Source organism: Lampetra planeri, chromosome 8 (assembly GCF_965212315.1).
Source record: "Lampetra planeri chromosome 8, kcLamPlan1.2.h2, whole genome shotgun sequence".
In the NCBI taxonomy this organism is placed as follows: Eukaryota; Metazoa; Chordata; class Hyperoartia; order Petromyzontiformes; family Petromyzontidae; genus Lampetra; species Lampetra planeri.
Window position 1 is genome coordinate 14,166,313 of NC_136114.1, and position 119,295 is coordinate 14,285,607.

The following is a 119,295-nucleotide window of genomic DNA, read 5'->3' on the forward strand; positions in this document are numbered from 1 at the left end:
TGAGTAGCAGCAGTAGCAGCATGAGTAGCAGCAGCAGCATGAGTAGCAGCAGTAGCAGCATGAGTAGCAGCAGCAGCATGAGTAGCAGCAGTATGAGTAGCAGCAGCAGCAGCATGAGTAACAGCAGCAGCATGAGCAGCAGCAGTAGCAGCAGCATGAGTAGCAGCAGCAGCAGCATGAGTAACAGCAGCAGCAGCAGCATGAGTAGCAGCAGCAGTAGCATGAGTAGCAGCAGCAGCATGAGCAGCAGCATGAGTAGCAGCAGTAGCAGCATGAGTAGCAGCAGCAGCATGAGTAGCAGCAGCAGCAGTAGCATGAGTAACAGCAGCAGCAGCATGAGTAGCAGCAGCAGCAGCATGAGTAGCAGCAGCAGCATGAGTAGCAGCAGCAGCAGTAGTAGCAGCAGTAGCAGCATGAGTAGCAGCAGCAGCATGAGTAGCAGCAGTAGCAGCATGAGTAGCAGCAGCAGCATGAGTAGCAGCAGCAGCAGTAGTAGCAGCAGCAGCAGCATGAGTAGTAGCAGCAGCATGAGTAGCAGCAGCAGCAGCATGAGTAGCAGCAGCAGCATGAGCAGCAGCAGCAGCAGCATGAGTAGTAGCAGCAGCAGCAGCATGAGCAGCAGCAGCAGCAGCATGAGTAGCAGCAGCAGCAGCAGCATGAGTAGTAGCAGCAGCAGCAGCATGAGTAGTAGCAGCAGTAGCAGCAGCAGTAGTAGCAGCAGCAGCAGCATGAGTAGTAGCAGCAGCAGTAGTAGCAGCAGCAGCAGCATGAGTAGTAGCAGCAGCATGAGCAGCAGCAGCAGCAGCATGAGTAGTAGCAGCAGCAGCAGCATGAGCAGCAGCAGCAGCAGCATGAGCAGCAGCAGCAGCATGAGCAGCAGCAGCAGCAGCATGAGTAGCAGCAGTAGCAGCAGCATGAGTAGCAGCAGCAGCAGCAGCATGAGTAGCAGTAGCAGCAGCATGAGTAGCAGCAGTAGCAGCATGAGTAGTAGCAGCAGCAGCAGCATGAGTAGCAGCAGTAGCAGCATGAGTAGTAGCAGCAGCAGCAGCATGAGTAGCAGCAGTAGCAGCATGAGCAGCAGCAGCAGCATGAGTAGCAGCAGCAGCAGCATGAGTAGCAGCAGTAGCAGCAGCATGAGTAGCAGCAGCAGCAGCAGCATGAGTAGCAGTAGCAGCAGCATGAGTAGCAGCAGTAGCAGCATGAGTAGCAGCAGCAGCATGAGCAGCAGCAGCAGCAGCAGCATGAGCAGCAGCAGCAGCAGCATGAGTAGCAGCAGCAGCAGCATGAGTAGCAGCAGCAGCAGCATGAGTAGTAGCAGCAGCAGCATGAGCAGCAGCAGCAGCAGCATGAGTAGTAGCAGCAGCAGCAGCATGAGCAGCAGCAGCAGCAGCATGAGCAGCAGCAGCAGCATGAGTAGCAGCAGTAGCAGCATGAGCAGCAGCAGCATGAGTAGTAGCAGCAGCAGCAGCATGAGTAGCAGCAGCAGCAGTAGTAGCAGCAGCAGCAGCATGAGTAGCAGCAGCAGCAGCATGAGTAGCAGCAGCAGCATGAGTAGCAGCAGCAGCAGCATGAGTAGTAGCAGCAGCAGCATGAGTAGCAGCAGCAGCAGTAGTAGCAGCAGCAGCAGCATGAGTAGCAGCAGCAGCAGCATGAGTAGCAGCAGCAGCATGAGTAGCAGCAGCAGCAGCATGAGTAGTAGCAGCAGCAGCATGAGTAGCAGCAGCAGCATGAGTAGCAGTAGCAGCATGAGCAGCAGCAGCATGAGTAGTAGCAGCAGCAGCAGCATGAGTAGCAGCAGCAGCAGTAGTAGCAGCAGCAGCAGCATGAGTAGCAGCAGCAGCAGCATGAGTAGCAGCAGCAGCATGAGTAGCAGCAGCAGCAGCATGAGTAGCAGCAGCAGCAGCATGAGTAGCAGCAGCAGCAGCATGAGTAGCAGCAGCAGCAGCATGAGTAGCAGCAGTAGCAGCATGAGTAGCAGCAGCAGCAGCAGCAGCATGAGTAGCAGCAGTAGCAGCATGAGTAGCAGCAGCAGCAGCATGAGTAGCAGCAGCAGCAGCATGAGTAGCAGCAGCAGCAGCATGAGCAGCAGCAGCAGCATCATAATCATTAACAGTAGCAGCTGGAGCGGAAATATCACCAGCGTCATCAAATACACCCATCATCTCCTGCTACCCACACACAGAACACCGTCTCTTCCACAGTTTCCGTGTTGAGATAAGTGGAAACAGCAGCATCATCGGCTGCAGCATCAGAATTAGTAGCAGCAATACCATGATCAACAGCAGCAGCAGCAGCAGCAATATCAGCAGCAGCATTAGCAGCAGAAAGATCAGCATCAGCAAAACAAATATCGCTAGTGGCAACAGTAAAAGCGTCACAATTATCATCAACAGCAGCAGCAGCAGCAGCTGCAGGCAACAGTAACATCGTCGCTGTGGAGGTTCGCCACATGTCCCACTGTAGACCAAACCCTGGAACATATTCCTCAGTCTGCACGAGCTCTCTGTGTGCAGTGTCCTGCGATACAGTTACAACAACAGCAATACCGCTACCAGACGTCGGGTAGAAATCGATTCCTGCCGCCTGAAAACAGAAGCCAATTCCCCACTCCCGGATCCTGGGCAAACCAGGGCAGGTAGCAACACTTTCCATATAAGCAGCAGCAGCAGCAGCAGCAACAGCAGCATGAGTAGTAGCAGTAGTAGCAGTAGCAGGAGCAGTAGCAGTAGCAGCAGCATGAGTAGCAGCAGCATGAGCAGCAGTAGCAGCAGTAGTAGCAGCAGCAGCAGCAGCAGCATGAGCAGCATGAGTAGCAGTAGCAGCAGCATGAGTAGCAGCAGCAGCATAAGTAGCAGCAGCAGCAGTAGTAGCAGCAGCAGCAGCAGCAGCATGAGCAGCATGAGTAGCAGTAGCAGCAGCATGAGTAGCAGCAGCAGCAGTAGTAGCAGCAGCAGCAGTAGCAGCAGCAGTAGCAGCAGCAGCAGCATGAGCAGCATGAGTAGCAGTAGCAGCAGCATAAGTAGCAGCAGCAGCAGTAGTAGCAGCAGCAGCAGTAGCAGCAGCAGTAGCAGCAGCAGCAGCATGAGCAGCAGTATGAGCAGCAGTAGCAGCAGCAGCAGCATGAGCAGCAGCATGAGCAGCAGCATGAGCAGCAGCATGAGCAGCAGCAGCAGCACCATAATCATTATCAGTAGCAGCTGTAGCGGCAATATTATGAGCGTCATCAAATACACCCATCATCCCCTCCTACCCACACACAGAACACCGTCTCTTCCACAGTTTCCGTGTTGAGATGCAACTGCATTTAGACGCTTCACACATTCGAAATGGCATTCTGTCAGCATGATCAGCGTCGACACCACAAACCACCACCAACCCCGACACCAATGATCGCTGTCATCGTCACCGACACTACTACCACCTACACCCCACCGCACCCATCAAGCGTCACAAATCATCTACATTACAGCCACCATCGACACTACCAACACAGTCAACAGCATCTACACTATGATCTCCACCCCTTTACAATTACCTACGCAACCATCATCATCATCACTACCGCCACCATCATCACCACCACAATCATCAATCGACCCCATCTACATTACAACCATCATCTACACTACCATCACAGTCATCAGGATCTAACACTATCATCATTATCATCATCACCACGTCCACCCGCATTTACAGCATCATCATCATCTACACTACCGCCACCACCACCACTTTCATCATCTACGCCACCGGCCACCACCAGGAACACCACGTGCTCGCCAATCGCCGCATGTAACCACGTGCGCACTGCTGCTGCCGTGGCTGCTGCCCCAAGTTCCGTACCCACGCAGTCCCCCCCCCCTACCTCGCCCATGGATTAATTATCGCGGTGGCCAGACCTGGAGAGCAGGCGGGGCAGTGCTCAGCACGGACGGCGCTCCGCCACGTGAGCGCCTCAACCCGCTGACCCCCCCTCCCTCCCCACGCACCCCCCCCCCCACGCCCCCCCCCCCACGCACCCCCCCCACGCACCCCCCCCACGCACCCCCCCACGCACCCCCCCCCACGCACCCCCCCCCACGCACCCCCCCACGCACCCCCCCACGCACCCCCACCCATGCACCCCCCCCCCACGCACCCCCTACACACACCCCCCCCACGCACCCCCCCACGCACCCCCCCACGCACCCCCACCCATGCACCCCCCCCCACGCACCCCCTACACACACCCCCCCCACGCACCCCCCCCACGCACCCCCCCCCACGCACCCCCCCCACACGCACCCCCCCCACACGCACCCCCCCCCCACGCACCCCCCCCCACGCACCCCCCCCACACGCACCCCCCCCCACGCACCCCCCCCACGCACCCCCCCCACGCACCCCCCCCACGCACCCCCACCCCACGCACCCCCTACACACACACACCGTCTACGTTATCAGCAGGGCGAGAGAGAGATGCAAAAAAAAGACCCCGCGAGCAATTAAAGCGGCGCTCTTAATACGTGTAAGTAATCCAGTTTTCAATCAGTGCTCTGCAAACGCAACACGTGCGCACGCGGGCTGCCACTGAACCTGTGTTCAATCATGCGGGGTGATGTGTGCGTGTGTGTGTGTAAGCATGTGTGTGGAGTTACTGGAGCTGTTATACAGAGCACGCCAACCTGTGAATCGAGGGTAATCATCATCATCAGCAGCAGCAGTGGTTGCGATGGCGTGCAGCAAAGGCATCACCATCATCCCGATCATTAGCACCATCACCACACAATGCAAACCTACCACATCTACATCATCATCACTACCTCCACGATAAGGATCATCTCCAGCAGCAACATCCACTCAACCACAGCAGTAGCAGCAGCATCAGCAGCATTCAATAGCTTCACAACCACCAACATCATCACAATCGCCACGATCATCATCAACCTTGGCAGCAGAACTATCACATGCATCATCATCAACATCTCAGCAGCAGCAGCATCAACATCCTCATCTCAATAGCTGCACCATCACAATTTAACGTCATCGTCACAACCATCATGGTCACGCCGCGCGTGTGTTACCTGGGTCATCGCACGCTTCATCACACTGCGTGACACACTGCGCCTCGCGACCTCAGTGACCCCGTGCTGCTGCTGCTGATGCTGCTGATGTTGCTGCTGATGCTGCTGCTGATGCTGCTGCTGCTGCTGCAGGAGACGCCACCAGAACGTGACATCAGCATCAACCCTCCCTTCCCCCCGGCAGCGCTTTAGGGCCAATGCTCGCGAAACAATTGTAAATAAGGATAATTAGTTGCGCATGTATATAATAACAAACGCCAACAAACAAAAAATAGAGCCGTACAAAAAAATAAACTACCGAGCGAGCTGGCGGGAAAGCAAGCTGTTGTCGGGCTTGCGGTCAAATTAACTCGCAAATGCGCAGGGGGGGTGGATGGGGGTTCAAAAGTTTCAGCGGCTGCTCATTGAAGGAGAAAGAAGGAAAAGACTCGAGCGAAACATATATCCACGCAGGCCGGCCACGGCGTGTACCCCACGAGACCAGCCGCACGCCAATTAGAACTGCGAGCTGGGGAAGAAGAGAGAGGTCAGAGCGAGCGAGCGAGCGGACAGGCTGGGTGGGGAGTGAAGGGAGGGAGGGAGGGACTAAAAAGAGGGGAGGGAGGGAGCCGGAGTTAGTTGAGGGCTGGCCCGTGATAGGGAGAGGAGTGAGTGGTGGGATGGGGAGGGAGGGACTGAGGTAGGGTCAGGGTGAGCTGCATTGATAGGAGAGACGAGGAGAGAAGTTTAGTGGCGGTTTCAGTGGCAGTGCTGGCTGCTGCTGCTGCTGGTAGTGGTGGTGGTGGTTGTAGGTGTTGGTGGTGCTGCTGCTAGCGGTGGTGGTGGTGTTGTGTGAAGTGGGAATCGGTAGCGGTAGCGCACTGCGCTACGGGGTACGATTCACGCTGACGGCCAACACCAATTATCTGAACCGGTCCTGGCCTCCCCCAGTGCGACTTAGCCTCAAATGAGTACCCGGTGCGGTGTCTAAATATCACGACCAGGGAGACAAAGGCGGCCGCGCGTGGTGCCGGCCACCCACCTTCTCGCGTGCCGTGCCGGCCTTCATAGGTGCTCGCTAACAGCACTTGCCCCAACAGTCTGTTGCAGGCTATACGGGGTGGATGGGGGGGGGGTTGTCTCTGGTAGGTGATTGTGGTTGTACTCGGAGTGCCGGTGGTGCGCTGTGGTCACCAATTGGCACAGTGCGTAAAGAGCGAGAACGCCGTGGCCGTGCAGAGCGCGACACGGCGATGGTAAAAAGCCTCCGTCTGGCTCAGTCGCTGGGACACTTCGCCACACACGGCGCGGATTCTACACGGCAGTGCCAAACAGACAAAGACCCCCCGTGTAGCCTGTAACAGACTGTTGGGGCAAGTGCTGTTAGCGAGCACTTATGAAGGCCGGCACGGCACACGAGCGGGTGGGTGGCCAGCACCACGCCCGGCCGCCTTTGTCTCCCGAGTGGCGATGTTTTACACACGGCACCAGGCACTCATTTGAGGCTGAATCGACCTAGGGGAGACCCAGGACCAGTTCAGATAATCGTCGTCGGCTATCGAATTCGGATCGCGCCAACTGATGTGCCACCACTCACCCGCAGTGCCTCGCAGCACACACACAACAACAACAACAATCGCCATTCGCCACTAAGTGGCGGTGACGTCACCACGACGCTTGTGCCAGGCCATGTGCACCTTGAGGCCACGTGAAGTGTCGAACGCCCGCTGGCAGGAGGTTACGGGGCAAAAGCACACACACACACACGCGCACACACACGCGCGTCTCGTAATTCGCGGCTGACTGACCTTCACCCGCACGAAACACAAATCCCCACAAACAAGCCGGTCTCTCCCTCTTCACTCAGCCGCCCTCTTCTGCCTGCCGCGTGGTGGCCCCGTGAGCAGCGAGCGAAGCCCCCAGCGAGTCAGCTCGCCGCGCCATTCTCGACGGGGCAACTGCGGCGGTGGGCTCGGCGTTTGCCTGCCAAGTCGTGCTCGTATCGCATCGCATCGCTGGCCCCTTCACCCGTTAAATATTTTTAGCTCGACACGAGAATTTTTCAAATGAAAAAAAAAACCCGCCCGCAGCCCTCGCAGTTTAAATATGAACAAGCTCCACGCTTCTTTAAAAATAAAGTTTTGTGGGGGTACCACGACCCCACCACCACCACCACCACCCCACCACCACCCCCCACCACCCCACAACCACCCCCCTACCACCCCACTACCACCCCCCACCACCCCCCCACCACCCCACCACCACCACCCCACCACCACCACCACCACCACCCCCACCACCACCCCCACCACCACCACCCCACCACCACCACCACCCACCCACCACCACCACCACCCCCACCACCACCACCCCACCACCACCAACACCACCACCCCCCACCACCACCACTCCCCACCACCACCACCCCCCACCACCACCACCACTACCCCCACCACCACCCCCCACCACCACCACCACCACCTCCACCACCACCACTCCCCGTTCTTTGCCCGTCTCGTGTGTGTTGATTCACAGGGGGGGGGGGTTCACCTCGTTTGGAATCGGGTCGCTGGACAAGTGGCTGAACGAGTCGCTGGTGCGTGGGGGAGCAGTTAGTTGCGTTACCAAGTGACGCCTTGTGCGGTGTGCGAACATCAGCATTGTAGAGACAAAGGCGGTCACCCCCCCCCCCTCCTCTTCTCTCGTCCGTCGATCGCGTTGTCCTTCATAGGCGCTCGCTAACAGCACTTTTCTCAACAGTCTGTTAAGCTTAGAGCGAGAGAGAAGCGGGGGAGAGGGCGTCTTTATCGTCGCTAGGCGATTCAATGCATGCCCTGTGAGCATTAATACTCCACAATCGCCGACTAACGCATCGCTGTTATTACCAAGGTATTGACAACGTCGTATAGTCCCAGACGAAGTTGTTAATTGATTACAATTCACCCAGCTGGTCTGGTAGGCCAGTGGGAAGTGCGCCAATTTGTGGGAACTTAACAGACGAGTTTAACACGTAGGCAATCGCGACCAACATTATCCATGGACTAGAATCGCCCTCCCCTCGCCATAAGAATGTGGAATTTCCACCTTTGACTCACGACTGTACCCAGGGAGTTCAGCGATGATGAATGATGCATGCCCCCTTCCAAAAAATCTCTCCCTCCCACCCTCCCTCCTCCTTCTCTACCCCACCCCGACCCACGTCCCTCCATCCTTCGCTCGTCCGTCACTCGGAACGATTGCGAACGTTGTGCGGAGGAATCGCTGGCGTCCGATAAGCGCCGTCAATTAGCGAGTGGCGACCGCTCGTCCAAACCCACGGAGGGTGGAGGGGCTGGGACACTGGGAGCGAGGGGGGAACTGGAATGATGGGAGGCATGCAGACAGGAACGCGAACACTGCGGCCTCGATACCACCACCCACCACACCCCCCCCCCCCCAGCAATAGAACGCGATTACTCTCACACTCATCCACGCGTTCCCGCACACACCTCCTCAACCCCCAGCAGCTTCATACTCTTTGCTTTTCCGGTAAAGTCACTTCTCTCGCACGCGGCTACTCGAACCCGCCCTGTCACCCAACTGCTCGCCCATCCAGCGACCCACTTACTCACTCACTCACCCAGCCACTCAGTCACCTGCCAACGCCACTTATTGTCCGGCATCGTCATCATCATCAACTGCATGAGTCTTTGGCTTTCTGTGGGAGGCAACCAGATAAGCCACCGCACACAGTACCGCCATCTGATGCCCACACCTCTCAGCCGCACGCCTACAACACCTGGCAAGCCCTGGAGGTTCCTTTTTTTTCCACGAGTGAATTAACCAGGTTCAGACCTGGTTAGCTGTCTGCGATCTGACGAGATTCGGCGTAATTAAGGTGATCTGGCCATAGCGACATAACGTTGCGATGTTCATAACGATGTCGCTTTAAACTGCTGCTGCTGCTACTGCTGTTCTGCTGATGATGATCGTGATGCTTATTCTGCTGCAGCCGATACTTGCTGCTGCTAAGCGTGGTGGTGAGATGCTGATGCTACCGCCACTACCTCTACTGCTGCTAATGCTGCTGATGATGGTGATTCCTCCTCCGTTGCTGCTTCAAATGCGGATGATGCTGCTGCTGTGGATGACGACGATGTGACGACGCTTCTCCTGCTGATGTTCATGATCGTCGTCATCATCGTAATCGTTACGATGATGATGATGTTGCAGCAATATTTTCCTTCTGGTCGCAGCGAACGATACTTTGTGATGACCGCCGAGTCACGCTGCGTCGTAATTTCTCGGGCCCACGACCTCTCACGCCAGCAGCGATGATTCACTTCCTCGCGGCACGCGAACGCAGAGGTTAGTCAACTGATGGTCGCAACATCACGTTGCCTTACCCCGCATTACCAGGGCGGGGGTGGGGAGGGGGGCAAACCCTCGAAGCCTCCAAACTCAACCACAAGTTGATGCAAATATAAGAAGATGATTGTGGCGTTGTTTTCTGTTGTAACATCGGTGGTGAGACGATGCCAGAGAGAAGGTTTTTCTGTCTCTAGTGCAGTCCAATCAGTTGCAAAGACCATGCGTACATTACCAGAGCACGTGTGTTGGCATGTTTTGCCACATGTACGTGTGGTTAATGCAGATTTGATGCCTTATTTAGTGCTTTGAACACCTTAGCATCTGCGTTGTTGCCAGGAAGGGTGAAAGTCTATTCTTACATATATAGGTACAGTGAGGGAAAAAAGTATTTGATCCCCTGCTGATTTTGTACGTGTGCCCACTTCTAAGGGAGTGCTCCTAATCTCAGCTCGTTACCTGTATAAAAGACACCTGGGAGCCAGACATCTTTCTGATTGAGAGGGGGTCAAATACTTATTTCCCTCATTAAAATGCAAATCAATTTATAACATATTTGACATGCGTTTTTCTGGATTTTTTTGTTGTCTCTCACTGTTCAAATAAACCTACCATTAACATTATAGACTGATCATTTCTTTGTCAGTGGGCCAACGTACAAAATCAGCAGGGGGATCAAATACTTTTTTTCCCTCACTGTATATTCATACACAGCACTGGCAAAGAGGTTCCCGTAGATCAGGGGTGGGGAACGTCCGGCCCGCGGGCCGTATGAGGCCTGCGAAATCATTTGGTGTGGCCCTGCCAAGGCAACCGCAGGCGGGACTCGAAATTCAATAAATCTCGGAGCAAACCTGGAAAAGCAGTTGCGAGTAGCAACATCATCAATACCAGCTAACATCACACGCCTCGCCAAAGAGAAGCAGTTCCAGCCATCACATTAGGGGGTGAGTTAATTAAATGTTTGACCAAATATAACAGGCTAATTTTTAAGTTGATAATTTTGTATGGCCCGCGAATGATGTTTTAAATATCTCAATGGCCCTTGGCAGGAAAAAAATGTCCCCCACACGCCTGCCGTAGATAAACCGCAAAGATTGCATCTAAACACCGTGACGTCGAGCCGCGGCCCCCCCCCCCCCCCCCAAAGCGCGGGGCCCGGGGCGGTCTCCCCGACTGTCCGTGCACAGCCTCGGGAGGAAGCGACTCTGACTATTACCCTGCCCGACAACAGATATTGGGCTCTTAGAGCACTTCCCCTCACGATTATTGCGTCCAGGGGTGGGTGGGGGGCGGTGGTGGTGGGGGTTGTTTTGGCTTTTCCATCCGAGACGAAAAGGAAAAATCCTCCGTCTGGCAAAACACGGATTAGGAGGTAACATTTAAGGCCCGGGCCAGGAATTGCGAGCGCCGGTCTTCCCGTGACGTTCGTTTCGCGAGATAAAGAGGCGAAACGCCGTTCACATGAAAACATCAAATGGGCGCTCGCAAACAGGAAAGCAAATAGCGTGACCTTTGGACGAAATCAATTGCGAAGAATGCGCGGCTACTCATTTTGCCCCAGAGACGAAGATACACGGTGTGTGTGGGGGTTGCACAAAGGAACACGCGCACAAAAGTAGGTTGTCAATGCACTTAAATGCAGCGTGCGTACGTGACGCATGTGCACGCCGCGTTCCGGCGAATGTCACGCAACTTGTCGCACGCGTGGAACGCAACGGCCCTTTCGTGAAACCGCTGCCGGATGAAGGCGTCATGCGGGGTTTGTTTGACCATACTTCACCGCCCTGGTCAATGCCCCTGCTGCGTGTTTGACCATACTTCACCACGCTGGTTAATACCGCTGATGTTAGCCGTTGCAGGGAATTGAACTCTGGTGCATGCATGGCATATATGTGCGCATATATACAACTAATTCTACGTACACATGGAAAATACATATGTTTATGTACATATGTGTTCTGTTAAAATATATACTTTGAAAACTAATTTCTTTATAACTGCTTTTTGTGTTTCCTGTTGTTGCCCTTCCCTCCGCGCACCTCCGATTAGCGCGGTTGGCTACGTACGGTGCGAAAGAAGTTCAACATACACGGACTTCACTACTTACGAACGAGTTAGGTTCCAGATGTCTGTTCGTAAGTCGATTTGTTCGTAAGTCCAACTTTACTCCTGTCGATTCCAAACGTGTTGTATGCACACTAAACACGGGGAATGGCTTTAAAAGTTGTATAATCTGCTGTAGATGTAGATTCCACTGGTTCTTCACGTTCTGCAGATCTAGATTCCACTGGTTCTTCATGCTCTGCAGATGTAGATTCCACTGGTTCTTCACGTTCTGCAGATGTAGATGCCACTGGTTCTTCACGTTCTGCAGATGTAGATTCCACTGGTTCTTCATGCTCTGCAGATGTAAACATCACTGGTTCTTCACGTTCTGCAGATGTAGATGCCACTGGTTCTTCACGTTCTGCAGATGTAGATGCCACCGGTTCTTCATGCTCTGCAGATGTAAACATGACTGGTTCTTCACGTTCTGCAGATGTAGATGCCACCGGTTCTTCATGCTCTGCAGATGTAAACATCACTGGTTCTTCACATTCTGTAGATGTAGATGCCACTGGTTCTTCATGCTCTGCAGATGTAGATGCCACCGGTTCTTCACGCTCTGCAGATGTAGATGCCACTGGTTCTTCATGTTCGGCAGATGTAGATGCCACCGGTTTTTCATGCTCTGCAGATGTAGATGCCACCGGTTCTTCACGTTCTGCAGATGTAGATTTCACTGGTTCTTCACGTTCGGCGGATGTAGATGCCACCGGTTTTTCATGCTCTGCAGATGTAGATGCCACTGGTTCTTCACGTTCTGCAGATGTAGATGCCACCGGTTCTTCACGTTCTGCAGATGTAGATTTCACTGGTTCTTCACGTTCGGCGGATGTAGATGCCACCGGTTTTTCATGCTCTGCAGATGTAGATGCCACTGGTTCTTCACGTTCTGCAGATGTAGATGCCACCGGTTCTTCACGTTCTGCAGATGTAGATGCCACTGGTTCTTCACGTTCTGCAGATGTAGATGCCACTGGTTCTTCATGCTCTGCAGATGTAGATGCCACTGGTTCTTCACGTTCTGCAGATGTAGATGCCACTGGTTCTTCACGCTCTGCAGATGTAGATGCCACTGGTTCTTCATGCTCTGCAGATGTAGATGCCACTGGTTCTTCACGTTCTGCAGATGTAGATGCCACTGGTTCTTCATGCTCTGCAGATGTAGATGCCAATGGATCTTCACGTTCTGCAGATGTAGATGCCACTGGTTCTTCACGCTCTGCAGATGTAGATGCCACTGGTTCTTCACGCTCTGCAGATGTAGATGCCACTGGTTCTTCACGTTCTGCAGATGTAGATGCCACTGGTTCTTCATGCTCTGCAGATGTAGATGCCACTGGTTCTTCACGTTCTGCAGATGTAGATGCCACTGGTTCTTCATGCTCTGCAGATGTAGATGCCACTGGTTCTTCATGCTCTGCAGATGTAGATGCCACTGGTTCTTCACGTTCTGCAGATGTAGATGCCACTGGTTCTTCACGCTCTGCAGATGTAGATGCCACTGGTTCTTCACGCTCTGCAGATGTAGATGCCACTGGTTCTTCACGTTCTGCAGATGTAGATGCCACTGGTTCTTCATGCTCTGCAGATGTAGATGCCACTGGTTCTTCACGCTCTGCAGATGTAGATGCCACTGGTTCTTCACGCTCTGCAGATGTAGATGCCACTGGTTCTTCATACTCTGCAGATGTAGATGCCACTGGTTCTTCACGTTCTGCAGATGTAGATGCCACTGGTTCTTCACGTTCTGCAGATGTAGATGCCACTGGTTCTTCATGCTCTGCAGATGTAGATGCCACTGGTTCTTCACGTTCTGCAGATGTAGATGCCACTGGTTCTTCACGTTCTGCAGATGTAGATTTCACTGGTTCTTCACGTTCTGCAGATGTAGATGCCACCGGTTCTTCACGCTCTGCAGATGTAGATTTCACTGGTTCTTCACGTTCGGCGGATGTAGATGCCACCGGTTTTTCATGCTCTGCAGATGTAGATGCCACTGGTTCTTCACGTTCTGCAGATGTAGATGCCACTGGTTCTTCATGCTCTGCAGATGTAGATGCCAATGGTTCTTCACGTCCTGTAGATGTAGATGCCACCACCGCCATCTGTTGCACTGCGGTTGAACTTACGACTCTCGGTCCGAACAGGAAACTGCATATAGACAGGTTTGTTCGTAACTCTGAAAGTTCGAAAGTCGAATATCCGATTAGCACGGTTGGCTATGTATGGTGCGAACGAAGTTCAACATACATACATGTCCCACAAGCATGCGTGATGCCTGAATGGAGCCTTGGCCCACGCTCACCAACTCACACTGACCAGCGTGGTGAAGTATGGTCAAACAACCTCCACCACTGCCACCACCACCACCGGGTGCTGCGTTGAAAGCTCTTCATTGAGCAGCTGACTGAGAAATGAGCTGTAAATGACCACTCTTATACAATCAATGTTACTTGCGTAAGAGATATCACGTGTTAATTTGGGAAAGTGTCACAGAGACCCAAATAAAGGTCCTTTGGCAATGAAGATTCTGGGGGGGGGGTGGGGGTGGGGGGTGGTTGCCTCACAGAGGGTCTAGTTACGGCTGGCTGGAGTCCTGACGGCCTAAACGCCGAATGCGGTCAGGATTAGAGCGAGCGGTTTAGGGGACATCACGTTAGATCATTAAAGGGACGTAATTCGGGTTTAGAGGTTAAATGCAATTTGTAACGCGCGCACGATCTTTAACACGCAAATGACCGTAATTCTGCAGCTTAGTTTTAGGCTGAGTTTAAGGTTATGGATGGAAAACTGGCTTGGGTGAAGGTTCAAGTTAGAATTCGGGGTCATATTCAAGGTTAGAGTAGCAGTGTGAGCTTACGCTTAGGGCTCGGCTTTGATTGAATCAGAATCTGTATTGATATTGGAGGAGGAATCCGACGAGATTTAAAGCTCTTTTTCACAGATGTCCAGTTTAGGGCCGGGTAAGAAAGTTACAACAACAAACAGTACATAAACATGACAGAAGTTCAAAGTACAATGAAGGTAAATAAATCACCAAAACACATACAAATACTACTAAACCATCCTCATCTTATCATGCAAAGCCTACTGAGGCATTAACTTATTTTTCAGAAGCGACCCGGCTACCACAAATGATAGCTCAACAAAGGGGCCATGAAAAGCAGCAAAATAATCTAAACAAATCCCAACGCTTGTTTTCTAAGTGAATGTTCAGAGTTTCAGCATAAATATGGCCAGAGTTTCGAGTGAGGATTGGAGTTATGTCCTTTCCAGCATGAGCACGGTTAGACTCGGTGTTATGCCCCCCCCCCACCACCATCCTGGGGTTAGCAAAGTCGAGTCAGGCCGAGACAGCGGGGCTAGGGCAAGCAAGCATCACGCTGCTGATGATGACATTAAACGTCGAAACCATTCCAGCATCTGCATGGCACTGAATCAATGCTGCAGCAAATACACGCTCCCAGAAGGCTGCTGTGGAGCTGATGGACTGTGTAACAACAACAACAATCTCTACTTTAGTGGATTTTTTAAATATGTATGTATGTGGAGAAACAGTTATTTGAAGGAGACACTGCCCGCGTATCTAGCTAAGGCTCGGGTCATATCAGCACTCAGAATCCCCGTGGCGTCCACAGAGATCGCTCGCGGTCTCTCTCTGGCAGAGTAACACTTAAATTTCGATTTAAAGCTTTCGTGACTGCAGGGATTCATCTTCTTGGTTCTTTCGGTAAAGTCACGTAGAAGGGAAAAAATAAAACATAATAAAATAATATAATAATATAATAAATTTATTTTATTATGTTTTATTTTTATTATTTTATTATTTCCCTTCTACGTGACTTTACCGAAAGAACCAAAAAGAAGAGTAACACTTTTCACCCACTTCTCTCGCATAGTTGGCCACCCCCCACCACCACCGCCCCCCCCTCCTCCTCCCCCCGTTGCGGTCTATCGCCGCTATCAGCTCCGCTGCCTTCCGTGACGGGGGGAGGCGGGCGGCGAGACACTGAGCAGAGACGAATTCTGCAGCGCGACCCTCGGAGCGCGCGGCGCGAGCGGCTTCGACAGAAAGTCGCCGACGAGGCTTGGAGACCGAAACGTCGACTTGGTGACGAGGGCGAGACGCGCTGCTGGGCTCGCACTGAACTATGAAAGCCGGCGGCGATCTGAGAGATTGGTTTTGCTGGCACGTGGCGAGTGATGCCTCGCCCGGTCGCGGTTACTCCTCTCACTTTGGCAACCCGCATCGACCATAGTGGTGAAGTATGGCCAAGTTTCCCCCTCGGCCGACACTGCTGCGACGGGGGTTACAATTCCTCGAGATAATCGATGAATTGCATCGATCCTGGGTGGTGGTGAGATTGCAACGTTAATTATACGTGTGTCTTGTTCTGGCTGTCTCGTGCCGCCTTTGTCCCACCTGCTTTGTAAAGTTCTTGCTCGCTCCTTCAGCCCACGTGCAACAACAGCCGAGAGGCTGGCCACGCTAGGTCCGCAAGAAACTGGATTACTGAATCCATCTGTGCGGGTTCCTGCCACACAGAGTCAAAACTCTCCAATTCGACGACGAATGCTGTGCTCATTCACGTCCATGCAGTGGCGTCGTTGTCTCTAACGTTTAGATTATAATTGCGTTTGTGTTAACGAAGCATCCAAGTTTTGCCCGGACACGCAGGGGACGCTGATCAGCCAAGGCGCTTATCGATGAGATCATTTTTGTTTTGCTTTTCATCTTCGGCAAAAAAGGATCTACAGCGCCGTCTGCAGCCGAGGCAATTGAACTGCGCGACGGGACCCCACACTCGGGCAGAGCCGCGGTGGCGAGCGAGCAAGGACAGTCTTGTGGCCAATCCACCGCTGGATGAAAGCCCTCCACGCGCCTCGTGCGGGTCGTGGGGGGTCACTTGGCCACACTTTCACCGCGCGCCTCGGTGGATCCACGGCTGGACAATCTCAACAACAGCCAAACAAAAAACGCCACCACCACCACCACACACGCTCTCGATTGAAGAGAGACGACGCGGTCCACCGAATGTTTCGGCCAAACGTAAAAAAGCTCGGCGGCGATCGACGAATTCTAATTTCGCTGCGGCCCAGAATATCGCACCGGTCGAGCGTTCTTCCGACGACTCCACGGCCGCGATTGTTCCAGGGCGCTTGGACTGCGTGACAACACACGGCAGCCGAACGTCGCTAAAGTTTCGACTCAACCACACAACGCGGACGGTTGCCACGCGAATGAATGCGCGTTGTGTTTGTGAGCGATAACAGACGGGCACCCCCCCCCCCCCCGTGCGGAGGGGGGTGGGGATGATTGGGGGTGAAGGTGGGGGAGGGGCGGGGTAGTGGAGGGAGGAAAAAGCCCCCCCCACCTCCCCACGTCGTGGCCTCGCCAGGGTTCACTTCTATAATTAGTCGTTCAATTAAGAGATGCGTGGTGGCGTGCGACTCAATAAAAAAACCCGCGGCTATAATTCACGCGCGGCGTTCCACTCTGTCAGACGCGTGTCATCGGCCAAAGCTGTCCAGAGACGAGATACGCTGGCAATGTTGCTGCTGCTGCTGATTATCCTGAGTGATGAATGGTCGAGACCCAATGGGTAAAGAGGCTCGGCCACCTGCGGCGCTGGAGCTGCATGCGGCTCTTGAAGTGCTGCAGCGCGGCTCTTTACGTTAGAAACAAAAAATAAATGGCCGACCCATTGACCATAGGAGTCGGGTTCACCATGGAAGTCCAGTTCACCACGGAAGTCCAGTTTACCATGGAAGTCCAGTTCACCACGGAAGTCCAGTTCACCGTGGAAGTCCAGTTCACCACGGAAGTCCAGTTCACCGTGGAAGTCCAGTTCACCACGGAAGTCCAGTTTACCATGGAAGTCCAGTTCACCACGGAAGTCCAGTTTACCACGGAAGTCCAGTTCACCACGGAAGTCCAGTTTACCACGGAAGTCCAGTTCACCACGGAAGTCCAGTTTACCACGGAAGTCCAGTTTACCACGGAAGTCCAGTTCACCGAGGAAGTCCAGTTCACCACGGAAGTCCAGTTCACCATGGGAGTCCAGTTCACCGTGGAAGTTCAGTTTACCATGGAAGCCCAGTTCACCATGGGAAGGGGTCGGCATCCTGCGGCTTCGTAGTCGCACGCGGCTCATCAAGGACTGTACGGTGACGTCCTTCATTAAGGACCACCACCGTCTCGTATTCACGTTGCATTGCAGCTTTTGAAATATTGAGGTTAATTTTTTTTTACAGAATTCGAAATAAACCCAAACAAAAGTCTCTCCTCGTTGCTTTGATTGCCCAGCCCACCCGGTCAAGACCCTTCCTGCCTCCCTGGTAGCGCTCTCTTCGCCACGCACATCGCGGCCAAACTTCTCCAAACTCCTTCGCCGTGACCGTGCGCGTCTCGGGCTTGTCTGCGTCCACGGACAGCAGTGGTTCAACCACCGCTGGATACGCCAGATCCCGTCGGTTTCCGGAAGCTAAGCAGGCGTTGAGCCTGGCCAGTTTTCGGATGGATCTGCAGCCTGCGGGGGGGGGGGGGGAGCTTGCCAGGTGCTATAGGCGTGGGACTGCGAGGTGTGGCCACGAGATGGCTGGGTTAAGTGTGAGATCTTTGCGGATGCGTGATGGGTTTTCTCCGGTTTGTTCAGGTTTATTCCCACTTCAAGCCAAGCCCTCTCATCAATGGTATGGACCAAATATAGAAGAATGCCAAATACCAAATAAAGACTGCAAACTCTCCGTGAATAATACATTTAAAACGAAAGTTTCGGTTGTTGAATTGAACCGTAACAAATGAGTCACTGCCGGAGGCGAATCGTTGCAAGCGCTCCGTGTCGGGGTTGTGCATGGGCCCTGACCAGAGATTCATCTTCTTGGTTCTTTCGGTAAAGTCACGTAGAAGGGAAGTAATAAAATAATAAAAATAAAACATAATTTTATTATATTATTTTATTACTTCCCTTCTACGTGACTTTACCGAAAGAACCAAGAAGATGAATCCCTGCAGTCACGAAAGCTTTAAATCAAAATTTAAAAATCTGACCAGAGATGTTTCACTTCGTCGCGACCGTGAACTGAGGTGGCGTCACTTGAGACGCTTCCAATGTAATTATTGTGGCAAATAACAGCACAATTCGCTGCACAACGACTTGAAATCAGTGGGCTGGCCAAACGAATCCCTCTTATTCGCCCCGTATAAATACATCGATACGACTAAAAGGTTTGCTACCTTAGGTGGGACCAATTTCTTCTCTGGGCAGATGTACTATTGGGAGAAATTCAGGCTGCGAATTGACTCATAATTTCACCGATTCTTACACACACACGCGCGCGCGGATCTATGAATTGAATGAAAGAGGTGATAACCCACTTTTATCGATTAATCAAAGCAATGTGACATCACTAGTGGTTCGTCGGGGCGACATGTATTCACGTAATACACTGACAGCAGACGTTACATAACTTGTGTTATAAATGCAATAACATATATATTGTGCAATGTAGTCCCGTGCTTCGCGGCACTGTTTTAAAAGCACACTCTAAACAGTCTAACACGTCGGCTTTCGCGAACAATATTATCTACAATAAAAGTGTAAATGTGTCGTTAACCCGCCACCACCCGACACAGCCAACTTCCTAAGCTTTGTCACGTAAACAAAAGCGTGCCAAATAGGTAGGAGTTCAGCACACCGCTGCGTTAGAAGAGCAAAAACACCACAACATTTACAATTGCCGCTCCACTCTAAACACGTGAAGTGTCACTCGGGACAGCTCGCATATCAATCAGAAACCCCTGCCATTGATGGGACGAGGGAAGTCAGACCACGAGGCAACAGGAGAAGTGACAGATCCACACATCGCAGCCCTAAACCAGGTAATAAACACATCATCTTCTTTTTCGATTGAAAGCTTTCGTGACTGCAGGGATTCATCTTCTTGGTTATTTCGGTAAAGTCACGTAGAATGGAAATAATAAAAATACAACATAAAAATATTTAATAATAAAATATTTTATAATAAAATATAATAAAATATTTGATCATAAAATATTTTCTTTTTTCTTTTTATTATTTTATTATTTCCATTCTACGTGACTTTACCGAAAGAACCAAGAAGACATCATCTTCTCACAACGAACGCAATTTATCTCTCCCTCTCTCTTACCCGTCTGGACGCGCGAGAAACGTGGCGCGTGGCTCATGCAGTCGTGGGAGCCGCAAGCTCGTCCCAACTCCTCGACTCACGCTGCATCCCTTGATGCATGCCCCCCCCCCCCCCCACAGCATATGCGTCGGTGAATGCGACTCGTCAGAATGAAGTGAGTGAGCGAGAGCCCGCAGAAGCTGAATGAACCGAAACTACGAGCGGAGGATGAGCGGTGGCGGTGATGGGGAATTGGTGATGTTTTAAGTTTTAACCACGGCCGACTATCCCACCCCCCTGCTGCACCCTCACCTCCCCGCACGCACACACCACACACCCCTACCACCCCTACCACCACCAACCCAACCCCCACCCAAGCTAACCGACAGACGGAGCGACCGTCCTTATCCATCGCACACGTCCTCGCCAGATAACGCGCTATCTCCTCGCCGGCGTGCGTACGTGCGAGGTAGCGTGCGCTCATGGTGGCGCTGGAGGTCGGCGCTGGTTATGGCCCTGGCGCTGCAGGTTGTTGCTATCGGTGCTCCGACTGGTGGTGGTGGTGGGGCCGGTGGTGGTGGTGGGGCTGGTGGTGGTGGTGGGGCCGGTGGTGGTGGTGGGGCTGGTGGTGGGGCTGGTGGTGGTGGTGGGGCCGGTGGTGGTGGTGGGGCTGGTGGTGGGGCCGGTGGTGGTGGTGGTGGTGCTGGGGAGCGGTAGTGTAGCGGTTAGCGGCGCTGCGCGACGAACCCGGCGACTCGAGTTGGCGCAACACCGGTAACGGTTATCCGATTCGGTCCTTGCCCTCCCGCCCTAGGACGGCTCAGCCTCAAATGTGTGACATCGTCACTGGTGAGACAAAGGCGGCCGGGCGTGGTGCTGGCCACCCACCGGTTCGTGCGCCGTGCCGGCCTTCATCGGTGCTCGCTCACAGCACTTGCCCCAGCAGTCTGTTAAGGCTATACGGGGGGTCTTTGTCTTTGGTGCTGGCGCTGGTACCAGCGTGTTAATCAGTGGAGTTGGTATATTTGGCCACGGTTCAAGTTATTAAATGCGGCACACAACCACACTGCCCCTGGCCAACAACTGTGTACGGCCTGGTATCACCCGCAACATTCATCACTTCCAGATGTTTCTCTCCAGACAAGTTCGGCGTGTATCACGACCCCCGCTCTCGGCTAAAGACTCCTCGATCACGTCTCTCACCTATTAAATCCATCAATTTAAATGATTCGTACTTTCTCGCGATCTCTCCAAGAGCGACTCGCGCTCTTCCCGACAGGGAGCAGAACACGGAACTTCGGCTCGACCGCCCGGTGCGCCAAGGCGAAACATTGCAAACCTGGGGGACAACATTCCCCCCCCCCCCCGTTTTAAACTAAAAGCGTCGTGACAACGGGGAACATCCATCTCTGACACAGGACCTATCCCGTGTTAATCCAGCACCGTTTGCTAGTACGGTAACACGGCCTCCACAATCACAGCCGTCCCGAGGGCACGGCGAATCGGGGTGACTGCCCCGGACCCCGCGATTCGGGGGCGGGCAGAGGGGGGGGGGTGCGCTTTTACGTCACGGTGTCAGATGTGATACTTGGAGGGGGGTGTTATACCAGAAGCGACCTGGCCGCAAATGAGAGCTCAACGAATCATGTGGACATTTATAGCAGCCAGATACTCGAAACGCGTGTCGTTTCGAAATGTGGAGGGAGAAATATCCACGCGACCACGGGGAGAGAGAGAGAGACACACACACGCACGCAAACTCCAAATATACAGCAGCAGTCGTCACGGTCTGGATTGAACCCATGCCCTCCTGTACACCAGCTTGAGGAAGTTACATCGCCAGCACATGCCGAGGCAGCCCACACATGGACATGAGTCTTGATCGTGGGCGAGGCTTTCCCGGCGAAGCGGACACGAGGAAAAGTGAGCCTTGCGTTTCCGAGGCGACACGCCAACCCCGCTCGTCACGATCGGAACCCGCTGCCACCCTTTATAAAGTTCAAATCTTCGTCCTCCACTAGAGGGCGACATTGACTCAGCAGCAACCGGACTCTCTTTGCCGGGCGAGGTATGCACTGCTGCTGTACGCTGGACTTCTTTCGCACCGTACGTAGCCAACCGTGCGAAATCTGAGATGCAAGGGATTGACAAGAAACTACACACAAAACGCAGTTCTAAAGAAACGAGTTTTCAAACTAAATCTAAAAGCGCTTCGCTCCGGTGGATTCCTCATTTCGGAAGAGCGTTCCAGACGGCCGCAGAAGCGCATCCGAAAGCGCGCAGGATGCGGTGACCGCCTTCGATATTGATGGCGAGCCACAATCCGCTGTTGCTACTGCGAGGATGAGCGCAGTTCGCGTGATGGTTCATGCTCCGTGACGAGATCAGCAGAGTATTGTGGGACATTCGCAAAGTATTGTGGGACATTCGCAACGTATTGTGGGACATTCGCAAAGTATTGTGGGACATTCGCAAAGTATTGTGGGACATTCGCAAAGTATTGTGGGACATTCGCAACGTATTGTGGGACATTCGCAAAGTATTGTGGGACATTCGCAAAGTATTGTGGGACATTCGTGGCAGGCACTTTGCGTGTGACGAGTGCGAGGTGAGACTTGTCCATTATGTATGTTGAATGCTGAACTTCTTTCGCGCCGTACGTAACCCAACCGTGCTAATCGCAAGTGCGGGGGGGGGGACAACAAACTAAACGCAAAAATAAGTTCTAAAGAAGTGAGTTTAATCATCACTGACAAGAGCCGCCTACTGGCCGAGACGGATTCGACGAGTGCCCTGGAGGAGGGAGAGGGGTTAGGGGCCGTCCATAAATGACGTCACGCACCTGGGGGGGGGTCAGACATTTGTGACGATATGTGACGAGGGGGGGGGGGGGGGTTGAGAAATGTGACGTCACATCAAAATGCGCAACTTAAAATGATTATAGAATTGTTATAACAACGCTCCTCCAACATCAGAGTGTAGCGCCACATTAAATACGCACTACAATGACAATAGTTTAAAGCGATTTGAAGCATGTTTAATGGTTTTGGGGGGGGAGCAGAGCTTTGTGACGTCATATTTGAGGGGGGTCTGACTTTTTGTGACGCCGTGACGAGGGGGGTGATTTGTTAACCTTTCCTATACTTTGCATTCATATTGCATTTTTTTTATCAGTTTGTTGTTGTAACGTTCTAGACATCTGTGAAAGAGCTTTATAGCAGCTCATCGGATTCCTCCTCCAGGATAAATATTCAAGATTTTGAGCCAGGTTCGCAGGTCGCTGAAACGGCCAAAATAAAAACTCGTTGACAGTTTTTGTTTTTGGTCCATCGTTGGCGACGAAGGCATTGATTGGAAGGTTTCATCAAAAGATCAGGCAGCAAAAGTGAACTTTCCTCCTCGACCCTGGTGGGTTTAGTGCTTCGCGTAACTCCGTACTGTCGGTTTGTTGGTGTAGGTAAGCTGCGTAGGCGGCAGAGGTCGCAACCCGGTACCCGATACCCGTACCCTACCCGATACCCGGCTACCCGTACCCTTTTGCGACCCTGGTGCGGCCGGGTACGGGTAGGCCGTGAGTCACCGGTGAGTAACCGTTTGTCACTCATTTCGGGTAGGGTACGGGTAGCGTACGGGTACCCGTACCCAGCCGGGTACGGGTACCCGTTTGCGACCCTGGTGCGGCCGGGTACGGGTAAGGAATCAAACCCCGTTTGCGACCTCTGGTAGGCGGTACAACTGTGCCGGGGGTCCACAGGATGGAGAAGGCTCCTCCACTCACGAACATTCGACTTGCGAACTTTCAGAGATACGAACAAACATGTCCGTGTGTCCAGTTGCCTGTTCGGACCGAGAGTCGAAAGTTCAACAGCCGTGCGACAGATGGCGGCAGTCTCCACCTGCAGAACGTGAACAACCAGTGGCATCTACATCTACGGGACTTTTTACAACTTGTCAAGCCATTGCCCGTGTTTTAGTGTACATGCCGTACAGCACGTTTGGAATTGACGGGAGTAAAGTGGGACTTACGAAGAAATCGACTTACGAACACAGACCTCTGGAACCGACCTCGTTCTTAAGTAGAGGAGTCAATGTTTCACAAAGATGGGTGAGGGGGGGGGGGCAAAGGGCAATTTCCTATACAAACACACTTCGGATATAAGCACAGCTGGACTTGTTTAGGCAATCAGCAGGAATTGTATTTGTCTGTCAAATGCAAGCTCTATATAGGCACACTATAAAATTCACCTCCCAAGAGGTGTGCTAATATCCTGCCAGTTTCCACTACATCATAATTTAGATATCATAAATTTAAATAAAGAGAACTCGACGATTCCTCGTAAATTCACAATTTGGGTAGGAGTGATTTATAAGCGGACGTCCCCGCGTGAGTTAGCGTGATATTTCTGCGTTAGCTGCTGCCAGTCATACTTGAACGGTTAATTTCTTCAAATGCTTCAAAATGGGACCTTTTTGCCAGTATCAAAGGTTTTACCATTCCTGGCAATAAATCAGATGCCTCAATAGACAATTCCAAATATTATCAGAGCATGTTTTTAAATTTTGATTTCAAGCTTTCGTGACTGCATGGATTCATATTCTTGGTTCTTTTGGTAAAGTCAAGTAGAAGGGAAACAATAAAATAAAAAAAAACAATAAAATTCTCACGACACGGCAAGCTAATTTTCTTGCTGTGTTTTTCACACCTGATGACGATTGCTTGTGTTGCCGTTCAAACGTCGTGAGAATTGTATTGTTTTATATTTGTATTATTTTATTGTTTCCCTTCTACGTGACTTTACCGAAAGAACCAAGAATAAAAAGAGCATGTTGTGTTTGCATGTTCACCACAAGTACTGTACTGTTGTGTGGGGTTAATGCAGTGACTTGATTACATGCAAAAGGTTCCTATTTGGTGTTTGAACATCTTAACACAACACCTGTTTTAATGCCACAAAGGGTAAAACATATTCTTATGTTTAAATTCTTCAAATGCGTTTCCTTCCTCGGTGTCTGCAATGTTGACGATTTGCTGTAACTTATTTTATTTTCCCCAACAAGGTCCACCCCCCCCCCAACAGGCCATGCTTGCAAATCAGCTTCGAGGCTCAATTGTTTCTCACCCACGTAAAACAAATCGACTCATTTCAATCCAGGTTCTTTTAATTCCCCCTCGACTCTGCACCGGCTGCACAAAACAAACCGACGAAGCCTTCCTTTTACCGCCGCCAATCACCGCATCCGGCACACACACACACAAACTAAACGCGACTTTATAGTTTCCTCCAGCGACACCTGCTGTCACACGCGCCGCACGACTCGGAACCATTCCCCGAGCTTGTCCAAGTGCACAACCCTGCGGAAGCCGCAACCCCAAAGTTTAAACGCTCGACAACACGCAAAAGTTCGCCTCCCCTGACACAAGACACTTGCGCCGCTTTAATTAAACCAGATTTTTAGTTTTACGTTTCAGTCTCACGAACGGCTAGCCCACTATTGTAAGCCATCCAAGCAGCGGTTATCCCACGTTGCCCTTAACCAAAGCTGCGATTAAACTATGGTGGTAACGCAACGCTAGAATTCTCACTACAGAAGCAATTTCACAGTGAGGTGAATTAACCAGTTGATTAATAGTGCAATGCAGCTCAAATGTTTAGCTTTAAAACCAACACCACAATTAGCATAAACCAAAGCCCCAAAACAGAAGACAAACTCCTATTCACCCAAGGTAGCCTTGCAGATTATAAGGGGCAAGTGCTATGACTGACTACCTGTTCTAATACAACACACGTAAACGCAAGCGCACACACATAGCGGCGCAAATCAAGCATGCGACAGAAGCACCTAACTCATTCACACGTGCCCAGCGCTGTCGCTCCTAGGAATGTAACTATTCACCGAACTACATTCATGCCAAGAAACGTCAAGATTGGAGGGGTCACGATTCCATCAAATAATCAATTGTTTTTGTCTTGCTTGTACCATCTCATCCTTACTGCATAGTTTATTGTTTACTGTCGGTGTATGCCCGTCTTTGTCTACTCCGCATTCCGTCGTTGGATTACCCTCGAAAGAAAAAACGTTTGAAGGAGAAACTAAACGATAATCAACTCCTTCACGCACAAGTCGACGCTCGCACTTTTGAACACAAGTCGCTATGAAGCGGCAGGAAGAGGGGTGACGTGCGTGCGTGTGCAGGACGAGTTGGGCTGCTAGCCCGTGGTGATGATCACTTCTTCCCCTTTTTCTTGAGGTAGCGAACGCGTATGCCCTTGTTCAGTTTGAGTATCATCTTCATAGCCAGACACGTGGGCACCATGGTAGACAGCCAAGCCTGGGAAGAGACACCGCGGCCAGAAATCGTCAGCTTGTTCACCACACTCATCACCTCCTCACAAATCAAACCAAACTATTTTTTACGAAACAATATTTTTTATTTTACCTGGTAAGGTCCACTGAGGTGGATAGCTCTTTTACAGAAGCGACCTGGTCGCAGATGATAGCTCAACGAATTGGCTTATCGTGTGGAAATGTATAGCAGCCAAATACTTAAAACGTAATCATAATTCTAAAATGTGGAAAGAAAAACTGGAGGACCCGGAGACAAATCCACACGACCACGGGGAGAGAGACGTGGAAAACTACAAATATACAGCAGGCGTCACAGGGTTGGGATCGAAACCACGACCTCCTGCATACCAGGCGAGGTAGTTAACATCTCGCCACCTCATCACAATCATCACGATAATCGGTCAATGACCACATTACGATCACCAACATCAGTCGCCTGCGTCATGACAAACGTCGATGCCAAACACACGTCGACGTTGCTGCGGTCAACGGACATCGTCACAATCGTAGACGTCAGTCACCGTCCACATCGCGTCTGCCAACCTCATCGGAATCGTCGTCGTTGGTGACACCCATGTGACTTGCGTCAAATGTAAAAAATTACATGCGCATTGTTCAAGAACAGCAAAGATGTGAAAGTAGGAATTCATGATATCCGTGAATTAAGGCTGAACATTAGTACTACTGTACAACTTAACACGTTAAATCAGTTGCGATTCGTAATTAAATTTTGGGTTAGGCCACGTAATTATCTCTGAAAATGTTGTGTCCTAAAGACTTTCCACCACCCGACACAGCCAAACAAATGAAATTCACACGCGAGCGTGCGTTTAACGACGCTCCAATTATTATCGTTGCAGCTCACTCATCGTTAAGTCCAAGAATATTCTCAAGACCAAATTTAGCGATCGAGATACGACGTTTCAGATACGACGTTTCGTTACAAACATCATCAGGGCGAAATCCAGGAAGTCGGAATAAAAGTGTAGAAAGTTTTCCGTGTTCTATTGCTCTGTGTAACAGCGAATGGCTTGACGACGACTAAAGAGATGGGTGCCAGACAGAAGTGCACTGCTTGAGCGTATTGGCACAAGACAGGAATGTGCAAACAAATGACGAAATCTTCTTGGTTCTTTCGGTAAAGTCACGTAAAAGGGAAATAATACAAATAAAACATAATAAAATAAAATTCCCACGACGTTTCGGCCACAACGCCGAAACGTCGGACGCTGTCTTTCCGACAGCCCTGTTCTTCACCTGAGGACGGCTGCTTGCTTTGTGGCCGAAACGTCGTGAGAATTTTATTGTTATTATTTTATTATTTCCCTTCTACGTGACTTTGCCGAAAGAACCAAGAAGATGAATCCCTGCCACCACGAAAGCTTTAAATCGAAAAATGACGAAATGTGAAGTGGACACCTACAGGCTATCTGCTCATGGATCGTGACGACGATGATGATGACGATTGCCGTCATCTATTTGCGCGTAACCTAATTAAATAATCGGCAATTAACTACTTCCATGGACAAGCGAGTGATGGAAAGCATCACAAAACCCACGCCTAAATGCACACGATTGTTTGTCCCGATTTGTACGCCGCCGCCGCGCTCACTTGCAGCGCGTGAGGCAGATATCCGTAGGTGCGGCTCTGCCGTCCCACGGTGGCCAGCGCGGAACACGCAAACGTCTCCGCCTCCGGTACGGTCAGCGTCGCCCGCTGGATCCTGGACATGTTACTCTTGACGTAGAACGGGAGCACGCTCTGTGTTCCGCACGGCCACAACAACAACAACGTTAACAACTGGACAACAACAACGACACGCCTGCAACAAGACACTGCCGGGCAGAGGTGACCGGATTAGCTCAGATCAGAACGACGAGCTGGCGGCGATGAGGTCCTGGGTTCAAATCCAGGTAGCCGCCATTGACTAAATCCAATTCTCAAGCGGAGCGAGTTGATGGTTTGAACCCAGTCAGCGATGACTGCATCCAACTAAACATCGTGTTAAATTTGGTTCTGCTCTTAAATTGGCTAAATTCCAGCCCTGGGAATTAAACATTGTTTTGACTGAACATTTGTTGTCGGTCGCCAATGTACGTACGTATGTTGAACTTCTTTCGCACCAGACGTAGCCAACCACGCTCATCGGAAGTGCTCGACCGCCCAAACACCATCACACACTGTTATTGACTTTGTTATTAACCCGCTACACACGGACACGTGCAGTCCTCTCTGTCAACCTACTGCTGGCTTGAGGACCTCCCCACGTTGCATGCGTCGTCGGGGTTACACGACCCATACTTCGGCACGCTGGCGAATGCGGGTTGGCGAAGGCGTGGGAGCGTACAGGTACAGCGCAGCAACGGATGTTGCTTCGCTGCCGTCTGCTGCCCAAAAGTGAAGCCCCACAGAGCCCGACGAAAAAACTATCGTACATCGAAGTTCCCATTCAAGCACCATTCACGCTCAATCATTCTTAGCTTCCGAGATCTGACAAGAACGTTCCGAGTGATACGGTCATCGACTCTGCAAGGAAGTTATCCGATGACAGACGAATGCCGTTTGTACGAAAAAAGCTGGCATGACACTACTGGTGCCAAGCTGCAGGGCCAGATGTGGGAAGACGCGCACACACCTGGACGATGATGCCCTTGGACTGGTACTCGGTGTTGAGGCACCGAGAGAAAAAATCCACGAACACCTAGAAGGGAGAAGAGGTTGTAGACGGAGACGTCACCACACCAATGCGGCAACTCTCATCATCATCATCACCACCAATAAAGACTGTTGGGGCAAGTGCTGTTAGGGAGTAGTACCTATGAAGGCCGGCATGGCACACGAAGGGGTGGGTAGCCGGCACCACGCCCGGCCGCCTTTGTCTCCCTAGTGGCGATGTTTATACACCGCACCAGGTACTCATTTAAGGCTAAGTCGCCCGCACCTCCGATTAGCTCGGTTGGCTACGTATGGTGCAAAAGAAATTCAACACACATACATACGACCTAGGGGATGCCCAGAACCAGTTCAGATAATCATCACTGGTGTTGGCCATGAGCGGGAATCAAACTCGGGCCGCCAGTTTTCGTAGCATAGTGCTATCCGCTACGCCACCGCTTCCCACATCATCATCACCACCACCGCCGCCACCACATTCACACAACCAATCACAGTACAAAAAGTCCATGTGACCTCAAGCCGAGCGCACGTTTTCTAAAACGTTCAGTTCTTTCAAAGAAAAACATCCAGAATAAAAAATGTAAACAGCTTCCACAACAAAATGTGGCACGAAAGCCAGAAACCTTCCAGCCTCCAGAAAGGGGAATGCATTTACAGACAAGAGCAAAGCCCACTTGGATAGTGACTAAATGTGTGAATCCTATTCCCAACTATCGATGCAAACAGGACATACAAAACACAAACTAATAAGGAGAGCCCACTGAGAGAAACCTAGGGTGCCAACAAATATTGTACGGTTTAAATATCTCGATGAAGATTGTAAAGTTATAAAAAAAATCAACAAAGATTGTTTAAAAGGGTCTCATTACCGACAAGAATTAATCAAACAAATGTACATCCAATGCTCGCTGAAGACCTCACCATTCCACGTCGGTCCTGAGGGTTGTTTGACCACACTTCACCACGATAATCATAGCGGGTTGGTGCCAAGCAAAGGCTTGTCGTCATGGGTGTAAATATAGGACGACAAACTAAACCCAAAAACCTAAAGTGTAAGTGCGTGCTAAAATTTACACTTTTCTTATTGCGTTTAGTTTCTTGTCCTTCCCCCCCCGCACCTCCGACGAGCGCGGCTGGCGACACAACGTACGTACACACACACACATACACACAGCGCATGAAGACACGCGCCACATGGAAAAGCGCAGCAAAAGTCGCCTCTCACCTTGGTGGCGGAGTAGAGAGAGAGGAGAGGCACGGGGTACAGGGCAGACCCCGACGAGATGTTGATGATTACGCCGCCCTTCCTGCAAAGGGCAGGCACAGAGGGAGGTCACCGGGTGAGGGCTTCTCCCCCAAGGTAGGGGAGACGTTTTGGGTGTCGCGTGACCACGTTTCACCACGCTTGCCAGTGGTGGTTGAAGGCGGCACGTGTCTGGCACTGGTTTCAGTTCCTCGGCACCCCCCCCCCCCCCTTCACTCGGCACTGGCATTAGCTGTGGTTCGGAATCAAACTGATGACTGCTGCCACACTGGTTATCTTGGTTTGTGTTGCTTGCCACCATGCAAGTTCCGTTTTCCAAAAGCGTGCCAACTTGCGTTGCGCAGTTGTGTACCACGAACAAATGTCCAGTTGCCGAGTGGACTCGTTGTAGATGACCTTTGTTTTGCTCATTTATCTTGAGCTCCCACTTTGCAGCCTTCTCCGTTAAGTTTTTCCATCATTTCCTGAAGGTCATTTTAACCGATTTTATGACAAAGTCATCAAAGGATCTCAGAGACAGTGAACATTAGCACTCTGTGCCACGATTTCCCATGTTTTCATTTATCAATGCAGCGACGTCCCTCGGGCGCTCTAGGGTGGAAGAGTTGACCGTAACGTCAAAGTAATATACAGTAAAACCTTGGATTGCGAGCATAATTCGTTCCGGAATCGTGTTTGTAATCCAAAGCACACGTGTATCAAAGCACTCGTATATCAGTTGTGATCACGTGACGCTCGGCAGACAAAGCGTAATACGTACGACTCGTATTGCAAGACCTCGCTCGTTCATCAAATAAATATTTATTTTAAAAATTTGCTCGTCTTGCAAAACACTCGCAGACCAAGTTACTCGCAATCCAAGGTTTTACTGTATATCTATATATTTTCTCAATACTGAAGCTTCACAATCATGTCAGACGGCTCAAGGGGAGACGTGCAAGGTAAGTTTATCGACAAGATAACAGCCACTTGGTTGTTTTCCACTGCATACTCTTTTCAGTGCAGGACAGAGCTGAAGTGTCCAAGAGAGCTCCCGGGTTTTATCTTCCCAGAATTTGCAAGTTGGCGACAAGAACCTGATACAGCCCGAGCTGGACTGGCGCTCGCGTTTGGCGCGTGTGGGGGGTGCCATCACGCCGCCACCGACGACGCTTCAAGACAAAACCTCGCCAGCAGCAGCAGCACGGCGCTCTGCCGCCCAACTTCACCACGCGCTTGTCGAGCGCGCGAGCAGCGCGAGGCTACTGCAGGGCAGAAATGACCGCACGCAGCAGCGAGGCCAGGAGGAAGCGTGCGCGTGGTTGACTCACCGCTCCAGCATTCCCGGCAGGACGATCTGAGTCATCTGGTGAGTAACAATGAGAGCACTTGTGGGTAACTCCAGTTACAACAGCGCTGACACACGGCCAAATTGAAAAATCTCAAAAGCCTTGAGAGCGTGTGTGTGTGCGCGGTGTGTTATTCATGCGCTGCTTTACGCTCAAAATCCTCTTTTGGTGAATCACCCGATCCACGACGTCATTACAATGCACGGCGGCGATGTAAGCAAGGTTGTTTAACTGCCGGCATAACTCCAGTGAAGGAGACTCTCTGGTTGAAGCCGATGGGGGAACGGGAGTGGCGTTAAAACGACGCACGTTGTTCGAGGAATTTAGAAACCTTTCTTTAAGAATCTACCGCTGGATGAAGATCCCCCCACGCCGCCGTGGTAAGTGCCAAGTGAGTGAGGGGTGGGGGGGGAACTCGTGACTGATTAAGATATGGCTCTCCACTGATGTTGACCATGGCCGGGAATAGAACTCACATCGCCTAGTTAACAGTGCGGTGCTTTAACCACTGTGCTACCTCTCCATTGCAGGGAGCATACGGTCAAAATTAACTTATCTACTACTACCACATACGGATGTCGATAAGCTTATACAGTATTGTTTAGTTGGGCACTCTGAACAAGTCAGCATGCAATAAAAAAGAAACACCCCTGCTTTATACATGGTCAAAAAGATGCCATATTAATATCGTGTGTCAGCCACATTATGAAAAGCATCGTCTCTGGGACCTCTGCCTAGAAATGGACTTGAACTCTAGCCCCAGGAACCTGAGTTGTACTTGTAGTACAACAAACACACATCAGATTAATAAGGCATCTAATGCTAATTATTTTCCGCAATCCTCAATAACATCTCACTGAGATATTCGGCCAATTTCTCTTTGGCTTCGAGTGGGAAGAAAACTTAGAATCCATCAAAAACCCACAGATACGCGGAGGGGTTAACGCTCAGCAGGGCCATCCCTCGGACAACTCACAGCTTCACAACACCCACAACACGTGGTGGTCACCCATCCAAGTACTAACAAGACTCCACGCTGCTTAGCTTCTGAGAGTAGACAAGATTGGGAGCATTCAGGGTGATAGTCATGGCGAAATGGTCGGAGTGTGATGCGTGGTTAATTCTTCATGGGCGTAAGTCATCGAAATGTGACCACTTCTCAAGACTTTCACAGGGGAGACGACAAATCGCAGCGGCAGTAAATTTGAGAATGAGACGACCTCCAAGCGCCAACTGGGACTTGTTGTGGTTGCAGATTTATCTATTTTATTTTACCAGGACAAGCCCACTGAGCTATCAGCTCGTCTTCAGAAGCTATGAAGCGGCTTATCAAGTGGAAATATATAATAATTCTAATTTATAATGTGCATTCTCCATCCTATGATCCAAATTCACAATGCATGGAAAGGCAGGAAACAAAAACAGAACCAGGGGAACCGACCAAACTAAAGAGGGAAGGCCACTTTAAAGAGATGGCTTTTCAAAGAAGATTTAAATACATCTCCCGACTCTGATTTCCTGATTTCAAGTGGCAAAGCGTTCCGCATCTTGGGTGCCAGGCTAACAAAAGCTCGATCACCAAAAGAGCACAACCTCGACCGGCGAGTGCTGAGCAGTTGCAGATCAGAAGATCTTAAGGACCTTGATTTGAATATATAAATGTATTAGGTCCGTGCAAGTAATGCGAGGCGAGCCCTTTTAAAGCCAGAAAGGTCAATAGCAGTATCTTAAAATTCATCCGGAATTTGACCGGTAGCCAATGAAGAAACGCGTCTTTCTAAACGTGGCGGGAAAAACCAGAGGACCCTGAGACCACAGAAAGAGCATGCAAATTCCAAATATACAGGCATTAGGGGGTCGGGATCGAACCCACAACCTCTTGCATGCCAGGCAATGGAAATAAAATGTCGCCACATCGGCGCCCCTGACCAGGGAGATTCCCAGAGTGGAGGTTGGTGCATTACCGTTACACCGTACCAATGGCTCACGGGAGCATCGGTAAGCATTATCACGCAAAACTCCAGTCCTCACAGCCCACCACGGTATGTCTTTAACGTCTACCGATTTAGGTCTGTTAAAATAGAAATGTAAGCAATTACAACCCTGCACACGGCTACCGATTGCAAAGTGAGCTCCACGTGACGTCGAGCACCGATCCGAATTAAAATTGAGTTCTCGTAAGTGTGTGCACACAACGTGTGTTGCACGTGACATGCAGAGCAATCGTTCAACGTTTGAATAATACGCAAATGTAAATTGTACATGTAAACGCGTCCCCAGGTGACGGCGTGCATTTATAAAACGGTTAGTAAAACTTGATAACTCATTAAACCGTTTGTAACTTTTGTGTAATTGTAACCTGTTGCCATCGTGAAATATACTGCTTGAAATTGGGTCCATCATTTGGAACACCCTGTAATATACTACGTTATCACAGAATGCAAGCTATTATGTCCAGCCGCCACTAGATGTCCCAGTTTCACCTCTTAAACCACCGAGGGTGGAGCAAGGAGGCCTGTGCGTGACAGAGGTCCAACTCACCTTCAGTACAGACAAGATATTCACGTTCAGTATGTTCTTTATCATCTGCAGGACAACACGGAGGAATTAGGATGAGCGCAAGTGCGTCAAAACAACTACAGCCGTACACACAAAACAAATGCGTGTTTTATTTCATGTAACACTGCTTTGCTGGCGATTAGGTAACCCGATTAGGCATACCATCGTGATCATAAACAGCATCATCGTTATCAGCAGCATCATCATCTACAACATCGTGCACTTTTAAATCAAGATTGAAAACGAATTTATTTAAAACTGCTTCTCTCGTGTTGGGTTTGTTGTCCTTCGCCTGCACACCTCCGATTAGCAGGGTTGGCTACGTCCCGTGCCAAACAAGTTGAACATACGTACATCGTCATTCATTGCCCATCCTGTGCTGCATTGAGGCCTCCCCATGCTATCGCTATCCCTCGTGCTGTGCTGTACTATTCACGAAATGAATACATCGATGAATATCTACGAGTTGATTGACTCCGTATTCCAGCCGTTGAGTAACTTACATCGTCCAGATTGGGGATGTCCAAGTAGTACTCAGGGTAGGTGTAGGAGATCCCCACATTGTTCACTGAGGAGCAAGCATCACACAACAGACCAGTACCATGATCAGAAATGATGTATCAACATGGAAGGGCCATTACCCAGAACGATGCCCATCTATATATATAAAAGGGGAATTTGTGAATATGTGTGTCTGTTCGAAATGTTTAGCATACTTCCCGACATGCAACAAACTTGAAATTTGGCACGTGGGTAGCTTCCAGATTGTACACAATGCAAAAAGTATAAAAATAGACTTTTACAATTTTTTTGGGGGGGGCACAATAATGGATATATTTTGCATGGCAAGTGAGTGGTGACGTCACATCTGTGATGTCACCCGCATACGGAAGCGTCACGCAGTGTGCCTGCTGACGTCACACACCCCCCCAACCCTCCGCGTAGGCCGTGTATTCATCCAAGTCTCGGACGAAGCCGGGTAGTAAAGCTAGTTATATATATTTTAAGGCAGTGTTCTCAATGAATGTGTTGAGTGTTGTTTTCTTCCTAAAAACAGACACCGATTGCGCCTTTCTTTTGCCAACTTTCCAACCTGGTCGATCCTTTCAGTATCGACGAGAGCCGCCTACATAGAGAGGGGTTTGCGAGCGGTGCAACCTCTTGGGGCAGCAGAGACTCTCACCCAGAACCCCGACGGGCAGGTCTCGGAGCGCGGCCAGCACCTTGGGGTAGATCTCCTCGCTCGCGGTGAAGTCCACCGCCACGGTCTTCGTCTCCACCTTGAATCTCTCGCCTGCGCGGTAAACGCCGTTACTCGACCGCAAACGCTTTGGGAGCCACACTCGTTGAACATTTAACGCGTGCCTTTGTAAAGTCTTCCGTCCCTCAACAATTTTATCCCGATTGTGCTCTAACCTGAAATACACGGGTGCAATTAATACGTCACGTCACGAGACTAAGTAGACATTCGTAGCCTGTGGAAGCAGATGTCGGAGCTACCTCTGAGATTGCGTAAGGTAAACCCTGTTCCACACAGTTGGAAGCAGCACTTCCCCACATGTCCCCGCCACCGACAACAACGTTCAGTGAAACCAACATGCTTCATTCCTACGGCAGGAATTTAGCCAATTTACGAGCAGAACCACATTTTAAACACGATGTTTATTTGCGGTGGCCGGGCTCACACCGTCAACTCACTACACTTGAGGTTCTGGTTTAAGAGCAGGCGAGTGAGCTGCATGGATTCGAACCCAGGATCTCGGCAGCGCCAGCTCAGTGCTGCGACCTCTGAGCCGACAGGCGCCTTTATATTCAGTGCTTGTTACTGCTCACAAAGTTAACCTTGGCTGGTTTGGCTTACCTGCATTAATGCGTCATGATAAAATTACATACCTAAGTGGATAAACTTGCATATGATATTCTGTGCGTGTATAAAGACAGATGGCCTTAGTTTATAATGAGGTATGCACTCATTGAAAGCAGGAGTCTCAGTTTCAAGGAAGATTTAGTTGTTAAATACAGTTGAAATCAAATGTACAAAATATTTATCGTATAAAAATATTTTAGATTATAAATATTAATATTTTAAATTAGTATATCTATCTTCCCGTCTCACATGCCCAGTTGCGGTTACAGCACAAACCAAAATAACATCACTGTTAAAAAATTATCACAGATTGGGAGACAGATTGTGGAGGGGAAAGGTGAGCGGAGAGAGCAATGATGCGGACTAGAGGGGAGAGTTCAGGGGAGTTGGGAGCGCGAGGTGTGAGTCAATAGACGGGTCGGTTGGGTGGGTGAGTGTGTGGGTGGGTGATTAGAAGGACAAGCCACTCCGTACATGGTTTGGTGGGTGGGCGATTAAGTGTGTAAGGTGAGTAAGTGGGTGGGTTGGTGCGGTGGTAGGTTGGTGGGTGGGTGAGACATTCAGGGTGTGGGGTTGAGGTGATGAGTGAAGAGTAGAGTGGGAGGGGATAATGGTTGGGATGGCACAGGAGTGGTGGCAAGCAGAGGGCAATGTTGAACGGAGGCATTGGGGTCAGCGAGTCAAGGTGCTTTGGAGGCTTCGTGGTGGCGGTGGCGGCGGGGGGGGCGGAGCAAGGACAAAGCAAGGGGCGCACGTGTCCATCTCATCAGCGATATGGGCACAAATACAAAATCAAATCAAATCGAATCAGCGGTTTAGCTCGTCGACAATCAAAATTAGCGGGAACGTCCGCGAGGGCCCGTTGCGGTGTTCATGAATTGCTAATGCGGCGGCGCTGGCTCATTGCTATTCGCAGCTTTGTGCAGCACGTGGAACCGGCCGGGCCCGTCGGACGGGGGGAACCCTCGGCGCTGCCATGGCGATGGGCCGGGCATTGTGGGAAACCCCGCGAGGGGCGACTTGCGTCAGCCGCGCTCTCATCTCGTCTCGGCGGCGAGGTGCCACCGCACCGCCGCGTTAATAATAGCTTCGTTATTGTGTCCAATTCACACAATCGCTGCCGTGCGCGCGCGACGCTCCTTGCTTAACGGGCGCGCGCCGCACTAACCTTTAATTCAAAAAGGATTCCTGCGCCGCTGAATAGATCGTGCGCGCGCACACTCGAGAGCGGACGATTTTTCTTTATCCACTGCTGGATGACGGAATCCTCACCCCCACCCCCCTCCACCCGCGAGGAGGTGGAGCCCCCTCCGCGTTGCGCAGTTAAAATATCCTTGTTACCGCCGTGTAACGGTTCGCAGCATGGATTTGGAATCCAGAGGTCGCCGATTCCGATTTGATCTCCTGGCATGGCAGTTGAACAATGGGCGGGTTTCTTGAATCCAACCCGCCTCTGTCCACCCAGCAGCATATAACTTGTAAACGTTGTAGATTTGCTCTCCAACACACCGTTGTGCTGTACTAGTAACGAATCGGTACGTTCTGTTTACGCAACAAAGCTTACCAGTTGGCCGTGTCGGGTGGTGGCGGGTTTAACGACACGTGTATAAATTTACGCGATCTAACCCCCCAAAAAAAACCTCTATTGTGGAGCATATAAATGGGTAAACCACGGGTCCATCGGTGGCTGACGCGTAGTGGGTTAAAGTGTGCGTACTGCCAGATCTTCATCTAAGTGCGGCAGAGATTATGCCAACACCCCCTCTCGAGAGGGGCTCTCCTGAGCTCCCTCCAGTGGTTGCTTTTTCTACCAGCTGTAGCCCGCGCAAACAATTGGAGGGCTGAAATTTTACCTCGTTCAATTTCACAATCACGGCCATCACGCGGCGGTCCTCACTTAACGCCGCACGCTGCGGTGACCTTTCATTTCAAAAGGGTTCCCCTGTGCTGTTTAAAGGCACGCATGAAGCGTTGGCCATTTTCTGTCCACTGCTAGATGTTAAGACTCCCGTGCAGAAGTCATTGCCTTTTCCTTCCGTGTAATTGTAAAACGCGTAGAATATTACGCTCTCTATTGATTAAAATATTTTATGTTCATTCATTTAGTCATCAATATTCAAGTATTGTACTGCGGCGGATTTAACAAAGAAAATTACATGCAGCTCTAACTGATAGGTGTGTACATAATAATAATACAATAATGTACAGCTTTTCATCAACCCACTGCTGGATGAAGGCCTCAGTCATCTAGGGTTGTTTTTTTATAACTACACTGATCAGTGCGGGTTGGCGAAGAGAAAGTGGGTCCAAGGACCAGTTCAGATATCACTCGCCACTGCTGTCAGCCATGTCCGGGAATCGAACAAAGGTTGCTGCATCACAGTACAACATGCTAAACACTCTACTATCACTCAACCCCAATAATACAATGTTCTTTTTTTACCAAGAATGCCTCGCACCGAGCCTCAAGACTCATATCCAGGAGGGCCCTGCATTAAGATGTTTGGCCAATCCTAATGATGAGCATTTTGTGTATGGGGGGCAGCAAATGCAGTGACTGCAGGAAATTTGTGCAAAAGAGACGACACTCAAAGGTGAGCACACGCGGGATCTCTGGCTGCCCAGCAGTTTTGGAAATCTCATAAATGTACGCGTTCCGCCAACCTCTGCGCCTCGAAATTGCCAAATCACAGCATTGTGCCACCACACCCTGCTCTTGCAAGATAACAACAATGAGCGTGTGTCATACTGCACTCACAATTAACAAGTGGCTGGCAATTTGTAAACGAACGTCACTCGGCCACCTACTGCGAAAACTTGCCAAAGTCTTGAGACTTAGCTAACTTTTCTTGAGTAAACAAGCGAAATAATAATTAAGAGCATATAGGTGTTCTTGGCTGCACGTATTCCACAACCCCATCACCACGACCTTAATTTGCCTGAATTGCTGTTACTCCAGGGCTCCCTTGAAAACAACTGTCTCAAAGGGATCTTATCTGTTTTAAACAAAGATTGGTCTAGCACTCAATTGAAACTCAAATACCAAATACATAACAAAAATACCTAATTATACTGCACACATTGTGTCATTAACCTGACATTGAGTCACAAGGGTCCCTGTAGAAGACTTGTGTGCTCTCGATATTATAATTATTTGCACACAACTAATGTGTGTGTGTTATTTATTAAGGCAAAGATCCCCCGGGTAGCCTTAACAGGCTGTTGGGGCAAGTGATTTTTGCGAGCACCTATGAAGACCAACATGGCACACGAGGGGGTGAGTGGCCAGCACCACGCCGGGCCGCCTTTGTCTCCCTTGTAGCAATGTTTACACATCGCAATAGGTACCGGTTCAGATAATCGTCACTGGTGTTGGCCATGAGCGGAAATCAAACTCGGGTCGCCAGGTTTGTAGCACAGTGCACTAACCACGACGCTACCTCACCCCCCAAACATACACATGCGCAAATTAAGAAAAATGGTGTTCGTGGGCAAGGCGGCATTGACGATTGTATTACTTTAAAGGACACACCATGATTCCGTGCCAGCAAGATAAAGCTGCGGATGAATTATTGAATAACCGGCATGAAGCTGTGGGGGGGGGGGGGGGAGACGGGTGGGAAGAAGTATAATTTGTTTTGGATTAGCAATTAAATACAGCACAATGCATTGCCTGCCAAGAAGGGCATCGGGCAAGCCCAGCTTTCAGGATTAAGGTAGTTTTCAAGGACTCGCTGTACGAACTTGTGCATGTAGAACTGTACGTAGCCGACCGTGCTAATCGGAAGTGCGCCGAGGCACACAGGCCACAAAGGTATGTTGGGAGAGATTTCACGGTGGGGGGGCATTCGGCAAAATATCTCGGCGAACGGATCACACCTGTGCACGCGTTTACACGTCATCTCCGATTAGCACGGTTGGCTACGTGCGGTGCAAAAAAAGTTGAACGTACATATCCACACACAGGCGTCATCTCCCGGACACTTTGTGCGCAGCTGTGACTAGAATTGAAAAACAAAGAAAACCAGGAAAGGTATGGAAAACTCGGTAGCTCGTGCGTCGGTCTGCTGTCAATCAGTCGGTCCCCCAGCCTCACCGATTAGATGGGGGGGGGGGGGGGAGCGTGATAAGAGTTGCCACGGAGGCACCGCATTTCCCGGCAAAGACGTGCGTCACCGTTTTGGCGGGGGGGGGGGGGGGGCGCGTATGTCACCGCCGCGACTGGGGAGAAGATCGCATCTTAGAAAAAATAAAACACTATCTTGGGCAGGCGAGCGGGCAGGCAGGAAGGGCGTGAAGGGGGCCACGGGGTGATGCGGCGAGAGAGACACGTCTGCCTCAAGGCACAGTGTCTCGCTGCGAGGTCGTGGGGAGGAGAAAACGCAAAAGGAATGGTTGGCTAAAGCTAGGTTCAATGCGAGACAGATGGGGAAAGCTGGAAAATCCTAAGAAAAGAAGAGCAAAAACTGTGCGTGTGTTGTTATAATATGGTCGGGAGAGAACAAGTATCCATTACAAATCCGAAACTAATAAGGAAACAAAGATGTACGCATGTGTGTGTGCATATATATGGGGAGCGGTAGTGTAGCGTTAGTGCGCTGCGCTACGTACCTGGCGGCCCGAGTTCGATTTCCGCTCTTGGCCAACACCAGTTGCGATAATTATCTGTACTGGACCTGGGCCTCCCCTAGGTCGACTCAACCTGAAATGAGTACCTGGTGCGGTGTGTAAAACATCACCACTAGAGAGACAAAGATGGCTGGGCATTGTGCTGGCCACCCATCCCCTCTTGTGCCGTTCCAGCCTTCATAGGTGCTCGCTAACAGCACTTGCCGCAACAGTCTGTTAAGGCTATATTGGGGATCTTTGTTACAAATATATACAGGCATCCAAACATTAATGCACAAGAGAATACAGAAATGAATTAGAAAGCTAAAAATAAGCAAGTCGTGGGTAAAAATACAGAAACGGGCCGAAGAATCTTCACGTGATGTCGTGCAGCTATTTCTGGAAACTCCTTCAGAAAAGCTCCTTACCTTTGTGGCCCGATTACAGAAATAGCACAAGTCAAAAAGGCAGGACATAATCCCCACAAAACAAATATGTTCTAAATGCAACAGCGAAGGACGGGCGATTTTTTTTTTTGGCGCGAGATCTGTGTGCGCGTGTGTGTGCGCTTCAGATTCACGTCTGCCCACGCACGGCTTTAAATAGATGCAGGGTGACTCAAAATAGCGCGCGCCTCCTTTAAGCTGCAAGCAGCGGCGTGTGCACGTGTCACTGCGAGGGAGGGCTGGATGGGCGTGCGTGTGGGTGGGCGCGTGTGTTAGCGTACACGCGCGTTTATCCACGTCTTGAGAAGAGAAAAAAAACGCCTTCTTGTCCACGGCTCATTTTGCCGTTAGACGGAGGGAATCAACGACGCCTGCGATCGTGACCGTCACGCCGCGGTTGTATTTTCCGCAACTGTCCGTGCCACCTCGTTAGAGCGAAAGAGTGTGCGGTGTATTTAAAAATAAGCGACGATGCTAAAAGTCTTGCCACGTCTGCGATGAGATGTCCGCCATCCCTACATTGTGAAAGACACAGGAATGGTGGATGCAAAATAAATGGCGGGGCGGACGCACGATTCAAAATGTCAAGTGCTTTCGAGTACGGCGTTCAGAGATTTCCTCCCCATTCCTCACGATTCCATGACTTGTCATTATTCACGATCACGGTTTTACTCAAGAAAAAATTGTTTACTTTCAACATGCTAGTGAATGTAATGGCCTCTAGTAGATGGATAGGTCACACATACAACATATATGAATGAAAAAAATTATCGATTGTTACACATGTAATTTGATGCGTGACAGCTTATAAATCAACAATGATGAATCGATGGATCGTTACACCCATACTCTGAAGAATTCCGCTGTGCTCATTTCTGTCAAGTCCAAATTCATGTGGTAACAATTCCCACATTCATGTGACAGGGGACAATTTACATTGTTTACAGAAACGACTGTTTATTTTACACAGTGGTGTATCTTCACAGGGTTATGCTTGACTCATTTTTGCAAGCCTGGTGCCAGGGCCATTCATAGTGGGGGGTGGGGAGCGGGGGGGGTGCAGGGCCAGGGCCAAATCACGTTGTGTGGGCCCCGGCGCCTTCAAACTAAACCGGAAGTATTACATCTGACACCGTGACATCGAAGCGCAGGGCCCCCCAAAGTGCAGGGCCCGGAACGGTCACCCCAATTCGCCGTGTACCCTAAGGACAGCTTCGCCTGGAGTAGTTGGGAAGACGAAGGTGTTGAGATGAATAAACCCTGAATGCTATTAGAACTCATGACCTTGCAAAACAACAACCGCAAATCTCTTCCAAGTCAGATTAGCTGGCCCTCACAATACACAATTATACACTCGTACATAAGCGCGCACGTAAATTAATGCTTCAATTAAAATGAAGCCTCACGTCTTTCTTAAAATAGCAAAGTCAAATTTGTGCTGAATTGTGCAGGACACAATTTAAGGCGGTGATGAAAATTCAGCGTGATTTTTATTCCAATTTTTTACGGAGGCGAGTCTATATATAAAACTAAAATAAAAACTAAACTTTTTTTATTTTACCAGGCAAGGAACCATAAGCTCTATAGCTTTTTTTTCAGAAGCGACCGGCCACAAATGATAGCTCAAGAAAGCAGCTTATCATTTGGAAATGTGGAGGGAAAAACTGGAGGACCCAAAGATAATTCTACGTGACCAAGGGGAGAGAAAGAGAACATGCAAAGTCCAAATATACAGGCATTGTCAGGGTCGGAATCGAACCCACGACCTCCTGTAGACCAGGCAACTTAGTAAACATTTCACCACCGTCGTGCCCCCTCAGCACCACCACCAGCAGTGATTTCACAAAGCGGTACTCATTCATGCCATCGATCCCAGTGGGATGAGGAGTCGATTCCATCTCCAACCAGGACTCCTGCTTGCAAGCCGCACGCTCTAACCCGCGACGTCACTCGTCCAAACGGCAAATCCCTCATTAGTGTTGCCTGGAGAAGGATGGGACAAGCTCCAGTTGTTGTGCATCACTCGCAGTCCACCTTTCCCCATCAACCAATTGACACCGGCACTTAACACGCCTTATCTCAACTCGCAGAGCGAGCGGCGATATTTGGTTGACGTGGAAAGATCTCGGCTGTGTGTGTGCGTGCGCGCGCCCAAGTGGCACTCATTTTCCATGCCTGGTTTATAGCAACCGCATCCTACGTTCTTGGCAAAAGGATGCACGGATATATTTTAATGCACCCCACAGTGATACACATATATGCGCTGTACTCCTTCTCATAAGCGAATAAGGCGAGCGGTCGCGACGGGATTTGACGGCGTCCGAGCAGACTTACGGATTTCCTGCGCCACTCGTTCCAGCTTCTCCTGGGACCGGCTGATAAGCACGATGGAGAGGCCTTTACGGGCTAGCTGCACACGCACGCACACAGACCCCCACACGTGACGACACACACACACATACGAGTGCTGGTGCGCGCTGCATCGGCTGTCTAGTTCCTGTCACTGCGTAAATGCATTTGATATTGCGTAAAATGTGTACTGTATAAGTTGTAGATTAGCACGGTTTACTACGTAATAAGTTTAACATACATACATTTGTTATGTTTGTATGTATGTCATTGCGCATTTGTTATGTATGTGTTATTTGAAACCCTGGATACCCTTGCAAACAATGGGATGTTATACTTCAAGGGATTTTACAGGTATATTTTAATGAAAAAAAAACATTGAGTAGAAAGCAGCATTTGTTCAACGCACACTAACATCACAGTCTGGTCACCCACCATGGTTAAAACCAAACAAAACATCTCTCCAAACTACGAGACGTAAAGGAACATCGGTTTAAAGCATGAGCTGCACCTCCGATAATTATCAATGTTGGCTACATACGGTGCAAAAGAAGTTCAACATATGTACACAAAACTGTTGCTTAAGCACTGCTCCGTGAAAGCTCAGAATGGCCTTGCTCTACGATCTAATTGTCGTGAATTCGTCGGAATAAAAAATAGTTCTCCAATAAAAAATATCCATATAAACTTATTTACAAATGAGATATTTACAATGATTTATTACAGTTATTTTTAGTGTCATTTTGCCTGAAAGTGTTTTAATTCTCTCAACAAGCCAAATTATTTGGCAAAATGAAGCTCTTTAAACATCACCTATTTAAGCCTCATGTGCAGTCAGAGGAATGTCACCTGAAAATAAATATAACTGTCACCATATGCTACTCCTTTATAATTACTCACTGAAACAAAAAAACTTTGTAGGTTTACGGTGATAATTTACTGAACACGTACAGAGTACAACATGCGTGACAAATCAACGCGGGTAGCAAAGACTGCATGCCAACGTCCATCGTGAACATACAACCCATTCGATTTGTTTCATTTACATGGAAAAAAACGCAAGAATCTGAAGTTTTCATGGCAACACAAAAATTAAGGGAATAAAACAAGGGCATGCTTTCAAATTCACATTCTTCCTCTGCTGCTGAATAAAAAAAAGGGGACACCAACATTTGAGACACAAGGCCACCTTACCTGCTCCACATAAGCCTTTCCAATTCCATCCGTGGCTCCAGTGACAACTGATAAGACAAAAAATGAAAGAGAAAACCCATTAGTGCCGATTATCAAATGAACACCGGGACCTTTATCGTCCATGTTTAACATTACAGCAGTGCGATCATGTTCTGCAGATCGAGTTGCATGTCTTAGTTTTTCAAAAACAACATCCAGGTACCAAACTCTTTTTCGCAGCATATATACCAACGACAAAAGCAGTCTCCGCTATTGTTCAATGCGACGTTCCAAATTTTGCACATTCTGGCTTATGTACAACATTCTGAATAATATGCATTGCATTTTTGAGATTCGTTACATTAAAATCTTCGACGACGAATTAGGACCCGACTGAGATAACTCTCAAAAGGGAGGCCTTTTGTGGACATCCATCTTTGATGAGTGGCATTAGGGATAAAGTCACGGCACCATTTTTAGTTTTGACCTCTGGCTTTTCACGAACGTAAAGGGCATCACGCAGTGATTTATAGCAGTCAGCCTTGGATACAGGTGGGCAATCACACTTTGGAAACATTTTTAGCACGCATTTTCTGTCAAATAACCCCTTTGCATTCGGCTGTTTTCACACCCCCGACAAAACGACCTGAAAAATAAAATACTAGACTGGAAAATATCAACAAATTTGCAATGTTTCCCCATCTGCGATGCATTTTTTACATTTTAACTTTTTTTTTTACAACTTTCTCCCCTTGCCGGCTAACAGCCAGCCATTTAAAATAATTGTTTCCACGATGTTCCCGTGCATGATGGCTTTGATCAGACTCTGGGATAAACCAAATAGGTGGAAACTTGACCACCAATCTCCATGGCAGTTTATCTCCTCATCTCAGTAGAAATGCGAGAGCTACCTTGTCATGATTGCAAATCCATCTCCTGCAGATAGTTGCAAGTACAGAAGCTGTGCACTCTTGCTCACGATTAATCTGGACCTCCAAAACACATTTCACAGCAGGTGAACTAATTCTCTCTGCAAACGTGGTATCTGAACTAGGCACTGACTCGTTAAGACAGTGCACTATCCACTAGGCCAGGGGTCGGCAACCAAAACAACAAGAAGAGCCATTTCTTTCCAATTCGGTACAAAATGCAGTATTTCAAGAGCCGCAATGCATCTATGTACATACTGTACATACGTACATATCGTCAAGAAGCAGCCCGTAAAGAGCCGCATGCGGCTCCGGAGCCGTAGGTTGCCGACCCCTGCACTAGGCTATTCACGAACATCTATATAAAGTAGAAAAACACCTATTATGTTGTCAATTATATAGTGAGAAAGTTTTCACTGGTCCTCCAATAGGATGTTTGGAAGACTTCATTTCAAGGGTATTTGTGCGTGGAAGGAATGCGGATTAAAGGTTTTTCAGTTAGATTGCGTAAATATAAATGTGTCGTTAAAGCCACCACCACCCGACATAGCTAATTCGTAAGCTTTGTCACAAACCTCACAGCCACTTAGTAAGGTTGGTCATAAAGTAAGATTTGTCATAAACCTTACTAATTGGCTGTCGGGTGGTGGCAGGTTTAATGACGCATTTATCCAAAAGAGGTTTTTTTTTGGGTTAGATCGCGTAAATATAACTGTCGTTAAAACCTGCCACACAGCCAACTAGTAAGGGTTGTCACGTAAACAGAACGTGGCCAATTCGTCACTAGTACAGCAACACCGGTGTGTTGGAGAGCCAAGCCACATCATTTACAATCTGAGCACGACTTTTCGCCAGTATTTATATTTACGCGGATAATATTGGTCGCGAAAGCCTACGTGTTAAACCGGAATGCAGAGTATCAGCAGAGAATCCGCGCAGAGGACAATGTTCAAAGAAAGACAAACTTGGGTTCAGGAACTCGCTTTCTGTACTGCCACCTCCTGTTCACCACACGGTGCAGCAGGTTTGGGACATTTTTGCTAGAAATTATTTTGTGAATCACCGATCGTAGGTCAAGCCAAAGAACATACACGCCACCCCCAAATGACAGTCGTTGATACAAGACAGACACTTACAATGACATGTCAGAATATGTACTTTCATCTTAAAATATACCCGATGTGGAAATTTCCCTCCATAATTCCGCACCAACATTGTGCAATACTCAAATCTAGGACTCGTGCATCTTAAAGGTGCTCGGGAAAGCTAATGAGTGATTTGCTATTAAAAAGTGTACATTTATTCTGCACATCGTTGCATGCAAAAAAATGTATCCATACACAAACACACATCGAAAGAGATATATATTTAGTTTTATGATTATTATATTTTGCTCAATTCACTTTCACAAGCTAAAAATAACTAGGTGCAAAAACCGGTTGCAAGGCACTGCTATTTTGAGAAACACTTTATCCCAGACTTTCTCTCTGGTGAATACGAGCTGTACTTCGCTTGAACGCCCCTTGCACCGCATCAGCACGCACGGAACATTTTTTTTCCTCTCTCCTCCTCGTCAGCTATCCAAAGGCACATTGCATTCACGGTGCAATAAAAATAAAGGGGGCATAACTATGACACGTGTTAATGTCACGATGACAGGACATCTCCGCACATCCAGAACCACGAAGCAGTGCACTTGTGCATAAACAAAAAATAGTCGAGGCCTAAATTTATGGTATTTTTTTTTTTAAATGACGATAGCAATGGTAATAAGGGTGGAGGACATCGTATGCATTGAACGTTTTTTTCTGCCTCGGTATTCTCCGTGTAAGCAGCGTACACGCACGACTGCTCGTTGCACGGGCGAGTGAGCGAGCGTCTCCAAAAATATTACCATTTCAATCGAGGGCTAAATATAGCGCTTGGGTTGGAATTGATCCCAGGCAGAAAGGCGATGCTGTTTTTAGCTCAGCAAGGATCACCTGAGGGAGGGATCGGTCTGACGCACTAGCTCGGCACGTGCCTGCGCAAGCCAATGCGTTCATACAAAAAAAGAAGGAACTGCGGCTGCTGCTGCTGCTGCCACTGCAGCGGCATCGCCCACGCACTTCTGGTTTCGGCAGGGCCACGCTGCTGCTGCTGCATTCAAATTATTTTGCACATCTCTTTTTTTATAGCAAACATCTATGTGTATCCGCAAAGCGTGCGCGTGTGCACATATTATTTGCGTGGCGAGTTTTTTTCCCGTGCGTGCAACCGTTCATTTTTTGCATTGGCCCTGTAGCGTGCCATCGCATTTTATCAGCAACAACAAAAAAAATCCTGAGAGCGATGCACGCACGCACGCACGAGCACACTGCTGAATCGGTCCCCTTAAATTAATTTCTGGAGTGGCGTCATGCAGAAGTTATTACGTTGTTCATGCGCAGGTACGCATTAACATAACACTGAATGTGCATTTACAGGCCAAAAAATGCCTCTCTTTTGTAATGGCCAGTTACCCACGGAGATATTAATGACGCAAATCCCTGAAATGGTTGCACGATGCATAAACGCATGGTCTGTTTTGACAGCAGTGAGCTGGGGCTAAACAGCGATGCGCACTGCCCATCCCACGTGACTTTCTTTTTTCTTTTAGCCAGAGTTCTAAATTTAGCAGCTTCTGCACCGATCGTTTTTGCTTAATTGAGAAAGGCCAGGACAGAACACCCTGCCATTTTACATGGTGTACTGCAACATTTAATAAGCTTTTATTCCAAAATGAAAGCTGTGCAAATTTTGCATTCAAATAATACAACCAGTTCTATATATATATAACACAAGTGCACACTTGCTTTATTATTTGATTACGTAAGTTATATCACATTGTAGCCTTTCTTAGCTCCGGGACTTGAACGTTTTGGAGCCAACCAATGTGACGCACTGTTGTGAGGTAATGCTCGCAGGGGGGAAAAAAAAGGGGGGATTTTTCTGCCCTTGTTTTAGCTCCATTACTCTGTAACGAACGGCGAGGTTGCTCTTAACTGATCCGCACATGCATGTTAATCCTTAACGCCATGCAGTCTCGTGGCCAATGGGAATGGTTGCGCTGCAGAAGCCGGCTTTCCGCATGCAAACACATGGCTCGCTAATCTGGATGAATGCCTGGCCGGGTGGAAAACATATCGCAAATGAATGCCAAACTCCTAAATATTAAAGTGACTGAAATGATCATTGTAGTACCTTAAAAAAAGGTGTCATATTGTTCCATACATTCAACATTGTTCAAATAATTTTGAAAAAAAATAACACTCCCCAATAAATTCTGGCTTGTGCCATGAGAGACAGTTTATTATTATTCAGTTGTGTAATACCATACAATTTACAAAGCTTTACATTTTAGATTTTAATACGTTTTTTCTTTACGTTCTAAAATTGGAAAAAACATCCCTCCCACCCTCAATACTCCCGTCGCTAATTGCACGGGCATGCAATGCTCACGCACTCTATGATTTACTTAATGCACTTTGAGCCGCATTTAGCCCTCTCATGCGGTGCGGTGAACAGGGCGGCAGACTGTGCACGCGAGATTGCGCGAGGGCTCGTTTCTCAATGAGCTCGCCGACAAGCGAGACAACATGTCAGGCGGCACACTCAATGAGCACGCCAAATAAAAGAATGAATGTCCAAACCCCCCATTTCCATTCTTAAAAAAAACACACACACACACAAACCGCAAATGACGTTCATTGCAACGAAAAATATTAATGGGAAAAAAAAAGTATTCCCTTCTTCATTTTAGCTTTTATTATTATGCGTATTGCAACAAAAAAAATTCCCGCACGTGCAGCAAATGCAACCGGGCTGCATTTGAATAACACGGCCGCCCGAGAGAGAAATTAAAAATAGAACGGGCGAGCGGGAACGCTGTGCAGCGCGGCTGTAAACATCGCGTGCGTCATTTCATGGCATGTGCCGTCAATGCAAAAGAGGGTGGCTCTCGCCGGCTCCGTCACGGCGCTTTCCTCACACCAGTGGGTGGCAGACTAACAGCGCATTGGAGTCCGCGAGGCATCTCACGCACTCATCCTAGCAGCGCAGACACAGAGCAGCAACTTTTTTGGGAGAGGCAGCCTCAACCCACAATGCTCACCACATCCGTGCCGAAGGTAAGGAGAAATATTCATTTATCTTTGAAGGTATGTTACGATAGTGTACGTTATGCCTACCTGAAAACGTAATGATTCATATTTTGTGTGTGGTACTGTATGTTACGTAGACGGCATGTTTTTTTTATATGTATGTACAAAAGTGTATGGCTCATCATGTTAAAATTTTAAATGTCAAAGGATATAATCTATTAATTCCTACAAATTAAAAATGCTATTTACTAAAATTACAAAACTATTTTGCCAAGTATACTTTTTACAGGCACTGCCAATGTATGCTGCATATTTCCATGTAGCTAATAGGAATACATAAATTACATTCTATACTGTGTAAACATGATCAAGGAAGTGGTTATTTTGTGTTATGATTGTAATGCCAAGTGCATATTAGTTATAATCAGTAAGCATGATTAATCCACTGCTGAATGAAGACCACCACCCCCCTCCCCACATCACCATCTTTCACAAACTACATGCCATAATGATCCTGCACATGAGCCAAGTTATTGGTCCTTCTCCATTTGGGGTCATCCTCTTGCATATGTTCCATCTTAAGGTTGCCATTCCATTGGCCATCATCCCTTCTATCCATAACCTGTCCTGTTCAATCTCAGTATTTGACGTTAACAAACATTGTGCCCCACATTTTATCTTCCCAAGTTAATAAATTCCTATTGCACCGTTTCCACTCATAAACATCAATCAATCCCTGTTGTCAATCCACTGCTGGAATGAGGGATTCCCCACAACCACCGCGGGTCGTAGCGGATTATTCGACTGGTCAGCGAAGTCAGGAAAATATAGCTGCGGGAGCGTAGAAATGCAGTACAATAATTGGTATTGTTTCACCGACCCCTCTGTTTGCACGGTGCCACTGAACCAAAAGCAAAGGCTTGGGTGGTCTATTCATGTGCGTGGTGGGTTTTCCCCGTGGTGCTGGGATAGCCCTGACCACGCCCACTTGGTTGAGGCCCCGCCTCCATCCCATATCTGGCCAACGAAGGCTCCACCTCCTGCCTCAGGCAGGGCGGAATGTAGTAGGCCCCACAGTGAAGGGAAATACGAGGCTTTTTTATACCTTGGTACAAAAACATGATTCTCTTGTCCATACTGTTAAGAATAACATTGGACCGGCGGGCCGGCATTTTATGTCAAAGAGAAATTAACAAAAGAGCTGTATATAAATTAACCAAAAAAATACCAGCTATAATAGCTCAGTAGGCCCTACCTAGTAAAATAAAATGTGTTGCAGTTTTTTTTTACATTACTGTCGGGCTAAACGCTGGCTGCAGGTTTGGCCTGAAAAAAAAGGCAAAAACGCGCCACTACTGGGAAGAAAAGGAGGGGGGGGGGAAATGTGGGTGGCAATCACTCACGAATCCTGGCCTTGATGGCTCAATGGGTTTTATATCTGGTGAGATAAAGTCTTACTCCTATTATTAATACTTCTAACACAACCTCTAAAATCTTATATCGAGTTGACAGGCATAACAGGTATGAATTCACGTGTTGACAACTGCCATGACTAACAAAACAAAACCATACTTTTTCTGACGCAGACAGATAATAAGCAGCGATTCGTTTTCACATTTTTTGTACATTAGCACAGTTTGTGTCAAGTACAAATGTAAAGGACTCATGAAGTTGATTGGGTACAAAAAAATAATACATGATCATTTACAATGAATAAATGTGTCACTACAAAAGCGCCATCCTCCTCTCAAAGCGTGAACCATGCATATGCTGGTATGGGCTAAATTCACATATTTACACAGCAGCTAAAACATTAATTTGGTAATATTCCACAATGTTGGGAATGGAGAGTTTGGCATATTGTTACCAAAGTATCATTGTCCAAGATGTGAATCAAGCCCTGTTTGAAAATACATTTAAAATAAATAAACAAACGATAAAGCTCATTTTTTTATCAGTTAACATTCTAGTCAGCTGACTGTCCTTGAACACCTATGCACCTGCAAAATTAAACACCAAATGCACACACAAAACTCTGAACCTTGCACTGTTCAAATGATTCCTGAGAAAACCAACACAATGTAAATGGTTTTAATAAGTTACCCTGAAATGGCAATTCTAAACTGCATTTTAGTACTCACGTTAAACGTGGCTTTCACCTGTGAAAGCCACGTTAAACGTAGCTTTCACAGGTGGTCACCGACGCCGTCTGACCGATCCTGCGGCAGGCAATTCAGAAACTTCAGGAATCAATCAAACTATTTTGACAGATCAGCCCCTGAGGGCTGTGCAGGGGAAACCGCCCGTCTCACGAGACCCTCCGCGTCATTTCGTAAGTGACGTAACTATCCCACAGCTCGGTGTCAGAGGGTCATGTCAAAAATTCATAACTCTGTGAGAAACACTGGACAATTTTCCCATCTAAGCATTAAAGCCGATTAATAAAAAAAAAACTTGCCAGGTAGGGGCCACTGTGGTATATATCCCTTTTCAAGAAGCTACCTGGCCACAAATTATAGCTAAATTAAGTAGCTTATCATCATGTGAACATTTATAGCAGACAAATAATCTAACGCATGTTGATTTTAAATGCAGAGGGGAAAACGGACGACCCGGAGAAAAATCTACGCGACCACAGGGAGAGAAACATGCAAACTCCACATATACAGGTGTCTGGGTCGGGATCGAACCCACGACCTCCTGCTTACCAGGCGTCCCACCACCGAGGCGGCCCTACGAAACAGCTGGCCCCAAATGTGTGGAACACGGCCATCTCGGACCCATTAAAAATTGCCAACCATATTCTCCCCCACACATCCCCTCCCTTTTTTTTCAAGAGGGAAAACCTTTTGGAGGGAGAAGGTGGCCGGGAAACGGAGCGTGTCAGTGACCACCTATGAAAACCAGATTGTAATGTAAGTACTAACATCTAGCTTGTCCATACGTTGTTCACCGACACCATTGAACCCCTAAAAGGGGGGGGGGGGTGGAAAGGTTTTCCACAACCCCTGAATGACTCTCGGGTATTGCTACTAGGGTACGACCGCCGACACAACACCCCCGCTGAAAGCGGCCATTCTTCGTGACCCCAAGGCGTCTCTCTGCGGTAGTGTTTTGTGAAGGTATGCGGGAAGCTCCACACTGCTGCCTTGCAAATCTCTCCCAGTGGCACCCCTGCCCTACCGGCCCATGACACGGCCATTGCCCTAATAGAATGAATGTTACAACCGCTAGTCTGGCCCTGGGCCTTTAGCCTGTAAGTCTCTTGGATGCATTCCTTCACCCAGGTGGTGGCGATCCTTTGATTTGACATCGGAATCCCCCTCTTCAGTTGACCATAAAGAATACAATGTTGTTTCAACATCCTCCAGGAATTGTATATCTCTAGGTAGAACGTTAGTGCCCTTACGAGGTCAATCCTGTGTGGCCTAGCTTCGCCTGCAAACAGAAAGGAGCTGGGGGTAAAAATGTAAATACAATTTCCTGCTTCACGTTGAAATATGACAGAAATTTTTGAATAAACAGAGGGGAGGTTCTCAGCATCGCCCTATCCTTCATGATAATTGCGAACGGTGGAAATGCAGACTTAAAGCTTTCATGACTGCAGGAATTCATATTCTTTGGGTCTTTCAGTAATGTCACGTAGAAATAAAATAAAAAATTATATCTACGTGAATTCCTGCAGTCACGAAAGCTTTAAGTCAAGATTTTTTCACGTAGATAGAATATTTTCTTTGAACCGATCCACGTGACTTTACCAAAAGATCCAAAGAATAAGGTGGAAATGCCATCAAGGTCTGCAGCTCTCTAACTCTCCTTGCGGAGGTTATAACCAACAGAGAAAAAACATTTTTCGTGTAACCAGGTGCTCCAAGCACGCAGCCAATGATTAAAAAGGCAGGCTGAAGACAGCGTTCAGGACACGGTGCAGCTCCCATAGGGCTACACCTGCCCATAATGGTGGCCTCCTCTTCTGTTTAATGGCCCTAAACAGTCTAGAAATTATTGGAGACTTGGACCCGACTCCCCTTATGGAGCCAGGTTCCTCCTGGACCTGGCTCTCTTGAAATCGCTCTTGCCCAGAGCCTTTTCCTGGCCACTCTCGAAGCCTCCGCAGCACTCTACCCCGTATTGGTGCGAGTCACCTGGGTGACGCAAGCAGGGATCACATGACAGTTCCAGGACGCCTATGTCTCACCGGCACCTTGGAGGGGGGAGGGTGGTGACACATCTCCCTGGCGCAAGCAATCGTGGGCACCTTGGGCCCCGGCAGATGAGACGCTCAACCGCCGCGCGGTCCCGTCTGCTGCCGCATTACTTGGGGATTCGCGATTTCTCAGGAAGCGCTATTTTGCGGGGGAATGCACTCGTTCCTGGCTGTTCCTGCGGACCGTCGCATCTGATCTCTCTTCACGCCAAGTTGCGAGGCCTCGCACGCAGTGCAATACTCGCTTGCAAAACACGTTTGTGAAAAAGTCAAAAACAGTAGCTGATGCTCAAATTTTTTCACTAGAAAATTACAGCCACCCAGGGAGTGTACAGTAACGCGAATAACCCACTTCTGGCAGTAAAAAAAATTGTTAAGTGCTCTTAACGACCTGTAAACTACTCTACGAGACAACTTGGGTTCCACTTAAGGCAACGTGCCTCTACTTACTCGCAGATATTAAAGCTCCCGTTTGGGGATGAAAAACATTATTATGCGCCTAGAAGACACTTTTTACACTGACGAAATGGCACTGAGGGATCAAGTTGGATGGGTGGTTTCCCTACAGAGCCCCTATAAGGCTAATCTGTAGAAATAATTTGGATTGTTTTCTAAAGTTTATAAATTGCCTGGCAGAATATGGAATTCAATGGTGATCAGTCAGAGTGTGAGGGCAGGCTGAGTGGAATCAAGCTTGGCCTTGAGGCAAGAAGGAAGCATCAATGGGGGTTGGAATCGGCATATAAACATATGACAAATAACCTAACTAATCTCTTTGGTTCTTTCGGTAAAGTCAAGTAGAAAGAAAATAAGTAAAATAATAGAGACAAATTCCTGCAGTCACGAAAGCTTCAAATCAAGTTTTAACCTAACTAATGTTTCAATCACAATTATGGAACTGGCCCGATTCCTCACTAATTCCGGCATAGCATTCAGACAACAAGTATGGGTTTCTGGAATCACCATTGATATTAAATGAGGATTCTTTACTGAACGTTTATTAGACTGTCAAAGAATCCCTATTCATTTTAATATACTGTACTCAGAACTAGTCATTGAAATGAATATGAATCTACTGGGTAATTCCTATACACAAAAATAAATATTAATATCAATGGCCAATACTTTGTTCTAGATTTGAAGTTTTCGTGACTGCAAGGATTCATACTCTTTGGGTTTTTTCTGTAAAGTCAAGTAAGTAAAAAAATTAAATATTTTTTAAATTAAAATATTTAGTTTTAGTTTTTACCTACGTGACTTTACCGAAAAAACCAAAGAGTTGTCCTTACTTTGTCTCCATTAAAATAAAATGCCTCTTGATTATTCTTTCTACGGCAGAATCCCTGTTAGAATCTTTTTAACAAGTGAAGATAGATTTTGGTATTGTAATTCCCCAATGCAAAATTGTGACTTCTGCAAGAATCATCCACAGTGGCATTGTGGTGTCTGCATGCCATTCCGGCAGGTAGCACCCAGCACTGGTCTCCATGCAGACGTGCAGTAAAATGTGACTTTACAAACAGGCTTTTACATTCGGATTTTACTTCTTTCCAGTTTTACCACCAGATGGCACTTAAACGGTGAGCCCCCAAAAACATTCGCTTTCTGGTTACTGCAGTCATTTACAGGACTCAGTCTAAACACGTGTTCTTAATCATTTAAATTCACCTACTCCACCTATTTCGTACACATGCCAGCAAACAATATTGATGCGTGTGTACCATCTTAAACCAAAATTATACTTTGCCACAATGAACACTGGCAATAAACATGAATACTAACATCTTTCGTTATCAGATGAATATTGTAATTGTAACCTCAGTAGAAAGCCAAATCACCAAATGTGCACTGCAATACATGAACATAATGTATGTACCTTAAACATCCTCAAAGCTCCTACTTAGGGATAATTGCAATAAAAAAATCTAATCACTCTTTCATATGGTTTAGGAAAAATCTACTCAAATTAAGGGAAAAGAGTATATGATCCTTATGGCGTTATCCCGAGGTACCAAATAATACAGAATTGCCGAGGCAATTAAATATTTTATTTCTGGGACACTATTTTTTCCAGAGGTGTACTTCAACTCCGCGACTGGGGTACCAATCAATCCGAAATCAGTGCTACTCCACGATGTCGAAATGCAGCGAGGACGATTGCGCTGACACCCTGAACGCTCGCGGTACGCACCATAATGGTGCATCGTGTACAGCTCATCGAGATGAGTCGATTGCCACATCGCCGACCATAAACAGACTCAAAATGACTGCATCACGGACATTATGCGAGGGCCGGGGTACTATAAGGTTCAAATGTCCATAGAGCATGGACAATAAGTTCAATAAGTTCACAGCTAAAAGAGGTCTTATTCCAAAAATGTTCAAAGATTATCCTTGGAATTCACTAAATCCATGCATTAATGGTAGACAATATTCCTGAACTGTGATATAACTATAGAATATAAACTAACAATGGTATTTAACAAACGCAATATCATATTCTTAGGCTTTTTCGGTACAAGTCACGTAGGTAAAGAATAAAAATTAATAAAAGTAAAATAAAATAAAAATCACGACGTTTCGGAGGCAACACAAGCTTCCGTCTTCAGGTGGAACCGTCACAGCCACGACAGCTGTATCAAGTAAATGAGAGATTACAAGAGCTCTGAGAGATTATAAGAGCTCTTGTAATCTCTCATTTACTTGATACAGCTGTCGTGGCTGTGACGGTTCCACCTGAAGACGGACGATGGTGTTGCCTCCGAAACGTCGTGATTTTTATTTTATTTTACTTTTATTAATTTTTATTTTTTACCTACGTGACTTTACCGAAAAAACCTAAGAATATGAATCCTTGCAGTCACGAAAGCTTCAAATCTAGAATTAAACGCAATATCGTTGAATTTTGCTCAAGATTTTTACTTGTGTATTTTCTGTTTATCGAATGGGGGTAAACCTTGACCAGTAAATTATTGAGATAGACACATGGCAATATGCAACAAGTGCTTATAATAAGCAAGAGTATTTTGATAAAATGTAAACAGGAAAAACGGGTTACTAATTTGATGTTCCATATATAGTTATTGTATTACAGCCATACATATGTATTACATTACAGCCAATAGTATATTTTAATAGAGTTCTGCTGAAAAGGAACATTGTGTACTGATCAAAGCATTTTGCTTGTTGTTTTGTGACCATCGGTCTCAATAATGATGGGAAATGTTCTTACAGTTGCAAGAATTCAGTGAAAATCCAGACAGCTCAATTTGACAAAATGAAAGCAACCAAAAGATCGATTAAATCCAGGTATAGTGATGTAAAAAAAAACACAATACACAAAGGCGCCAACGGCCGTTAGGCACATACAAAACACTATTTTTAATTTGTATAATTGAATTGTGGATGGAAAGGCACGAACCCAGCGCACCACAACAGTTTCCTAGAGTCCATATTCCAGAACGCTAAACTCGTGCTTACGTAAAGTGCTGAAGGAGAAATGGTGGCAGCATATGCGCCTATGGGCGCAATACAAAAATATATGTACTTGAGGGAAATCTCTGTGTGGAGCGGGAAATAGAAGCTCCACATTGTGTGGCTCTTGCGCAACTCCAGACGAATGTGTAGGTCTGGTTTCAACGGGTCTGCTTTCGATCTATGGGTCTGCTTTCAACAACACCTGATATGTGAACAGATGTTCTTGCAAAAACCCTCTCCACCAAAATGTTCAGGGTCAACAATATTTTTCTGCGTTTTTTAAACTAAATTAGCATTTGGTGATAATACAAAAAAGTGTCAATGGGAAAACAAATCAAGGCAACAAACGAGGACTGCATTTTGACGACCTTGTCTTGTCCTTTGTCATCGATGAGTTAGTGGACAAATCAAACTCTGGTACCATCAACCACACACTCATCATTACTGGTCACCAGTATTCTCCAATTAGTTTCGTATTACTGGAGGGTGATGTCCCCCCCTCTCCCTGCACTTGTTAACCTCGCTGTACTTTAACTTAAACACTCAGGTGAACTTTATTTCACGCGTTGTATGCAACCAGCCACAATCTTGCGCAAGTGTGTGCACTTGATACGGATACGGTCAAAGTTGACAATCCAATTATTATAGACCCCAGCCGACCTTGTTTCAAACACTATTCGAATACAACTTATACATTTAAAACAGAATATTGGTCTTCAACTTTTGACTAAGCTGCCAACTAACAATAGATTAATCTAGAATAGATTAGTCTTTATAATTACCCCCATCCCCCGGTTACAATCATTAAAATCGTACGTTTATGCCAGCTGTCTGTCACACACGGAAACCGGCTGCAGGCGTGGAGGGCACTTCATGGACATTGACACCACGCTTTATTACAACACGTGTTATAGCCATGGGCATACACGTGTACACGTAGAAATACATGTTCTGATAAATACAATATTTATGCTGTTTTTGGACACTGGTCGGAACGAACTGAACAAACTTTGACAGCACGAGCCAAGGCATGACAGAGAAGCATTGACACCAGATGGGAAGTAGATAATTTAATCAATGGAGCTTAGCCACTGCAAGCGAGACTGCAGAAAACTACAACCTAAACTGTGCAAAACAAGCCAGACAATACAAACTAGACAGACGCGACAGTGAAAAGGACACTTGCAAACGACGGCACAGACGAGATGAATCAAATGAGACTGTGGAGACATTCCTGCAAGGGAGGTTCATTCCTTAAGGTCCACCCGGGCAACAAAAAAAAACCCCGCAGAGGCCTAACCCGGCAAGTGCCCAGCGTCCTCGACTAGCCGCCTATACCGGGCGAGAGACACCCCGGGCGGCGAGGCCGAGAGCGTCAGAACAACCCCACCTGCCCAGCGTCCGAACTTGGTCACATCGACAGCGGGGCCGAGCAGGCGTCCCAGCACGTGAACTCTGAAGCCGCCCAGGGTGGCTAAGGCGAGCTTGAGGAAGCAGTAGGCGAAGGCGGCCACGCCGAAGTAGAAGAAGAACGGAGTCAGGTACTCCAGGTACTCGCAGTCCGTGAACGCCATGACCGTTCCAGAAACGCGATTTGATTTCCCAGTGCAGGTGCGCGACGCGACGCCCCATTCACGCGTCCCCTTCTGCTGCCATTGGTCGCCGTGAGGGGGCGTGACGCGCGAGGGGTCGTACGGGCCACGTCGACCAATGGGAACGCGCGGAGTGGCTCGCGCGGCTTGCGCGCGCTGGGAAATATAAAAGGGGCGCGCCGCGGTTGAGGATTTTCCCGCCAAAAAGGGACGAGGAGGGGGGGGGTGAAATGGGGGGGGGGGTGAAATGGGGCGGGGGGTGAAATGGGGGGGGGTGAAATGAGGGGGGGGGGTGAAATGAGGGGGGGGGGGAAATGAGGGGGGGGGGGCGAAATGAGGGGGGGTGAAATGAGGGGGGGGGGGTGAAATGAGGGGGGGGGGGGTGAAATGAGGGGGGGGTGAAATGAGGTGGGGGGGTGAAATGAGGGGGGGGGGGGGGTGAAATGAGGGGGGGGGGGTGAAATGAGGGGGGGGGGGTGAAATGAGGGGGGGGGTGAAATGAGGGGGGGGGGGGGCTCCGAATCTAAATCTTTACATTAAAGATTCTTACGATTTAACGCGCATTTACAGCTTCCTCGTGGACGTGCTACAATTAAAATACGTAAATGAAACACAGCGGCCAACCTTTCTTTATGGTTCAGAGCGAAGTTCATCCTCACACCCGATGTTTAAACAACAACTGTTTACTTCACAATAGCTCTGACAACAACAAACAGCATTGCAAATTGATCGCTCACGATTGCACATTTTATATTTTAAATTATGAAATCTTTGGCATATGCCCGACCTAAGATTTGTTGAAAATGTGCATTTACTCTGGGATGCCGCTACACTTGATTGTGAGCGCATACATTTAAACACCTTGGGGGGGTTGTGCGTAAAAATAACCGGGTAACTGGCCACATTTCGTGGATTTTGTAATGGATTACGAGATTGTAGGGTAATTCGTTTTTATTTCTGACTCTGCAGTAAGCAACGCTGGCCCCAAGTTGCTTACTGGGACAATGTCAAAGACTTTGTGACGTCCAACCAAATTATCACAATCAAAGTTCAATTTCGCCTCACTGTTTAAAATAATCGCGTTTTCCGATTATTTGTATGTGTGTGTGTGGTGTGTGTTTATATACACACCACGTGGCCTCAAGGTGCACATGACCTGGCACAAGCGTCATGGTGACGTCACCGCCACTTAGTGGCGAATGGCGGTTGTTGTTATACATATAAATGATAGCGTTTGGAACACCATAAGCGGGTATTTATACTGGTAGGAACCCACTGGTTCCACCAGCCCACAGGGGATTATTGTGTCCAACCGTCGTGCAGGGAGGGGCTGGGTGGGGAGGGTGGGGCTGGGTGGGGTAGGGAGGGTGGGGCTGGGTGGGGAGGGTGGGGAGGGGCTGGGTGGGGAGGGTGGGGAGGGGCTGGGTGGGGAGGGTGTGGCTGGGTGGGGAGGGGCTGGGTGGGGAGGGTGGGGAGGGGCTGGGCTGGGTGGGGCTGGGTGGGGCTGGGTGGGAGGGTTGGGGCTGGGTGGGGTGGGGCTGGTCACCCCGTGGTGCCCTTATAAAACTCAACGTTTAACCTACTCACGCCGGCTTGTGCCCGCCCTCACAGTCGGCCATATTTGCGGAATACACCACGCCGCCGTTGACCCTGGCCATTGACCGAGCAACCCAACGTTCCTACCAGCTCCCTCCGCAGGAATGTGTTTAAACGACAACTCCACGTGGTGTTCACATCTCAAGATTCCCTATCCCTCTATCTCAGGGGTCAGCAAAACCTGCGGATCTTTAAGGGCTACTTCTTGAAATGTTGAGCGGTTTTTGTTGTTGTTGTTTGTTTACCTAATTAGAATTTAAAAAAAATCTCTTCTTTGTTAGTTTGGCTGGCGACTCCTAACCTATCCGATGTGCCCCTTCCCTATTCAAGTTGGTCATCTCGACCTTCATTTTCACAGTTGAGAGGCAGTACCTTCCTTCTCATACCTCTGGGATGTTTTCCAAATATCTTTACCCCAGAGGGCCGTCGCCTCTGACGATTTTTCTCAATCCAGGTGTTTTTGCCTCTTCTGAATTGTTCCAATTTGATATTTCGCTTCTCCCTTTGAACCCACTCGAGAAAATCCTTCTCGCTCACTCTCTCTTTCCGAGCCACCGATGTCTCTCCATTCGATGCCGCCACCGCATATAACCAAACCTCCCCGTGAAACGTGCAGACGTTGGGGCCCATGTTGAACTGTGCTTGGAACTGTTGGGACGACGCCGCCAAATGTTGCCTGGGATTTCCACATTTCGAATATCCTCCTCTCTCATTTATCCACGTCCATGCTAAATACGGAACAAAGCCGCACGGCATCAGTTTTCAGTTTCATTTATTAGGTATAGCCCCGTGAGCAATTCGGCTCTTGAATCGGGTGCAACCGCAACAAACAAAAAACATGAACAAGAAAACATCTTAAAGTGACTATGCGCAAACAGAAAAATCCAGGTAAAAACAGCAACATCTTCCAGAAAAAGCACCGTACACCAACGCTGTGTGCAAAAATCCTTGGTGTCTTTTCAAATTTTCTCCATTGCAATTCCCTACTCATCCATCTAAATCAGTAAATCACATTTTGAACATTTGACCGATTTGGTCTAAATTAGTCATAACTTTTTGGGCACTCCGACTCGCCCCTGTTGTGAAGGTTTCCTGGCTTGTGCGACATTTTTGTCACTGTGCTCTGTGATGTGGATAATTAATGGGTATCTCTGTCTTGTGATCACCATTTTTGTTGTTTCCACCTTTTTTTTGGTGCCTGTTGGTTCATGTTTATTTTTGAGGGTTTTTCATTTGCTTGGAAGTAGCGATGTGTAGGATTTGGCCCTCATATATAAGTAACGTACTGTTAAAGCATTGTGGGGTGCAATTGGCATTAATTACACTATATAACATTCAATCATAATTACTCTAAGAAGGTTGATTGCCCAAACGTATGTATGTTGAACTTCTTTCACACCATACGTTGCCAAACGTGCTTAATCGTCGTCCCCTATTACGTTCCCTTTCTTTTGAAGACAGTGTTGTAGATGAACGTGTTTAGTTTGTTGGGGTTATTACAATTGTGTAAACAGGACTTATTCAAATACTGATGTTTACAAAGCAAACCGATACAGATATATATAATTGCATCACTGAAGCTTTGAGGTAATTAATGACTGAAAACTAACGATCATGCATCAGTGCTGATTGTACATTTGGCAAGCTCAATGTACGGCGTGAAAATTGTCGTGCGTTACGAAATAACTCGTTCGAGCATTAAACAATCACTCGTCGTTTTCGTATGGCTGATATTGCTGCAATGCGGCGGTTGAACAAGAGTCAGTGTCGGATGATCCTCGTAGCACAAGTAGCTACACATGTAGCTACACAAGTAGCTACACATGTAGCTACACAAGTAGCTACAGATGTAGCTACACGTGTAGCTACACAAGTAGCTACACGTGTAGCTACACAAGTAGCTACACGTGTAGCTACGGGTCCCGCACTTTCAAGGGCCCCGCGCTAAAATGCTTTCCAGCTATCAATTCCGGTTCAGTGATTCTGCACTTGCTCTATTACTATAGTACTATACTGCCTTCAACTTTTACGAACGACCAGGTGTTTAAGGTTAGCGATTTGTCGTATTATCTGGCTGTGTAGAAAATGAAAAAATGCAATAACTTCACTATGCAAGTTAAAAATTGGTGTTTTAATATTTACGTGTTTAAAAAAAAAATAGGGCCTCTTTATAACATATGCTACAGGCCCCGCTCTAGCTTAATCCGGCAAGAGTGCATCTCTGTCAAGATGCCTCCTCCGTATTTCGTGAATCGAGCATCGAGTCGTCTGCACGCGTGATGGTTCTGTTACGTCTGCCCTAAGATTCGTGGAAGTTTGCAGGCGGCGATGGGGTTGTCCGTGTTGAGTTTTTCGCGAGCTCTTTGAAACTATGGCAATGATTGCAATGTGGTTTATTTATCCACGAAATTCTCACAGTCTCACGACCTATTCAGAAGGGTCCTGCATTGGCACATTTGAACAATTAACATTTTATTTAAGGGCTGCTTTGATTTGCGTGAGAAGAAAGTGGAGTACTGTACCTGGATAACCCACATCATAATTGTGAGGCGGGTGACACTCAATAACTTACACAGACGGGTTCATGAACCCCCACTGCCACTGCCTAGCCACCTCTCAGCCCAGAGAGGTTTGGGAGTTCCACAAATCGACACGATCCACCAACAGTTTCCTCCCAAGTCCCAACCCCAGTCGCGTAACGAGCGTGGGGGCAGGGGGTGCCATCCCTGGTGGCCAAAGCTACAAGTTGGGGCCCCGTTGACAACCACCATGAGATTTGTTTCTGAAAACGGAGCGCCCCTACAGCGTTAAACGTTCGAGACCGTGAACGTAACGATGTGGTTAAAGCAAGGTGCCACCGTGCGAGAGACAGATCAAATATTGGGGCCCTGCCTGACCTGATTGCCGCATCCCCAGAGCTGATAACGTCGCGACTACGCCAATGCCTAGCCCAGCAAACACGGAACGTCGGACAAACGTTGCACGTTTACTGGAAGGTGACATGTGTGTGTGTGTCAACCATTACTGCTGGGGGTCAAAGTGAGTTGCGAGGTCGAGGCGGGGTGGCGAGGGTCGAGGGAGCGGAGGGGGTTGATCAGAGAGATGGAGGCGAGGGTTTAGGGTTGAGACAAGCAGCGTGGTGGATTGCTGGAGGTGAAGCAGCAAAGGAGGGAGAAGAGAGCGTGGAGGCTGCGACACGCGCGCCATTAGAGATGGTGTGGCCGTGTAGCGGAAGAGGCTTTAGCATTCATCCACATTGAAACGCGTCACTCCGTCAAATAATGGCACACGCGCGTATGAAACGTATTAATTAAATCGTACGCGGCGTGTTGATGTTGTGGTTGTTAAATGGGTCTGCGCTGTTGAGAGGGCATTCACGGGATTTGGAGTGGAGGAGGAGGGGTGGCTGCTGTGATTAGGAAAAAAGCCTCGATTCACAAAACAAACACTCCTTTGCTCCCATTCACACGTCCATTACACACGGCAGCATCATCATCGCTGAGATCTTCCTCGTCACGAGAATAATACAGGCGATACAGATCACAACTCCAGCTGTTTGCATTTTTGCTTTAATCTATAGATATATTGCGCACGTAAAGATTGCAGTGTTTGCACATGACGGCGTATTTAAGAGGAACAATGCCATCCGTGTGGTTGCATGATAACGCAGTGCATACTATCGCTTCCAATGCAGTACTTTGCGTCGACTGTTACGCGGTGGAACAATGTATGCACATTTATGCTTCGTCGATAACGGGCAACACATTTGCAGGGATAACGGTGGACGTTGTGGAGGTGAAAGCAAAACAAATGCAGCAAAACACATCTCATTATATATTTGTTATAACACAATCCTCGAGTCCACAGCGAGATTTTAAATTGACCACATCGCCTCCGAGGCATGCCGAGGTATTTGGAATCACGCAAGTCTCAAAGGGAATTTCCATTCGGTTAAATAAAGAACATTGATTAATTTCTGTTATGTCCGTACGTGTATGAACGCATGCATTTTAATTAATGTATTTTTTTCTGGTCAATTCCACGAATGAGTATTTTTGGCTTCGCCTGGGAGGACCCTGACCGAGATGGTCAGTCACCCAGCCAGGTGCTCGCCTGGCTCAACCTCAGCTGAGTTTCTAAGCTCCGACGAGATGCGTAATTTGTCTCCACTGGCCCGAGAAGGACCGGTGTCGTCGTCTTTGTCGTCGTCATCGTCATCACGATCCATGGGCAGAGAGCCCGTAGGAGGTGTCCACTGCACATTTCGTCACTTGGTTCCACTCTCCTCTGCCTTGTGCCAATATTCTGGCAACAGTCTCTCATGTCGTCGTCAAACCATTATCTCTTAGGTCTTCCTCTCTTCACGGCCCCGTCCGGACAGGTCGTCTTCTTCTATGCGCAACCTTTTTTCTTCCTTCTACGTTAGTCACCCGTTGGGTCCAGTTTAGATGCACTGTCCAACGATCCGGTGTCGAGCCAAGGAAAGGCAGCGATGGCTCCCTGTGTTGCCATTAACGACCGCTGGCCATTGATGACCCATTGACCTTCTTGACCTCAATTGCAACTGCCTTCTCTCGACGCCCTGAGGAAGTTGGAGGACACGAGCCGTAGGAAGGGTCGGAAATCGAGATCGTAAGTGGGGGGGGGGGGGGGGAAGAAGCGGTGGGGTTTTAAAGTTTGGACTTGACCACGAAGGAAGGAAATCGATCTGAGTATGTATGTGGAACTTCTTTCGCACCGTACGTACTAACCGTGCTCATCGGAGGTGCGGGGGGAGGATAACAGTGCCCACGACGAGAGAGGAGAGGTCAGATCTTATAAATGCCACATGCCCCCCCCCCCCCACAAAATAAAAAAAACGCCACGCGGCCAGCAACAAATAGTACTTACTGAAGTTGTAAGTTGATGTCCTTCTCCTGCACCTCCGATGTATGGTGCGAAAGAAGTGCTACCTACATGCGTTATAGATAATAACGGAGTCAGTGTATTGAAATGGGCGAAAAGGTAACGATGACGGCTTCAAGAGGCGGTGGGAGGATTGAGCAGGAGGAGAGATGTGTTGTTGAACTTGGACGTCTTTCGCACCGTGCTCATCGGAGGTGACCTGCAGTGCAGGTCCTTCGATCAACATGATGCACGTCCATTATTACGTTGATGTAAGAATGGACACGCATTATGTGAGGTTGACTAACTGAAAAGAACCCAAGCACGGCATGTTCTCAGATTAACGCGATCCATTGAAACTTACACGACATCATAAACCCCTCCACCTTTCTCGTGTTCCAACCTGATAGGCCCAAAGCGATGGCACCAAGGGAAGACTTCTTCACAATTCTGGCTGTCGCCTGCTGAAGTTGGCTGCTGTTGTTGTTGTCACCAGCGAAGCATCGTACCAGAATTGTAAACGTTGTGGGTTTACTCTCCAACACACAACCGCTGCTGCTGTACTCGTAACTGGTCGCCACGTTTATCGTTTACGTGACACACCTTACTGATTGGCTGTGTCGGGTGGTGGCGGGTTTAACGACACATTTATATTAACGCGATCTAGCCCCCCCCCCAAAAACCCCATAGCAAACCCTTTATTAAGGAACTACAGTGTGTGGTGTGCGGTGGTGCTGTTGAGGCCGGATTGCATTGCGACGAATCATCGGTCAGCCTGGTGGTCATCCGAGGCCTCATCACGGGTGCTGCAGCTCAGCAGAGAAAGGCCTCTCCCCTCTCCACTGATCACAAGTTTACCGATTCTTCCCCGAGACTGGAGCGGAGGATATGAGCAGGAGAGAGAAGTGGAGCGAGATGGCAGCAGAGAGGCTGGGGCAATACCATTTACACGTATACTGTCGAGTTAATTGTAAATTATATACTGTGCAGTATATATACCCTATGTGGGTGGAGCGGCAACGTTGTGGGTTTGCGCACCGTGCCATCAACTCGGCAACTTGAGTGCCTTTATCGGCCACGGCGAACGTCAGTGACGAGTGGTAACTGAACCGATCCTTGCCCCCCCCTCCCCACCGCCCCAATTCCTCCGTTCCCAGCCCGCATTGACCACCGTGGTGAAGTATGGTCAACCAACCCTCGTGACGCGTACACAAGCAGAGGCCTTCATCCGGCAATGGATTGAGAATGGTGCAGCGGGTTACGAATGGTTTAATAACGGAAACTACGGCAAGGAATAGCAGCAGCTCCTGTTTATTTTCCATCACAATGCAGGTACAAACTTTGATGCTAGTTCACGATTGTTACAGATCAACCCGAATTTCTCATCGACGTTGTGAAAGAGACGCTGGGAAGCGGTGGCGCAGTAATTAGCGCACGGCACAATGCTACGGACCCAACCCAACTCTTGATATGCAAATTATTTTGTCAAGGCGCTCTTCCCCTTCCAACCCAGCTTAAATAGACGCTCCAAGCGTGGTAGTGTTTCATTCAGACGCTGTCTCCCCGACAGACCTGGTCTTCACCTGAGGACGGCTGCTTGCGTTGTGGCCGAAACGTCGTGAGAATTATTTATTATGTTTTATGTTTATTATTTTATTATTTCCCTTCTACGTGACTTTACCGAAAAAACCAAGAAGACGGACCCAACCCACTTGAGTTTTATTCCCGGTCGCTGCTGACACCAGTGGCGGAGTGAGATCTGAATCGGTCCCGCCAGGGATTTCACCTTCACTCAGCCTGCATTGACCAGCCTGGTGAAGTATGGTCAAACAGCCCCCACGAGCGACACGGCGTGGGGAGGAGGCCTTCGACCAGCAGTGGATATGACGAAGGAACGTCCATTGCGATGATACAAGATGCGATGATGCAAGATGTGGTCTTATGCTGCCAGTTGTCTGGTTAAGGGAATGAGGGGCAGGCCACGTTGCGAGAAGAGAAGATGAATGGTGTGTCCGGCGATGATGAAATCACACTCGAGTGCAACAGGCGTTAGGTGCATTCTTGTTACATCTCTGGCTTGGGGAAGCCTTCATCCAGCAGTGGATAAGATCGTGGCCAGGGGTCGGCAACCCGCGGCTCCGGAGCAGCATGCGGCTCTTTTAAGGACTAATTTCTGGCGTGATTTGTCCAGGACCACCGTCTGGTACTCGCATGCATTGCAGCTCGTGAAATATTGAGGATGGTTTTTTTTTGTCCGAATTCGGACAAAACCGGCTGTTCTTGTTATTTTGGTGGCTGAAGATGATGACAAAGAAAGAGAGGGCGCAGTTATCACGAATATCAAAAGTAACAAAGGACACATTTACACACACCATTATCATTCACACTCTCATCCTCATGGGCCATGTTCTATCCGCTGCTGGATGTCGGCCTTCCTCCACAATGTCGCCTCCATCCAACTCCACCCCTGCACGTGAACCCACCCCACGGTGTCTCATGGTATACAGACAGAGACAAAGATCCCCCGTATAGCCTTAACAGACTGTTGGGGCAAGTGCTGTTAGCGAGCACCTACGAAGGCCGAGACGGCAAACGACGGATTAGGTAGAAAGCACCACTGCCGACCGCCTTTGTCTCCCCAGTGGCGATGTTTACTACACACCGCACCAGGTACTCATTGATCGGATATTATAAGCCACTGATGTTATCCGTGGCCGGGAATCGAACTTAGGTGGGCCGAGTTTACAGCCCAGTGCGATAACTACTGCACCACCGCTCCCCACAACACACACAAAAGACAAATAAATAACAACAGCCCATATTTGCCACTAAGTGGCGGGGACGTCACTACAGCGCTTGTGCCAGGCTAGGTGCACCGTAAGACCACGTGAAATGTCGAAGGCTCGCTGCTGACAGGAGGTCACGGGACAGACCCAGGTGCCGTCGGTCGACTGACTGTGACGACTGGCAGATGCACCACCTGTGCTCCCCATTGTGCCAACTTGCTGCGTTTTACTTCGCCCGGTGCTCCGCGCATTGTTGTGAGCGTCGCTCCGTCTGCACCCACGCAGCAGTTGTTGGATGGCGACTGCCTCCAACTGCCCTTCGCGACCCATCTCAACGCGACGGCCAATCTAGCACCTGCACACAAACCGATTCCATCGCTCTGTCTCCGCGGAGGACGTGGCCTGGCTGCCACTCGGCGGTGAGTCTCGTCCCTGTTTCATGAGCGGTCGTGACCATCCCGAGCCGATGACCTCCCTACGAAAACAATCTTTCTCGACTCACCGTCCAGCACAAACCTTCTACCCAATATCACTTTCCCTGGCTCGTCAATGCGATGTCTCCGGCTTGCACTTATAGATATTATCTGACCCTTTGTGAACTCCATCTCACTGGCGTCTCTATTTGTGTGCAATGAAGAAGGGCCATTGCCCGAAACGTCGCTATTGTGTTTTGTTTAAGGCTACAGTGTTATTGACGAATGTGTTGAGTTACGTTAATGTATATGATGGCTGTTATCAATGGCAGGACATACGAGGAATTACCCTATACCACTTTGATTAGAAATGTTTCGCTTTTGCCATCTTCTGTTGGCAAAACAAGTGCCTATCCCCTGTCGTCAAAGTCCATTAAGTACACACTCATCATCACAGCCCCTTGGCGATGCTCTGCTCTATGATAGCTTCCCCGCGCAGTGTCGGTCAGTCGCGGGTGTTGTTTGACCATACTTCACCGCGATGGTCAGTGCGTAACTGGTAGGGGTTTGTGGCATTTGGCTGACTGGTATCAATGGCACTCGCCAAACTAACGTCACAGCTGCCCGTCGGCGAGAATCTAACTTGGGTGGCCCGAGTTCGTAGCGCAGTGCGCTCACCACTGCGCCACCGCTCCACCCCCGTCATTGTACGTAAAGCCCTCTTGTCACTCCACTGCTGGATGGAGGCGCCTCCACATCACCCACATTGGGATTTTTGCACACAGTGTTGGTGTACGGTGCTTTTTCTGCAATATTTTGCTGTCTTTTCTTGGATTTTCTGTTTGCACATAGTCACTTTAAGATGTTTTCTTGTTCACGTTTTTGTTTTTTGTTTGTTGCGGTTGCACCCGATTCAAGAGCCGAATGGCTCACAGGGCTATACCTAATCAATGAACTTGAACTTGATTATTCAGATCGCAATTGGCGCGCGTATACTGCTGCATCGCAACGAGATGCGAGTTTAAACCTCGAGGGTCAACCTGGACTGACGTCATCGCTCATTCGCCGATAAAATTAAAAAAGTAGCCACCTTGAGAAAGTGGTCACTCTGGTCTTGTGCACTGTCATAGTAACGACGAATTTCCACGACCGTACCAAGCCCGTTGGTGCAGGGCGACTCTTCGGAGGCTTCTATTGGATCTAAACGATTGTGAGTGAGCGGTGCGCATCTGTTGATGTTCTCTGGAGGCAAGAGGGTGCCCGTTTGGCACAAATTGCAATCGAGACTGCGCTTACCGCCTTACAATTCTAAAAAGCGACGTTTCAGACGTTGGGCCTCCCCCCCCCCCCCAAAAAAAAAACACAATAAAAACGACGCGTAGGTTGATCGCTTTAAACTCACGGGGGCAAGGGGTTCAGTGGAAAAGTTCTACATTTCTTAAAGTTCCGAGCGAAACACTCGCAAATAAACGAGCAACGTCGTCGCCACCATCGCCACTATCATCACCATCGTCATCAGTGACCCGAGTGATTCGCCTCCAGCAGAGTGCGACGCTGAAGCTGTTAAAAAGCGAGCACGGCTCGCTCCCGGCTACCAGTAGAGTACAGTATATATATATACTGTATATATTGCGCACGGATGATAGAATCATCTGTTGCGTTGCCTGTTGGTCCTCCTCGTCTCATGGCCGTGGGTTGCTGATGAGTTCTAACGCGTGCCCTGTTCCGGGCCACTCCCCTTTGTCAATCTACCGCTGACTTGAAGCCCCCCAGGCGAGTCGCTAGTGGAGGCGGATTGACCACACGGCGCTTCGCGCGACCCGCGGGGCTACTCGTTCTAACGCCAATGGCCCCGGGTACAGGGCTCGAACTTTAGCCGAGGTTCGTAGGGACGGTGCGCCGGCAACTACATGGCGATTTGCGCCGCCGCTCCTGTGTCCTGCTGTTGTTGTTGTTGCTGTTGTTGTTGTTGCTGTTGTTGTTGTTGTTGCTGTTGTTGTTGACCGTGGGTTTGTTGACGATTCTCCCCAATGAATTCGAGGGAATCGTACAGCGCGTTGAGTTCTCCGTGAGTCGTGCGTGACTTGTTGATGAACTATAACGAGCATGTATATACAGATAGCTGGCCTCTCGTAACTGGGCATGGATTTCCGATGAGCCCCAATGATTGCGAAGCACCCTCTGTGACACTTTGTAGTCAGGCGTGGCAGACTGTTGCTCGGCGCGGTTCGCTGAGGATCGCCAAATCGCGCGAAGCCCCGCGTTAAACAGTCAACGTTTGCCATTCGCAGGCTGATAGCTTTGCGTGGCGTGCTGATGGCCCCTAATCACGGCGAACCCACCGCCGTCCGGACTGTCCAGTGCACTTCTCGGCCAGGCGTTCCCTTTCGTCGCAGAGTCTCCCACCCAGCATGCGGACCACAATGCCGAACAACAACGGGCTGGAAGCCGAAACACCTCGTGGTAGAACGATCCCTTGATTTGGGCCATCGTGTTTGTTGTTTGCCTGTCGGCGTGTGGGGGTGTGCGCGGCCGTGTGTTAAACGGGGGGTGGCGGTTGTGCAGTGGTTTGCCCACTCCGCTACGAAACCGGCGGCCCGAGTTCGATTCCTGCTCCCGACTATTAACAGTGACGACTTTAAACCGGTCCTGCCACCCATCCACCCCCCCCCCTAAGTCGACTCAGCCTTAACTGAGTACCTGGTACGATGTGTAGAACATACGCACTGAGAAGGCAAAGGTGGCCGGGCGTGTGATTGGCCACCCACCCCCTCGAGGGCCGTGCTGGCCTTCAAACAGCAACTTGCCCGCTCGCTAACAGCACTTGCCCCCAATAGCCCGTCGTGGGCTACACGGGGAAGCTTTGTCTGGTGTTCCTTGTCAAGCCACACTGCAGCAGGGCCTCTGTCCATGGGACTTAACTCCTGTCGTCCTTCCTTGCTCACCACATCCTTGCGTCTTCTTGGTTCTTTCGGTAAAGTCACGTAGAAGGGAATGCGCTGTGGCCGAAACGTCGTGATAATTGTATTTGATTATGTTTTATTCCTATTATTTTATTATTTCCCTTCTACGTGACTTTACCGAAAGAACCAAGAAGATGAATCCCTGCAGTCACGAAAGCTTTACATCGAAATTTCACATCCTTGCGCTTTACGAACAAGTGAGCAAACACCCAAATGTGCACTCGTTATTATTATTATTTGATTTGTGATGGTCGCGGCGTGTGCAGTGTTTTTCTTGCTTTCTTCTTCTAAACTCCCAGATTATTTTGAAGTTATTAAACAACCGCATCCGGCGGAGGGTTTCGCACAATCTCCATTCCTCGCCTGACATCGTAGAAGCGATCTGTTTTCTCTGGCTACCCTGCGTGCTGTGAATAAGGGTCATTGCCCGAAACGTCGCCGATTACGTTTTTAGTTACGTGTTTTTTTCTGTTCAAGGTCACGGTGTTGTTATTGACGAGCGTGTGTTGAGTTGTTTATTTGTTAATTGTGCTTGTGCATCACTGCCAAGGCAGCAGCAGCAGCAGCATTAACAACACACTGGGATTCATGCCGATGTCGAGGTGCTGGCTGCTTTCTGCTGATGGCCACGACGAGAGGGCTTCAGCAGCAGAGCGAGAGAGAGTTCGTGTCGTGTCGCTGTTCCTCCTCCTGCGCTGAAGGAGCCCAGCCCACAGTAGGTGGGTTTACTGTGCGGTCTCTAGCTCGAGTTGCATGGCCACAGTCGCACTCCTGTGATTTGTCTTCGATGTGTCTCGTCTCTACGTGTCTCGTCTCTATGTCTAGATGTCTCCGTGTCTATCTCATTGAGTCGCTACTTAGCTCCACGCCTCTCTATGTGCCTCTGTGTGTCTCTGTGGGTTTACTGTGTGGGTCCATAGTTTAGGCTGCATGGCCACAGTCACATGACTTTGGCTCGCATCTTTCATGTACACATCTCTACGCGTGCATATCTCGATGTGTCTCTAAGGGTCTCTATGTATCCATCTCGATGTGTCTCTAATTGTATTTATTCATTCATCCCGATTTGTCTCTAAGGGTCTCTTTATCCATCTCGATGTGTCTCTAAGGGTCTCTATGTATCCATCTCGATGTGTCTCTAATTGTATTTATTAATTAATCTCGATGTGTCTCTAAGGGTCTTTATGTACCCATCTCGATGTGTCTCTAAGGGTCTCTATGTATCCATCTCGATGTGTCTCTAATTGTATTTATTAATTAATCTCGATGTGTCTCTAAGGGTCTTTATGTACCCATCTCGATGTGTCTCTAAGGGTCTCTATGTATCCATCTCGATGTGTCTCTAATTGTATTTATTAATTAATCTCGATGTGTCTCTAAGGGTCTTTATGTACCCATCTCGATGTGTCTCTAAGGGTCTCTATATATCCATCTCGATGTGTCAATCTGGCTCTATGTCCTATCTCTTTGAGTCTCCGTGTCTCTATGTATCTCTGTGTGTCTCCATGGGTTTACTACACAATCCCAAAGTTTTGTTTTGCATGGCCACACTCGCTTAACTGTGGCTCGCGCCTTTAATGTCTACATCTCTATGAGTATGTATCTCGATGTGCCTCTAAGGGCCTCTATGTATCTATCTCTATGTCCTATCTCTTTGAGTCTCTTCGTGCCTCTGTGTATCTCTATGCATCTCTATGCGTCTCTGTGCGTCGCTGTGTGTCTCTATGGGTTGTGCTATCGGACTTGAGGCTTGCCTCTCCGTTGTTACATTTCACGTGGGAGGAGTGTGCTGCGCCGACGGCCTGGTGGTGTTCTGATGCTGTTGACGATGAACGACACTTGTAGTGAGCGGATGCGTGAGCGGGTGAGTGATGTGTTGATGGTATGAGGAGGAGGATGATGATGGAGGAGGAGGAGGAGGAAGAGGGGGAGCTTGCAAGGCCAGGAGGAGGTGGGATGCCGTGTGGGTCTCGAATGAGGAGGTTATTCTGCGCTCTGTTCGTGCGGAGGGGAGAGACGGGGACCGGCTCGTCAACAAGCCACTGAGTTGTGATTTGATCCGGGCGAAAGCGAAGAAGTTTGCACGAAACATTTCACGCCTCGTCACAATCGCACAGAGCCCCCCCCCCTCTCCCGTTGTATGCGGAAGATGAGTTCCAAATTTAAAAAGGGGGGGGGGCACAAAGCTGCGAGGGGCACCTGCTGTTAAAACTCCCATCGGCGTTCGCCGTGAGAGGGAATCGAACTCGGGTCACCGGGTTCGTAGTAGCGCAGCGCTGACCGCTACAAATAAAAACAAAGGTCCCCCGTATAGCCTGAAACAGGCTGTTGGGGCAAGTGCTCTTCACGATCAAACTACACGACCACACACAAACAAACACACGCGCACACGATGCGACACGCTCCTTGCACGTGCATTCGTTTTAAACACCGCGACGATGATGATGATGATGAGTACGCAAATGACAGACATACAACACGCATAGGCCCCTTTGCCCAATCCACTGCTGGATTGATGTCTCTCTCAGTGCGTCGTATCGGTCAGCTCCTTGGGGAAGAAGGGGGGGGTGATCATACTTCACTACGACGATGAGTGCGGGCTGGAGAAGAATCACAACGTTGATTAAGACTGAAGGAGGAATCCGATGACCTATGAAGCTCTTTTTGTTTGTTTGTTTTACAGATGTCCAGTCCGGGCACGGGGTCAGCCAGCTACAACGAGGGATCGAGGACACTGCGAGCAAGGGCTGGGTATAGGCCCGCTTCCGATTTCACTCGCCACTGATGACAGCCGTCCTCTGTAATCGAACCGAGAAGGTGAGTGAGCTCACAGAGCAGTGCCCCCCCCCCCAACCACTGCACCATCGCTCCTGCCGCAACGGTGACGGTGTTGGTTACGAATCGTTCTTTATTGCCCAACGTGTCCGTGCTCTCTTTCTAAACACAAGCGATACATGCTTTGCGGTGATTCTCAAATCACGTGCGTAACGTGCCACTCATTGCACCACTTGATTGCAAGAGGTCGCTCTGCTGCTGCTGCTGTCACCATCCTAGAATCTCGCCCAGATCCGGAGGAACGCTGCTGGCGAACGGAGCGGGTCAACGCGGACGGCCAGAATTGGGGAACAGTTGTCAGACTGGAACCTCGCCGCGTTGGTCGGCGCGGATTGGTAACAAAGACAAAGACCCCCCCCCCCCTGTATAGCCTTAACAGACTGTTGGGGCAAGTGTTGTGAGCGAGTAGCACCTGTGAAGGCCGAGACGGCAAACGAGGGGGTGGGTGGCGAGCACCACTGCCGGCCGCCTTTGTCTCCCCTAGTGGCGTTGTTTATTACACACCGCCCCAGGCACTCATTTGAGGCTGAGTCGACCTGGTAGAGGCCCGGGACCGGTTCAGATATCCGCCGCTGACTTTTTGGCCCGTGAGCGGGAGTCAAACTCGGTTCGTCGGATTTCGCAGTGCAGACGAGCGCTAACCACTGCGCCACCGTTCCCCACAACACAACAACAACAACAACAACCGCCATTCGCCCCTAAGTGTCGGCGACGTCCCCACGGCGCTTGTGCCAGGCTATGTGCACGTTGAGGCCAACATACCACGCATACGCACACACACCCACCTGTGGCACAAACAGGAGTCGGTGGGGAGCGGCGGAGGAAGAAGGGTCTCGAGTCATCCCCACGTCGCTCCCAATCTCCACGGCGTCTCGTCTCGTGGCGACATCCTGGGGCGTGCTGAACAGGTCAGACGACGACTGCGCGCTCCGTGCGGTTGATGTTGACGAGAGAGCAGCAGCCGTGAGTCTGACATCGAGGTGGTCGATCAGCCAGATGATTGCGTCACGGTTAGCGGAGCGGTGAATCATCGCCGTGAGGATGCCTCCGTCAAATGGAGGATCTCCGTGTGAGTCTATGGGTATCTGTGTGAGTCTATGGGTATCTGTGTGAATCTGTAGATCTTGAGGTGAGACTATGGATCTCCGTGTGAGTCTATGGATCTACGTGTGAGTCCATGAGTCTCAGTGTGGGTCTACGGGTCCCATTATGAATCTGTAGATCTCTGTGTGAGTTTAGGGGCCTCTCCGTGTGAGTCTATGGCTCTACGTGTGAGTCTATGGGTTTCTGTGTTTATCTATGGATCTGTATCTGAATCTGTAGATCTTGAGGTGAAACTATGGATCTCCGTGTGAGTCTATGGATCTACGTGTGAGTCCATGAGTCTCAGTGTGGGTCTACGGGTCCCATTATGAACCTGTAGATCTCTGTGTGAGTCTATGGATCTACTCATGAGTCCATGAGTCTCAGTGTGGGTCTATGGGTCCCATTATGCATCTGTAGATCTCTGTGTGAGTTTAGGGGCCTCTCCGTGTGAGTCTATGGCTCTACGTGTGAGTCTATGGGTTTCTGTGTTTATCTATGGGTCTGTATCTGAATCTGTATATCTTGAGGTGAGACTATGCATCTCTGTGTGAGTCTATGGGTCTCTCCGTGTGAGTCTATGGTTCTCCGTGTGAGTCTATGGATCCACGTGTGAGTCTATGGGTCTCTCTGTGTGAGTCTATGGGTCTCAGTGTGGGTCTATGGGTCTCAGTGTGAGTCTATGGGTCTCTCCGTGTGAGTCAATGGGTCCCAGTGTGAACCTTTAGATCTCTGTGTGAGTCTATGGGTCTCAGTGTGAGTCTATCGGTCTCTCCGTGTGAGTCCACGGGTCCTAGTGTGCACCTTAAGATCTATGTGTGAGTCTATGGGTCTCAGTGTGAGTCTATGGGTCTCCCCGTGTGAGTCTATGGGTCTCTCCGTGTGAGTCTATAGGTCTCTCTGTGTGAGTCTATGGGTCTCAGTGTGTGGGTCTATGGGTCTCAGTGTGGGTCTATGGGTCTCCGCGTGAGTCTATGGGTCCCAGTGTGAACCTATAGATCTCTGTGTGAGTCTATGGGGTCTCTCTGTGAGTCTATGGGTCTCTCCGTGTGAGTCTATGGGTCTCAGTGTGAGTCTATGGGTCTCTCTGTGTGCGTCCATGGGTCTCAGTGTGTGGGTCTATGGGTCTCAGTGTGGGTCTATGGGTCTCAGTGTGAGTCTATGGGTCTCTCCGTGTGAGTCTATGGGTCTCCGCGTGAGTCTATGGGTCCCAGTGTGAACCTATAAGATCTCTGTGTGAGTCTATGGGGTCTCTCTGTGAGTCTATGGGTCTCTCCGTGTGAGTCTATGGGTCTCAGTGTGAGTCTATGGGTCTCTCTGTGTGAGTCCACGGGTCCTAGTGTGAACCTTAAGATCTCTGTGTGAGTCTATGGGTCTCAGTGTGAGTCTATGGGTCTCCCCGTGTGAGTCTATGGGTCTCCCCGTGTGAGTCTATGGGTCTCAGTGTGGGTCTATGGGTCTCTCCGTGTGAGTCCACGGGTCCTAGTGTGAACCTTAAGATCTCTGTGTGAGTCTATGGGTCTCAGTGTGAGTCTATGGGTCTCTCTGTGTGAGTCCACGGGTCCTAGTGTGAACCTTAAGATCTCTGTGTGAGTCTATGGGTCTCAGTGTGAGTCTATGGGTCTCCCCGTGTGAGTCTATGGGTCTCCCCGTGTGAGTCTATGGGTCTCAGTGTGGGTCTATGGGTCTCTCCGTGTGAGTCCACGGGTCCTAGTGTGAACCTTAAGATCTCTGTGTGAGTCTATGGGTCTCAGTGTGAGTCTATGGGTCTCTCCGTGTGAGTCCACGGGTCCTAGTGTGAACCTTAAGATCTCTGTGTGAGTCTATGGGTCTCAGTGTGAGTCTATGGGTCTCCCCGTGTGAGTCTATGGGTCTCCCCGTGTGAGTCTATGGGTCTCAGTGTGGGTCTATGGGTCTCCGTCTACTTCTGAGCACGCCTGATGTTGCCCTGCACCAAACGGCTGTCGTTCTACATCGCGGTGGTCTGACCAGCCAGACGAGCACGTCAGGGGTAGCGAGAGGCATCATCGCTGCCCCGATGATGCCTCCCGCTTCGTATCTGTGAATCGGCCATCGAGTCGACGCTCCGTGTTCCACGGTTTCTGTTCTGGGGTGGTGACACGAGTCGCCGGGCAACACCCCGAAGTGGAAGTTTACAGCAGCAGCAGCAGCATTCGCAGCCTTCACGCTGCCCACTCTGTTCAATGAGAAAATAGCGGCCGATGCCACCATCACCATCACCACCACCATCAGCATCATCAACCTCGCCATCACCCCTTCGTTGGCAGAACATCGTCTTGAACGATATGTCGGTCGACGGTGCAACACCTCGATGTGACGCTAATCTCACACGCGTGCACCCACCGTCTCTGACCATCGTCACACGGCAGATCACAACCTCACTCCCCCGTCTGCTCCCCCCCCCCTCCTCTTCCTTCAACCACCTCGCATTAAAAATGGAAAATAAAAATAAAAACTCTCCGGTCGAAGTGGCGATGCGACTGCGATCATCATCCAGAACGGCCCGTCGCGATGCCTGACCCGCAAGTCGGAAGGAGACGTCACAGCGATGATGCACTCCTCCTACCCCCCCCCTCAGCTCCTGACGAGGTTGTCTGGGCTTGACTGCCTGGAAGAAAGTCGGAGTCGATCCTCTGCATCGAACGTCAGCCGCACGACACGAAGAGACAACCTCGCACTGCTACCACTTTGGAATCCACTTCCCCATCATCGTCATCATCGTCACCATCGTCTCTCTCCACCTCCCCGCAAGGTCTGAACATGATGATGATGATAATAACACCCCCGATCAATTCAAACCATGCCTGTTATTCCCCCTACCCATTACGACGAAGAGTGCTGCTCGTTGCTGGACACTCCACGCTTTTGGAGGTGGCTTCGAACCCGGAGTGCACGAGTTCTCTCTCTCTCCCCGTGATGGTCTCGTGTGGGTTTGTTTCCGGGTTCGTCCGCATTTGCCCCCCGCCCCCGCCCGCTCCACTTTTATAGACAACGTCAAGCGTTCAGATGTATCTGTCTCGTAATATAAATTCCAACGTGATGATGATGATTATGATGATTGTGATCATCATGATCATTTAAGCCACTTCGATTAGCTACCATATGTTATCCAGGTCGCCTCTGAACAATAACTAATACATACCTGGAACGTATGTGTATGTCTGTTGAACTTATTTCGCAGCATCCGTAGCCAACATGCGCTAAACTTTAGATGCGGGGGAAGGACAACAAACTAAACACAAACAGGCAGTTTTAAAGATGACGATGGTTTACAAGTGCACAGCTCCAGTGGCGTCCGAATATCGGAAGGAGCAGAGCGTTCCAGACGGCCGCAATAGCGCATCCAAAAGCGCGCGATGCCAGTGGCCGTCTTTGTTCGATGGCTATAGCCAAACGTCAGCAATGCGAGAGTTTAGTTGCGAAGAGCAGCCGTGTAAGTTAAAGTTTTGCAACTTGACAATCCACGCGTTCCTTCTCGCATCTCATGGCATCACAATGCGTCATTTGTGCCTTGCAGTTATTCACACCGGCCGGATAATCACCGAGTGTCCAGACGCTCTTTTTGGAGGAACACGGATGAAGTTGATGATGATGATGATGCTGCGTTGGCAGCGGCGCACAAGCACGGTGGCTAGGAGATGTTAACTACCTCGCCTGGTGTGCAGGAGGTCGCGGGTTCGATCCCGACCCTGATGCTTGTTGTATATTTCTAGTTTGCGTGTTCTCCTCGTGGATTTTCTCCTCCCGTTTAGAATCAGCGTCACGCGTTTAGAGTAGTTGACTTTTGCTGCGGCTGTGAGACATTTCCACGCGATAAGCCACTTCGTTGAGCTGTCAGTCGTGATAGCCAGGTCGCTTCTAAAAAGAAATAGTTTCGTAGAAAATAATTTAGCTTACAATCAACAAACGGAACACATTCGTCAATAACACCAGTATGCGGCCTTGCAATAAATATATAATATTCGACGTTTCGGGCAGGTGCCCTTCTTCGTGGCACGCATACATCAACATACATTTTCACGTGCAATCAAGAAGGCCCATTTCCCGAAACGTCGCTTGTTATAAACAGCTTCTTTCAAGGCCAATACCGTGCTATTGACGAATGAGTCGAGGTGTATTTGTTCTATCTTAGGATGGTCCTACTACATTGAGACCTTTGTTCGGTTCCCCTTCTCACGAGAGGGCTGGATTCACTTGGAACTCATACAAAATAACCAGAAGAACTGGGAGGGGGGGGGTCCCACCACGCATAAGAGGAGACGACTCCACTCCAAGGTCTGCATGGGCAGGTTCACGAACACGCTTCGCTATACTCGCTACCTGCTGACGTTCCTATCCATACGTGGCTCACCAACCCTCGCCTCCGCGGGGGGCTGGGTCACTGTGTGTGTGTGTGCGCGCGTTTGGCGTCTGATCTGTATGGGGAGCGGTGGCGCAGTGGTTAGCGCACTGAGCTACGAACCCCCCCCCCTCCCCCCCCTGCGATCCGAGTTGAATTCCCGTTCACGACTGATAACAGCGTCGAATATTTGAACCGGTCGTGGACCTCACCTAGGTCGACTCAGCCTTCGTGAAAGTGAGTACCTGGTGTGGTGTACCTGGTGCGGTGTGTACACATCAGCGCTGGGGAGACAAAGGCGTGCTCGCTACTCGTATGTGTTTACCGTTGCTATCGTCGCTACCCACGTGTTTATAACCACCCCTGCTCTCAACTCCGAGCCATTCTCCATCCACCGATGGATGAAGTCCTCCCCACGCCATGTAAATCACGTACAGCGCTTTTAGATTGGGGACGGGGGGGTGTTACATTCTACCATACTTCACCACGCTGGTGAGTGCGAGTTGGTGAACGGTGTGGGGGGGGGGGTTGAGGGGGTTGTTGATGTGGGCAGGATCTCCTCTGATTCATCTCTAGCGCCACTGACGGCCGCCCCGACCGGGAGATCGAAACGCGGTGGAACGCGGATTCGGAACGAGACTGCCCGACAGAGCGCTGCGGGCGAGTGAAGCGCCGAGTTGCCGTGCGGGTTCTTCGTCGCCAGCGTTGGGCGCGTTGAACACGTGGCCCCCCCCCCCGCCCCCTCTTGGGTTTATTTCAGACGTTCTTGACAGGCGCGCTCCGTCTGAACGAGCGGCGGGGCCTCTGTTTGATGCAACAACAAAACAAACATTGACACTATTTGGATGATTGTGTAGCTGTTGTTGTTGATGTTGATGGCTTGGTAGTTGTTTGGATGGTAGTGGCTGCTGCTGCTGTTGTTGTTGTTTGTGATTAATTCGCGATTGAGAATGTTGTTTTCCCACCTGAGGAATGAGCCAGCATTACATACAGGACAGTGTCTCCAACGATTTCAACCCAAGTCGTGAGAGTGACGCGTCACCATCATCATCAGCCATGGTCAAGCCACTGCTGGGTGAAGACCTACCCAGACAGGAACAGACAGGGACAGACAGAGAGACAGACAGAGATAGACATACAGAGACAGACAGAGACCGAGACACAGACAGAGACAGACAGAGACAGAGAGACAGACAGAGACCGAGACACAGACAGAGACAGACAGAGAGACAGAGAGACACAGAGAGAGAGACACACAAACAGAGACAGACAGAGACACAGACAGACACAGAGACAGACAGAGACACAGACAGAGACAGAGAGGCAGACGCCCGCGTGGTCCAATCACCCACGGCCGATGACCGAGCGAGTCGCGAAGGCGTCCAAGCTCATCAGATTCTAGGAAGCTAAGCGGACTTGAGCCTGGATAGCGCTCGGATGGGCGACCACCACAGCGCCGTGGGGGTGGGGGTTGTTTGACCATACTTCACCACGATTGTCGTCTCGGCTTAGCGAAGGCGTTGGGGCGGAGTGCACCACAACAACTTGGAACTCCTCCCACGAAACTTGACAGCCCCCAAGCCTCGAGCACGTGCGCTCTTAGCACGGCGCGAGCCCACCCGAGTACCACCCAGGATCACCCCCCCCTCCCTGCTTAGCCTTCTCGATGATACGCAGAGACTTGAACCAAGCAACACAACACGGGGTTGTCAGCGACAACACAATTCGTTTATTTACACTTTGTTAGACTTCATCCACAACATGGGCGGGGAGAGATGGCGAGGGGGTGGGGGTGGTCGAATTTTTGTCCAGGTGACTGCTTTAGCCGGGCGGTGGTGGCGGTGGTTGTGGTGGCGTTAGTGGTGGTGGCGGTGGTGGTGGCGTTGGTTGTGGTTGTGGTGGTGGCGGAAGCGGTGGTGGTGGTGGCGGTGGTGGTGGCGTTGGTTGTGGTGGTGGTTGTGGTGGTGGTGGCGTTAGTGGTGGTGGTGGCGTTAGTGGTGGTGATTGTGGTGGTGGCGGTGAGAGTGGTGGTGGCCACGCTGCTACGCGTGACTGCCCGCGATCCAGCGCTGTGTGGAGGCAGCAGCGAGGGGTTGGTGGACCACACACGCGCACTGATCTTGCCAAACTTCCCTTCCCTTGGGCGAGGAGCCGTACCTCCCCCCCCCTGGCTCGCCAGGAGAGTGCGCGGCACGGCACGGGTGCACTCCGTGCGTTCCATCTGCAGGGGGGTCGAGTGTCGACCGCGTGGTACGCGTGGCGTTGCTCCGGCTGCTTTGGTTGCCTCGATGCAGACGAAGCATTTAAACAACATCAGTGAAGCTCCTGAAGAAGCCCCCCCCCCCTCTAACACGTGCGGCGAAACGTCGGACATCAGAGAGCCACAACTCGATTGTCCGTGTCGCGCGTGTGTGGCAGGACTCGACACACGAGAATCGAACGGCGTCACCGGCAACTCAACTCCACCACCAAACAACAACAACAAACAACAACAATTCAACACGGGAGGTGGGTATTCGTGACGAGCAGTGTGATTGGTGGTGGTGGTGGTGGTAGTGGTGGTAGTGGTGGTAGTGGTGGTGGTAGTGGTGGTGGTAGTGGTGGTAGTGGTGGTGGTAGTGGTGGTTTTGTTTGGGGAGCCAAGGTGACCGAACAGCGGGCAAACGAGGGAGAAACGCACGAAGAGAGGATGACAACAACCACCACCACTCAACCACGACCACCGGACTACCACCACCAACCACCACTCTATCACCGCCACCACCAACCACCACCACCTTCACGCTCACCTTCCTATTAGCACGGAGAGAGGATGACAACCACCACCACCACTGAACCACAACCACCGCCAACCACCACTCAATCACCACCACCACCAACCACCACCACCACCTTCCCGCACACTTCCGACTAGCACGGTTGGCTACGTACGGTGTGAAAGAAGTTCAACACACGTGCGTACGTGCGCACAGTTGAGCGGAGTGATACACAGTGCGCAGAGTGACACAAGCACCACGTGCTGTCTGGCGATGCACTCGAATCGTCGACTTGTGAATCGTGGCGGCTGAGCCTGGATAGTGGTGCTCGGATGAGGCTCGAAGAGGCACCCCGGCGGCCAGTAACAAACATCACCATTGCACGGCGCAACGATGGATGAATGTCGCGAGTTCAAGGCGTTCGCTCCGAGGCCGATTCGCACATTTCCTTTGCCAGTCGAGATGCAGCCCACGGATGTTGTGGGAGATCTTAGAAGGGATTCTTTTACTGCCCCGAATGCGTTCGGGCATCGTGGCTTGAAGGCGCGATGGTGATTGATGTCTCATGGACGAGACCGGCGACTGAACGGTAGCTGCTTACTAGTTTGCGGGCAGTCTCCATGAACCTTTAGGCAGTTGCGTGTTGGATTTTAAGTTGACCCGGAACAATTGAAACAGGTGCAGGTGATTGTCCGTCTCGTGTGGGGTGTGGGTGGTTTTGGGGGGGGGGGGTTGTCGTGGGTGCCGTGTAGACATGAGTTGAACCAAGGCCCCATAGTCTATGTGGAGTGCTCTTGTCAATTGGCTGCTGATGAGACCGATAAGGTGGAAGGTGGATCCGGAGTTCGCTTCCTTGTAACTCGAAACTTTCTCGAAGCGACGATCACATTCAACGCGATAGCAAAAGCAGCAGCAGGTGAATGCGTTGTCGGCTCGACACGCAGAGGGTTAACATCACGCGAATGTGTGGGTGGGTGGGTAGGTGGGTGACTAGGTGAGTGAGCAGGTGAGTGAGTAGGTGAGTGAGTAGGTGAGTGAGTAGGTAACTGATTGAGCAGGGGAGTGAGTAGGTCACTGAGTGAGTAGATGAGTGAGTAGGTAAGTGAGTAGGTAACTGAGTGAGCAGGTGAGTGAGTAGGTCACTGAGTGAGCAGGTGAGTGAACAGGTGAGTGAACAGGTGAGTGAGTGAGCAGGTGAGTGAGTAGGTAACTGAGTGAGCAGGTGAGTGAGTAGGTCACTGAGTGAGCAGGTGAGTGAACAGGTGAGTGAACAGGTGAGTGAGTGAGCAGGTGAGTGAGTAGGTAATTGAGTGAGCAGGTGAGTGAGCAGGTGAGTGAGTAGGTAACTGAGTGAGCAGGTGAGTGAGCAGGTGAGTGAGTAGGTCACTGAGTGAGTAGATGAGTGAATAGATGAGTGAGCAGGTGAGTGAGTAGGTGAGTGATTTAGTAGTTGAGTGAGTGAGCAGGTGAGTGAACAGGTGAGTGAGTAGGTGAGTGAGTAGGTGAGTGAACAGGTGAGTGAGTAGGTGAGTGAGTGAGTGAGTGAGTGAGTAGGTGAGTGAGCAGGTGAGTGAGCAGGTGAGTGAGTAGGTGAGTGAGTAGGTAACTGAGTGAACAGGTGAGTGAACAGGTGAGTGAGTAGGTAACTGAGTGAACAGGTGAGTGAGCAGGTGAGTGAGTGAGTGAGTAGGTGAGTGAGTGAGCAGGTGAGTGAGTGAGTAGGTAACTGAGTGAGTAGATGAGTGGACAGGTGAGTGAGTAGGTAACTGAGTGAGTAGGTGAGTAAATAGGTGAGTGATTGAGTAGGTGAGTGAGTAGATGAGTGAGTAGGTAACTGAGTGAACAGGTGAGTGAGTAGGTGAGTGAGCAGGTGAGTGAGTAGGTTACTGAGTGAGAAGGTGAGTGAACAGGTTAGTGAGTAGGTAACTGAGTGAGTAGATGAGTGAGTAGGTGATTGAGTAGGTGAGTGAGTAGATGAGTGAGTAGGTAACTGAGTGAACAGGTGAGTGAGTAGGTGAGTGAGCAGGTGAGTGAGTAGGTTACTGAGTGAGAAGGTGAGTGAACAGGTGAGTGAGTAGGTAACTGAGTGAGTAGGTGAGTGAGTAGGTGATTGAGTAGGTGAGTGAGTAGATGAGTGAGTAGGTAACTGAGTGAACAGGTGAGTGAGTAGGTGAGTGAGCAGGTGAGTGAGTAGGTAACTGATTGAGCAGGTGAGTAAACAGGTGAGTAAATAGATGAGTGAGTAGGTGAGTGAACAGGTGAGTGAGTGAGTAGGTGAGTGAGTGAGTGAGTGAGTGAGTAGATGAGTGAGTAGGTGAGTGAGCAGGTGAGTGAGTAGGTAACTGATTGAGCAGGTGAGTAAACAGGTGAGTGAATAGATGAGTGAGTAGGTGAGTGAACAGGTGAGTGAGTAGGTGAGTGAGTGAGTAGATGAGTGAGTAGGTGAGTGAGCAGGTGAGTGAGCAGGTGAGTGAGTAGGTGAGTGAGTAGACGAGTGCTTCTTCTCTTGAGGGAAGACGGAAGGAAATAAAACGGGGAAGGAGAAAGGGGGGAGTGAAGGCACCATCGATATTGTTGTAATAACACGCAGAGTCTTTACTTTCTCGAGGAAGGATTTAATGACGGAATAGCGAAAGGCATGATAACCATCGATAATGTAATAACCAACGTGTTCTATGAATGAGGCATGGATGTAAGGAATTACGGAATTAATCAAATCAATGCTGTCATAATAACTAAGAAAAACACGATGAATGATTAAACGAATGACTGAATACGTGAATGAAAAGCAGCTCTAATTGTATAAAACCACGACTTAATCCACCTGTCGAGAAAATAAGGGACGATTGCGTGAATGAATGGATCATCAATCCTGTAGTAGTAATAACAATAACCACGACAACGACTCAATATTCTCCCCCAGAAAGCGAGAAACGCTGAAACGACATTCGTCAATGAAACGGGTGACTAACGCACGCACACCGAACGCGGCACGTCACCACATCGACGCCTCGATATAAGGAACGAAACGGGTGGACTTCTACACACATCTGCCTGCTACCTGATGATTCCCGATTGTAATAACTGGCGAAACGTCGTGCTCGGATTGTAAATGTTCGTGGCTTGGTTCTCCAACGCACAACCGGTGTGCTGTACTCGTGACGAATTGGCCACGTTCTGTTAACGTGACAACCCTTACTAGTTGGCTGTGTCGGGTGTTGGCGGTGTTTAACGGCACGTTGATATATTTACGCGATCTAACCCAAACAACAACAACAACAACCTGTATCATGGACGGCGTTTCTCCTCTCTCCTTCAGAGCGCCCTGCGCGTGTCTCGGTGGCACGAGGGGGCCGGCAGAGAGATCCTTCCTCGCCGTGTCCTCCACGACCGAACACCCCGAACCTCGCCTCGCCAAGACAGCCACGCGGGCGGAGGGAGCTGCAGCTCGCCGGCAGTTGTCGACTTAAACCGCGGAGACGACTTCTGTGTTTACACGGGCGGGGTGGGGGCGCCAGGTGGGTGGGTAGAGGGGGTGGGGGGACCCAGAGGTCGTGAATGCCGATGGCTGACTCGGTGATGGACGAGAGGAGAGGTGGAGAGAGGTGTTCGTTGTTGTTCGATGTCCTGGGCGTGGTGGTGGTGACCGCCGCCCACCCGGCCCCGCTCATGCGCGGTGCCAGGCAAGTTAAAAGGTGCCGCTACTTGCTGACGGCACTTGCCCCTAAAGTCTGTTAAGGCTATACGGGGGACCTTTGTCTTTGGTTGGTTGTTAGATGAGGTGGTCCCCGACGGTTCACGGAGACAGACATGGGTCACTGGGACCTGAGACATCTGGGGCCGCTCAGTCGCGCGATTAAAACGATGTTCACACTGAAATGTTAAAGTAAAAGCAATAATCAAGATAATACAATTTATATACCTTATTTATTAAAATAATATATATATAAATTATAGTTCTGAGTTTTCAAAAGAAAAAATCGACTTGGCATGCTGTGGACATGTCTCATCAGCTGGTAGTGTGTGCCCCCTCCATAAGTTTGTGCATCTGATGTACCGCATATCACGTGAAGTGATCTCAGAACCACTTCTGGCATGTCCGCTTCCGCGGGTCGCTGTCGAACACGTGGGCGCGTGGCGTCGCTCCTCGAAAATTCGGGTCCCGACGCCGATAACGAAACTGGATTCACAATCGGTGGGGAAAACGACCAAAATTTCTTAATGAAATTTAAAACAAATTGTGTATTGAGAGGGCATCGGCCGAGATTATATTCATGTCTCCGTCATCTCCTCGCCCCATTGGCAAAGGTCCGCCGTATAGCCTCTAATAGACTGTCTAGGGCAAGTGCTGTTAGCGAGTAACACCTATGAAGGCCGACACTGCGGCACCTCCGGTTAGAACGGTTGGCTACGTACGGTACGAAAGAAGTTCAACGTGCATATCAAGAGGTGCGTGGGCCAGCACCACGTCTGGCCGTGTTTGTCTCCCCAGTGCTGATGTTTATACACCGCACCAGGTGCTCGTTTGAGGCTGAGCCGACCTAGGGGAGGCTCAGGGTCGGTTCAGGTAATCGTCACTGATGTTGGCCGTGAGTGGGAATCGAACTCGGGTGGCCGGGTTCGTAGCGCAGCGTAGCGCTAACCGCTGCGCCACCGCTCCCCTCACCTGTTGAATCTCACCACAGTGCCGTGTGATAGTTGCTTGTTTGTGAATGTTTCGTGTACGCATTTGTGATTGTGTACATGCACGTGCGTGTGCGTTTGTGTTTGCACGTGCGTGTGCGTATGTGGGGAGCGGTGGCGTAGCGGTTAGCGCTACGCTGCGCTACGAACCCGGCGACCCGAGTTCGATTCCCGCTCACGGCCAACATCAGTGACGATTATCTGAACCGGTCCTGGGCCTCCCACCGAGGTCGAGGCAGCCTCAAATGAGAACCTGGTGTGCGGTGTGTAAACATCGCCACTGGCGAGACAAAGGCGGCCGGGCGTGGTGCTGGCCACCCACCCCCTCGTGTGCCGTGCCGGCCTTAATAGGTGATCGCTAACAGCACTTGCCCCCAGAGTCTGTTAAGACTATACGGGGGATCTTTGTATTTGTGTGCGCGTACGAGGAGCGGTGGTATTTAGTGCAATGGTGAGCGCACTGCACTACGAACCCGGCGACCCGAGTTCGATTTCCCGCTCACGGCCCAACATCGATGATGAATATCTGAACCGGTCCTGGGCCTCTTCGAGGTCAACTCAGCCTTAAATTAGTGAACATCACCACTGTGGAGACAAAGGCGGCCGGGCGTGGTGTTGGCCACCCACCACCTCGTGTGCCGTGCTTACCTTAATAGGTCCTTGCAAACACAACTTTCCCCAACAGCATTGCGTAGGCTATGGGGGTATCTTTGTATTTGTGTGTGTGTGTATGCGTTTGCATATACGCAGTCGTGTACATGCCGTTTCGTGTGTGTTGCGCGCGCGTGTGTGAATATGCGTACGCGTGTGTTTCCGTGTGTACGTGTAGTTGTGTATGGGCACGTGTGTGTGTGTGCATATGTAGTCGTGTGTGTATTTGCGTTGATGTGTGCATGTGGTTATGTACACGTGTGCACACGGGCGTGTACATCTGGATATGATGTGTACATGTGCAGCTGTGCGGAGCGGTGGTTCGCGCGCTGGTGGCTAACATCAGTCGTGAATTAAATCATAATTTGTCCTGGTCCTCTCCTAGGTCGACTCAGCCTCAAAACGAGTACCTGGCGCGGTGTGTAATACATTAGCAATTTGGGGGAGACAAAAGCGGCCGGGCGTGGTGCTAGCCACTCCACCCTCTCGTGTGCCTTGGCGTCATAATAAGTAATCGCAAACAGCACTTGCCCCAAGAATTGTAAGCCTATACGGGGGTATTTTGTCTTTGTACGTGTACGGTTCTATTTATGCGATTGTGTGTTGCATAGTTGCGTGTGCACCTAGCCTGGCACAAGCGCCGGGTGGCCTTTACATTGTAAAATAACACATGGTGTCGTTTGAGTTTATAGTAACCGCCACGTACTGGAGAATGGCAATTGTTGTTGTTGTTGTTTGAATGTTGTGTATATATGTATGTGTATCTGTTTCTGTGTGCGTGCGTGTGTGAACGTGCAGTTGAGTGCACGTGGGTGCGTTATCGCGTGCGAGTGTACACGCGCATCTCTGTGTGCGTGTGTGAACGTGCTTGTCAATGATTGTGGTTGTGTGTACGCGTGTGTGTACACGTGTGTGTGTGTGTTGCGTGTACGTGGTTGTCTGTGCGCGTGTGTGGCATGAGTGTAGTTGTGTGTATGCGTGTGTGTACACGTGTGTGTGTGTACACGTGTGTGTGTGTGTGTACACGTGCGTGTGTGTACACGTGTGTGTGTGTACACGTGTGTGTGTGTGTGTACACGTGTGTGTGTGTTGTGTGTACGTGGTTGTCTGTGCGCGTGTGTGGCATGAGTGTAGTTGTGTGTAAGCGTGCGTACGTGCCTATGTAATTTCGTACAATTACGCGCGTATGCGCTCACCTGTTTGCGCGCGTGTGTACATGTGTATGCCGGTCGCGTTTGTTGCTATAGGTATACGGTAATTGTGTGTGTGTGTGTGTAATGCGCACATATGCATACCCGATTGTGTATATGCACACGCAGGCGCGTAACAAACATGGAACCTTCAAGTCGAAGTTAATTCACTCGAGCAAGTGTTCAACTGAAAAAGAGACTTTGCACAGTTCCACGTTACGCGTCTCTCATTCCCTTCTTGTTCGATGTCGCTGTCTCGTAACGCGCGTCGAAACGACGGCCGCAACGTGTACACACATGCAAAGGCAAAGATCCCCCGTATAGCCTTTAACAGGCTCTTGGGGCAAGTGCTGTTAGCGAGCACCTGTGAAGGCCGGGTGGACAGCACCGCGCCCGACCGCCTTTGTCTCCCCGTGTAAACATCGCCACCAGGTGCTCATTTGAGGCTGAGTCGACCTACCGGCAGGCGCAGGACCGGTTCAGATAATCGCGCGCGCACACAAAATCACCTGGACGGGCGCACGCGCGCGGCTTCAACATCAACGTCCGTTCGTGATGGGGCTTTGTGTTCAACTACAGATATGAACCATCACCAACGACACCATCATCAACATCATCACCCCCATCATCGACAACATCCCTCCCCCAATCCACCACCACCACCACCAAACTACCCTTCACCCCAAGACACCCCCACGGTCACCCGCATCCAACCCCATCACCCTCAGCCTGGTCTACCACCGCCACCATCAGCAAACAAGCACAGGCAAAGCTCCCCCGTGTAGCCTTCAACGACTGTCGGTGCAAGTGCTGTTTAGCGAGCGGCAAGCAGCGGCAACTATATGAAGGTCGACATGGCACACGAGGTGTGATGTGTGTGTGGGGGGGGGTCACCATCATATCACCAGGAACGCACCACACTGCCCGGTTTACCCTCCTCCCCCTTCTGTGAATTTTCCCCGACTCCGTGATGAAGACACGGAGAGACAGGGAAGAGTGGAGAGAGACGAGAGAGCGCGAGGGAGGGAGGGAGCGAGGGGAGAGAGAAAGGAGAGAGAGAGATGATGATGCTCAGGTGGAGGGCGACTCGCATGCGTTATAGGGACGCGTCAGCCATTTTGCGCGACCGTGGCGTTTTGTAACAGAGAGACACCGCAGGGCACAGAGACACACACGGGACACACAGACACGGGGCACATAGACACGCGGCACGGAGACAGCACAGAGACCCCACAGAGACACTCATCACATAGACACACAGCACAGAGACACACAGCACAGAGACACACAGCACATAGACACTCATCACATAGACACTCATCACATAGACACTCATCACATAGACACTCATCACATAGACACTCATCACATAGACACTCATCACATAGACAGCACAGAGACCCCACATAGACACTCATCACATAGACACGCGGCACAGAGACACGCGGCAGGGAGACAGCACATAGACACTCATCACATAGACACTCATCACATAGACACTCATCACATAGACACTCATCACATAGACACTCATCACATAGACACTCATCACATAGACACTCATCACATAGACACACAGCACAGAGACACACGGCAAATAGACACTCATCACATAGACACTCATCACATAGACACGCGGCACAGAGACACAGCACAACGACAAATCACAAAGACAGCACACAGACATAGACACACAGACAGCACAGAGACACAACACAGAGACACAAAGTATGTGGACACCGTACATAGACTTATAGTACAAATACAAGTCACATAGTACAGAGACACACAGTTCATAGACAACGCACACAGCACAGATACACAAACACACAGACGAGACTCGGCACATAGATACGCAGCGTGTGCCAATGTCGTGTGAAGAGACACCGTACATGGACAAATACTACACACAGATACAAAGCACGTATACACTGGCATACATAGACACGCATATATTAATGTCTATGTACATTGGTATTTAGACAAACTAATAGGTACTCCATAGCTAACACACACGTGGGTATACTGTACAGACAACTTTGGAATCTCACAAAGACACACACAAACTCATATAGACACACACAAACTCCTATAGACACACACACTCCTACAGACACACACACTCCTACAAACACACACAAAGATAAAGACAAAGATCCCCCGTGTAGCCTTAACAGACTGTAGGGGCAAGTGTTGTTAGCGAGCACCTATGAAGGCCGGAACGGCACACGAGGGGGTGGGTGGCCAGCACCACGCCCGACCGCCTTTGTCTCCCCATTGGTGATGTTTACACACCGCACCAGGTACTCATTTGAGGCTGAGTCGACCTAGGGGAGGCCCGGGACCGATTCAGATAATCGTCACTGGTGTCGGCCGTGAGCGGGAATCGAACCCGTGTCGCCGGGTTCATAGCGCAGCGCGCTAACCGCTACACCACCGCTCCCCAGACACACACACACTCGTACAGACACACACACACACTCCTATAGACACACACACTCCTATAGACACACACACTCCTATAGACACACACACTCCTATAGACACACACACACTCCTATAGACACACACACTCCTATAGACACACACACACTCCTACAGACACACACACTCCTACAGGCACACACACACTCCTACAGACACACATACACTCCTACAGACACACACACTCCTATAGACACACACACTCCTATATACACACACTCCTACAGACACACACACTCCTATAGACACACACACTCCTATAGACACACACACTCCTACAGACACACACACACACACACTCCTATAGACACACACACTCCTATAGACACACACACTCCTATAGACACACACACACACTCCTATAGACACATACACACTCCTACAGACACACACACTCCTATAGACACACACACTCCTACAGACAAAAACACTCCTATAGACACACACACACTCCTATAGACACACACACTCCTATAGACACACACTCCTACAGACACACACACACTCCTATAGACACACACACTCCTATAGACACACACACTCCTATAGACACACACACTCCTATACACACACACACACTCCTATAGACACACACACTCCTATAGACACACACAAACTCCTATAGACACACACACACACTCCTATAGACACACACACTCCTATAGACAAACACACACTCCTATAGACACACACTCCTATAGACACACACACACTCCTATAGACACACACACACTCCTATAGACACACACACACACTCCTATAGACACACACACACACACTCCTATAGACACACACACTTCAATAGACACAGACACACTCCTATAGACACACACACACTCCTATAGACACACACACACTCCTATAGACACACACACTCCTATAAACACACACACTCCTATAGACACACACACACTCCTACAGACACACACACTTCTACAGACACACACACACTCCTATAGACACACACACTCCTATAGACACACACACTCCTATAGACACACACACACACTCCTATAGACACACACACACTCCTACAGACACACACACTCCTATAGACACACACACTCCTACACACAAAAACACTCATATAGACACACACACACACTCCTATAGACACACACACACACACTCCTACAGACACATACACACTCCTATAGACATACACACACTCCTACAGACACACACACACTCCTATAGACACACACACTCCTATAGACACACACACACTCCTACAGACACACACACACTCCTGTAAACACACACACACTCCTATAGACACACACACACTCCTACAGACACACACACACTCCTGTAGACAAACACACACTCCTATAGACACACACACACTCTCCTACAGACACACACACACTCCTATAGACACACACACTCCTATAGACATACACACACTCCTACAGACACACACACACTCCTATAGACACACACACTCCTATAGACACACACACACTCCTACAGACACACACACACTCCTATAGACACACACACACACTCCTATAGACACACACACACACTCCTACAGACACACACAACAACAACAACAACAACCGCCATTCGCCACTAAGTGGCGGTAACGTCACCACGACGCTTGTGCCAGGCCATGTGCACCTTGAGGCCACGTGAAGTGTCGAACGCCCGCTGGCAGGAGGTCACGGGGCAGACCCAGGTGCCACGGGTCGACTGACTGAGATGACTGAGATGACTGGCTGTGTGTGTACACATGTGTACACATGTGTACACATGTGTACAAAGACAGAGATAAAGACCCCCCGTATAGCTTCAACGGACTGTCGGGGAAAGTGCAGTTCGCGAGCAGCACCTAAGGCCGGCACGGCACACGAGGGGGTGGGTGGCCTGCACCACGCCCGGCCGCCTTTGTCTCCCCAGTGGGGATATTTACACACCGCACCAGGTACTCATGTGAGATTGAGTCGACCTATATACACACACAGACACACACGCAGACACACGCAGACACACGCAGACACACACGCGTGCACACACAAATACTCCCTAAACACCTGCAACATGGAAGGGGCCGTGTACCAAACGTTGACTGGGAAGGTGGTTTTACACTTCACAAGGTTCGACTCGGGGAAAAGTGCCATGCCCGGTGTGTGCGCGTGTGTGTGCGTGTGTGTGTGTGCGTGTGTGTGTGCGTGTGTGCGCGTGTGTGCGTGTGTGTGCGCGTGTGTGTGTGCGTGTGTGTGCGTGTGTGCGCGCGTGTGCCTGCGTGTGTGCGTGTGTGTGTGCGTGTGTGTGCGTGTGTGTGCGCGCGTGTGTGTGTGTGCGTGTGTGTGTGCGCGTGTATGTGCGTGTGTGTGCGTGTGTGTGCGTGTGTGTGTGCGCGTGTGTGTTTGCGTGTGTGAATGTGTGTGCATGCGCGTGTGTGTGCGTGTGTGTGTGTGCGTCTGTGCGTGTGTGTGTTTGCGTGTGTGAATGTGTGTGCATGCGCGTGTGTGTGCGTGTGAAGGTTGTGCGTGCATAATCCATCCTCCGTCCCTTCGCCGGTCGCCTCTGTAATCTGTGCCCCGGGATGGGTAACGCTGCTCCCCACTCGTGGACAACAACGGACTCCCTCCTTCCTCTCTCTCTCTCTCCTCCTCATCCTCCTCTCAGCTGTTATCGTTATCATCGTCCCCCCCCTCGTCCTCGTCGCTAAGTTGTTGCACGAACGAGAGCGAGAGCCGTCGCGCATCCAAACACACTCGCGCGCGTTTTACGCATTTCCCGTCGACCCCCCTCCACTCTCCTCCTCCTGCTGCTGCTGCTGCTGCTCACTCCACTGCCCCTTCCTTAGGTGCTGCGCTCTTATCGGTAGCGGAGAAGGAAAGGGAAGCCCCCCGCCCCCGCCCCCCCCGGTATGGGATGTAGAGGTGGGAAGAGGAGAGATGGATGGAGGAGATGGAGAGAGTGAAAGAGCGGGAGGGGAGCGAGGTAGGTAGGGAGGGAGTTGTTGGTCGCGCCGAGAGGGTCGAGAAGACGCGCTCGCTCGGGGTTCCTCCGCCGAGAGGACGGCTCGTGAGAGGTTCCCTCTTCCTGCTGCTGCTCCTCTTCCCACACCAGCCCCCCCCCCCCACCGGCGCCCCCCCCAGCTCAGGCTAAGGACGATGACGATGCCAAGCATCCCCCTCGAATGCTTTTTGGGGTAAGGGCTTGCCGGCTATTAGATGAACAGCAAGCCCAAACCGCAAAAAGATTCGCGAGAAACAGCCACCGTGTCGTGTCGACTCCGTCGTTCTTCTTCATTCATTTATCTCTCTTCATCTCTGCCTCTCTCTCTCTCTATTCCTTCTCTGCGTGTGTTTCTCCCTCTCTCGCTCTCTCTTCCGATCTTCCCATCGTCTTCCACCGCCTATTCTCGCCTCTTGCTCTTCTCGTGCGCGCTCCGTACGCAATCGGAACACCGCCGGGCCCGCCCAACGTTACTCCGATGTGCGTGCGTGCGTTCGTGCGACGCGTCTCTCTCTCTCTATACACAACCACACGACACCCCCCATAGCCGGCATCCCCCCCCCCACTCCACGCACTGCGTGGCTGTATCCGACCGGCTGCACTTGCATAGTGCACAGCAAGGCTTGAGAGAGAGCGAGCGAGCGAGCGAGAGAGCGAGAGAGAGAGAGCGAGGCATGGCGGACGAGAGCGGAGCGAGACGCGAGGAGGGAAGCGGCGAGCGAGAGCGGAGAGAGCGAGGGAGAGAGGATAGAGAGTGGATGATGAGACGAGAGGGATGAGATGGATGTATCGGATGAATGGATGGGGAGGGACGGATGAGCTAGAAACGCTGGATGCTCGATCCGACATCATCATCATCGACATCGCCGCTTGCTGCTGCTGCGCGCTCCGCTCTCCTCTTCCCCAGTACCCCTCCCCTTAGGACCCCTCTCTCTATATAAGACACTCTTGCGCATGCTCAGATGAAGCGGGGCTCCCTCACGCACCCCCCCTCTCTCCCCCCCGCCACCACCAGCAGCAGCAGCGTCGGACCGCCCCTCCCTATTCGTGCGCAACCGCGGCCCATATCGCTGCAAGCCCTCCCCCTATCTATCCCCGACTCTCCACAGCCCCCCCCCCTTCTCCCCAAGCATCCCGTGCCCCCCACCACCACCACGATAAACTCCCCACAAAACCACCTCCCTCCCTCCCTTCTACCAACCCCGTACATCTCCCCTTCCTCATATCATCTCATCCGCACCTTTGTTGTCGTTGTCGTTGCTACAATCATCACAAACCTCCCACCTCGTAGCCGCAATCAACCGAACGCGAGTGCGCTTCTGGTCGGTGAAGTTAAAGGGGCGGGCAAGGGGTGGTGGTGGTAGTGGTACATGCGTGGACCCCGTGTGTGTGTGTGTACGTGTTGTGGTGCGTGCACACGCACAGGTGCGCGCACACGCGAGCGCGTAGACGCGCGTGCAAAGACGGAGTAGACCCTTCTCCAACCTCTATCGCCGTACGGACTCACGAGATCGAGCGCTGTTCTCTAGAGGTGCTCGCTAACAGCACTCGCACTCCCCACGACACAGACAAATGTCCCCCATAGAGCCTCAAGAGAGTGTTAGGGGCAAGTGCTGTTCGCGAGCGCCGACGTGGCTGGCACTCGGCCCCCTCCGACAAAGACAAAGATCCCCCGCGTAGCCTTCACCGACTTCTGGAGCAAGTGCTGTTAGGGAGCACCATCTCACACACACACACGTACGCACACGTGTATGTGTGCGCATATTACACGTGCACACGTGGATACACACGCATACATGCACACACGCAAGCGCATATGCGTGGACACATGCACACACACGCACACACACACACACACATGTACTGGCGTGTCCATGCAGAGACGCACCTCCGATTAGCATGGTCGACTACGTACGGTGCGAAAGAAGTTCAACACGCATACATACACACGCGCGTTCAGAATTACATAACTCTCTTGACCGAGCTGGTTCATGGTACACCCACCCCGGTAGCTACGAAACCCATCAGTCAGTCGAGTTCCATCGGAGCCGTTTTTTCGCCCCTAAATCCCCCCGTTCGGAATCATCGCACTCCTCTTGTGGCTCAGATACAACAACAACGAAACCCAACCACTTTGGGATTAATCTCCCAATCGTTAATACCACCACCACCATCACCACAATCACCACCGCCACCATCACCACTACCACCACCATCACCACTACCACCATCACCACCACCACAATCACCACCACCACCATCATCACCACCACCACTAACTAGCGCTACCAATAGCACCAGCAATGCCATACAACTCGGATTCACAATGCACCCAAAACGTCACCGCATCTTTGTACGCGCCTTGCAAAAGACGCAAAACAAGAAGACCCCCTTAAAATCAAGTAAGACCCCCTGGGGTTTTATCTCCCACCAAGCTGATCCTGGTCCACCCCTAAACCGCATCACCCACTGCACACACCATGGCAGCCGCGGCAGATGCGGTTACCGACCTGATGCACAAATGGAAAATTAACAACTCTGCAGTAGCAGTGGCGTGCGACTGCGGCCATCCAGACCAGAGAGCGTGGTGCAACGTACAGCGAGGCAATGCCCCGATCCACAAACACGAAGAAGGAGACGTCACAACGACGACACACCACTCCGCTTCTCGTGACACGGCTGTCTACGCTGGACCACCTGATTGTGAAATCGCAGTTGCTGCTCTGCGTCTACATCAGCCGCCCGTACGACGACAACAACAACAACAACAACGACAACAACAACAACAACAACAAAAGCAAGAAGATCCTCGTAACGAGGCACAGGCATCGAGACGGACCTTGCGCATCAAGAGGCGGTGACGGCGGCGGTGGTGGTCGTGGTGCTCGAGGATGAATGTTCCTTCTCAATGCCAAGGTGGACGTCAGAGAAGGAGAGAGTGAGCGGAAGATTGCACGGGGAGGAAAGATGACCTCCGTGTGGAATGAGACACCAGGGTAGGTGAGGCTGATGGGAGGAGGAGGAGGCTTTTAAAATTCGTGAAACTTGAGCGGTGATTTGGCGTGGGGAGCGGAATCAGCGATTCGAATGGCACCGACGGCAAGGAACCAAATCCAGGCAGGATGAGCAGCGGCTGAGATGGGAGCGACCTCCCTTCCCCACCCATCGACACATTGCTGCTGTTGTTGTGGACACTGTTACAATTGTCGCCGTGGTTTTTTTTATTTTGTTGCTCAAGCAAGGGGTGGGGTCGGGGGTGGGGTGCGTCGCGCTCGATGCCCGATGTGTTTGTGCGCGAGTCTCCAGATGTCCGAACAGAGTTCGGTGCGATCCGCGCACACCTCGCATCCTCGGGCTCCGTGCGCGCGCGCGCGTGCGAGCGGTTGGACGCAGATCTGACCGCAATTGTCGATTGTGTAAGTTTTGCAAGAACGTTGGGTGTAAAGATAGACCTCTTACGGACAGACGGAGAGATAGAAAAATGGACGGACTGACAGACAGACAGACAAGCCGATAACCAGGTTGACATACAGACAGACGGAACAGACAAGCAGACAGAGCCAGGCTGACAGAGACAGACGGACAGACGGACCAACAGACAGACACGCAAGCAACCAGGTTGACAGAGAGACGGACGGACCAACAGACAGACGGACGAGACGGAGCCAGGCTGACGGAGTCTCAAGAAGAATAACTCAGCATCACGGTTGCCGGTAGTGCACGAGGTTCTGTAATGCGGCAGTGCGGCTGACGAGCGTGGACAGACCCACAGATGAAAGATGAATGGGGGTGAATATTGAATGAATGAATGAGTGAATGGGGAGGAGGATTTGTGGGTGAATGGATTAATGGCTGAACGTATGGATGCGTGTGCAAATGCGCTCGCTGTGGGTTCAAGCCCGCCAGGTCTGTGCGACCCAACCTCCACCGCCATCCCGAAATCAACCCCAGGGTGACTTGCACTGCCTGCGACTCCAGCGAGGGGCTGTTACACCCCCACCACCCCTACCCCACACAACCCCCAAACCCGGTCCCCTCGTGAGAACCAAGTCACAACACGGCGAATGACCTCAGGTTTCAAGGCGTAGAGATCACTCACCACACTCACCCGCTCAGCCACCCGCCCACTCACTCACCCGCTCACTCACCCACCCGCCCGCTCACCCACCCGCCCGCTCACCCACCCGCCCGCTCACTCACCCGCCCGCTCACCCACCCGCCCACTCACCACACCCACCCGCTCACCTACCCGCTCACTCACTCACCCGCCCATTCACCCACCCGCTCACCCACCCACCCGCTCACCACCTACCCGCAGAACAACCCACTCGCTCGCTCGCTATCCCACCCACCCACGCACATACCCACGCGTCAGCCAACCACCCACTCGCCAAGCCACTCGCTCACCTACCCGACCCTCACCCACTAATCAACGCACCCACATCATCACCCACCCGCCCACACAATCGCCCACCCATCCAAACACACACACCCACGTTCCCCCCACCCATTCGCTCACCCATCCACCAATGTATACGCTGACCCACCCACGCACCCACCTCCTCACTCACCCGCATAACCAACCACCCAATCCTCACCTACAAAATCCACCCACCCATCCACTCCCTCACCAACCCACGCGTCCCATCTCCTCACCAACACAACCATCCTCCTCTTTTCTACCACCCACACCACTCGCTCGCCAACCCCCCACCCACCGATCTACCCAACCACGAACCCTCTCACCTCTGCAGCGTATCACCCACCCACGCTCAACCACCGCATCTCCTCACCCATCCGCTCACCCAATCACTCATCCACCCACTCACCCTACCACGCGCTCACCCACCCTCCCAGCCAATCATCCTTCCATCCACACACAACCCCAACCCACCCACGCATCCCACCCACCTAACCACCCCCACCCACTCACACGCGCGTTCTCCCGCCCCATTCATTCACCCACCCACCTCCCCAACTCACACACTCCATCACCCACCTACGCACCTATCCCGCCCCACCCACCCGGATCGCCCACCCACGCACACCACACCACACCTACCCACCCACCCCCGCACACCACACCACACCTACCCACCCACGCACACCACACCTACCCACCCACGCACACCACACCTACCCACCCACGCACACCACACCACACACCACACCACACCTACCCACCCACGCACAGCACACCTACCCACCCACGCACACCACACCACACCTACCCACACATCCACTGGTGCTGCAGCTGGCCTTTAGACCGCGGCCGTGAGTCTAGATTTCAAGCGCAGAACAAAACGTGGGGACGAGGATGATGAGGATGATGATGATGAGGATGATGATGAGGATGATATATTCTATTAACGGAATAATAAATAAAGTACGGACACGACAGCCAATATACTACGCACCTCCGGTGCCTGACTCTATAGATGATGCTGATGATGCTGATGATGCTTCTGGAGTTGATGATGATATTGATGATGATGATGGTAATCATGATGCTGATGATGCTTCTGGAGTTGATGATGATATTGATGATGATGGTAATCATGATGATGATGGCGATGTTGCTGACGTCACAAGACCCTTCCGCCCATCACTCTTGGACGTTCGCTCCCGTTACCCGCCTGAGCACATCAAATAAAAACATACAAATAATATTACTTCGAGCTAAACGCCGCGAATAATTTAAAACAATTGTGCAACATCAACTTTAATTCAACCAAAGCTAACAGCCTTCCCCCCTCTGCACCCCGCCCCCCCCCCCCCGGAGTACGATATAGCCAAGGCAAGACTTATGTAAGGAATGCGTAGCATCATCTCAAACCATAGACCCCCCCCTCTTCCCCAACGCAGCCGCTATTCCTAAGCAACACAAACAGATAAGCAGACAACAAATGCATCTGTATGTGTGTGTCGCTCTTTCTCCACGTATCAATAATAAGCCACGCGTTTGTTTACACATCTCGTAGGCCGCACGGCGCTGCAATGACCCCGGACTCTGGATCGGTCTCGATGTTCAATGTCTCCTCGGCAGAGTCCGAGCTCGCCCGAATCAATGGCTGGTGAACGGCCACGTGCTAATAGACAAAGGGATCCTATCCGTGCTCTGTGAGACATCGGTTCCAGTTTTCCTAAACGCGGCTTCCCCCCCCCCCCCCGCACAACCGTACGCCATCAGTGGCGAGTAAGGTCGACAACACCCACCCTCCACCCCCCATGCGCCTGCGTGAGCCTGAGGTTGCCACCTGACGCCCCCTGCAAGATGCACCTAGCCTGGCACGGGCGGCGCGCAACGGAATGCGCGCGAGCCACGTGGGCATGTGTGTGCCTTCGTGTCGTCGCCAAGACGGCGCTGACCAGCGCGGTGAAGTATGGTCAAACAAGTTCCCCACTACCGACCCAGGGCGTGGCATTGCTTCTCATCCAGCCAGCGGATTCATCCAGCAAGGGAGTGACAATGGGATGTAAATGCCTCTGTGTGTGTGTGTGCAGTGTGTATCTGTATGTGCCTTTGCGTGCGCATGCCTGAATGTGGTGTGTGTGTGTCCGTGTATGGCGATTATTTGAACCAATCACAGCCTCAAATGAGTACCAGTGTTTTGGTGATGTAAACATCGCCGTTAGGGAGACAAAGGCAGCCGGGCGTGGTGCTGGCCACTCACCCCCTCGTGTGCCGTTACGGCCTTCATAGGTGCTGCGACTCGCTAACAGCACTTGCTCCATCAGCCTGTTAAGGCTACACGGGGGATCTAAGTCGTCACGTGTGTGTCCTCACACGCGTGCCTGCATCTGTGCACGCAATCGTGCGTATGTGTGTGTGTGTACGTTGAGCGGCGGTACGATGTTTGTCGCCCTCCGCGTCAGCGCTGGAGAAAGACAAAGGCGGTCGGGCGAGCGCGTTGCAATGTACGCACGTCCTCCTCGTGCGCCGTGCCGACATCAATAGGTGCTCGCTAACAGCACTTGCCCCAGCAGTTTATGCAAGCTACACGCTGGGGTGGGGTGGGGGGTCCACACGTACAGCTCCTGGCACAACTAATGTTCCACGAGGATAAGTTGCACAGAGCCGCATTTGACCTCCTCGGTAATTAATCTGCAACTCCCCCCCCCCCTCCTCGTCGTCCCCCCCTCCCCCAACGCATGCCCATCATCACTAATTGCTCATTGTTAATGTGTCTGGGGCGGAGCGGTGGCGCAGTGGTTAGCGCACTGCGCTGGAAGCCTCAGTTGCCTGAGTTCGATTTCCGGTCAAGGCTATCAACATTTTCGAGTGAGAAATCTCAAGCCGGTCTTGCAACAACAACCACCACCACCACCAACCACCACAACCTCCACCACCTCCACCAAGCACCACCTCCACCAAGCACCACCTCCACCAACCACCACATCCACCACCACATCCACCACCACCTCCACCAACCACCACCACCATCCACCACCACCAACCACCACATCCACCACCACCTCCACCATCCACCTCCACCAACCACCTCCACCAACCACCACCACCAACCACCACCACCAACCACCACCACCAACCACCACCACCAGCACCAACCACATTCACCAACCACCACCAACCACCAACCACCACCAACCACCACATCCACCAACCTCCACCACCACCTCCACCAACCACCTCCAACATCACCACCTCTCTCCAAACACTCCAACCTTTCGGCAACCCGCACCGACCTGCTTGGTGAAGTATGGTTAAGCACCCACCCCCCCTCCTCCCACCCAATGAACGACACGGCATGGAAGAGGACCTTCATGCAGCAGTGAATTGAGAAGGCATTCTCGCGGTGACACTTTCTCACGGAGCGGACGTAATTCATAGCTCAGCGACAAAATCGAGTTCAGAAAATAATGCCTCCTTTAATGTGTGACCGCGAGTCGCCTCTGCGCATCTCTGCGTCCGTCAATCAGCCAGTCAGTGAGTGTGTCCGTCAGTGAGTGTGTCAGTCAGTGAGTGTGTCGGTCAGTGAGTCAGTGAGTCTGAGCTCCCGCAGAATCAGCACCCCCCCCCCCCCCGCGAAAGAGTTGAGACTCTTTGAGGACAAACGCCGTACGCCAGCATCTATTGAGGCCTCCAGAGCGCACCACGCCCGGTCACCTTTGTCTCCCGCGTGGCGATGTTTACTACACACCGCCCCAGGTACTCAATTGAAGCCGAGTCGACCTAGGGGAGGCCCAGGACCGGTTCAGGTAATCGTCACCGGTGTTGGTGGCCGTGAGCAGGAATCGAACTCGGGTGTGCCGGGTTCGTAGCGCAGCGCACTAACCGCAAAACCACCGCTCCTACCAAACGACACAGATTCCCCAATGCAGCCTGAACAGACTGTAGGGGCAAGTGCGTTGCGAGTAGCACCTGTGAAGGCCGGAACGACACACGAGGGGGTGGGTGGCCAGCACTGCACCAGGGCGCCTTTGTCTCCCGAGTGGCGATGGGTTTTTGTTGTTGCAATTATCGCACGAGGTACTGAATCGAGGCCGCGTCGACCTAGGGGAGGCCCAGGACCGCTTTAGATGATCGTCACCGGCGTTGGTGGCCGCGAGCGGGATTCGAACTCGGGTAGTGCGGGGTTCGTAGCGCAGCCGCGTACCGACGAGACGACCGCTCCTAGCACACAGCGCGCCCTTGCGTGCCGATTCTCAGACGAGTCGGCGGGGGAGGTGGGCACGATCTGGAGCAACCTCTGCCTGCATGGGACATCGCGTGGTGAAGCATCGGGCTCCCAAATTGCATTGCGCACGAGTCCAACTGTGCGTCTGTGTGTCTGTCTGTGCGTCTCCGTGCGTCTGTGTGTCTGTCTGTGTGTCTGTATCTCAGACCGTCTGTCTGTGTTGAATGTCTGTCCGCTCGTCTGTCTATGTGTCCCTGCGGGTGTCGTGTGTGTATCTTCCCGTCTATCTGTCTGTCCGTCCCGCCGTGTGTCCATCTGCGTGTCTACCCGTCTGTGCGTCTGTCCTTCGGTCAGCGAGTCTGTCCATTCGAACCCAAAATCACTGCCCTCCTCCTCCCCTCCTCCTCCCCCGCCCACACCTCCCACGCCGATCAAGTGAAAGGAACGACATTCATTCCCTTCGAGTTGGTGGTCTGGACAAGGCTGAGAGCATCGCGCGCGTGGAAGTCTGCACACCGCGCTCAGTGCGTGGGCATCGATCGCCGGTGGAGGTTGCGCGCGAGGAGATCAACGGAGTCCTCAAACAACGCGACGGCGATGACGGTGATGTTGAATGGCCGGAAAGAGACAGAGACAGACAGAGACAGACAGAGAGAGACAGACAGAGACAGACAGAGACAAACAGACAGACAGAGAGAGACAGACAGAGAGAGAGACAGACAGAGAGCGACAGACAGAGAGAGACAAAGAGAGACAGAGGGAGACAGAGACAGGGAGACAGAGAGAGACAGACAGAGACAGACAGAGAGAGACAGAGAGAGAGAGACAGAGACAGAGAGAGACAGACAGACAGAGAGAGAGAGACAGACAGAGAGAGACAAAGAGAGACAGAGGGAGACAGAGACAGAGATAGAGGGAGAGAGACAGAGAGAGACAGACAGAGACAGACAGAGAGACAGAGAGAGACAGACAGAGAGAGACAGACAGACAGAGACAGACAGAGAGAGACAGAGAGAGAGACAGACAGACAGAGAGAGACAGAGAGAGACAGACAGAGAGACAGACAGAGAGAGACAGAGAGAGACAGAGAGAGACAGAGAGAGAGACAGACAGAGAGAGACAGAGAGAGAGAGAGAGGGGAGGGTTGTGACGGATTCGAAGGCACGAGGCGATGGGCCAAACATTAGCCGCGTCACCGCCATCACAAAGACACAGATCCCCCGTGTAGCCTTGACAGACTGTTGGGGCAAGTGCTGCGAGCGAGCACCTGTGAAGAAGGCCGGCACGACAGACGAGGGGGTGGGTGGCCAACACCACGCACGGCCGCCTTTGTCTCTCCCAGTGGCGATGTTTACACACCGCGCCAGGTACTCATTTTAGGCTGAGTCGGCCTCGGGCAGGAGGCCCAGGACCGGTTCAGATAATCGTCACTGGGTGTTGGCCGTGAGCGGGAATCGAACTCAGGTGGCCAGGTTCGTAACGCAGCGCGCTAACCGCTACACCACCGCTCCCCACTACCATCACACAAACAATGTCACAGGCAAGCGGCCTCACCACCACCACAATCACTACCACCACCACCACGACCACCACCACGACCACCACCACGACAACCACCACCACGACCACCACCACCACGACCACCAACACCACGACCACCACCACAATCACGACCACCACCACCACGACCACCACCACCACGACCACTATCACGACCACAATCACGACCACCACCACGACCACCACCACCACCACAATCACGACCACCACCACCACGACCACCACCACAATCACGACCACCACGACCACCACCACCACGACCACCACCACGACCACCACGACCACCACCACGACCACCACCACGACCACTACGACCACCACCACCACGACCACCACGACCACCACCATCTCCCGACTCGAGTACAGGAGGATGGCTCCTCCTACCACTGGTCCAGTCGACGCTGCGTCAACACGCGGACTCGGCGTGCAAACACCAGCAACCCATGAGCTCCCCGACTCTCTTTGCTCGTAAGAATAATAAGAATAATCTACAGAGAAATTGTACGCCTTTATATTTATAATTTCCCTTTTGCCGGCATTTTGTTTGAAAATACAATTCATCTAATAAATGCATGCTGGTTGTGGTGGTTGTTGTTGCAGTGGTTGTTGTTGTTGTGGTGGTTATTGTTGCGGTGGTTGTGCTTGTTGTTGTTGTTGTTGCAGTGGTTGTGGTTGTTTTGGATGTGTTTTTTTTTCGAAGCGCACGAATCATCGGTGGAAAAAAACAGAATTGTCACGTGACCTGCTGGAACCGCCACTGCGTTAAACCGGTAACCCTTTAGGATTCATGTGCCTCCTCCTCCAATCCCCCCACACCCCAGCCCGTTTAACAATTCCCCCCCCCCCCCTCTCAAAATATTTTCACTTTCCAGGAGCAAGCTGTAGTTTTATAGTTGCACAGACAACGCCAACTACTTCCACGCGTACTAACACGTCGCATCAAAGTGCACACGCCACACAAGCACACACTGACATAAGCACACGCGTCTTCGCGTACATCATGATATACAGTACACAAATACCGGCACACACGTGCACACACATCAACCACCCAAAGACACAGACACATAACACACAGACACATGCAGCAAACACACCACATACACAAATACACAAGCCATTTTCACAATCACATACAGAAATGCACACGTCATATACATAAGCACACACACACCACGCACACAATCACGCACACAATCACGCAAATGCTCTCACACGGATATGTAACACACATACCATATACAATAACAATCGCACACACCGATACACTGTACCGTCACTGACATATACACAAACATGCAAACGCAATCCACAGACAACCACACAACGACTCACACACATACCACACACTAATCCATACACACACAGACAGATACACAGACAGATACACACACACATATACACACACACATATACACAGATGCTCCGTATAGCCTGTAACAGACTGTAGGAGCACGGCACACGAGGGGGTGGGTGGCCAGCACCACGCCCGGCCGCCTTTGTCGCCCTAGTAGCGACGTTTACACACTGCACCAGGTACTCATTTGAGACTGAGTCGACCTAGGGGAGGCCTAGGACCGGTTCAGATAATCGTCGCTGGTGTTGCCCGTGAGCGGGAATCGAACCAGGGTTGCCGTGTTCGCAGCGTGGCGCGCTAACCACTGCGCCACCGCTCCCCACAATACACGCAGCAACATACACAATCACACACACACACACACGCACCCCAATCATCACTGACTGATCTACCCAGAATTCAGTTCCACTCTCGGTTTCTCTGCATCCTCGAGCGCTGCTCATCCGCCCCCCACCCGTATCCCCTCCACCCACACCCCACTCCCCCCGCTTCTAGGGAATTTCAAGAGGGACTCATCCCCTCTCACGGGGGGCCGGGAACCCCTCGCTGGGGGGTCGAAAGGGGGTCCCCATCTGCTGCCCCTGTACCGGCACCAGCACCGCCCTTGATCTTTCCATCTCCCTCCCTCCCTCCCCCGTGTGGCCACGAGCTCCACCTCCTTCACCCGCCGTGTCTCCCTCTCCCCGCCCGCCTCTCCCACCCCTCCACCTCCCCCATAGGAAGGAAACCCCAACAGGTGTCCACGGAGCACCCGGCATAGGAACGGCTACAGTCCACGAGGCGGGGGACGCGGCTGGCTTGCCAGAGGCTGCGTGCATTCATTCAAGAAAAATCTGCTTCTCGTTTGTTCATTCACGAGAGCGACTGACTGACTGAATGAATTATCTGTGAGCGTGATCCATGCCGTGTGCGTGTGTACGGTTGGGGAGCGGTGGTGTAGCGGTTAGCGCGCTACGCTACAAACCCGGCGACCCGAGTTCGACTCCCGCTCACGGCCAACACCCAGTGACGATTATTTTAACCGGTCATGGGCCTCCCCTAGGTCGACTCAGCCTAAAATTAGTACCCGATGTGGTGTGTAAACATCACCACTGGGGAGACAAAGGCGGCCAGGCGTGGCGTTGGCCACCTATCCCGTCGTGTGCCGTGCCGGCCTTCATAGGTGCTCGCTAACAGCACTTGCCCCTGTGGATCTGTGTGCGCCTGTGTGTATGTACGGTTGTGTGTATGTATTTGTGTTTGTGTGTACGTGTGTGCACACATCCATATACTGTCTGTGTGTGTTATTTAGTACGAGTATTCGTGTGTATATACGTGCTTTGTGTGCGTGCTCCTCTGAACGCACCCGAGCCAATTAACCCTACGTCTGCGCTCGTCTGCAGTGTCTGAACGTGAACGCATCGTTTCTCTTCACACATACCCCAACGAGGAGAGAGAGAGAGAGAGAGGGAGCTGTCCCGCTCTTTGTGAGCCGGTCGAGACGAAAGGGCGCTGCGCGCTCGGCTGGTATTCAGTCCGCTCAACTAATCCAACAGCTAGCCATTGCATGCATTGAAATCAGCACGGCCTCCCTCCATCTCTCTCAAGGTTACCCCGAGATCGCTTACCCCCCACCCGTACGTCCTCTCTTACCCCAGGTCTCCCTTTATAATCGACGTGGTCAGGACTCCAACATAGGCGTGCGATTCTAGCAGACAGCTACCAGCTGTACAGCTGTTGTCTAACCCGAACCCAGCGAGACAAAGATCCTCCGCTACTTGAACGCGTGGAGACTGCATGAGCCAGGTGCTGTTCGCGAGCACCAATCCATGCCCGCACTGTTGTGGTCACAATCCACGCCTAGCCGCCTTTACTGACCCCGTGCTGATGCATAGACGCACCGCACCCTCTGTACATTAAGGGCCGAGTTGACCTAAAGGAGGGTCCAGAGTAGATGTAAAAATACTGCCTGTCACCGATGTGATCCACAGCCGGCAATGGAACCCGGAATGTCTCCACTCAAAAAAACACCTGCGTTCGATTCCCCGCCACGGATAGCTAACAAACAAAAACAGTGGCACGTCATATCCGATCCTGTTCTAGTCCTCCCTGAGGTTGACTCGGCCTTAAATGAGTGCCTGGCGCGGTGTAAACATCAGCACTGGGGAGACAAAGGCGGTGTGGCGTGCATGGTGCTCACCACACCGCCCCCTCGTGTGTCGTTTTGGCCTTAATGTCGCTCGCTAACGGTGCTTGCCCCTGCACTCTACACGACTCCACGCAGGACGCTGTACAAAGACACACACACACACGTACTGCTCTAACAAGGTGCTCGCTAACAGCACTTAACCCCCTACAGTATACACCCCTAAACGAGGGTTCTCTGTACACGGACACAGGCGAGCACACACACACAGCCACGTGTGGCTAAACTAAACACAACTCACCTTCATTGTATCCGTCGCATCCACTCTGTAGTCGCCGATAGGTGTTCCGTGCCGTCTAATTGTTTACGAGAAGAACGCTGGGGTCAAACGCAGGCGATGACCCTGAATCCCATAACCCCCCCCCCCATGCCCCCCCCCTCTCCCCCATACACATGCCGTTGTCCCTTTAAGAAGACGGCTCTCTTCCAACTTCGCGAGAACCAATCAACGGCGACTGGGCTGTTGTTGTTGCCGCTGCTGTTGCTGGTGTTGTTGGTCGTGGTGGTGTTGTTATTTTGTTCGATGCGGTGAGTTTACAGCAGTCTACATGCGGCGCGAGTTTACCCGCGTAAAAAAAAATAGTAGTAACCGTTCAAACAATTATCAAAACAACAACCAACCAAGCAACGAAAGGCAACTTTTCAAACATCATAACAAAATATTGGAGACAGAGAGAGAGCGCGAGAAAAGAAAAAACCGTAGTAAAAAAAAATCACATAACAACAATAAGAGATGTGAAGAAAAAAAAACATTGAAGAAAAAAAACGTACACAGACGATGTTCAAAAAAAAAAAAACCACGGTGACTCGATTAGAAGTCTGCAGCGATGACTGCCAATACCAGAAGCAGTCCCCGCAGTGGCAAACGAGTTCGATGCCTCAACGAGCACGATGAGCTGTCCCTGGTGCTGAACCGCAGCATGCGCCACACGGGAAGACGCTCCGAGGCGTTGTACTGTAATTAACTATCCTCTACCGTATACACAGCCGGGCGCTAAGTCCGTGCGCTGTGTTGCGGGCGCTGTGGGAGGCGAATAGCGGCCCGTAAACACGAGGGAACCGCCCGACAGCCAGACAGACAGACAGACCGCCAGCCAGCCAGTCCGCTCGCTACAGGGTATCACGTCTACGGTCAGAGTGATATTTTTTTTTTTATGACTATTATAATATTTACGGTACAGTTTTATATGCATATATTTACAAATCACCCGTCTATCTTAATAATCCGCGTAAGGGGTCGTATGTTATTTGCTGTCATCTCCGTACACCGTAACAATAATAATACTTCATAACATTAGCATTATAATAATAAGAAGAAGAGACATACTTGTGCTTGTAATTCTAACCTGCGTTGCGTTTTGTTCTAACGGCGTCTCCGTCTCTTTTTTTTTTTTACCGCAAACTTGCATCCCCGTGTGGTTGCACAGTGGGCGTGCGCCCCGAGAACGCCGTCCGGACGGCCAGACGGAGAAGCGGTGGAGGCAAAAGGCAAAATGAAGACGAAGATTTAAAACAAACTATGATCTTACAATGTAACGCACAAAAAAATCGGGCGCGCGCGCGGCGAGCCAAAGTGCGTTGTCTGCGTGCGTGAGCAAAGTGTTGAAAGTGTATGCCGCTGAGTGTTCAGTGTACCCGTATTTATGTGTGCGAGCCGGCGAGCGTGCGTGTGTGTGTGTGTGCGCGCGGGCGTGTGTGTGTGAGAAAGAGAGAGAGAGAGAGCGAGTGAGAGAGCGCATATGTGTTTTGAATGAGAAAGTGTGCTTGTGTGTTTTTGTGTGTGTGCGTGCGCGCCCTTGTGTTTATGCGACTACGCGTGTGTGTCTGAACGTGTATGCGTGCGTGTGAATGTGTGTCCACGTGCGTGGCTGTGTGTGTTTGAACGTGTATGTGTGTGTGTACACGTCTGTGCACGTGTATATGTAGGAATGAGTGTGTGTGTGCGTTGGTTGATGTGGGCGTGTGTGTGCATGTTTGCGTGGGTGTATGCATGTGGGGGCGGTGGTGTAGCGGTTATCTCGCTACGTTACGATTCCCGTTCACGGCCAACACCAGTGACGATTATCTGAACCGGTCCTGGGCCTACCCTAGGTCGACTCGGCCTCAAATAAGTACCTGGTGCGGTGGATAAACATCGCCACTGGGAAGACAAAGGCGGTCGGGCGTGGAGCTGGCCACGCACCCCCTCGTGTGCCGTGCCGGCCTTCATAGGTGCTCGCTAACAACACTTGCCCCTACAGTCTGTTAAGTCTATATGGGTTTTTTTGTCTATGTGCGTGGGTATGAATGAGTGAGCGTGTGCACGTGTGAATGAATGTTTGCGTATGAATGAGAAGTCGTACGTTTTGTATGAATGAGTGGGTCTGTTCGAGAGAGAGAGAGAGCGCGCTTGTGCGCGCGCGCGCGTGTGTATGAATAAAGCACACGATGTGATATCGTGACACTGTCTGTGTGTGTGTGTAGTCGTGAGAGACTGTGTGTGTGTATTCGCATGCGTGGGCGTGTGTTCGCGTGTGTATGTTAAAGAGCGAGAGACGCAAGCACGCACACACGACGAGAACTGGAGAGAAAGAGAGAGAGGGAGAGAAGAGCGCGCGGGGGGACGAGAGAGATCGAGAGAGAGCGAGCGAGAGAGCGAGAGAGATAGCGAGAGAGAGTGCTCGTGCGTGTGTGTGCGCATCTTCTGAACCCGGCGCTACGCACGCCTTTCATTCCCATGAGCTGCATTGGAAACACCGCATTCATTGATAAATCGGCTGAGCTGCCGAGCAATGGGAACCCGGGAGAGAGGAACGGAGAGACGGGAGGAGAAACTCTCTCTGAGCACATGGAGGAGGAGGGGGGGGGGGACGACTGCCGTACATGAGCGTTGTTCTTGGGGTGTTCCTCGTGCGAACGCGCGCTCGCACCGTCACGCCGCGCACGCCTCGCTCACGGCAAACTCACAGCGGCCCCGTGGGCAATGCACGCTCTGACAATTGTTGCTGTTATGCGACGGTCATTGCTGCCGCTGCTGCTGTTGATTTGAACGAATTGTGTGAATGAAATCGGAGCCAGTAGCCTGGTTGCTGTTGTGAAAGAATGAATTGTGTGAATGAAATCGGAGCCAGTACACTGGTTGTTTTTGCTGCTGTTGTTGCGAATGAAATAGGTGGTTGCTGCTGCTGCTGTTGATTTGAACGAATTGTGTGAATGAAATCGGAGCCAGTAGCCTGGTTGCTGTTGTGAAAGAATGAATTGTGTGAATGAAATCGGAGCCAGTACCCTAGTTGGTTTTGCTGCTGTTGTTGTGAATGGTGTGAATGAAAGAGGTGATTGCTGCTGCTGCTGTTGTTGTGAATGAATTGTGTTCATGATGTAGGAGCCAGTGCTCAACTGCTGCTGTTGTGAATGAATTCAATTTATGAATGACATTAAAGCCAGTGCTCTGGTTGCTACTGCTCCTGCTGTTGTGAATCAATGCATTATGTGAATGAAATCGGAGCCAGTACTTTGGTATCCGTGGTTATGAATGCATTAATTGTGTGAATGAAATGGGAGTCAGTGCTCCGGCTGCTGTGGTTGTGAATGAATGCATTTTGTGAATGAAATAGGAGCCAGTGCTTTACTGTCGCTGCGCCTGCTGCTCGGAAGGAATGACGTAATGTGAATGACATAGGGGCCAACGCCGACTCGGAGAAAGAGGAGATAGGTGATGTTGTGCTCAGCGAATGCAGGCAGGGATTTCCATTCGCTGCAGAGAGAGAGAGCGGCGCACACACACACACACACAGCACACACACAGCACACACACGCAGCACACACACACAGCACCGCCACCCACTGTCTGAGCCGGTCTAAATATAGAAGCAGACACTCCGAGCCGAGCAAAGAAGCAACCAGCAAAACTGGCCTGCAATTCCACACTGCGCTACAAACACACAACAACAACACTAATAATGATTTGTTGTTGCTTGTGTGTGTGTTTTTTTTTCTAATTTAATTAATGCACAGAGCGACGCGCCGGCGCGATGGATGCCCTGTGAAGGATTCCAATGTTTTTATTTTGCGTTTTATATTTTATATTTTACTAGGTAAGGCCCCACGGAGCTATGCAGCTCTTATTCAGAAGCGACCTGGCGATCACAAATGATAGCTCAACGAAGTGGCTTATCATCACCACGTGGAAATATACAGCAGTCAAATACCCCAAACGCGTGATGTTGATTCTAAATGTGGGATGGGCAATCCGGACGACCCGGAGAAAAATCCACGCGACGGCTCAAACCCACGACCTCCTGCATACCGGGCGAGGTGGTTAACATCTCATGGCCACCGTGGCGCTCCAGTGTTTGCGGCGTCGTTGCGTGTTCGTATTCATCCGAGAGGTGGTGACCGATCAAGAGTCTCGAATGCAAATTCGCTCCGCGTGCATTATCCACTGCTGTGCCGATCTCTCGCGATGGACGGGCTGCCGTGTGGAGTGACGCCGGTGGAACACAGAAGGCAAAGATCCCCCGAGCAGCCTGGACATGATATTGGAGCAAGTGCTGTTTAGGGAGCACCTATACATGTATGCCCCCCCCCACCCCCACACACACATTTGAACACTAGAATGTCTCTGAAAGACCTAGGATTTGACCGAACGTACTCAGAATGCCTAGTCGATGTGACTCCGGAGTGGAAGCTAATCGTGATAGCAATCATTTATATATTTATAGAGCTAAAATAAAAGCCACGACGAGTTGCTGGACTATAACATTTTCAGGTGGCTTCTGCTGCTGCATTGGGTTGAAAGTTTAAGCTGTTTTCAGCCAATAAAATAAATGAATTGTTCACCACACACGTTGGAGGAGGAGACCGACGCACGCGGAGGAATCCCCACGCCGTACAGATGGAGACAGATTGGAGATTAGTCCACGCTCTGACTGTGCCGCCTTCTCCTGGCGAGCGAGCCTCTTCTACCACCCGCCCAATCAACTCCTTCACCTTTCATTCTATCTCACTACCCCCTGAGCAGTTACTTCTTTCATTCAGCTCATTCCCTCTCACCATCACCTGTCCAGTCAGTTCTTTCATTCAGCTCATTCCCTCTCACCATCACCTGTCCAGTCAGTTCCTTCATTGAGCTCATTCACTCTCACTACTACCCACGTGCCCAATTCACTTCGTCCGATATGACGCAGTGCCAGCTGTACATTCAAATCTTTCCTCCAATTCCACATTCTTGTTATCATCATCAGCACATCATAGAACAGCGATATTAACTGCAATGACCCGTAAAAGATTATTGGCATGGCGACGTCGCTGGTCAAACACGGCATGTGACTTGGAGAGGCCTTCATCCATCAGTGGATTGATCATGGCTGCTGCTGCTCACGATGATGGCAATGACTGGTAGCAGTGTGTAGGATGTTGGCATGGTCCCTCCGATTAGTAACTCGCACCTCCACACGTGGGTACACACATGGATACACACGTGGGTACACACAAAGACAAAGATCCCCCGTGTAGCCTTAACAGACTGTTGGGGCAAGTGCTGTCAGCGAGCACCATTGAAGGCCGGCACGGCGCACGAGGGGGGTGGGTGGCCAGCACCACGCCCGGCCGCTTTTGTCTCCCTAGTGGCGATGTTTTACACATCCTGACCATGGACGCATTTGTGGCTGAGTCGGCCTAGGGGAGGCCCAAGACCGGTTCAGATAATCGTCACCGGTGTTGGCCGTGAGCGGGAATCGAACCCGGGTCGCCAGGTTCATAGCGCAACGCGCTAACCACTACACTACATACAGTATATACGTGCACACACACACCAACACACGCACACGCATGCATACACACGCACGTACACACATCTCTACATGTACTGGCGTGTACAAAACAACGATGGGAGTGCATCATTTAATTAAATAAAACAAAGTACATATATACAAGTAGATAAAGCATGCATGTCCAAATTACACAAGTGCATACATTTCTGACGATTTTTTTGCAACAATAAATGCAACCTTGGGCAAGGCAGCAAAACGACAACAACATCAACACACACTGTAGTCTCCCAATGAAACGGGGGGAGGAGGGGAGGGTCATTAATCATGAAACGGTTGAACACTAACCAGGGCGGCTGCTGGAGTTCGAACCGCGAACCTCTCTGCTCAAGAACAAAGCGGGCGACGAGGAGCGGGCACGTGACCACACGTTTCACCCGCCCTCGAGTAACGCGGGGGGGGGGCGGGGCTGTGGGGGATGGTGGTGGTGGGGAGGGATTGGCGAGGCGAGCGGGGGAATTCCATCTTCCAGGTTTTCCCTTTCGCGTAGAAGGGGGATGGTGGGCCGCGTGATGTAGGAGGAATTCCTATCGCGGCGTGGAGATGTTGCTGATGTTGTTATTGATGCTGCTGCCGCTGCTGCTACTGCCGCTGTTGTTGTTGTTGTTGCACGGGCGGTCTGAGATCACACGCACACACGGTGACGACAGTGATGATGATGATGGCGGTGGTTAAAATCACATCATCGTTACCATCAAAAAAATACATTTGAATTAAAAAAAAATCGCATGTTAACATTGGCGAGTGAAATCAGCGCTTGTTCTGGATATCGGTGGAATGCCCCCCGTGCCGTGCGCGAAGCATCGGCCCTCTGGGGGAGACAAACGCGGCCGGGCGTGGTTCCGGACACGATCACGTGTGCGCCGACCCGGCCTAAATAGGTCCTCGCTAACATAATTTGCCACAATAGTCTGTTTGTTCAGGCTATATGTGTGAATAAATAAAATATACGTGTATATACAGTATACACACACATGCACGCGTGTGCACACGTGCATGCACGCATTTATAACAGACAAAGATCCCCCGTGTAGCCTTAACAGACTGTCGGGGCAAGTGCTGTTAGCGAGCACCTATGAAGGCCGGAACGGCACACGAGGGGGTGGGTGGCCAACACCACGCCCGGCCGCCTTTGTCTCCCCAGTGGCGATGTTTACACACCGCACCGGGTACTTATTTCAGGCTTAGTCTACCTAGGAGAGGCCCAGGACCCGTTCAGATAATCATCACTGGTGTTGGCCGTGAGCGGGGATCTAAATCGGTGCACCAGGTTTGCAGCGCAGCGTGCTCACCGCTACACTACCGCTTCCCATGTATAGACACACATACACACACACGTACACACACATGTACACACACACACATGTACACACACGCACGTACACACACACACACGTACACACACACACACGTACACACACACACATGTACACACACGCACGTACACACACACACACGTACACACACACGTATATGCAAGCATCCACATACCAGATCCGTACGCACATATCTCCCGACCTGTCACTCTGGTTATTATTCAACGCATTCCCCGATGCTCGATCAAGCGCGTTCGCCAATCACAACACGGCGACCTTAAAAGGGGGATGGAGCAAAACATACATTTTTTTTTCAAAATATATAATTACAATAGGCGGCGACGTTTCGGGACAATGTGCCTATATCAGTTTCTTCGTAAGGCGACGAGCGCATTGCCGATGGCTGGCGAGCATACCCCCCCCCCTCTCCGCCCCCACCCTCGAAGCTGCTCGCTCAGTGTGGGGTGGGGGGACGGGGTGGGTGGCGTGGGTGGAGTGGGTGGGGGTGGTTTGGGATGGGGGGCCCCCACCCCCCCAGCAAGCCCCACGTCTCCCCCCATTCCACCAGTGGGGCCGCTGCTGCTGCTGCTGCTGACGTCATCGCGTCATTAGCGTCACCCTAGAAACACCGCGAGGCCAAAAATAGCAACAAATTAATTCGGAGAAAAGGAAAAGCCACGGTCTCGGTCGTCTTAAGCCCGGGCCATTATGTCTAATATCATTTGATGTTGCACGATGTATTTGCCATGCCCCCCCCCTCCTCCACCCCCCCCCCCCTACGCACTCACCGATGTGCGCGCATGCGTGTGCGTGTGTGTACACGTGTACACGTGTTTACCGCATACACAAACACGCGCATGCGTGTGTGTGTGTACACGTGCGCACACGTGCACGCGCTTAAATGTACGCGTGTGCACACGCGTGCACACACGCACTCACATTCACGCGCATGCACGTACGTACGCTTGTGCGTACACACGCACACGCGTACACACGCACGCGCGCGCGCACGTGCACACAAAGACAAAGGTCCCATTCCCCGCCGGTGTAGTCCACATAGACTGTTGGAGCAAGTGCTGCCAGCGAGCACACACACACACGCACACACACGCACACACGCACACACACGCACACACGCACACACACGCACACACGCACACACACACGCACATGCGCGCGCACGCACGAGAGCGCGCTCACGCGCACATTCATTCACACGCGCCCGGCATCGCACCCCCCCTCCCCCCCACGTGTACATCACACATCTCTCGCTTCTACGCAGCGGCGCTTAACCAATCGCCCTCCCGTTTCGCATCATCATCATCATCATCGCTGCATGTAACAAGCGTGCGTCCTCTGCACGCGCCGTGTACACGCGATTGTCACGTGTGTGTGTGTGCGCGCACACGTGTGTGTGTGTGTGTGTACACCTGCGCCCATACGCATACACTTGACGCGCACGTACATAGCCTTGTGGACAGACGGCCCCGCGCCAAGTTCTGTAAGCGATGCACACGTGCACACATACACGCGCACGCACACATGTGTGCATGTGTACGTGCGCATGAACGCGTATGGCTACGTGTGCGCGTGTGTGTACGTGCGCGCGTGTGTGCACGGACGTAATATGTAACCGCGCTTATGTATATGCGTGTTTGGCTGTACGTGTGTGTGTGCCTACATGTGTATGTACATTCATTAATAAGAAAATGCATTGCACGCTCTGACTGAAAGGATGAAGACCGGTGCACGGTGGAGAGGCTCGTGCCCTAACGGGTTCTATTTTTAGCTCGCGGGAGGGGAGGGAGGGAGAAGGGAGGAGGTGCGGGGGGGGGATAAGGAGGACGAGAGATTGGGGGGCGGGAGTTTAGGGGGGGGGGGCGGAGGGAGAGTGGGGGGAGGGAGAGTACAGCGAGGGGAGGAGGAGGGGGGAGACACCGGGGAGGAAGGGAGGGAGGGAGGGGAGCCCGGGAAAAGCACGTGTGAAGACAGCGTGTACTAAGACAAGTAATAATCCCCAGCACAGCGTTACAATGTGTGTGTGTGTGTGACATTGTAGAGGGGGCAAACGTTGTTAGCGAGCGACTATTTAAGGGTCGGGGAGGATAAGACAAGCCCCAGAGGGTCGTGCTGCGCGCGGAGACGGAGCGATACAATCATCGCCATCATTATGATCACTTAATAATAATAATATTATATTTGTCCCTAGATCAGGGGTCGGCAACCTACGGCTCCGGAGCCGCATGCGGCTCTTTGCGGGCTGCTTCTTGACGATATGTACGCATGTACATAGATGCATTGCGGCTCTTGAAATACTGAATTTTGTACCGAATTGGAAAGAAATGGCTCTTCTTGTTATTTTGGTTGCCGACCCCTGCCCTAGATGGATTTAACAGCAGATGGCTACGGCTTTGGAGAAGCCTTCAGCCAGCAGTGGATATATCATCGTTGACGGTGGTGGTGGTGATGATTTAAGTCCGGATCGGCACACGAGGCAGTGGTGTTGCCCGAATCACCCCGCTCGGACGCCTTTGTCTTCCCAAGCGTCGATGTTCACACCGCCGAACGAGGTGCTCGCTACTTAAGGCTGAGCTGACCTAGGGGAGTCCCGAGACATTCCACGCGCCGCTAAAACTGTGCGTGGAATCGAACGAACTCGGGCTCGCTGGAATCATAGCGCAGGGCACAGAGAGACAACAAAGCCTGCCGGATGATCTCTCACACATAGAATGTATCCACTGCATGGGTAGACGGTGCTTCGAGGTAGATGACCACTCCACTACTACTACTACACTGCAGCTGCGCTAACCGAATATTTAAGTTATCGATTTCTCGACCAAATCGGATTTTTTTTTAATTCACGAGAATCGCTTTCATTTATTTAATTATCCGTGTGGCTTGTGGCCTGACACGATGGGGAGCAGTGACGCAGCGAACTGCGCTGCGCTACGAAGCCGACAGAGACCCCAGCTCGATTCGCGCTCTCGCGGCCAACAACGCCAGCGACGATTATCTGAACCGGTGACCGGGCCTCCCCCTAGGTGAACTCAGTCTCAAATGAGTACCCGGTGCGGTGTGGTGCAGACATCGCCACTGGGGAGACAAAGGCGTCCGTGGCGTGCGTGTTTCTGGGCCACCCGCCTCCTCGTGCGCCGTGCGGGCCTTCACAGGCGCTGCTCGCAAACGGCGCTTGCCCCAAAGCGTCTGTTGAGGCTATACTACGAGGGGGGGATCTTTGTCTTTGTGACGGCGCAGTGGGAGAGAATCCGCCGCTAGATGGAGCGCTGCACGGGCGCTTCAACCGAAGCCTCCATTCACAAAAGCGGTGGCATCCATTCTCAACATCGTCGGAATTGGCTTTTACCCTTCCGAGCAATGCAACGGGAGGGTGTCAAGATGTTGAAGCAACAAACCTTTAGCAAGGAATCAAGGGTGCATCAAACACACGTGTTCGCGGTGAACACGCAAACGCCAAACATTCTCAACATCTTCTTGGTTCTTTCGGTATAAAGTCACGTAGAATTGAAATAATAAAGTAAGAAAAATAAAACATAATAACATAATATAATTCTCACTATGTATTTTATTTATTTTATTATTTCAATTCTACGTGACTTTACCGAAAGAACCAAGAAGATGAATCCCTGCAGTCACGAAAGCTTTAAATCGAAATTTAAAAAAATATTGTTCGGGTTGGCAATGAGTTGGAGACGATGCGTAGCTAGCAGAGGTGGGACAAAGTCATTGTTATGCAAGTCCAAGTCGAGTCGCAAGTCATCAAATTCATGACTCGAGTCTGACTCGAGTCCAAGTCACATGACTCGAGTCCACATCTCATAGGTGGGACAAAGTCATTGTTATGCAAGTCCAAGTCGAGTCGCAAGTCATCAAATTCATGACTCGAGTCTGACTCGAGTCCAAGTCACATGACTCGAGTCCACACCTCTGGTAGCTAGGGCTAGTGACCTGGGCCTGGCTGGATAGTTTGTTAGCGTGAGGGCGAGCGAGAAGGATATGGCTTTTAAGCAAACGCATTTTTGTTGATATTACACCTGGAAAAAAAATGCCTTGAGACGGAGCGTCTCGTTTGCGAGCGATCCAGGGTGTTTGTTCGTTGTTGTTGTTTTTTAGGGCCAGAGTTGTGGGAGTATTGGCAGCCCAGAGGACTCGACGAGTCCGTGAG

The 119,295-nt window shown here is 50.7% G+C and overlaps 1 protein-coding gene and 1 long non-coding RNA gene across 6 annotated transcripts; one reads left to right on the forward strand and one right to left on the reverse strand.

The window, feature by feature from the left end:
• Positions 1-24,791: 24,791 nt before the first annotated feature.
• On the reverse strand, positions 24,792-58,621 carry HSD17B12 (hydroxysteroid 17-beta dehydrogenase 12). The gene is made up of 11 exons (XM_078597130.1): positions 58,393-58,621; positions 44,290-44,336; positions 43,081-43,156; positions 35,009-35,119; positions 34,329-34,393; positions 33,808-33,852; positions 31,249-31,283; positions 29,900-29,981; positions 28,634-28,699; positions 27,610-27,759; positions 24,792-25,980 (listed from the first exon to the last, which is right to left on the reverse strand). Exons 1-11 carry the CDS (start codon positions 58,574-58,576, stop codon positions 25,876-25,878), a joined length of 966 nt encoding a protein of 321 aa, XP_078453256.1. The 5' UTR covers positions 58,577-58,621; the 3' UTR covers positions 24,792-25,875.
• On the forward strand, positions 49,208-85,789 carry LOC144720388 (uncharacterized). Of its 5 annotated transcripts, none has more exons than XR_013585751.1 (8): positions 49,208-49,345; positions 52,156-52,233; positions 71,794-71,955; positions 73,920-74,053; positions 74,291-74,979; positions 77,754-77,927; positions 81,933-82,022; positions 85,590-85,789. It is a non-coding gene; the product is annotated as an uncharacterized LOC144720388 (long non-coding RNA). The 5 variants fall into 5 exon arrangements; XR_013585752.1 differs by having other exon boundaries at positions 74,872-74,979; XR_013585750.1 differs by having other exon boundaries at positions 73,920-74,979.
• Positions 85,790-119,295: the final 33,506 nt, after the last annotated feature.

Bases quoted from the DNA above. Each gene is read 5' to 3' on its own strand.
- HSD17B12 (XM_078597130.1), bottom strand. From the start codon at position 58,576: ATGGCGTTCACGGACTGCGAGTACCTGGAGTACCTGACTCCGTTCTTC. The intron at 27,760-28,633 runs GTGTGTGCGCGT...TGCGGAACACAG, and splicing joins CCAAGGGCATCATCGTCCAG to AGCGTGCTCCCGTTCTACGT. The intron at 25,981-27,609 runs GTGAGCGCGGCG...GTCTCTTCCCAG, and splicing joins ATCTGCCTCACGCGCTGCAA to GCTTGGCTGTCTACCATGGT.